The sequence below is a fragment of the Stenella coeruleoalba genome, assembly GCF_951394435.1.
Source record: "Stenella coeruleoalba genome assembly, chromosome: X".
Lineage (NCBI taxonomy): Eukaryota > Metazoa > Chordata > Mammalia > Artiodactyla > Delphinidae > Stenella > Stenella coeruleoalba.
In genome coordinates, this window is record NC_137152.1 from 41,009,192 (window position 1) to 41,143,793 (window position 134,602).

A 134,602-nucleotide genomic window follows, 5' to 3' on the forward strand; every position below is an offset into this window, starting at 1 on the left:
TGTCTGCTCACCTGCCGGGGTGGGCAGGGCTGGGAGCTGAGGCTCAGGCTTCGGTCGGAGCACAGGGAGATGACTGGCAGCGTGAACACAGCCTGAACGGGTTAGTGCACCATGGCTAGCTGGGAGGGAGTCCGGGGAAAAGTCTGGACCCGCCGAAGAGGCAAGAGACTTTTTCTTCCCTCTTTGTTTCCTCGTGCCCGAGGAGAGGGTATTATGAGTGCTGCTTAAAGGAGATCCAGAGACGGGCGTGAGCCACGTCTAACAATGTGGACCCCAGAGACGGGCATGAGACGCTAAAGCTGCTGCTGCTGCCACCAATAAGCCTGTGTGCAAACACAGGTCACTCTCCACACCTCTCTTCCGGGGAGCCTGTGCAGCCCGCCACTGCCAGGGTCCCGGGATCCAGGGACAACTTCCCCAGGAGAACGCACGGCGCACCTCAGGCTGGTGCAAAGTCACACCAGCCTCTGCCGCCACAGGCTCTCTCCACCCTCTGTACCCCTCCTTACCCCCGGTCTGAGTGAACCAGAGCCCCCGAATCAGCGGCTCCTTTAACCTCGTCCTGTCAGAGTGAACAGCAGACGCCCTCCTGCAACCTGCACCCAGAAGTGGGACCAAACCCAAAGCTGAGCCCCTGGGAGCTGTGAGAACAAAGAAGAGAAAGGGAAATCTCTCCCAGCAGCCTCAGGAGCAGCGGATTAAATCTCCACAATCAACTTGATGTACCCTGCATCTGTGGAATACCTGAATAGACAACGAATCATCCCAAATTGAGGAGGTGGATTTTGAAAGCAAGATTTATTATTTTTTCCCCTTTTCCTCTTTTTGTGAGAGTGTATGTGTATACTTCTGTGTGAGATATTGTCTGTATAGCTTTGCTTTCACCATTTGTCCTCGGGTTCTATCCATCAGTTTTTTGTTTTGTTTTTTTTAATTTAAAAAAATTTTTTTCTTAATAATTATTGTAATAATTTTATTTTATTTTACCTTACATTATTTTATTTTATTTTATCCTCTTTCTTTCTTTCTACTTTTTCTCCCTTTTATTCTAAGCCATGTGGATGAAAGGCTCTTGGCGCTGCAGCCAGGAGTCAGTGCTCTGCCTTTGAGGTGGGAGAGAGAACTTCAGGACACTGGTCCACAAGAGACCTCCCAGCTCCACATAATATCAAATGGCGAAAGTCTCCCAGAGATCACCATCTCAACACCAACACCCAGCTTCACTCAACGACCAGCAAGCTACAGTGCTGGACACCCTATGCCAAACAGCTAGCAAGACAGGAACACAACCCCACCCATTAGCAGAGAGGCTGCCTAAAATCATAATAAGTCCACAGACACCCCAAAACACACCACCAGACGTGGACCTGCCCACCAGAAAGACAAGATCCAGCCTCATCTGCCAAAACACGGGCACTAGTCCCCTCCACCAGGAAGCCTACAAAACCCACTGAACCAAACTTAGCCACTGGGGACAGACACCAAAAACAACGGGAAATACGAACCTGCAGGCTACAAAACGGAAACCCCAAACACAGCAAGATAAACAAAATGAGAAGACAGAAGAACACAAATCAGATGAAGGAGCAAGATAAAAACTCACCAGACCTAAAAAATCAAGAGAAAATAGGCAGTCTACCTGAAACAGAATTCAGAATAATGATAGTTAACATGATCCAAAATCTTGGAAATAGAATAGAGAAAATGCAAGAAACATTTAACAAGGACATAGAAGAACTAACTATGAAACAAGCAATGATGAACAACACAATAAATGAAATTAAAAATGCTCTAGAAGGGATCAATAGCAGAATAACTGAGGCAGAAGAACGGATAAGTGACCTGGAAGATAAAATAGTGGAAATAACTACTGCACAGCAGAATAAAGAAAAAAGAATGAAAAGAACTGAGGACAGTCTCAGAGACCTCTGGGATAACATTAAATGCAACAACATTCGAATTATGGGGGTTCCAGAAGAAGAAGAGAAAAAGAAAGGCACTGAGAAAATATGTGAAGAGATTATAATCGAAAACTTCCCTAATATGGGAAAAGAAATAGTTAATCAAGTCCAGGAAGCACAGAGACTCCCATACAGGATAAATCCAAGGAGAAACATGCCATGACACATATTAATCAATCTGTCAAAAATTAAATACAAAGAAAACATATTAAAAGCAGCAAGGGATAAACAACAAATAGCACACAAGGGAATCCCCATAAAGTTAAGAGCTGATCTTTCAGCATAAACTCTGCAAGCCAGAAGGGAGTGGCAGGACATGTTTAAAGTGATGAAGGAGAAAAACTTACAACCAAGATTACTCTACCCAGCAAGGATCTCATTCAGATTTGACAGAGAAATTAAAACCTTTACAGACAAGCAAAAGCTGACAGAGTTCAGCATCACCTAACAAGCTATACAACAAATGCTAAAGGAACTTCTCTAGGCAAGAAACACAAGAGAAGGAAAAGATCTATAATAGCAAACCCAAAACAATTAAGAAAATTGGAATAGGAACATACATATCGATAATTACCTTAAATGTAAATGGATTAAATGCTCCCACCAAAAGACACAGACTGGCTGAATGGATACAAAAACAAGACCCATATATATGCTATCTGTAAGAGACCCACTTCAGACCTAGAGACACATACAGACTGAAAGTGAGGGGATGGAAAAAGATATTCATGCAAAAGGAAACCAAAAGAAAGATGGAGTAGCAGTTCCCATATTAGACAAAATAGACTTTAAAGTAAAGACTATTAGAAGAGACAAAGAAGGACACTACATAATGATCAAGGGATCGAACCAAGAAGAAGACATAACAATTCTTTTTATGCACCCAACATAGGAGCACCTCAATACATAAGGCAAATACTAACAGCCATAAAAGGGAAAATCGACAGTAACACATTCATAGTAATGGACTTTAACACCCCACTTTCATCCATGGACAGATCATCCAAAATGAAAATAAATAAGGAAACACAAGCTTTAAATGATACATTAAACAAGATGGATTTAATTGACATTTATAGGACATTCCATCCAAAAACAACAGAATACACATTTTTCTCAAGTGCTCATGAAACATTCCCCAGGATAGAACATATCTTGGGTCACAAATCAAGCCTTGGTAAACTTAAGAAAATTGAAATTGTATCAAGTATCTTTTCCGACCACAATGACTAGATATCAAAGACTAGATATCAATTACAGTAAAAGATCTGTAAAAACTAAAAACAAATGGAGGCTAAACCATACACTACTTACTAACGAAGTGATCACAGAAGAAACCAAAGAGGAAATCAAAAAATATCTAGAAACAAATGACAATGGAGACACGACAACCCAAAACCTATGGGATGCAGCAAAAGCAGTTCTAAGAGGGAAGTTCATAGCAATAAAATCCTACCTTAAGAAACAGGAAACATCTCGAATAAACAACCTAACCTTGCACCTAAAGCAATTAGAGAAAGAAGAACAAAAAAACCCCAAAGTTAGCAGAAGGAAAGAAATCATAAAAATCAGATCAGAAATAAATGAAAAAGAAATGAAGGAAACGATAGCAAAGATCAATAAAACCAAAAGCTGGTTATTTTAGAAGATAAAAAAATTGATAAACGATTAACCAGACTCATCAAGAAAAAAACGAAAGAGACTCAAATCAATAGAATTAAAAATGAAAAAGGAGAAGTAACAACTGACACTGCAGAAAGAAAAAAGGTCAGGAGAGATTACTACAGGCAACTCTATGCCAATAAAATGGACAACCTGGAAGAAATGGACAAATTCTTAGAAATGCACAACCTGCCAAGACTGAATCAGGAAGAAATAGAAAATATGAACAGACCAATCACAAGCACTGAAATTGAAACTGTGATTAAAAATCTTCCAACAAGCAAAAGCCCAGGACCAGATGGCTTCACAGGCGAATTCTTTCAAACATTTAGAGAAGAGCTAACACCTGTCCTTTTCAAACTCTTCCAAAATATAGCAGAGGGAGGAACACTCCCAAACTCATTCTACGAGGGCACCATCACCCTGATACCAAAACCAGACAAGGATGTCACCAAGAAAGAAAACTACAGGCCAATATCACTGATGAACATAGATGCAAAACTCATCAACAAAATACTAGCAAACAGAATCCAACAACCCATTAAAAGAAGCATACACCATGATCAGGTGGGGTTTATTCCAGGAATGCAAGGATTCTTCAATATATGCAGATCAATCAACATGATAAACCATATTAACAAATTGAAGAAGAAAAACCATATGGTCATCTCAATAGATGCAGAGAAAGCTTTCGAGAAAATTCAACACCATTTTATGATAAAAACCCTGCAGAAAGTAGGCATAGAGGGAACTTTGCTCAACATAATAAAGGCCATATATGACAAACCCACAGCCAACATCATCCTCAATGGTGAAAAACTGAAAGCATTTCCACTAAGGTCAGGAACAAGTCAAGGTTGCCCACTCTCACCACTGTTATTCAACATAGTTTTTGAAGTTTTAGCCACAGCAGTCAGAGAAGAAAAGGAAATAAAAGGAATCCAAATCAGAAAAGAAGAAGTAAAGCTGTCACTGTTTGCAGATGACATGATTCTACACATAGAGAATCCTAAAGATGCTACCAGAAAACTACTAGAGCTAATCAATGAATCTGGTAAACTAGCAGGATACAATATTAATGCACAGAAATCTCTGACATTCCTATACACTAATGATGAAAAATCTGAAAGTGAAATCAAGAAAACACTCCCATTTATCACTGCAACAAGAATAAAATATCTAGGAATAAACCTACCTAAGGAGACAAAAGACCTGTATGCAGAAAATTATAAGACACTGATGAAAGAAATTAAAGATGATACAAATAGATGGAGAGATATACCATGTTCTTGGATTGGAAGAATCAACATTGTGAAAATGACTCTACTACCCAAAGCAATGTACAGATTCGTTGCAATCCCTATCAAACTACCAGTGGCATTTTTCACAGAAGTAGAACAAAAAATTTCACAATTTGTATGGAAACACAAAAGATCCCAAATAGCCAAAGCAATCTTGAGAACGAAAAACGGAGCTAGAGGAATCAGGCTCCCTGACTTCAGCATATACTACAAAGCTACAGTAATCAAGACAGTATGGTACTGGCACAAAAACCGAAATATAGTTCAATGGAACAGCATAAAAAGCCCAGAGTTAAACCAACGCACATATGGTCACCTTATCTTTGATAAAGGAGGCAGCAATGTACAGTGGAGAAAGGACAGCCTCTTAAATAAGTGGTGCTGGGAAAACTGGACAGGTGAATGTAGAAGTCTGAGATTAGATCACTCCCTAACACCATACACAAAAATAAGCTCAAAATGATTAAAGACCTAAATGTAAGGCCAGAAACTATCAAACTCTTAGAGGAAAACATAGGCAGAACACTCTATGACATAAATCACAGCAAGATCCTTTTTGACCCACCTCCTAGAGTAATGGAAATAAAAACAAAAATAAACAAATGGGACCTAATGAAACTTCAGAGCTTTTGTACAGCAAAGGAAACCATAAACAAGATAAAAAGACAACCTTCAGAATGGGAGAAAATATTTGCAAATGAAGCAACTGACAGAGGATTAATCTCCAAAATTTACAAACAGCTCATGCAGCTCAGTAACAAAAAAACAAACAACCCAATCCAAAAATGGGCAGAAGACTAAATAGACATTTCTCCAAAGAAGATATACAGAGTTCCAAGAAACACATGAAAGAATGCTCAACATCATTAATCATCAGGGAAATGCAAATCAAACCTACAATGAGATATCATCTCACACCAGTCAGAATGGCCATCATCAAAAAATCTAGAAACAATAAATGTTGGAGAGGGTGTAGAGAAAAGGGAACCCTCTTGCACTGCTGGTGGGAATGTGAATTGGTACAGCCACTATGGAGAACAATATGGATGTTCCTTAAAAACCTACAAAGAGAACTACCATATGACCCAGCAATCCCACTACTTGGCATATACCCTGAGAAAACCATAATTCAAAAGAGTCATGTATCAAAATGTTCATTGCAGCTCTATTTACAATAGCCAGGACATGGAAGCAACTTAAGTGTCCATCAACAGATGAATGGATAAAGAAGATGTGGCACATATATACAATGGAGTATTACTCAGCCATAAAAAGAAACGAAATTGAGCTATTTGTAGTGAGGTGGATGGACCTAGAGTCTGTCATACAGAGTGAAGTAAGTCAGAAAGAGGAAGACAAATACTGTATGCTAACACATATATGGAATTCAAGAAAAAAATATCATGAAGAACCTATGGGTAAGACAGGGATAAAGACACAGACCTACTAGAGAATGGACTTGAGGATATGCGGAGGGGGAAGGGTAAGTTGTGACAAAGTGAGAGAGTGCCATGGACACATATACACTACCAAACGTAAAATATATAGCTAGTGGGAAGCAGCCGCATAGCACAGGGAGATCAGCTCGGTTCTTTGTGACCATCTAGAGGGGTGGGATAGGGAGATTGGGAGGGAGGTAAACGCAAGAGGGAAGAGATATGGGAACATGTGTATATGTATAACTGATTCACTTTGTTATAAAGCAGAAACTAACACACCATTGTAAAGCAATTATACTCCAATAAAGATGTAAAAACATAAAAAAATTAAAAAATAATAAAAAATTATTTAAAAAAAAACAACTAGATTCACATTGCAATATCTAATGAAAAACAATATGAAAACAGTTGTCATTGCTTCGGTAGAGTAAGTGCAATTTGGGAGTTCATTGATGAAAGTAGATTTCAGTATTGGGCTTGTGTTTCATCATAGATACTATATACACAGCTATCCGAATCCTCAAAATCACTGTTAGTCTAAATGTTCATTGAACACATGTGTGCCAGGCACTGGGTTGGTCAGTTGAACATGCGCTATCCCAGTAAAACTTTAAAACATTCCAACCGGGCTTCACTGGTGGCGCGGTTGTTGAGAGTACGCCTGCCGATGCAGGGGACACGGGTTCGTGCCCAGGTCTGGGAAGATCCCACGTGCCACGGAGTGGCTGGGCCTGTGAGCCATGGTCGCTGAGCCTGCGCGTCCGGAACCTGTGCTCCGCAACGGGAGAGGCGACGACAGTGAGAGACCCGTATACAGAAAAAAAAAAAAAAAAATATATATATATATATATATATATATATATATATATATTCCAACCATGTAGATATTCATTTTGTATCTTACAGAGAGGAAACTAAGAGGCTGAGAGGTTGATTTGCCCCAAATTGAGTTTCAATCCTAGATTGTCCAGGTTCTGTCAAAATGATATTGTGTTGGTGGTTTACCCTTTTATGAGCCTCAGTTTACTCATCTATAAAATGGGATTAGTTAGACTATACACTATCTTTTTTTGTGTGAGTTCGACATACTTGTGTCTGTGTGAATGAAATAAAATCTCATATGTGAGGCACTTAGCCCAGTTGCTTGCACAACTTAACAAAACACAATAATTTTGGTCATTACTATCGCTATTGCTACTACTGTAGAAAATTGCAGACTGTACATTCTATGGCTGATGGTTGGAACCACTAATTTGCCAACTCTTACCACAACAATGTCCTTTGAGAAGAATCTTGACAATATACAACTGGCCAATCCCCTCTTTCTTGGGATGTTATTAAAAACCTAATAAAACAATAAAAAATAAAAGTTTAAGGCAGGGGTAAGGGACTTCTTACAGAGCTTGTGGAGATGCTAGGCAATGATGACTTCTTATCTTATTAACCATAGTTGCTGCCAAGAATCATATCACCTGAACAAGATTTTTAAATACCATTATTAGGTGTATTTTTCAAGAGACAAAGATGATGCCCAAGATGACTATTACTTGCTTTTTGGTGTTGTATGAGTTATATTCTGCAAGCAAATTCTCACACTTATTTACAAGGTACACTGAAGTAAAGCAAAGAAAGTTCTTCAAGTTGAAGATACTTGTCCAATATCTCCATTCCCTACAAGATCCTGGCAGTAAATAAGAGCAACCACATTTTACAAAACTGAGGCTCAGAGATGTTAAGTGATTTGTCTTCAATCACATAGTGTAATCTCACTAAATCCGGACTGTCTTGCCTGCTCTGACACATGGTCCTGACTCAAGTCAGGCTTTTCCCAAAATCTTCTGCTTTTCAGAAGGTTGTATAACAGAAGATAATTCTGAAAAGTGACACTTCACTGGTCTTAACTGTCACCCAGCTGTGAGTCTGATTGAAGAATAATTGTAAAGACACATGTTCATTCCATGGTCCACTCACTCACAGAGTTTCTTCAGCTTCACCAGGTTTGGAAGCTGTGGCTTGGACCATGATTATGTGAATTTAAGGAAACTGGACACATCCTGGCTCAGTCCTGTGGTTGCTCTAGGGTCTGTTCCAGTGAACCAGACCTCTCTCTGCCAAGGGAATAGAGAGGGCTTTATCAAACACACATTCCTACTCTAGAATCCAGGAGTCCTCATAAACTTTTTCTTTGGGGCACAAACAACTAGAGGTAACACCCTGAGTGCTGACATTTTCAATCTCTGTGACCTTTAACCAGATATTCAATCACTCTGAGCCTATTTCCTCATCTGTCATGTGGGGGGAACATCTGCCTTGCAGATTGGCTCTGAAGATTTCATGGAGTAATATACATAAATTACCTGACATGGTGGAGGAAGGGCACCAATAAGCAACATAGTTCCCTTCCTTCTTCCTCTTATTGCATATTCTATCCCTTGGCTTCAGCTACGAGCCCAATCCAGACCCATTATTCCATGGACCAAATCTCTGCCTAAATCACTCCTGCCACAAGCCTCCTTCACCTGATTAGCTTCTGAGAACAGGGGGGAAAATTTTGTGAACCCAGAGGAATAGTTTCTGGTCACAGCTTCAGTCTGGAAGGCAATTTCCTTGTTTCATGGATTCCCACAATTTACCAATCTCCTTCTAGCTAGATCCTAAGGACATTTACTAGATGCCCACCATGAACTGGGTCCTTTGCCCTCTCATGTCTTCTACATTTCCTACAGACCAACAGCTCGCCTTCCCTCTCCTTTCTGACCTCCATGACAAACTCTAGATCCTCCAGGCTCTATCTCCTCCTCAGCACTTTGTCCAAAAAGGACAATTTCCATCTCTCTCTCTCTCTGAGGCCCCTATCTGAATTCTTACTCCCAGAAAACAGCTCTGCAACTAAAACCCCTACTTAGAATGCTCACTCCTTAATAGTCCTCAGGTAGGTGTAAATAACAATTGTTTTATGCTCTCAAAAAAGTTTAAAGTATCTATTTTCCTCTGTTCTAGAAAGTCTCAGTGTTGACTGTATAAGCAGTGGGCCAGAAATCTGGGGAGTGGCCTGTGGGATAAGGCGCTGCTGAAAGTGTGAAGAGGAGCTGGCCTGAAAACCAGGGAAGTCTGGATCAGTGAGAAAAAGGGGAAGGGAATCAAAGAGAATCATTTGGAAACAATACAGTTGGGGACTGCCTACAATGCACTCCATGTGGGCTTTAGCATCAGATAGACTTGGATTAGAGTAGTCTCATCTATGGCAATAGAACTATCTCTATATTCTTTGAAGAATTTTGAGGATCAAAGAAGAAGAGATACAAGAAATGCACAGAATTATACATTTTTTCTTCTGAAATTATTTATTTAATCATTTATTTAAATTTTTTAATTATGGCAAAATACATATAACATAAAATTTACCATCTAACCTTTTTCGGAGATTATAAGTTATTACAAGATATTGGATATAATTCCCTGTGTTATACAGAAAATCTTTGTTGCTTATCCATTTTATGTATAGTAGTTTGTTTCTGTTAATCCCATACTAGTAATTTGTCCCTCCTCCCCTCCCTTTCCCCTTTGGTAACCATAAGTTTTATTCCTATGTCTGTGAGTCTCTTTTTGTTTTGTGCATAGATTCATTTGTATCTATTTTTTTAGATTCCACATATAAGTGATATCATATAGTATTTGTCTTTCTCTGACTTATTTCACTAAGTATAACATTCTTTAGAACCATCTATGTTGCTGCAAATGGCAATATGTCATTATTTGTTATGGCTGAGCAATATATGTATATATCACATCTTCTTAAGCCAATCATCTGTTGATGGTCACTTGGGTTGCTTCCCTGTCTTGGCTACTATAAATAGTGCTGCTATGAACATTGGGGTGCATGTATCGTTTTGACTTAAAGTTTTCATTTTTTCCAAATATATACCTAGGAGTGAGATTGATGGATCTTATGGTAACTCTATTTTTAGTTTTTTAAGAAACTTCCATACTGTTCTCCATAGTGGCTGCACCAATTTACATTCCCACCAACAGTGCAAGAGGGTTCCCTTTTGTGCACATTCTCTCTAGGAGTTATTATTTGTAGACTTTTTGATGATGGCCATTCTGACAGGTGGGTGGTGAAACCTCATTGTGGTTGTGATTTGCATTTCTCTAATAATTAGTGATGTTGAGCAACTTTTCACGTGCCCGTTTGCTATCTGTATGTCTTCTTTGAAAAATGTCTATTTAGGGCTTCCCTGGTGGCGCAGTGGTTGAGAGTCTGCCTGCCGATGCAGGGGACACGGGTTCGTGCCCCAGTCCGGGAAGATCCCACATGCCACGGAGCGGCTAGGCCCGTGAGCCATGGCCGCTGAGCCTGCGCGTCTGGAGCCTGTGCTCCGCAACGGGAGAGGCTGCAACATTGAGAGGCCCGCGTACCGCAAAAAAAAAAAAAAAAAAAAAAGTCGATATTTTGTCTATTAACCCCTTGTTCGTTGCGTCATTTGCAAATATTTTCTCCCATTCCATAGGTTGTCTTTTCATTTTCCTGATGGTTTCCTTTGCTGTGCAAAAGGTTTTAAGTTTAATTAGGTCCCATTTGTTTATTTTTGTTTTTATTTCTTTTGCCTTGGGAGACTGATCTAAGAAATATGGCTACGATTTATGTCATGAAAGTTTTGTCTATGTTCACTTCTAGGAATTTTATGGTGTCATGTCTTATATTTAGGTCTTTAAATCATTTTGAGTTTATTTTTGTGTATGGAGTGAGGGAGTATTATAATTTCATTGATTTACATGTACCTGTCCAGCTTTCCCAACACCAACTGTTGAGGAGATTGTCTTTTCTCCATTACATATTCTTGCCTCCTTTGTCATAGGTTAATTGACCGTAGGTGTGTGGGTTTATTTCTGGGCTTTCTATTCTGTTCCTTTCATCTATTAGTCTGTTTCTGTGCCAATGTCACACTGTTTTGATTACTGTAGCTTTGTAGTACAGTCTGAAATCTGAAGGGCTTATACCTCCAGCTTTGTTCATTTTTCTCAGGATTGCTTTGACAATTGTGAGTCTTTTGTTATTCCATATAAATTTTAGGATTATTTGTTCTAGTTCTGTGAAAAATTTCCTGGGAATTTTGATAGGGATTGCATTAAATCTGTAGATTACTTTGGGTAGTATGTCCATTTTAACAATATTAATTCTTCCAATCCAAGAGCACAGAATAGTTTTCCATTTCTTTGAATTATCTTCAGTTTCCTTTATCACAGTTTTATAGTTTTCAGCATATAGGTATTTCACCTCCTTGGTTAAGTATATTCCTAGGGTTTTCTTTTTACTTGACTTTAAATGGGATTTATTTTTACTTTCTTTATCTGATATTCCATTATTAGTGTAAAGAAAAGCAACAGATTTCTGTATATTAATCTTGTATCCTGCTACCTTGCTGAATTCATTTATTAGTTCTAATAGCTTTTATGTGGAGACTTTAGGGTTCTCTACATAGAGTATCATGTCATATGCAAATAGTAAGTTTTATCGCTTCCCTTCCAATTTGGACACCTTTTATTTCTTTTTTTTGTCTGATTGCTGTGGCTAGGACTTCCAATACAATGTTTAATAGAAGTGGTGAGAGTGGACATCCTTGTCTTGTTCCTCAATTAGGGAAGTAGGGAAGGTTTTCAGCTTTTCATTGTTGAGTATTATGTTGGCTGTGGGTTTTCACAAATGGCCTTTATTATGTTGAGATATGTTCCCTCTATATCCACTTTGGTGAGAGTTTTTATCATGAAAAGATGTTGAAGTTTGTCAAATGATTTTTCTCTGTCTATTGAGATAATCATAGAGGATCCATAGGAAAAAACATAGAAGATCATGGTTTTTGTCTTTCCTTTTGTTAAAGTGGTGTGTCACATTGATTGATTTGTATGCATTCAACCATCCTTGTGACCCTGGAATGAATCCAACTTGATCATGGTGTACAATCCTTTTTACGTATTGTTGGATTTGGTTTGCTAATATTTTGTTGAGGATTTTTGCATCTATGTTCATCGAAAATATTGGCCTGTACATTTCTTTTTCTGGTTTTGGTATCAAGGTGATGGTGGCCTCATAGAATGACTTTGGGAGTGTTCACATTGACTCATTTGTGGATATTGACCCATCCTTGCATCCTTGGGATAAATCCAACTTGATCATGGAATGTGATCCTTTTAATGTATTGTTGAATTCAGTTTGCTAAGATTTTGTTGAAGATTTTTGCATCTAAGTTCATCAGTGATATTGGCCTGTAATTATCTTTTTTGTGGAGTTTTTATCTGGTTTTGGTATTAAAGTGATGTTGTCCTCCTAGAATGAATTTGAAAGCATTCCTTCCTCTTCGATGTTTTGGAATAGTTTGAGAAGCATAGGTATAAGTTCTTCTTTGTATGTTTGGTAGAATTTCTCAGTGAAGCTGTCTGGTCCTGGACTTCTGTTTGCAGGAAGTTATTTTATTACAGATTCTATTTCACTTCTAGTGATTGGTCTGTTCAAATTAGCTGTTTTTTCTGGACTCAGTTTTAGCAGGCTGAATGTTAATAGAAATGTGTCCATTTCTCCTAGGCTGCTCAATCTGTTGGCACATAACTGTTCATAGTACTCTCTTATGATTTGTATTTCTGTGGTATCACTTGGTATTTCTTCTCTTTCATTTCTTATTTTGTTTATTTGGACCTCCTCTCTTGTCTTCTTGATGACCCTGGCTAGAAGCTTGTCAATTTTGTTTATCCTTTTTTAAAAAACAGCTCTTGGTTTTATTTATCTCTTCTATTGTTTTTTCAATCTGTTTCCTCTCTGACTTTCTTATTTCCTTCCTTCTGCTGATTTTGGGTTTTGTTTGTTCTTCTTTTTCTAATTATTTTAGGCGTTAGATTAGGTTGTTTATATGAGATTTTTCTTGTTTTTTGAGGAAGGCCTGTATTGCTATGAACTTCCCACGTAGAACTGCTTTTGCTGCATCCCACAGATTCTGTAAACTTGTGTTTTCACTTTCATTTGTCTGGACGTTTTTCTGATTTCTTCTTTGATTACATCATTGACCGATTGGTTCATGTTTTTCTTTTAGTAGTATGTGACTTGGTCTCCATTTGTTCATTCTTGTCCTGTTTTTCTTTCTATGGTTGATTTCTATTTTCATACCATTGCGGTCAAAAAAGATGCTTGAAATAATTTCTATCCTCTTAAATTTGTTGAGGCTTGTTTTGTGACCTTGTATGTGGCTTATCCTACAGAACATTCCATGAGTGCTTGAAAAGAATGTGTATTTCTGTCTTTGTTAAATGTAGTGTTTTATAGATATCAATTCTGTCCAACAGATCTATTGTGTGATTTAGGACCTCTGTCGTCTTACAGATTTTCTGTCTGGATGATCTGTTCATTGATGTCAGTGGGGTGATAAAGCCTCCTTACTATTATTATATTATTGTCAATTTCTCCCTTTATGTCTGTTAGTATTTGTTTTATATATTTAGGTGTTCCTATATTGCGTGCATATATGTTAATGATTGTAATATGCTCTTATTGTATTGATCACTCTATCATTATATACTGTCTTTCTTTGTCTTTCTTTGTGGCGTTTGTTTTAAAGTCTCTTTTGTCTGATATGAATATTGCTACCCTGCTTCCTTGTTGTTTCCATTTGCATCAAGTATCTTTTTCTATCCCCTCAATTTCAGTCTATGCATGTCTTTCACCCTGAAGTGAGTCTCCTGTAAGCAGAATATTGCAAGTTCTTGTATTTTTATCCAATCTGCCACTCTATGCCTTCTGATCAGAGCATTTAGTCCATTGATATTTAAAGTAATAATTGATAGATATGTACTTACTGCCATTTTAATTCTGTTTTCCAGTTGTTTTTGTAGTTCTTCTTTATTCATCTCTTCTTCATTTTGTTTTTACTTTTGTGGTTTGATGATTTTCTTTTGTAGTATGCTTAGGTTCCTTTCTTTTTGGTGTTTATGAATCTATTGCATGTTTTCAATTTGTGATTACTATGGAGTTCAAGTATGTTGGCCCATAACTATATCTACTTACTTTTAACTGATATTCATTCAAGTTCAAACACATTCTAAACAATCTACATTTTATACTCTCCTCCCCAACATTTTGTGATTCTGATGTCTTATTTTACATCTCCATGTTTATCCTTTTACTGTTAGCTGTAGTTATAATTACTTTTACAATTTTTTCATTTTTTTAATATATGTACTGGCTTATTTAAGTTATCTTTAATCCTTTTATGTATTTCCCTTTCCTGTTGTGATTTTCCCTTTCCTATAGATTATTCCTTCTTTTCTCTTTAGAGAAGACCCTTCAATATTTATTTTAGTGTAGGTTTAGTATTGCTGAATTCTTTTAGTTTTTGCTCGTCTGAGAAATTCTTTCTCTCTCCTTCTATTTTAAATGATAATCTTGCTAGGAGAGTACCCTAGGTTGCAGGGTTTTCCCTTTCAGGACTTTGAATATATCATGACACTACCTTTGGCCTGCAAAGTGTCTGCAGAAAAATCAGCTTATAGCCTAATGGGGGTTCCCTTGTAACTGACTCTTTGTTTTTCTCTTGCTTCCTTTAGAATCCTCTCTTTATCTCTAACTTTTGCCATTTTAATTATGACGTCTTGGTGTGGGTCTGTTGGGATTCATCTTGTTTGGGACTCTCTGTGCTTCTTGTACCTGGATATCAGTTTCTTTCTTTAGATTTGGGAAGTTTTCAGCCATAATTTCTTCAAATACATGTTCGAGCTCCTTTTCTCTCTCTTCTCCTTCTAGAACCCCTATTGTGCATAGATTAGCACACTTTCTATTATCCCATAGATTTTGTATGCTACTTTCTTTTTTTAATTTCTCTTTCTGTCTGCTGTTCTGATTTGGTGATTCCCATTATTCTATCTTCCAGATCATTTGTTTTTCTCCTGTGTCATTTAATTTGCTATTCATTGCTTCTACATTGCTTTTTATCTCAGCAATTGAATTATCCAATTTTGATTACTTCATATTTACATTTTCTAGTTCCTTGTTACAATGATCTGTGTTTCTATTGGTAATCTTTCTTAATTCAGTTATTTTTATTACTACATTTTTTAACTTGGGGTCTGGGTAGACTGGTAAGGTCTATTTCATTATTCGTTCTTTCAGGGGATTTCTCTTGCTCTTTTGACTGGAAGTAGTTACTCTGCCTTTTCATTTTATTTAACTTTCTCTGTTTCTATGAATTTAGGAGAAACAGCTATTTACTGTCTTGAAGAGGTGTTTTTATGTGGGAGTGTCCCTGTGTAGACTGTGTGTGTCTAATGTCCTTGGTGTGAAAGCTGGGTTTTTTTGTTTTGTTTTGTTTTTCTTTTTTTTTTTTGCGGTACGTGGGCCTCTCACTGCTGTGGCCTCTCCCACTGTGGAGCACAGGCTCCAGACGCACACGCTCAGCGGCCATGGCTCACAGGCCCAGCCACTCCGCAGCATGCGGGATCCTCCCGGATTGGGACATGAACCCGTGTCCCCTGCATCGGCAGGTGGACTCTCAACCACTGTGCCACCAGGGAAGCCCTGAAGGCTATTTTGATATACCATCTGAAGCATTTTTAAGTGTACAGTCTAGTAGTGTTAAGTACAGTCACATTGCTGTGCAGCCAATCTCTAGAACCCTTTTCATTTTGCAAAACTGAAACTCTATATCAGTTAGACAACAACACCTCATTCCCCCTTCCATCCAGCCCCTGGGAACTACCATTCTATTTTGTCTCTATGAATATGTAGAATTATGCAATTTTTATTATTACTTATACCCAGTCTGAACCTTATATTTTAAAAGTTTATAGTCTTATTTTGCTTTGCTGTATTTAATTTTAATTAGTTGAGTGTGTTTAGTTTTTTGCCAAATGGAATTTTTTATTTAAATAAAAGTATCAAGTCATAGTTCAGATGGACTGCCAAGAAAGTAACAACTCTGAGGGAGATACTTAATGACTTAACTCTGGAAATTATTTCATTCATTGAGTCAACATTCAGTGACGTTAAGCAGGATTCTAGCAGTGTCCTGGAGAATGGATTTCCAAAATCTAGAGCCCTTGACCTGGAAGTTCTCTTAGTTTCATGGGGAGCCAGAGCAATCTGTTCAATCTACATCAATTTATTAAGTGCCTACTATGTGCCAGACAATGTTCTGAATGTGTGGGGTACAGCATTTCACAAAACAGACAAATATCCCTGTCCCACAAAAGATTATATTCCTTCAGGATCACTGATAGGTAAGCATAATATTAACAACTTACAGATCATCTGATCAAGGCACATGCCTGATATCTGTCAATAGCATTTGGGACTTGAGTTCACCTCAGCTCCGTGTCACATAGTATATTTTTATTCCTCACTCCTCAATTGTATATAGACAAAGCAGAGACATTAAGATTGAAAACATAAGAACTCATGTGATGCTGATTAATAACTCCCCTAAATAGCACCCTAAGTGATCCATGGCAACAAAATCTTATAATTGTGAGGCAGTACCATGACATCACTGCGCCCTGGAGGATCCACAACTGCGGAGGGCCATGGTGACTGTCACCCCTCATCTCAACCCCAGCCAACCACCAACCTCACCACCAAACTATCTTGAGAGTCTCTTAATTCATTTAAATTCTCTTTTAGAGTGGTAAGTAACTTTTCATTGTTTTATTCTATGAAGAACTACAGATTTCATTTTGGATTTTCTCAGTATTTTATTCTAAGATATTTTCTAACTGATTCTTTTTCTTTTCTGGACATATAATGTTGATACACAAAAATCATGTCATTTCAATCAAGTACTGACTCAGTATTTCACCTGGATTTTAATGTAAGATTTATAATATCTCAGATTTTTCCCTTACTGTTCTCTTTTGCTACATGTTCAGGGTTCCATATTTGCTTTTAAATTTACTCTATTTTAAAGGAAAATACATAAATTTAACAATGAAACACTTTAACAAAACATGCTGGGCAAAAATTGTATATAAAGTATATTTTAAATGTTGTAAATTATGTATATGTATACCCATCCTCACACATAGAGAGAGAAAAATGCCTGGACGGTGATATGCAAAAATGTTAAGAGTGTTTGTGTGTGGGCTATTTCCTTTTTCTGTATCGTTGGAGTTACATGACTTTTTAAGTATTCTACCTTTTAAAAAAAGACCAATGAAAAAACATTAAAGACAGCTCAACCAAAATAAAATGTTTTATATAATATGATACCTATTATCTGGCAGAAAATTAAAGATTCATATGTTGTCTCTTAGGTTGTATATATCAACCATGTAAAAATTACATTTATAATTACTTTTAAAAGAGCCAAAATTAGACCTTTTTTCATTCAGGGTGTTTTAATGAGGCTTCATCATTTTCTATCCAGTAAAACTTTATTATTTCACTTGTGAATTCTTAAGCAGTTTTAACCTCTGTTTGTTGTACAGGAAATTGGCCAAGTATTCACATCTGCTTATGAGTCCACTCCCATTATTTGAGTTTAAGTTATAATAGTTTTTCCCAGAAGTGTGGATATTTTCCAGGACACGTGTGAGAGAAAGTTCACAGGTTGAGGTGCTAAATCAGAGTTTTGTCTCTTATTGATTCTGTTAACCTTAGTCCAGTTATTTCCTTTGCTGAGCCTCAGTTTCCTCTTCAGTTAAATGGGCCTAATCATTACTATTAGAGTTTTATGTCTTCAGCCCATGGTGATTGGCAGAAATAATCATGATTATTACACTTGATTGTTCTTTAGCAGAAGGAAGAGATCAGATTGCAGTGAAAACATTCATATTTTTCATGGTAAGATATCCATTTTTAATATTTACAATCAAACACAGGGTGACTGGGAGTTTGGAACACTTAAAAAGTAAACATGAGGGCTTCCCTGGTGGCGCAGTGGTTGGGAGTCCGCCTGCCGTTGCGGGGGGCACGGGTTCGTGCCCCAGTCCGGGAGGATTCCGCCTGCCGTGGAGCAGCTGGGCCCGTGGGCCATGGCCGCTGGGCCTGCGTGTCCGGAGCCTGTGCTCCCCAACGGGAGAGGCCACAGCGGTGAGAGGCCCGCGTACTGAAAAAAAAAAAAAAAAGTAAACATGAAGTTTGATGAGTGGTCATAGAGGAAAGTACAAAGGATCCATCTCCTGCTTTCTGCCTCAGTGTCCCTCTCTGTGCTGGGTATGGACGGGCTGACTAATGGGGATGGCCCCTACTCTGCGGGAGTGAGAAGCATCTACTCAGTTGGGAACAACTGCCAGGGCTCTGGTCTGGGCAACTAGGTGAGTGGTGGCCACATCCAACAACTTCTTCCTTCTTCTATGTCCAGCAATTTGCACTGTTCTCTCATTGACTGTCTCCCCTCCAGCATCGCTCAACCGGGAAAACAACAATAATAAAGGCTGCCATTCACTGAGCACCTACTCTGCACCAGGCACTTCATTCATTCCAGGAACTGACATTTATTGAGGATCATCTATATGCCAGGCAGTGTTGTAGGATCTGAGGATGCACCAGTGCACTAAGCAATCTAAAATCTGCCCTTGTGGAGTTTATATTCTTGTGGGGGAGACAGCAATAAGCAATGAATTTAATAAATCAACAAATGAGGCAGTGTGGTATGTGTTATTAGAAAAGTAGTGAAGGAAAGGAGGTCTGGCAGTGCTGATCACTGGGTATGCAGGTTTAAATGGGTGTTCAGGGTCAGCCTCATTGAGAAGGAGACATTTGAGCAGATACTTGAAGATGGTGAGGGACCAGGACACAGGGATATCTAGAGGAACAAAGCTACAGGCATTGGGAAGAACCCTGCACTCCTCTGAGGAGGGGGTGGGTGTGATGTGAATTCCAGAACACATTGGGCATTGGAGTTACAATGCTGAAATCACACTCCCATGGGCTTGGGAGAGACGGACAATTCTACAAACAATTACAACAAACTTGCAAGTACTACCTGGTTTAGAGGGAATGAAGGGGATTTTGTCAGCATTTATTTGCCTTTTTAAGGAAGTCAGAGGAGCTTGCCTGAGGTGCCAGGAACCTCAGAACAGAAGGAATAGGAGAAGTTAACTAGGATCGGAGGGAAGAGTTTTCTAGACAGTGTGAGTGCCATTAGGAAGTGCATCTCAGGAATCTGAGGGCAGGGAATTTAATTGTCTGAGGGCACCAGCTGCTGCATTCTGAAATCCATCTCCACATTTTTACTAGACTACATGTCCCACAGGCTGCTCTCAGCCTATAACTGAATGTGACAGAAATAGTAAGGCAGGACTGTTCCTGGGAGGCTGATTTTGTTTCTGTTCCACCTGCCCTTTGTTCCCTTTGTGCTTTTTCTCTTCCTTTTTTGGTACTTTGTGTGTGTGTGTGTGTGTGTGTGTGTGTGTGTGGTTCATTTTTCCCCTTTGTAGGCTTATTAGCAATACATTTTGTTTTGTTAGTGTTTGATCTTGAACTTATCACATATAATTTTATTACTTAAAAGTCTATTGCTGTAAGATAAAAGTATTTTTATTTAGCTAGATTATACTATGAGAATATTACAGTAATTGTCCATTTCTCTGCACTCAACCTTTGCGAGGTATTTTCATACATTTTACTTTCACATAGTATGTTTAAATCCCTACACTGCATTGTGGTTTTTCATAAACAGTAAATATCTTTGAAAAGGTTTAAATAGTAGGAAAAATTCTCATACCTTTGCCCATGCAGTTACTATTTCAGGTGCTCTCCACTCCTTTGTGTAGATCTATGTTTCCATTTGCTATCATTTTCCTTCCTCCTGAAGGACTTGCCTTAACATTTCTTGTAAAGTGGGGCTGCTGGTGACGGAGCCTCTTAGATTTTGTGTGTCTGAAAAAGACTTTCTTTTGCCACTGTTTTTGAAATGCTACTGAACCAAACTTGGGCCCATTCACCCAAGTGTTGTAAAGCCAAACTACTGACACCGATTCGTGGTGAAAGAAAGTACAACATTTATTGTAAGGTGATCAACATGGGCCCAAGCAAGGAGGACATGCAGCTCATGCTTAAAAGACCTGAACTCCCAGAAGGCTTTCAGGGAAGAGTTTTTAAAGGCAAGATGAAAGAGAAGGTCATGGGGTGCATGATCAGTTCATGCTCAACTCTCTGGTTGGTTGAAGGTGAGGTAACAGGGTGTTTTGGGAATCTCAATCATCAACCTTCTGGTTCCAACCAGTCTAGGGTCTATGTGCTGGTGGTCAGCATGCAGTTAACTTCCTCCACCTGGTGGGGGTTTTAGTATCCACAAAGCAACTCAAGGACATGGCTCAGAATATTACCTATAGCTCTTGAGGAGGAACTAAAGGTCCTTGACTTTGTTTTATGACTAAACTAATAGTATTTTGTTTTCTTTGACTGTTTTCCCCTGTTTCTGCATTTTCTCACTTCTCTGATTAAATTTGCTCTTTGGAACTTGGGGAAGGCCTAGGAGGCCAAAGCTTTTCTACAAACAAAAGGCAGGGGACACAGGGGTGGGGGGAGGGCAGCGGGGTGTTCTGTCCTCGTGAAGGCCCAACATGTTTCAGAAAGATATGTTCACCAAGTATAGAATTCTAGGTTTACAGAGTTTGTTTGTTGTTTTCCTTTCAGTACTTTAAAGATGTTGCTACACTATCATCACTTTGGATTGTCTCTGAGGAAAAAACTTCCTCTCTGTAATTGACATGACTTGTTTCTCTGGTTGCTTTAAGAGTTTTTCTTTATCACTGGTTTTGAGCAATTTGATTATTATTTGCCTTAGTGCAGTTTTCTTCATGTTATTTGTGCTCAGGCTTTGTTGGGCTTCTTGCATCTGTGGGATTATAGTTTTCAGCAAATCTGGAAAAATTGGGAGCATTATTTCTTCAAATGTTTTATCTGTCCCCACCTCTTGATCCACTCCTCCAGGGACTCCAACTGCATCTTTATCAGGCTGCTTGAAGTTGTCCCACAGTTAATGGATGCTCTGTTAATTGCTGAAAAGTATTTCTTTTCTCCCTGTACTTAATTTTGGATCATTTCTATAGCTGTCTTCAAGTTCAGTATTTTTGTTCTGCAATATCTACTCTGATGTTAATCCCACCCAGTGTATTTTTCATCTTTCACATTGTAGTTTTCATATATAATTCATTTGTGTCTTCTTTATGTTTTACATGTCTTAAGTTTTTGAACATATGGAATACAGTTATAATACCTGTTTCAATGTCCTTGTCTGCTATTGCTCACATCTGTTTCAGTTCTGGGCGAGTTTCAATTGATTCATTTATCGCCTCATTATGAGGTGATAATTTTTCTGCTTATTTTCATGCCTGCTAAGTTTTGATTGGATGTCTGATTTTGAATGCTACCTTGTTGAATGATGGATATTTTTGCATTGCTAAAAACATTCTTGTGTTTTTTCTAGTATGCAATTAAATTGCTTGGAAACACTTTGATCCTTTTGGGTCTTCCTTTTATGATTTCTTTGGTAGGACTGGAGCAGTGGTCAGTCGATGGCTAATTATTCTCCATGACCAAGAAAAGATCCTTCTGAGTTCTCTACCCAACAGCCCGTGAATCCTGAGGTTTTCCAGCCTGGCTATTGGGGAACTATTCTCATACCTGTGCAAGCACTAGGTATTGTCTTCTCTAATCTTTGACATGATTTTCTCTGGCCTCAGGAAGTTACCTCACATCCAGGTGTTGATGGAGACCCTTCTAAGGTCCTACAGATCCTATAGATTTTACATTTAAATCTTGAGGCATATTCTTAGCCTGGCTTCCAGCTTACAGCAGCAGTGTATGAAAGTAAGCATTATCCCTCATCTTCTCCAATATTATTTACTTATTCACTTACTTATATGCTTGTCTGTTGGTTGGTTGGTTCAATTATCCATTTCTTTATCTTTAATATTATTTTGTTAGGTGGAACTGGAACAGTGCTCAGAGTAGGGCTAATTACTCCCACTACTGAGTAAAGACCCTTCTGAGTCCTAACCCAATGTCCCATGAATCCTGAGGTTTTCAAGTCTGGCTGACTACACCAGCACTATGACCACCCAAGTCCAAGCACTAAGCAGTGTTCTCTCTACGCCTTTCAGATGGTACTTTCCCTGGCCTCACATGCGTGATCCCTGGGCTTCACTCACTTTGTAGGTTTCTCCTCTCTGGCACCTGTTGAACTCTAGTTGCCTTGATCTCCTCAGACCTCAGCTCTGTCTTCTAACTCAGGGAATCCATTGGCTCCAGCTGGGTTCCCCACGATGCACTACAGCAGACTGGAAACTCTAGGCAGTAATCTGGGGCAGTCATTGCTCATGCCTCTTTTGTTTCTTCTCTCTCAGGTATCACTGTCCTTCACATTGCCTGATGTACAATGATTTGTCAACCATTGTTTCATTTATGTGATCTGTCTTTTGGTTGTTACAAGTGGGAAATTACCACTAGTTATGCCATTTCGGCTAGAAGCAGAAGTTGACAGCCAACATTGACTCACGGACTCCCCAATGACCTTGAAAACTCTCCTTAAAAGTGCTGCACAGTCTAAGATGCTTCCACCCAGCTTTTCTTCCTTCTCTCTCTTTCACTGGGGTTCACACCAGAATCAGAATCCGATGGCTCTCCCAACTTCCCCTGAAGTCTCACTTTCTCTCACAGTTGCTTCCCCTAGTAAATTTCTTGCACTTTGAATTCTGCTTTAGCATCAGCTCCTTGATGGGTCTGGACTGACACAAAAAGCATGTGTACAATACCTAACCCAGAAAAAATACTAGGGGCAGTGGATTATGCTTTCTGTGATGTTAACACTTTCTCTACATAGGCCAAGTTTTTCTTAGTGAGTGTAACCTGAAGATTTCAAGGCATACTTAGAGTTTTAAATGCATATTACCCCATACATGGAATTAGACAATTTTATTCAATCAAATATTTATGGATGTATATTTATTTCCAGTTTTCCACCTTTTTACATATAGCTACAGTAAATATCTTCAGAAATCATTGTACATCTGTCCAATCATTTGATCAGAAGACATTTTAAAAATAAAATGTGCCGATCCTACAGGGTTTACATTTAAATCTTGATGCATGCTCCTAGCTGCCTCCCAGTGCCACCAGGAGTGTATGAAGGAAACTGTTACCCCTCATCCTCTCCAATATTATTTATTCACTTACTTACTAATGCTTAGTATTATGTTCCAATGGATGGCATCAGAAGGGAAGTAAAGTAGGTCTCAGCCTTTATACAACAATCTTGCTCTGTGGATAATATTTCCCCCTTGTTAAAGAAAGGAACCAGAGCTGAAGGTTTCCTGCACTTCAGACTTTAGAGAGTGAGTATGTCATTGATCAAACGTGCCTTTGTCCCGGTCTCCAGAGCCAGGTGGTACAATGTTCTTACTTATTGTACCTGTTTCCTAGGAAAGGCCTCCTAGCACAGACGTGGCTGCACTGACTCTGGCTTTGGGGAAAGGCATATCTGAAGTAGAATCCCAGCTCCATCACTTACTATGTGTGTGACCTTAAGCAAGCCGCTGTGGCTCTGGCTGCCTGGGTTTCATGGTGTATACTTGAGAGGTAGGAGGTCAGAGGCATAGACACGTTTTGAGACCAGGTCAGAGACTTGATTATACCACCTAGCTTTCCATACATTCCATGAGGACGGGGCCCTGAGGCCCAACCCTATTCCTCCTCCTCCCCCCCAGCATGGGAACTATGAGATGCAAACAGCCGGGTTATGGTCCAAGAGGTGTCATTAACCCTGGGCCCATGAAACACACATCAGTGAGGAGGGGAAGGGTGCCAGGACTCTCGAAAATCTCGTTTACTTTCACTGCACTCAGCAGTGTGCTGGGGCCAGATCACACAAGAATCATACATGCTGATCCCTAAACATCCATGGATTTGGAAACCAGTTGTTAGATTGTCAGCTGCTTGAAATCAGCAATGGCAGGAGTATTCACCACAGAAATTAGCCAGCAAGTGCTACAGACAAGTGCAACCCTCCCACACACCCACCAGAGCCAGTTTATCAATGCATGACCAGAGTGCTGGGTTGGAGGGAATGAGTACCATCTCTATGTTGTTCTTTTTGTTTACATGCCCAGGGCACACACTTCATTTATCCTCAGGTGAGTCGTGTAAGGGGAGATAAAATTATATGTTGTAAAGATATGGAGCTAACCCTCATAGTTTGTTCTGTAGCCAAGTGTACCAAAGGCGGGGTCCCAGGCTCTACGTGGACATTGTAGGAACTGGCACAGTCTGGGTAGGTTTAAGGGGAGTCCAAGGGGATGGATGAAGTTTGTCAAAGTCCCTGAGAGTGTCCCCAGGAGCCAGCAGAGGACTCATCCTTGTCTCTCTGGTGACAAAGAGGGATCAGGAATGAACCGCTAGATAGAGCTAGGATAACTTAGTTAAGATACAGTCTTGAGATGGCAGAAAACATGACTAAATTGGTTTAACTTATGATGAAAATTATCTCTTATAACAAAAATCCATGGGCAGAGTGGTTTCAGGAATGGTCAATTTAGTATCTCAGTGATGCCATAAAGTAACAAATTTCATTTTTCTGAGTGTCTATCGTCTCTGGATGGGCTTCTCCTAGGCCCAGATTCCCTTTTGGTACCAAAATTGTAGCCACAGTTCCAGGCACCATATCCAGACACATCAACCTTCAATGGAAAACAAAAGTTTGATCCTTGCTCTGTGTATCCTATTCTGAGCAAAGAAACCTTTCCCCAAGACACCCAGATTGCATCTCAGATTGCATTTCCACTTAGCTCATTCTGAACCTGAATAAATGTTGATATTTTGAATATATCAAAATATTGAATAAATGTCGATTTTATAATGAAAGTCTAACATGTTCCACCTATTAAAAATATCAAAATTGTAAACAAGATGGTGGACTAGAAGGACGTACTCTCACTCCCTCTTGCGAGAACACCAGAATCACAAAGAGCTGCTGGACAATCATCGACAGGAAGACACTGGAACTCACCAAAAAAGATATACCACATCCAAAGACAAAGGAGAAGCCACAATGAGATGGTAGGAGGGGTGCAATCACAGTCAAAGCAAATCCCATAACTGCTGGGTGGTTGACTCACAGACTGGAGAACACTTAACCACAGAAGTCCACCCACTGGAGTGAAGGTTCTGAGCCCCACGTCAGGCTTCCCAACAGGCAACTGGAGGAGGAATTCCTAGAGAAACAGAGTTTGAAGCCTAGTGGGTATTGATTGTAGGACTTTGACAGGACGGGGGGAAACAGAGACTCCACTCTTGGAGGGCACACACAAAGTAGCGTGCACATCGGGACCCAGAGGAAGGAGCAGTGACCCCAGGGGACACTGAACCAGACCTACATGCTAGTGTTGGAGGGTCTCTTGCAGAGGCGGGGGTGTGGCTGTGGCTCACCGTGGGGACAAGGACACTGGCAGCAGAAGTTCTGGGAAGTACTCCTTGGCGTGAGCCCTCCCAGAGTCTGTCATTAGCCCCAACAAAGAGCCCAGGTAGGCTACAGTGTTGGGTTGCCTCAGGCCAAACAAGCAACAGGGAGGGAACCCAGCCCCACCCATCAACAGTCAAGCAGAATAAAGTTTTACTGAGCTCTGCCCACCAGAGCAACAGTCAGCTCTACCCATCACCAGTCCCTCCCATCAGGAAACATACACAAGCCTCTTAGATAGCCTCATCCACCAGAGGGCAGACAGCAGAAGCAAGAAGAGCTACAATCCTGCAGCCTGTGGAACAAAAACCACATTCACAGAAAGATAGACAAGATGAAAAGGCATAGGGCTATGTACCAGATGAAGGAACAAGATAAAACCCCAGAAAAACAACGAAATGAAGTGGAGATAGGCAACCTTCCAGAAAATAATTCAGAATAATGATAGTGAAGATGATCCAGGACCTCAGAAAAAGAATGGAGGCAAAGATCAAAAAGATGCAAGAAATGTTTAACAAAGATCTAGAAGAATTAAAAAACAAAAAAACAGAGATGAACAATACAGTAACTGAAATGAAAACTACACTAGAAGGAATCAATAGCAGAATAACTGAGGCAGAAGAACAGATAAGTGACCTGGAAGACAGAATGGTGGAATTCACTGCTGTGGAACAGAATAAAGAAAAAAGAATGAAAAGAAATGAAGACAGACTAAGAGACCTCTGGGACAACATTGAACACAACAACATTCATATTATAAGGGTCCCAGAAGGAGAAGAGAGAGACAAAGAACCAGAGAAAATATTTGAAGAGATTATACTTGAAAACTTCCCTAACATGGGAAAGGAAATAGCCACCCAAGTCCAGGAAGAACAGTGAGTCCCATACAGGATAAACCCAAGGAGAAACATGCCAAGACACATAGTAATCAAACTGGCAAAAATTAAAGACAAAGAAAAATTATTAAAAGTAACAATGGAAAAATGACAAATAACATACAAGGGAACTCCCATCAGGCTAACAGCTGATTTCTCAGCAGAAACTCTACAAGCCAGAAGGGAGTGGCATAATATACTTAAAGTGATGAAAGGGAAGAATCTTCAACCAAGATTACTGTACCTGGCAAGGATCTCATTCAGATTCAAAGGAGAAATCAAAAGCTTTACAGACAAGCAAAAGCTAAGAGAATTCAGCACCACCAAGCCAGCTCTACAAACTATGCTAAAGGAACTTCTCTAAGTGGGAAACACAAGAGAAGAAAAGGACCTCCAAAAAAAAGCCCAAAACAATAAGAAAATGGTCATAGGAACATACATATTGATAATTACCTTAAACGTGAATGGATTAAATGCTCCAACCAAAAGACAGGGGCTTGCTGAATGGATATGAAAACAAGACCCATCTATATGCTGTCTACAAGAGACTCACTTCAGATCTAGGGACACATACAGACTGAAAGTGAGGGGATGGAAAAAGATATTCCATGCAAATGAAAATCAAAAGAAAGCTGGAGTAGCTATACTTATATCAGATAAAATAGACTTTAAAATAAAGAATGTTACAAGAGACAAGGAAGGACACTACATAATGATCAAGGGATCAATCCAAGAAGAAGATATAACAATTATAAATATATATGCACCCAACATAGGAGCACCTCAATACATAAGGCAACTGCTAACAGCTCTAAAAGAGAAAATCAACAGTAACACAGTAATAGTGGGGGACTATAACACCCCATATACACCAATGGACAGATCATCCAAACAGAAGATAAATAAGGAAACAGAAGCTTTAAATGACACAATAGACCAGATAGATTTAATTGATATTTATGGGACATTCCATCCAAAAACAGCAGATTACACTTTCTTCTCAAGTGCGCACGGAACATTCTCCAGGATAGATCACATCTTGGGTCACAAATCAAGCCTCAGTAAATTTAAGAAAATGGAAATCATATCAAGCATCTTTACCGACCACAATGCTATGAGATTAGAAATGAATTACAGGGGAAAAAACGTAAAAAACACAAACACATGGAGGCTAAACACTACGTTACTAAATAACCAAGAGATCACTGAAGAAATCAAAGAGGAAATCAAAAAATACCTAGAGACAAATGACAATGAAAACACAACGACCCAAAGCCTATGGGATGCAGCAAAAGCAGTTCTAAGTCGGAAGTTTATAGCTATACAAGCCTACCTCAAGAAACAAGAAAAATCTCAAATAAACAATCTAACCTTACACCTGAAGGAACCAGAGAAAGAAGAACAAACAAAACCCAAAGTTAGCAGAAGGAAAGAAATCATAAAGATCAGAGCAGAAATAAATGAAATAGAAAGAAAGAAAACAATAGCAAAGATCAATAAAAGTAAAAGCTGGTTCTTTGAGAAGATAAACAAAATTGATAAACCATTAGCCAGACTCATCAAGAAAAAGACAGAGAGGACTCAAATCAATAAAGTTAGAAATGAAAAAGGAGAAGTTACAACAGAGACCGCAGAAATACAAGGCATGCTAAGAGACTACTACAAGCAACTCTATGCCAATAAATTGGACAACCTGGAAGAAATGGACAAATTCTTAGAAAGGTATAACCTTCCAAGACTGAACCAGGAAGAAGTAGAAAATATGAACAGATCAATCGAAGTAATGAAATTGAAACTCTGATTAAAATTTTTCCAACAAACAAAAGTCCAGGACCAGATGGCTTCACAGTTGAATTCTACCAAACATTTAGAGAAGAGCTAACACCCATACTTCTCAAACTGTTCCAAAAATTTGCAGAGGAAGGAACACTCCCAAACTCATTCTATGAGGCCACCATCACCCTGGTACCAAAACCAGACAAAGATACTACAAAAGAAGAGAATTACAGACCAATATCACTGATGAATATAGATGCCAAAATCCTCAACAAAATACTAGCAAACAAAATCCAACAACACATTAAAAGGATCATACACCATGATCAAGTGCGATTTATCCCAGGGATGCGAGGATTCTTCAGTATATGCAAATCAATCCATGTGATACACCATATTAACAAATTGAAGAAGAAAAACCATATGATCATCTCAATAGATGCAGAAGAAGCTTTTGACAAAATTCAACACTCATTTATGATAAAAACTCTCCAGAAAGTGGGCATAGAGGGAACGTACCTCAACATAATAAAGGCCATCTATGACAAACCCACAGTAAACATCATTCTCAATGGTGAAAAACTGAAAGCATTTCCTCTAAGATCAGGAACAAGGCAAGGATGTCCACTCTCACCACTATTATTCAACATGGTTCTGGAACTCCTAGCCATGGCAATCAGAGAAGAAAAAGAAATAAAAGGAATCCAAATTGGAAAAGAAGAAGTAAAACTGTCACTGTTTGCAGATGACATGATACTATACATAGAGAATTCTAAAAATGCCACCAGAAAACGACTAGAGCTAATCAATGAATTTGGTAAAGTTGCAGGATACAAAATTAAAGCACAGAAATCTCTTGCATTCATATACACTAATGATGAAAAATCTGAAAGAGAAATTAAGGAAACACTCCCATTTACCACTGCAATGAAAAGAATAAAATACCTAGGAATAAACTTACCTAGGGAGACGAAAGACCTGTATGCAGAAAACTATAAGACACTGATGAAAGAAATTAAAGATGATACCAACAGTTGGAGAGATATACCATGTTCTTGGATTGGAAGAATCAACATTGTGAAAATGACTATACTACCCAAAGCAATCCACAGATTCATTGCAATCCCTATCAAATTACCAATGGCATTTTTTATGGAATTAGAAAAAAGATCTTAAAATTTATATGGAGACACAAAAGACCCCGAATAACCAAAGCAATCTTGAGAAAGAAAAACGGAGCTAGAGGAATCAGACTCCCTGACTTCAGACTATACTACAATGCTACAGTAATCAAGACAATATGGTACTGGCACAAAAACAAAAACATAGATCAATGCCACAAGATAGAAAGCCCAGAGATAAACCCACACACCTATGGTCAACTAATCAATGACAAAGGAGGCAAGGATATACAATGGAGAAACGACAGTCTCTTCAATAAGTAGTGCTGGGAAAACTGGACAGCTACATGTAAAAAAATGAAATTAGAACACTCCCTAACACCATACACAAAAATAAACTCAAAATGGATTTGAGACCTAAATTTAAGAGTGGACACTATAAAACTCTTAGAGAAAAACATAAGAAGAACACCTTTTGACATAAATCACAGCAAGATCTTTTTTGATCCACCTCCTAGAGTAATGGAAATAAAAACAAAAATAAACCAATGGGACCTAATGAAACTTAAAAGCTTTTGTGCAGCAAAGGAAACCATAAACAACATGAAAAGACAACCTTCAGAATGGGAGAAAATATTTGCAAATGAATCAATGGACAAAGGATTAATCTCCAAAATATATAAACAGCTCATGCACCTCAATACTAAAGAAACAAACAACCCAATCCAAAAATGGGCAGAAGACCTAAATAGACATTTATCCAAAGAAGACATACAGATGGCCAAGAAGCACATGAAAAGCTGCTCAATGTCACTAATTATTAGAGAAATGCAAATCAAAACTACAATGAGGTATCACCTCACACCAGTTAGAATGGGCATCGTCAGAAAATCTACAAACAACAAATACTGGAGAGGGTGTGAAGAAAAGGGAACCCTCTTGCACTGTTGGTGGGAATGTAAATTGATACAGCCACTATGGAGAACAGTATGGAAGTTCCTTAAAAAACTAAAAATAGAATTACCATATGATCCAGCAATCCCACTACTGGGAATATACCCTGAGAAAACCATAATTTAAAAAGACACATGCACCTCAATGTTCATTGCAGCACTATTTACACTAGCCAGGTCATGGAAGCAACCTAAATGCCCATCGACAGACGAATGGATAAAGAAGTTGTGGTACGTATATACAATGGAATATTATTCAGCCATAAAAAGGAATGAATTTGAGTCATTTGTTGAGACGTGGATGGATCTAGAGACTGTCATACAGAGTGAAGTAAGTCAGAAAAAGCAAAACAAATATCGTATATTAACGCATGTATGCAGAACCTAGAAATATGGTACAGATGAACCGGTTTGCAGGGCAGAAGTTGAAACACAGATGTAGAGAACAAACGTATGGACACCAAAGGGGGAAAAACCGCGGGGAGGTGGGGATGATGGTGTGCTGAATTGGGTGATTGGGATTCCCATGTATACACTGATGTGTATAAAATTGATGAGTAATAAGAACCTGCTGTATAAAAATAAATAAAATAATATATTTTTTTTAAAAAAAAGAAGGACAGCAGGGAATGGTGGCTGCCAGGGATGGGGGTAGGGGGGTGGGGAGTTGATTGGGTAGAGAGATTCAATTAGGAAGGATGAATAATGTTCTGGAGATGAGTGGTGGTGATGGTTGCACATCAGTGCAAATGTACTTAATGTCACTAAACTGTGTACTTAAAAATGGTTAAAATAGTATATCTTATGTTATGCATATTTTACCACAATTTAAAAAAAACCTGTAGCTATCACACTCCCCCCCCCCAACAATATTCATTGTTGTAGTTCAATATCAGATGTTAGAATGGGGAAATAATCAAATATGAAATCATACATCAAATTCCTGTTCATCCAACAAAGGTTAAATCTGAATGGAAGAGTTCAGTTAATAAATTTGATTTCTTTTATTTCTCATTATAAAAACTAGACTTGTTTTTTATGGATAATTTGAAAACAAAAGGATAAATAAGAAAATTAAAATCACTTATAACCCCATGATCTAGGGATTATTCAATATTTTGGTATATTTCCTTCCAATCTTTTTTTAAGATGAGGTATATCAGTGCCTTCTGAAGCCTGGATGCTGTGTAAGCAATGAATATGTAACACCGTGTCTCCCAGATTATGTTAGGTTCTGGGGTTCAAGGGAGGAAAAGACATGTACAATCTCTACCCTCAAGGACTCCTAGTCTGTTGGGAGACATTCGATAAAACAAGCACTGACAAGGAACTGGGATAAGTGTTTTCTATCAGAAAGAAGATAATTATATGGATTTGTCTGCACATAGCAGGAAATAACCTAATTTCAGAGGGACAGATAAAGCCCCCTAGAGAAAGATAAGTGTAATCTGAGAGCTGAAGGTAAGCAGGAATTGGCCAGATGAAGATGGAGGGAACCATCCCTGACAGAGGATGTATGAGGTTGTTTACAACAGCATGTATGAGGTTGTGGAAATCAGAGACAGCATGGGGAATGTGATGAACAGAAAGAGGTTCAGATTGGCTGGAACATACAATGTGGGATGCTGATTCAAGATACTGCCTGAAACATTGTGAGCTTACTGAATATTTATTGAGTTGAATAGTCTTTATGCTCCTGACTGGAAGAACACTCCCTCAATCCTTGTGTCAGTACGGAGGAGATATCTGTGAAGTCACTAATTTATAACTTGTGTGTACCAAGTGTTAGACAACCTCTTGTACTGAGCTGCAAGTTGTTGCAGGAATAGAACTTTGACTTGCTTTCCTTTGTTATCACACAACAAGTAATACAGTTATCATCCACCACATGACATGCCAGCATTTGCAGGACTCAGTCATTTCCAGAGAAGCTTTGGGATTATTGGAATATCTGACATGGACTGAAGTGTTATTTAATTAATTTATTTACTTGCATCAATTTTAACAGCTTTATTGGAATATAATTCACATATCACACAAAGTACTCCTTTAATGTGAACAAGTTAGTGATATCTAGTATGTTCACAAAATTGTGCAACCCTCACCACAACTTAAGAACATTTAAGAACACTTTAATCACCCCAACGAGAAACCCTAACCCTAGGCATCTACCAATGTACTTTCTCTCTGTCTGCCTGTTCTGAGCATTTCACATAAATGGAATCATACAATATATTGTTCTTTGCGACTGGCTTCTTGTGATTTAACAAAATGTTTTTAAGACTCATCCATGATGTACTTCATTTCTTATTATTTTTGAGTAACATTCCATTGTAAAAATGTACCATATTTATTTATCCAATTGTCAGTTCGTGGATATTTCTATTGTTTGTACTTTTTGGCAATTATGAATAATGCTACTATGAACATCATATACAAGTTTTTTTGAGTATGCATAAGTTTTTATTTCTTTGTGGTATATACCTAGGAGAGGAATTGCTGGGTCATATGGTAACTCTATATTTAACTTTTGAGGACCTGCCATATTGTTTCCCAAGCAGCTGTACAATTTTACACTCCAACCAGCACTGTATGAGGCTTCCAATTTCTCCACACTTGCTATTAGCTGTCTGTTTTATTGTAGCTATCCCAGTGCGTGTGAAGTGGTATCTCATTGTGACTTTGATTTTTGTTTTCCTGAAGCTAGTGATGTTGAGCACCTTCTCATGTGCTCATGGGCTATTTGTATATCTTCTGTGGAGAAATTTCTATTCAAATCCTTTGCCCATTTTTTAATTGTGTGGTTTGTCTTTTGTATTGAGTTGTAAGATTTCTTTGTATATTCTGGATATAAGTCCTTTATAACGTATATGATTTGCAAACATCTTCTCCCATACTATGGATTGTCTTTTCACTTTCTTGATAGTGTCCTTTAAAGGATAAAAGTTTTAATTTTGATGATTCCAAATTACCTATTTTTGTTTCTTCTCTTGCTCGTGCTTTTTGTATCATACCTAGGAAATCATTGCCTAATCCAAGATTATTAACATTTACATCTATGTTTTCTTCTGAGTGTTTTATAGTTTTAGCTCTTACATTTAGGTTTTTGAGCAATTTTTAGTTAATTGTTGTATACAGTGGGAGGTATAGGTCTAAATTCATTCTTTTGCATGTGAACATCCAGTTATCCCAAGACCATTTGTTGAAACATTATTCTTTGCCATTGAATGGCCTTGGCACCACTGACAATAATCAATTGACCACAGAGATATGGGTTTGTTTCTGGACTCTCCATTCTATTCCATTATCTGTCTATATACCATCCTTATGTCAGTACAATACTGTCTTGATTATAGTAGCTTTGTAGTGGGATTTGAAATTGGGAAGTGTAAGTATTTGAACTTTGTTCTTTTTCACGACTGTTTCGTCCATTCTGGCACGCTTTTATTTGTTATTGTTAGAATTCTAGGATCAGATTGTTAATTTCTGGGGGGAAAGAGCAGTTCAAATTTTGATAGGGATTTTGTTGAATCAGTAGGTCACTAGGGGAGTATTGCCATCTTAACACTAAGTCTTCCAATCCGTGAATGTGAGGTGCCTTTCCACTTATTTAGAGCTTCTTTAATTTCACTCAACAAAGTTTTGTGTAGTTTTCAGTGTACAAGTCTTGTATGCCATTTGTTAAATTTATTCCTAAGTATATTATCCTTTTGATGCTATTGTAAATGGAACTGTTTTCTTAATTTCATTTTTGAATTATTCATTGTAAGTATGTAGAAATACAATTGATTTTTGTATATGATCTTGTATTGTAACCTTGTTGAGCCCCTGTATTAGGTCTAATAGTTTTGTGCGGGGGGTGGTGTTCTTTATGATTTTCTACACACAGGATTATGTCATCTGCAAATAGAAAAGTTTTACTTCTTTTCCAATGTAGATTCATTTTATTTCTTTCCCTTGCCTAATAGTCCTGTCCAGAACCTCCAGAAAAATGTAGAATAGAAGTGGTGAGAGATGACATCCTTGCATTGTTCCTGATTTTAGGGGGAAGCATTTCTGTCTTTCACCATTAAGTACAGTGTTAGCTGTGGGTTTTTTGTAGATGTCTTATATCAGGTTAAAGATGTTTCTTTCTATTTCTAGTTTGAGTGTTTTTATCATGAAGGGATGCTGAATTTTGCCCAATGCTTTTTATGCAGCTATTGAGATGATAATGTGGTTTTTGTCCTTTACTCTATTGATGTGGTATATTTAACTTAACTGAGTATTAATATTAAATCAATGTTGCATTTCTGGAATAAAACCCACTTGCTCATGCTGTATAATTTTGTTTGCTAGTATTTTATTAAGGATTTTTGTGTCTATATTCATAAAAATATTGGTCTATGGTTTTCTTTTCTTGTGTTGTCTTCGTCTGGTTTGGTATCAGGGTAACAATGGCCTCATAAAATTAGGCAAAGTAATTAAATTCCTTAATAGATATAGTGTTATTCATTTTTATTTCTTTTTGAGTGGCCTTTGCTACTCAGCATTTTTCAAGGAATGTTCTCATTTTATTTAAGTATCAAACTTTTTTAGATAACGTTTTTTCTGCTGTCCTTTTTTAAACAGCTTTATCGAGGTATAATTGATATACAACAAATTGTTTATATTTAATGTACACAATTTGATGAGTTTGGACATATGCAAACACTGATAATACCATCACCACTATCAAGGTAACAGACATATTCAACACCTCCTAAAATTTCCTTGTGTCCCTTTATTTTTGTTTTTTGTTAGGTTGTGTGTGTGTAGTGAGACCACTTAACGTTAGATATAATCTCAACAAATTTTGAATATTTTTAAAATCTTCCCTTTTTGTGCATTTAATATCTGAAAGCTCTGTATTGATGTCCCCTATGGCAGTGGTCCCCAACTTTTTGGCACCAGGGACTGGTTTTGTGGAAGACAATTTTTCCACGGATGAGGGGGGGGGGAAGGATGGTTCAGGCAGTAATGCAAGTGATAGATCAGGCAGTAATGCGAGTGATGGTTCAGGCGGTAACAAGAGTAATGGGGAGCGATGGGGAGCGGCAGATGAAGCTTTGTTCGCTCGCTCGCCTACTCACCTCCTGCTGTTCGGTACACTTCTGTGGCCCAGAGGTTGGGGACCCCTGCCCTATGGCATTACTGAAATTGGTAATTTGTGTCACTCCTTCTTTTACTCTCTTTTTTTAATCAATCTGGCTAAAGATTTCTTATTTTATTAATCTATTCAAAGTATCAACCATTGGTTTCATTTATTTCTTTGGTACTGACTTTCTGGATTCTATTTAATTGATTCCTGCTCATATGTTTGCTATCCTTTTCTTCTGCTGGTTTTGGGTTAAATTTGATTTTATTTTTCTAGTTTCTTAAGGAAGATTATTGATCTTTGAATGATCATTGGCCTTTTACCTCTTCTAATACAAACATTTAATGCTATAAATTTCCCCCATGAAGCTTTGGCATCACCTCATAAATTTTGACATGGTGTATTTTCTATTTCTCCTTTGATCCTTGTATTAATTTGAAGTGTTGTTTAATTTACAAATAACTTGTGATTTTCCAGCTATCTTTCCACAGCTACTTCCTATTTTAATAGAAACAACTTTACCCTTTCCAGGCGTGCTTTCAAGCACTGTTAGATGGGACAAGAGCAGTCACTAATTTAGGGCTAATTTGCCCCACTACTGAGGTAAAATCTTGCTAAGTAATCTACAAGATATCTGCATAATATGAGAGTTTTCTTCCCTCTGGTAGGCGAGAATATGAGCTATTTCCATCCCTCTGTGAGCTCTGGGGTTGTTCCACCCACTCCTTTTTGGTGGTTCTTTTCCCAGCCTTCGGTAGTTTCTTCACACACACATGCTGATCAGAATTCAGCAGGAGACTCCCAAGGGAACCCTCTGCAGCTCTCCAAGCTCTCTCTCTCTTTCTCTCTCTCTGCAGTCCTCCCCCATCCATCCAGCTCCCTTTTCTCTGGTCCTGTGCTCTAGGAATTCTAGCTGCCTTGGCCTCCCGGAATGCTGAACTCTGTTTCCTCAGCTCTGGGAGAATGCTGGCCTCTGTCTGGGTTCCCTTTCCCTGAACTGAAGCCGGGAAAGCCTCTCCAGGAAGTAAACTTGGAGAAATCGTAGTGCACACCACATTTTTCCCCATCTCTCAGGTATCAACATCCTGCATGCCTGTTGTACCACATCCGAAAACTGTCACTTCCAATTTTCTAGTTATTTAAAGTGGGAGGATAAATCCAGACCCTGTTACTCCATCATGGCCCAAACCAATTCTTAGTTCAGTCTTAATTAGTCCTTGAATGCTCTGTTCGGAGGATCAGTTATCTTTCTCATATGACGTGTGTGCGTGCTGTGATGAAGAGGTTGAGGGAAACTCCTGAGGTTCTGTCAGTGTAAAGATGTAACTGCTGTTGCTATCGTGACAATTACCACTGTTGATGATGATGAGAAGGCATCATGTGTAAAGCATGTGGCAGCCGAGCATGAGTTAAAGAGCACCTGCTATACTAGAGGCGGAAGAGAATGTTGTTTTACGTCAGGACAGAGTCAGAGAGCACAGTGTGTGAAGCCAGGCTTTGCCATGAACTAGTGGAGAGACCCTGGGCAAGCTGTCTAACTCTTTGATACCTCAGTCTCCTTGCCCATTGTTCTATTAGCAGAATCAGGGGTGAATGTGGCCTGTTGCAGCCATGCAAAGGAGGGAGTGCCAGGAAGGAGGTTGTGAAGGGTCAGCTGGGGCAAGGGGCAGAGGATTCCTAGAACGTGGGGCCTCAGAATGCCTTGCCCAGCAGCAGGCAGAGGTGGGTTCAGCCTTGGACATGATCCTGCAGGTGACTAAGAGGTCTCTGGAGGACAAGACCCACAGGATGGATTCTCCAGCCCACAGGACATGCACAGAGAGGAGTGGTCACTGAGACTGAGAGTACTCCGAATATCTGGTCTTTCCAATTCATGCGGTGGGGACCACATTTCTTTCCGGGATTATGCAGATGCGGTCTTGATTGGCTTTGACTGTGTTTCTGATGTCAGTGGCTACTGCTGTCACTGACATTGATGTGGAATAAGGCACAGACAGGGGTAATGGGCAGGAGCTCTGTGACCAGACAGACCTGGGTATGAGTATGGTGTTTCCCCCTCTGGTGAGCCTGAGTAAGTTAGTGAGCTGATGTACAGTACATCAGTTTATTCATCTGTAAAATAGTGATCAATAATAATAACCACCTCCCAAGGATGTTAGAAGGAGTTAACTGATGGTTAAAATAGAGCATCTCTGGAAACAATAATAATGACAAAAACATTAATAATACTGGCTAATATTTATCTCACATTTATTCTGTGCCAGGCCCTGCGAAAACTCTTATTGGGATCATCTCACTTACACCTCGTGAAAGCTTGTGAGGATTGATACTATTACACAGTGGAGAAGATGGAGGAACAGAGAGAGAAAGGGAATGAACCAGTCACACAGCTGATATGAAGAGGACAAGCTGAGATCGACACTCAGGAAAATGCCAGAACCAGTGCCAGTGTTCGGGCTGGGCCGTGGAGAGATCTATTCCAGATGGGGCTCTGCTGGGGCTGAAAAGTAGAAGAAGGAATCAGAGTGGGCTGCTGTGGGCAGTGAGTACTGGGAAGATACACCGAGTGGACGAAGGGGTTGAAGGGCAGTGATGATGCCTACCGATGCGGGGGATTGGAGTGTCGACTGAGGACCCTAGGAACGGAGGAGAAAGAGGACGGTATGGGAATCAGAGGGAACATCACTGGCTGAGAACAAGGACCCTTCTGGATGTTAATGTTAACTCCTGAATTTGTTCGTTCATTCATTCACTCATTCATTACTTCACAAACCATTTCCTGAGCTCCTGCTGTCTTCTAAAAGGGCTCCAAAAAGGAGCGCTCAGACTCAATCCTGCTCCCAGACATATTGTTCTACATGACTTACACAGAGATAGACTGAACCACAATTTTTGTGAATTTAATTTCTATCATTAAAAAAAAGAAGAAGAATATGACAAGAACCCAGACTTCCGGCTTCTCTGGGAAAATCACAACCCCTGCCCATGCAGGGGTCTCATTCCTGCACAAAGATAGTAGGCGATAGCAGCATTGTGGATGCCCCCTCAGACAGGGTAAGGGTCTGGGGTCTGCGCCAGCCCCATCTTCTCTATCGTACCCACACGCTGGCCTCTGCCTGGGTTCCCACTCCCTGCACTGATGCCTGGAAATCCTCTCCAGAAGTAGGCTGGGGGAAAGTGTAGTGCTCACCTCATTTTCCCCCTTTTCTCAGGTATCAGCATCCTGCATGCCTGTTGTAGTGCATCTGAAGACCGTCACTTCCAAAGTTTTAGTTACTTAAAGTGGGAGGATAAATCCAAACCTGCTCATTCATCGTGGGCAGAACCAATTCCTAAGTCAGTCTTAATTAGTCCTTGAATGCTGTGTTCAGAGGATCGGTTCTCTTACTCGTCTGACATGTGTGTGTGTCCTGTGATGAAGAGGTTGAGGGATGCTCCCAAGGAGTTTACATCAGTGTAAAGATGTAACAACTGTTGATATCCTGACAATTACCACTATTTATGATGCTGAGGAGGTTGTTGTGAGGGTCTGGGGTCTGCACCAGCCCCATCTTCTCTATCGTACCCACACCGGAAGCCGATTGGCAGGGAACATTTACCATACCCATGTGCTGCCCTTCCCTACCCTCACATGAGCTGCGCTCCCTAATGCACAATAACTGCCTGGCCCTGGGGCATGTAAATTTGAGAACCCTGTTGCTGGAGACCCTCCAGATGCCCTCACACAAAAATGCTCTGTGGTACAGGTATTGTTTTCACCACATGACTTTGCTTTAGACAGAGTTATTCAAATAATACGTGAATAAGTGGCTGCTGTGAAAGATTCCATTAGTACATCAGTACATGGACTACACAGGTCATCACATTCCTCCACATTCTCTGCTTCCTGGGCCTACCAGTGGGGCTAGTTATAGGTGCTTCCTTGCTCCTTTCAAAAAATATTTCTCTGTATTTAAACCACACACACACACACACACACAGCAGGCCCCACTATGAGCATCTCCCATTTGCTTCCCCTCCCACCTAATATTAACAGCATGTCCTGAAGAAGATCCCTCTGATCAGTACACACTGGTCCCCTCATGCTGTTCCATGGCCAGTGTGTGCTCCATGGTGTAACATGAACCACTCACCGTTTGTTTACAACCCAACCATCATCGACTCTTAATGGACATGAAGAGGTTTTACACAATTGTTTGCTACTATCTTCCTTCTACACACAACTCTGTGAATGTGTGTGTTGATTATACATTTTTAAAGTGGAGCTGCTGGGTCAAAACTCAGTCATTCACCAATCATCCACTGAGCACCTACTATGTGCTGGGCACTGGGGAGACTGGCCGTACTAGACAAAAAAAAAGAGTCTCTGCCCTCACCGACCTAGCATTGTAAGGATTTTTCACTTTGATACATGCTGCCACGATGCTGTCCATCAGTGGTGCAGGAGAAGTAAAGCTTGTTTACTGGCTCCTCACATCACTCTTGGGGCAGACGCTCTGCTGCAGTGAACAGGATGCTTAGACCTTTGCTCCCTTCAAGATCTTCAGGGTCTGGCGATGAAGACTGTTCGTTTGGATGTGTTGGGGGGTAAGGAAGGAGGGAGGGAAGGGAAGGAACAGTTCACAAATAACGTGGTGGAGGGAGGTAGGAATCCTAGAGTCCACCACTTAGTTGTGTAGGAGGGACGCTGAGCCTGGTTAGAAATGCAAATTCTCGGGCCCCACCAAGGACCCACTGAATCAGAAACTCGGGGATGGGGGGTAGCAATCAGTGTTTTAACAAGCCCTCCAGGTGACTGCGATGCATGCTACAGTTTCACATTCACATTAGACCCACCAGAATAACCACAGGACTGAAGTGAGAAACAGCACCCCTCCCCCACCGCCCCGGGGTATCACCTCCTGGGGGTGTCCGGTTCACCCCTTCATTTCTACCTGGTCACATTCAGGCGGGGATGGCAACGGGGCGAGAGATTGGCTCCGGGATTGCGGGGCCAGAAAGCGTTCTGGGCGCTGATTGGTCGCCGCGAGATGGCCGGAATAAGCTCTTCCGGTGCGCAAAGCGGAGCCGGAAGTCCCGCTATTCCCTCCCCCCTCCCCGCGCAAGGCGGTAGCCGAGTTGGAGTTCAGGGCGAGAGCGTGTTCGTGTGCGCGCTGGCGTTTTCAGAACGTACATTTCTCTGAGTTGGCCCACTCCAGAACTGGCTGTCCCGACGGGCATAGCTAGAAAGGGCGAGGATTCCGCTAGGGTACATGTACGGGGTAACAGAACGGTGACAGAGCCCATGGTCTTTATCTCATGTAGTCAGTGTCCTTGGGACCCCTGAGAGATGTCCCCTTTCCTAACGGAACCGAAGGCACGGTAGTCCTTTCCACCGATTACAGTCAAGGACAGAGGCCTGCCCCTCACCAGGCCTTCTGATCCCAGTCTGGAGCTTTATCCCTCCTGCCCGTTGGGAGACTGTGGCTGGCTTGCCCCACTAGGCCTATCCTGTATTACCCAGGGAGGCACAAGCAATCACAAGGCCCAGCACAGAGAAAACTTCTTGTAATGCTCCCTGTTACAGTGGTGTCACTGCATGGAGGTAACTTTTCAAGTAGGAAGACTTTTTCCCAAATCCAAGACTCCAGAGAATTGCGAGGGTTTCATCCTAACTTTGTCCTCCCTCCCTTTGGGCACCGGCCAGCAATGGTCCGCGGGCATCTACATCCGCTGTTCCCCGATCCCACCACCAAGGGGCGCGCGAAATGAAACGGTTCTGTCGTGGAACGTACCACTGAGGGGTAGAGGGAAGTCCTTCGAGTCGGGATGGAACCATTCGGGAGGGGGCGTCCGTTCTGGAATAATCCATTGAGCTCTGTGACAACACTGAGGGTCCCCTTACACCGCGTCGGGCATCGACCACGGGTCCCAGCGGAGGCACTCAGGGCGCCGCTGGGTCCATCCCCATTGTAACCGCTCCATCTTCCCGGCACATTCGAGGCCGAGGGGACACCGGGTTCTCAGCCTGCAGCCTTCTTTTCTATCTACTCCAGGGTCACCCCTTCGTTTCTGCATGGTCACATCCAGGTGGGGAGAGCAACGGAGCAAGAGATTGGCTCCGGGATGCGTGTATGTGTGTGTGGGGCGGGGGGGTCGAAATCGAGAAAGCGTTCTGGGCGGCGATTGGTCGCCGCGAGATAGCCGGAATAAACTCTTCCGGGGTGTCAAGCGGCGCCGGAAATCCCGCTATTCCTGCCCCTCCCTCCTCGCCTGCCCAGTTCCCATTGGCTGTCTCTCTGGGACAGGCACAGTGGTCGCCGAGTTGACGCTCAGGGTGAAAGGTGTGCGTGTGCGTGTGCGTGTGCGTGTGCGCGTGCGCACGCGGGCATTTTCAGAATGTACATTTTTCTCCGAGTTTGACTACTCCAAGACTGACTATCCGTAAGGGGCTGATTAGCTGCCCGGGTCGGTGGCGAGGTTCGGCGCAGTCGCTGGCTGTGCAGGGTGACGGTGGTGGTGTCTTTCCGCGAGCTCTTACAGTCTTGTTTAGCCTTCACTCAGTCTGGAGCGTGTGGCACCGCAGGGTCAGTCGCGCAGATTCATATAATTAAGGCCAAGGAGGGGTCACCAAACTTTTTTGGTGTCTCTCCCTGGGAAGTAACGTGTGTCGTGCAGTTTGGAGATGTGTACCGCTACGTCTGACATCCCAGATGCTGTTTGAGTACATTTGGCGTCTGTGAGCATTTTGGGGAGTTTTTGGTGAATGGGATATTTTATCTGGGTGGGTTTTGTGAGCCATGGTACAAAGTCTGTAGGGATTTGTGTCCTTGTAGACCTGGGTGTGCATTTTCTGAGCTTTTGGGCATTAGAGTCACTGGGTGTTAGACCCTTATGTAGACGTCTGTACCCCAGCGTGTGAGGCCTTTGAACTGTTGTGATTCTGGGTCCCAAGGTGTGATGTCTCTGAGCTGCTTTAGGAAGGGGTTTGTCTAAAGGTGTAAAGTATCTGAGCTGTTTGGGGTCTGTGTGTCAGTAGTAAAATCTCTTACCATTTTGGCTGTGAGGTCTCTGTCCAGGAACTGAGGGAGTTGGAAACCCGGCAGGTATGATTCCGAAGCCTGGAACCCGACGTGCTGATGGTGCGTTGTTGAGGGTGTCACTTGTCTCCTGGAGTCTCAGTACGTATCATAATCAGTCAAATGGGGCCAGTGCCCACCTTGGAGGGTACCTGTGCATGTTAACAGTGTGTGTAAAGGGCCCGGCTCCCAGCTATGGTTCAGCAAATGTTTTCTGAGCGCCTGCCATGTACGTGAGTACTATTCGAGGAGTTTGTGACAGGACAAAACTGACAAAGTCTCATTTCATAGAGTTGGTCAATAAGTAAATCAAGGGTGGCAGGTGCTATGTATGAAGAAAGATAGGGCTGGACCAGGGGAAAGGGTATGTGGAGATGATGTTATTATTTTATTCAAGGTAATCAGGGAAAGTCTCCCTGAAGGATGACGAATGAGCAGAGACCTGGAGGAAGTGAGGGAGCACGCCGTGGGATTACCTGAAGGAAGAGCATTCCAGGCAGAAGGAACAGCAGGTGCCACAGTCCTGGCGGGGCAGTCTACTTGGCGTGCTCCTGGATATCAAGGAGTCCTGTGATGCACTGGGTCCAGCACGTAGCACTCATTGAAAGGTGTCTGGTGCTGCTCTCTGTGTTTGTCCCACAATCTGTGGTCATCCCCATTTCACAGATGAAGGACCCGAGGCTCCAAGATGTGCCCTGCACCCTCTCTCCTGCTTACACCTGAAATTACTGAAGAGGGGTGAAACTTTCTAGCCCATCATGAGAGACAGAGGGCCTGAGTGTAAGAGCTGCAGGGAGGACACCGTCCACACTGAATGTCAGCCAGCCAGCGGAGATCAGTTATAAAATGGGAATCATGCCCCTCATAACATTGCTACTCTTGATGGAGGGCAGGACTTAAGAATGAGAAAGGAACTGGGGCAAAGGAGAGAGGCAGGAAGGGGAAGCTGGAGGACAGTGAGGAAAAAACCCACTGGCTTCATCATATTGCTTGGATTTGGCCCAGTTCACCTTGATTAACTGATATATTCACTTTTCCCCTGTCCCTACCCTTTCTTTCCCTTCCCTTCTCTTCTCTTTTGTGCCTGAGCAGTTCAGTCCTAAAGCCATTAGGTGTTGACGGGCAAGGCAAGTATATGCGTGTAGGGGCATCCCAATTTGGGAGGTCAGAGCCCAAGGTGGTAAGGAGGATATCCCTGGGGGTTCTGTGGGGAGGTGGTTAACTGGCTCAGGGATTCAGGCTTGAGTGAGGTGTGGAAGTCAAGGGCAGGGGATGGTTCAGCATAGCACGTGGGGAGGACCTCTTTGTGGAGGAGGGATGGCTTATATGCATTGGGATTTGTCAACTCAGTGAATATATAAGGATGGTGGGAGCCACGTCTGTCACTTTTGGAAGAGGGAATTTCCAATATGGAAAGGAGGTAAACTGGAACAACTTCTGAGGAGTTCTACTGGAATTAAAGGTCTCCGTGAGAACTCCTGGTTTTCAATAGATATGTGTGCATATGTGGATAGATTGATATAGAAATATATATATGTGTGTGTGTGTGTGTGTGTGTGATTGTGTTCACACATATATTCCAAACTTCCTGAAAACAGCAACATCCCAATGACAATAAGTACACCTACCGCTAGATCCTAGCTTCTGAATACCATTCTCCGCTAAATGCTGGGTTCCCAGGCTGAGGAGAGGAAGGATTAATGAGCCTGGCTCAACTTGTCATGTCAGTAATAAGGGAAAGTTAAGGAATGATGGGGAGATGTCAGGGGGACACAGAATATAGCTGGAGGGCTCTCCCACCAGAAAAGCTGGGGACTCTTTTATCTTTTCCAGCTTCTCTGAGGTATTATTGACATATAGCATGTAAGTTTAAGGTGCACAGTGTGATGATTTGATACACGTAGATAGGGCAAAACGATTACCACAATAAGGTTAGTTAGCACTCTATCCCCTCACAGAATTACCTTTTTAAAAATTGTGGTGATAACATTTCAGATCTACCCTCTTAGCTTTCAATATACGATACAGTTTTGTTCCTTATACTCAGCATGCTGTACATTAGATCCCCATAACTTATTCATCTTGTAGCTGGAAGTTTGTACCGTTTGACCAATATTTCCCCCAGCCCCTGGCAACCGCCATTCTAAACTCTATTTCTGTGAGTTTGACTTTTTTAGAGTCTACATGTAAGTAGAACATACAGTATGTCTTTCTTTCACTTACTTCACTTAGCATAAAGCCTTCCAGGTCCATTCGTGTTGTTGCAAAAGGCAGGATTTTCTTCGTTTTTGTGGCTGAATAATATTCCGTTGTATATGTCACCACATTTTCTATATCCATTCATCCCCTCCATGGCCACTTAGTTGCTTACATATCTTGGTTGAAGCTGCATTGTAAATTGTGACGTTGGTGTTAGTCCTCCAACTTTGTTTTTCAAAATTATTTGGCTATTCTAGTTCCTTTGCCTTACCCCAGAAATTTTATCATCAGTTAGTCTATATGTACAAAAAAATCCTTGCCTGGATTTGTGATTGGAATTGTATGAAATTGATGGATCTATTTGGGGACTATTGACATCCTAATTATATTGAATTTCTCAACAGATGAACGCAGTATGTGTCTCCATTTTGTTAGGTCTTCTTATATTTCTTTTCCTCAGCATTTTGTAGTTTTGAGCATACAGATCCTGCTTATGTTTCGCTAGATTTTGGGGGGAAGCTATTATAAATGGTATGCACAAGTCTTTTTTTTTTTAAATTTCCTAATTGTTCATTGCTAGTACAGGCAAATATGCCTGATTTTTTGGTGTTGAGCTTGTATCCTGCGACCTTGTTAAACTCACTTCTTAGTTATAGGAGTTTTTGTTAATAGATTTCATGGGATTTTCTAGGTAGATAATCATGTCATTGGTGGATGGGAGCAGTTTGATTTCCTCCTTCCCAATCTCTAAACCATTTGTTTCTTTTTCTTTTCTTACTGGAGTGGCTAGGACTTCCAGTACAATGTTGACTTATAGCTATCCTCCTGGCCTGGTTCCTGATCTTAGGGAGAAAGCATTTAGTCTCTCTCCATCAAGTAGGATGGAGGGGCGGGTATTTTTGTAGATGCTCTGTGTCAGGTTAAGAAAGCTCCCTTCTACTCCTGGTTAGCTGAATGTTTTCATTATGAACGACTGTTGAATTTTGTCAGATACTTTTTCTGCATCAACAGATAACGATCATGTGGTTCTTTATCTTTGGTATGCTACTATGCTGGCTTGATTGATGTTTTAATGCTGCACCAGCTTTGCATTTCGGGGATAAACCTCACTTGGTCATGGTGTATTATTCTTTTTATATATTGAATTTGATTTGCTACTACTGTCTTTGTTTGACTTTGGTATCAGGGTAATGCTAATCTGAAAAAAGAATTCAACAAGTGTTCCCTCTCTTCTGTTTCCTTGAAGAGATTGCGTAGAATTGCTGTCATTGCTTCTTAAATGTTTGGCAGGATTTTCCAGGGGTACCATCTGGCCCTGGAGATTCCTTTTCTGTAAGTTTTTCAACTACAGACTCAATTTTAAAAATAGATGATCTGTTTCTTTTTGGCTGAGCTTTGATAGTTTGTTCCATTTCGCCTAAATTGCCAAAAGTAATTATGTAGAATTATTCATAGAATCCTTTTAATTTCTGTGGGATCTGTAACCTATTTCATTCCTGATGTTGGTAAGTTGTGTCTTTAGTTATCTTGCCTTTTTTTTTTTGTCTGTCTGGGTAGAAGTTTATGAATTTGTATTGACCTATTGAAAGAACCAGCTTTGAGTTTCGTTGATTAACTCTATTCTTTTTCTGATAACTGTTCCAATCTCTGTTTCCCTTATTTGCTTGCTTTGAATTTATTTGGATTTTCTTTTTCTAGTTTCTTAAGGTGGAAGCTTTCATTATTGATTTGGGTTCTTTATTCTTTCTAATACAAGCATTTGATGCTGTACATTTACGGCTAAGCACTGCTGTACCTGCATCCTGCAGATTTTGGTAGGTTGTTTTTTCATTTTCATGTTGCTTAAATTAATTTGTAACTTTCCTTGATCCTTGCTCTTTGGTCCATGGATTATTTAGAAGTATGTGATTTAATTTCCTTGTGTTTGGAGATTTTCCTCCTAACTTTGGCTTACTTATCGGTGGTTTTTCTCTTTTGGTCAGACAACATTCTTTGTATGATTGCAGTTATCTTGCAATTGGTCATATTTGTTTTATGACCCAGGATATAGTCTACCTTGGTGAAACTTCCATATGCACTTGAAAAGAATGTGGTATATTCGGCTATTGTTATGTGGAGGGTTCTATACCTGTGAGAACATTCGGTTCACCCATGCATTCTAATTTGCTTTCTCTCCGTTCTGTGTATTACTGAGGTTGTTGAAGTCTCCAGCTGTTCTTGTAGATTTGTTTGTTTCAGTTCTTCCAGTTCTGACTTGGTCATGTATTTTGAAGCTTTGCTGTTGAGTACTGTGCAGAATAGAGTTAACATAGCAGGCCTGAGACTATAATCCTTAGAAGGGCTGGCTTTTTGGCCCTCACGTCGCGTCTGAGAACTTGGATTTCAAGAGGTTTCCCACCGTTGCCTCCTTCAGAAGTGTAGTTTACTCCTCCATCTGTCCAAACAGTATGTTTTATGCTAAACACCTGCTTTCCTCCTGGGAACCTGAAATCTTGTTATGTGCTAGGCCCCGGGTTTCTCAGGAGCTTCCCTGGTGGACAGCATTTCACACGCGTTGTCATGATCCGTTGCCGGAGGGACAAATTGCGTGATTATCTACTAGGAAAGGACTCTTGGAAGCTTGCGCTGGTTTCCTCCGGATGTTGCCCAGTGCACCTCTCCCCCTGGATGATTTGGCTTTGTATCCTTTTGCTGCAGTAAATCTTAGCCATGAGGATGACTATGTGCTAGGTCCTTGGGGTCCTCCTAGGAATTCATCAAAAGCAAGGGTGGTCTTGGGGCATCTGAAACAGTGGTGGCAGCTGTGGATTCACTAGCGAGACTGTGACTCGCTGAAATACGGTGAAAGCCTTGTTTGAGTAAAGGGAGGATGAAGCAGTAGGGATGACGATCTTTTTGTGCTCATTGACTGTGGATGTACCCGTGCTATGAAACAGCAGCTGAGCCACTGACTGTTGTGATAGGTGTTACTTACAGAATTTGAAAACAAAAGATCCAGATCCAGGAGAGTTAGCGCACTGCATCCTCGGCTGCTTCTGCTGTGCTGCCTGATGCGAGTGGGGTGGCGGGGGGTGGGGGTGGGGAGTGCAGCCAGCTCCTGACTTTGGTGTTTGTTATTTCCTCCAGGCCTGGGGGGAAAGGATGCAAACCTTACAAAAGGTGAACTCTGGGTCGGCCAAAAAATGTTAAAAGTTTGACTTGCTCTCTCCTACAAGCGGAAGAAAGCAAGTAAAATCAGGTTCTGGGCTGGAGAAAGCTTCAGATAAACTAGAGGCAAGAAGGGGAAAAAGGTCTGCAGGCTTTTCTTCAACTTGGCGGCGGCGGCGGCGGCGGCTGCGGCTGCTGCTGCAGCAGCAGCAGCAGCAGCCCCTCCCAGCACTCGCGCCCGAGCTACCCGGCCGCTGTGCGGTACCCTGGTGAGTGTCAGTTTACTGCTAGGCGTTTGAGTAAAGCGTCCCTGGGAGAGGGAAAAGGGGGAATTTTAAAAATGGCTTTGTACGTTGTGGCTGTTGCATCTGGATCTTTGAGACAACTGAGACGAGACGTTAGGCATATGACTCTTCAGTGCAAGAGAATGAGCTTTTCCAGCCTCCTCACGGGATCAGTGAGACAGACAAAAGGACAGGAGGCTGTGTCAACCCATTTTGAAAATTTTTAAAAATTCACGATTTTGTCCTGGCCAGTTGCTAAACGTAATGTCTTTACAGTTAGATTATAAAACACGTTTTGCTATGAAAGTACTCTTGCCTACAGCCCTTCCATACAAAAGATTAGGGGGACATTAGGGGATAATTAAAGAAATGTAAGTTTTGTTGTTTGTTTTTGTGTTTTTTTTGCGGTACGCAGGCCTCTCACTGTTGTGGCCTCTCGCGTTGCGGAGCACAGGCTCCGGACGCGCAGGCTCAGCGGCCATGGCCCATGGGCCCAGCCGCTCCGCGGCATGTGGGATCCTCCCGGAGCGGGGCACGAACCCGCGTCCCCTGCATCGGCAGGCGGACTCCCAACCACTGCGCCACCAGGGAAGCCCCGAAATGTAAAGTTTTGATTTCAGGATTGTACACAGTGATTGTATAACAATGGAGAACACACCACCCCTGGCACCTGGTGGGGGAAGTGTAGAGAGGGAGCGAGGGCATTAATGATCTTGTCTGTTCCTGGGAATTTTCTATGTTTCCTAAAGGAATACTCCCCATGCAGCCTTCCAAGCTGCTGTGAGCACTTTTTTTTTTTTCTTTTTGAATTTTACTTTATTTATTTTTTTATACAGCAGGTTCTTATTAGTTATCTATTTTATACATATTAGTGTATATATGTCAATCCCAATCCAGTGAGCACTTTGAATGCAAACTGTCTGCTGAGGCTCCAGTCACACCTGAGGGAGCTCTGACTGTGGGGCCGCAGGAGTGGCCCCAGCCCCTGGATGGTGCATGCAGAGCACCTCCAGGTGTCAGCCACCCTCGGAAAGAGGATGCGCTGGGGTCCCGGACAGACAGAACTGCTTGGAACGGGCTGCCTCCAGGCAGTGCCTCTGAAACTAAGGCCTCAGATGGATTATTCAAACTGGACAGGGAGTCCTAGGGGGGCAGGTCCCTGGGTGGGAGGCCACACTGGGGCCCCAGGGAGCTGTCCTGCCTGCCTGATGTATGTCCTGCTCGGGGCAACCTAGCAGTTGTGAACCCTTTGTTTCTAGGGATACATGTATGCCTCGGAATTACCCTTCTTGTGTGTGAGCCCTGAATATCCCGACGCAGCCTCAGCCTGGTCGGGATACTAGTGACCAGAGTACGTCTGGTCACATACTAGTGACCAGAGTATGCTGTGCCTGAATTGGTGCCTCAGGTGCCTCAGCTACAAAAGGTTCATACAAAAAACTAAGCCGTAAGGTTCCTGGCTTTCTAAGTTAGACCTTCATGGTTAATGACACCTGTATTTAAATGGCTGAGTCCTGGAACCCTAAGGGATGTAACTGACATCAGTACTGCAGTGTAGGCTGGTGTCACTGCGCTGCCTGGGTCCTAAGACCTGTGGCATTCCCCTCCCTCCCTCTGCAGACTGACATCCTTCTCGCTCGTCATTAAGACACTGGGTCCAGTCCTTCACCCGTTACGTCAGCTCCACAAGTGTGGACTGACTTTCTACCGTGTCTCAGGTCCTCTGCCCTGAGGACACCAGGATGAACGGGATGTGTTTCCAGCCTTCTGAGAAGGAGTTAAAAGTCTGGTGAGGGAGACAGACGTGGAAGCAAAACCTCGGTGCCTCAAAGACAATGGGCTTATCTGGCTTTGTTCAGCAACCCATGGCAGATCACACTATGAGCATTTCCCACGTAATTTTTCCCATCCATTAACAGCATATCCTGAAGATCCATCTAGTCAGTACAGCTGGATTCCCCTCATTCCTGTAGGCGTGTACAACCTCAGCTACCAAGCGACACTGGTGTGTTGCATCAAGCTCAAGGCCAGTAAGAGAATTGCCTTCAGTATGTGTTCTCTAAAACACTCAAGGATTCTTTGTAAGTTTCCAGAGAAAGCAACATTCAGGCTTCCCTTAATTCACGGGTAAATTACAATCATGGAAAATCCACTTTATTTAACTCTCTGCTTAAAAGTGTTTGCCTCCCTGTAACCCTCAGCCCACAGATGCCGGTAGCTCCTCCCAATCATTTCAGCACCCAGACCTACCCTCTGAAACTTCCTGTCAGCTTCCACCTACTTACCAGGTGCACCATTGTGGTAGTAAACCACATAACATACTGGTTATCAACCACGAGAATAGGATTTTGTGAAGGTATCCCCAGACCTCTTATTCTCATCAAAAGGATAGGAATGATATGGTCCACGTCAGGGTTTGGTCTGGGGAAATAGCATGGCAGCATGGAGTAGGACACAGGACTCCCCAGGAAGGATTCCAGGCACCTTCCTCGTCTGTCTTGCTTTCTGTGACAAGATAATGGTTCAGGGACAGACGGGGTGTGAGGTAAGGCTTCGTTTCCAAGGTCAATCACGGCCGTGGGCATCAGTGTTTAGGATGGTTCTGTGGTCGTCGTGGCTCTTGGCTCCCGGGTCTGGGGTCCTTCTCAGAGAGAACGAGCCCTCTCCAGGCTGCGTTACCAGAGTCACGGGCCAGGCGAGGGCTTTAAGCTACTAGGGAAGGCTGTCTGCTTCGGCACGGCAGATCAGATCAGAGGAGGACAGCTGAGAGGAGAAGAGGGGAGAAGATCTCCTCAGGTCAGGGGCAGGTGTCTGATCGGTGAAGGGAAGACATTTTTCCTAAATTCTGGTTGCTCTGGGCTTGTGTGGCATGGAGGGAGTGAGGGTGCAAGAGAGAAGCAGAGGCTGACTGGAGGTGGGGAGAATAGATCATATAACCTCATATCGTCTGTGTCCCACGGCCCCCGAGAAAAGCCCAGGCCATGTGGCATCTCAAAGGTCATCTCCTCTCACCACCTCCATCCACTGGCCATGAAGAGAATGGATCTGAGATAAACTGAAGCCTCAGAGAGACAGGCCAGTGGGGTGGTGGTGTCTTCTCAGAAGATCCGCTGCCCTGCCCTTGGTTTGACTCTCACGCTGTGTCCTTTACGTTCTCTCTCCTGTGCTCTCAGGTTGGTCTTCCCAACTGTGTGTTTGTCCTGGGAAGAGTCAGTACATTGGAGACAGTCTCGCTACCAAAGGAGTTTATTAAAGTTCCTGAGAGTTTCCCAGGCAGAGTGAAAAATCAAAGATTCTAGGGCACCGTTGTAGCCACACTAAATGAGATTCACTGAGTGCGGATCATGGAATCTGCATTTTTGTGTTTTTTTTTTTTTTTATAATTCCTCAGTTCTGATTGACATGGACAATTTGTCTGGGTACTACCAGAGCAGAGGAACGAACGGTCTTATTTTCCCTACTGGCAGGTTTCTCTCTCCATCGGGAGCATGTGGAGGTGACAGAGGTTTGCTGCCTTCTCTGATGCACAAACCCAAGACCTTCAGGCTAGGAGACTGACATGCTGTCTGCTGTTCTAAGGAGGCTCTCAGATCATTGTTTCCACAAAACATCCTGATTCCAATCCTGTCAAGCCTCCATCTAAAAGATTTCTGAAGAAACCAGATTTCTATTTAGTGTGCAGTTCCATGCTGTAAGGTCAATTTGTGTTATGTGTTAGCTGTTTTTCTACATATTTTGCAGTAGCCATTGGATCTTGCCCTTGACTGAATAAATACAGAACACACTTGAGTTTTCCACAATGCCTCCACAGACCTGTGGCTCCACCCCTTACTGCTGGGTGACACTGAGCGGGCTACTTAGCATCTCTGTGCCTCAATTCCTCCATTAGTAACATGGAAACACTAGTTAGGAGTAAATGTAACTACTTCTTGGGGGCAGTTTAGAGCACTGACCATGTTAAGACATGGGAAGTTGTCAGGACAGTGCTCAGCATGTGACAAGTTCCTGGTGAATTCTAGCTGTTGTCATTACTGCTGTTAATAGTGTTACCGTTCCCACATTTCCCTGGAGAGTGTTCCAGAGAAACAATGTCAAGACCACCTTTGACTCACCACATGGACTTTGCACTATCACTTCAGCCTCTCAGGGACTCAAGAACTGAATGTATGGGGCATGGGTGTGGGTATGTGTGTGTGTGTGTGTGTGTGTGTGTGCGTGTATATTAGCATAATGAGTATTTAACTCTCCTTACGGGGATATTGTGAAGCCTAAATACAATGCTGGGGTTTCATCAGGGGCTCGTATGGAAAAGTTTAGTGCCTATTCTCTAGGAAATTAGAAGTCTAATGACCTCTTCGTATGATTTGTATAATGATGGGAAAGTAAGTGATCACTGGACGATTGTAGTAGAACATGAGTATATACATTTTAAAAAACATTCCAGAGGGAAATTTAAAGGCCCAAGGACCTTATCATATAGCCCTTTTTTGGGGGGGGCATTATTTTTATGAAGCCTAATTCTCCTGTATCAAATTCTGAATATCTGAATCTTATGAAGATACAAAAGTATTAATACTCAAACTTTCATCAGTAGGACTTTGTTTCTTGTGTAGTTTTCACATTGCCGGTTTTATGGTGTTTCTTATTTCTTCCACTAATATTCACGTTTTTTTAACCAAAAGGTGATGGTGTGAATATTTTCTGAGTTACATCCTGAGGAGATGGTAAACAGTGTTTTTGGATGGAGAGTCTGAGGAGGGGGCCAAAGGGGAGAGAGAGTGGAGCGGGAGTGGTTGAGGAGAAAGCAACGGGGGCAGGGAGAGAGATATGGGTACAAGCAGAAACCGAAGTGAAGAGACACAAGAATAAAAGCTCACCCTTCTGGACTGTGTTTAACTCTCTATATGTATAAGTGTAATAAGGTCTCTGAGTACTCACAGCAACATTATGAGGTAAGCATTTTTAATGTTATCATCCCTTTTTGCAGATGAGGAAGCTTGAGACACGTAGAGGTTAACGGGTGAAGGAACTTGCCCAAAGTCACCTGGCCGGCAAGAAGTGAGTCAGATTGCTACGCAGGCCTGAAAGAAACAGAGAGGTGTGGTATCTGACCCCCAAATCTGGAATACACTGCAGTGTCCAGTGTCCTCTGGATCAAAAGGCAAGTGAACATGTCCATCGGCATGAATCAGATTACCATGGATCTGTGTATGGATTGAGCATGATGTCTCCTAAGTGCATGAAAGACCACGGGGTGTCGAGTCAATATGCACACGTCACAGAGAACAGTTCCTGGTCCATATCAAGCTCTATACATGTCTTTGCTTCTACCGACATCAGTATCAGCATCCTCATCCTCATCATTATGGGAAGTAGCATAACCATACTATAATGATAAACAGAACAACAGACACAAAAGTATGAAGACATTACCTCCCCCCATCTCCTAATCTTTAAAAATGCAGAGAAAAAACCTGGAAGGCAGTAGACTACATATTAAGTGTTTTTCTCTTGAGTGTGAAATTCTAGATAATGCCCAAATAACCTTTTTTTTTTTTTTGGCGGTACACGGGCCTCTCACTGTTGTGGCCTCTCCCGTTGCGGAGCACAGGCTCCGGAGGCGCAGGCTCAGTGGCCATGGCTTATGGGCCTAGCCGCTCCACGGCATGTGGGATCTTCCCGGACCGGGGCACGAACCCGTGTCCCCTGCATCGGCAGGCGGACTCTCAACCACTGCACCACCAGGGAAGCCCCCAAATAACCTTTTAATGTGCTGTATCTTCATTGTTACGTAGCCAGTTTTTCTATTATAATTTGAAACTAGTTTTTCTGAAGACCTGTTCTCTTAGGTATCTTGACGTTTCAGGATGAAAAAAAATTGTTTTGGTATCCTTGCCAAGTGAAAACCCAGTCAGCACACTTAAGTGAGGAGTATGATCTTTGGTACAGTGGGGGGTGTGGGGTGTGGGGGGAGCAGAGAGGTCCTGATGGAAGGTTAGCTAAGTCTGCAAGCGTTGTGAAAAAGGCCACGGACGATATAAGCCCAAACCAAACAACAACTCACAGGTCCCTAGGAAGAGACTGGTGTTCTATCCACATAAGTGTCTGTATTAGGACTTCTTAGACCTTTGCTCTTTTGGCTCCCGTGGCACAGTGGGGCAGCGTGTGGCGCTTGTAACGCAGTCCTGCTTTGACCCAGGCTGTGGATGAGAGTTGCAGCCTCCCCTGCAGCACCGCCCCTTTTGTGGGCCAACTGGAGCACTTTTCTTGGTGCCTGGGAGCCTCCAGATTCAGAAGGGAAGGGAGACAGAAAATGCGTAGCTCAGTAGGTAGATCCGACCCTCCCAGATAGAGCCATGCACAGCAAGTGAGATGCAGGTGCAGCTTGGTGCAGTAACCCGTTGGGAATTAGCAGAGTTGGATTGGGTGACTCAAGGAAGAAATGTGGATGTGAATGCAAAGGGGAGGAACCACATTAAGAGGGGTAAACAGCTATAATTCCCATTTCTGTAACAGGGTAGGGTACTCCATTATTGTTGGGAGAAGGCTCCCTGGTCTGAGCTCTGGGAGGGCGTCACGGCACTTTAGTGATGAGCGTTCTGAGGAACCGCCATCAACCCTAACCAGGGGGCGCTGAGTGTCTGAAGGCAGGAAGTCTCAGTCTTTACCCCTAACAGACACAGACAGCTTCTTAGCCCTGCTGAGAGTGGTGCTGTGGCACCTGAGGGAAGCTCAAAGTTGCCCTCTAGCAAAACTACCAGTGCTCCTTATGTCCTAATCCAGGTCAGGGTGGCTGCCCAGACACTGTGCACTGATCCGGATAAGTCTGATGGGGTGTGTGTGTGTGTGTGTGTGTGTGTGTGTGTGTGTGTGTGTTTGTGTGAGACAAACAGTGACTTTATTCATTGAATCGTTCACCAAGCTCCAACTACTATGGTCAAGGCACTGTGCTGGATGTCTGGGGATACATAAAAAAACAAACAAAAAAATGGTCAGCTGGGTATCTGCTCAGTCAGCTGACTGACAAGGACAAGGAGGGATCATAGATACTGAATGACAAGCCTGTGCCAGGCCTTAGAAGGAGTGAGAGGCAGGACGTGGGGGAAGAGCAGAGAGAGTCGAGGTGGAGCAAGCAAGGAACTAGGAGGACCGCGTGAGGGGCAGCTCCGAGTGAGACTGATGGCCTCACCTGGACTTGACATGCCCTTCCTAACTGAGCTCAGGTCCCTGACTCCATGGCCACCTGTGCTCTGGGCACAGCATCACAGACTCCACTAGCAGCCTGCGTTCATTCAACAGTCCATCGATTGGACACGTAGTTGCGGGGCCTACACTGGGCACCAGCCACTTGGTACTTGGGAAACATTCAGTGAACTGACCGGTGCTTTAAGGATCTTGACCCAAGTTCCACTGTGAGGCCAGAACTGTGGCTGATGGGGCAACAGAGTGACCCACACGTGTGTAATGAACGTTGCAGCCTCTTTGGTTAGGAGTTTCCGGAATTAGGGATCGTATGAAAGATGCAATGCTCCTCCCCCCACCAAAGGGAAGAGAATCTGACTCGAGATATGCCCTGTTTACTCCATTCTCCTGTGTCATTTTTAACGCAGAAATAACTGGTCCAAGAAGAGCTACCCTTTATTGACCAAGTACATTTGAGTCGAGGTCCTTCATTCACTGAGGAAACAAGTTCGAAGCACCGACCAGACACTAGGTCTCCGCTACTGGGGCCAGTTTGGGGATGCAGGGATGATGGGGGCTGCAACCTGCAAGCAGATGACTGCCCCCTGTTGTGTGAGAAAACCCATGGCAGGATTTAAATCATAGAACCCTAGGAACACAGAAGAGAGCCTCTGACCCCCTGCCATAGTGTGCGGGGTCGGGGGTGTGTGGTGTGTGGGTGTTTGGTCAGGACACACTTCTCAGGGGTGGGGAGGTTCTTTAGGTGGCACTTCGATCATCCACAGTTTACAGACACAAGCTGAAGAGCAGAGACATGAACATGGGTGGAGCCAGATTTCCATTCTCAGTCTGTTGGCTCCAGACCACCATGGCAGCTGGGTCAGCTCCAGAGCTGTCATGCAGCCGCTACAAACACTTCCTCTGCCTCTGCTTGCCTCTCAGTTCCTTCCATCTGATAAATAGAGTGAGACTGGTGGAGATATAACTGGGGGAGGGTTGATTGCAAAGCCTCTCTGATATGGCAGAGTGCCCCCCCCCACACACAGGGGAGGCTGAAGTCCTGCCCGGCCGTTGGCTCTGAGGCAATCCTTTTGCGCCGGTGGACTCCAGTTTCTTGGCTGCAAGGCAGCTCCTGCGAAGGCAAACACAGAGAGCGTCTTAGAACCTTTCAGGGTGGCTTTGCCCTACTGGGTTCCTGCATTTCACAGGTGGACATGGTATTGGGACAATGATGACTTTCCTGTCACGGAACAACATCTGCATCTCGGCACCTGAATCACAAGCCAAGTGGGTTGTCGTGACCGCAAAGAAGACGGGCTTTGCAGTCGGGCAGAACTAGGGCTTGACTGCCAGATCCAGCCTTTACTGCATCAGCGACCTAACCTCTTTGAGCTTGTTTCCTCGTCTATGGAAGGCGGGGGTTGATACTTCTCTGGATCTATGGGGAATAAAACCGCATATGCCCGGCTCCCATTAGCTCAGTAACGAGGCTCCGGGTGAACCATTTTACACTGCGCCCTGTGTTAGGGACACATCAGTGTGGAGGCAAGCATGCCGGGGGCCTCTGGGCATCTACTCCATCCTCTGGCTGGGGTGGGGGTTGGGGTAGTGGCGGTGGAACTGGTGCCATTTCCATCTTTTTAATTGTCTTTACATATCAAAGGCACACACTTCATTTCATACTTAGGTGTGCTCTGCTCAGAGGAGTTGTACTGAATGAAGTCAGTCCTCACAGTTGAGTCTGTAGCAGGCAGAACCAGCAGTGGGGACACCTAAGGAGTTGCAGGAAGGTGCTGTCAGATTCCCTAAGAGGGTCCCCATACTGAGTGCGCAGCTGATCCTTGCCTCCCTGATGATCACAGGGGACTAGTAAATCACAGCCTTGCATGGGGAGGACCCGTTAATATACTTTCTCCTGTCCTAACAGAAACTCAGACTATAAACTATAGTGAAAATCTCATCAAAACAAAGTCCATGGGTAGGGCAGTTCAAAGCCTGTTCAATTTACTGGGTCACAGATACCATAAAGTGACAGATTTTTTTTCCCATTGTTCAGCTTATCCCTCCTCACTGTGAAGCAGGTGGTCACCCTGGATCCCTCTATGCTTCCAAAACTGTGGCCAAATTCCAAAGGTCATATTCAAAGGCAACAGTGGGCCCGTATAACATAAGGCGAGAGAGCTTTTCTGTCTGTATCCTGTTCTTAGCAAGGAAGCCTTTCCCAGAAAAACTCAGCCATCAGATTGCATTTCAAATCAGCTCACTGTGAACCACAGTAAAACGTGTGTCCGTGTGGGGAATTCATAATGAAATCTCCATCACCTTCCATTCGGTAAAAATATCAAATCTGGTAACTGTGACTTTTCATCCAGGTACTCCTCAGGAAAAATGGAAATTGCTCTACCCAGCCTGACAGCTGAACCTAAGAAGGAATCAGACAGATGAGGAGGGAGGAAGAGCATGTAAGATGGAGGGAACAGCACGTGTGAGGTTGTGAAATCTGTGGGTGGTGGGGGCCGGGAGCAGGGCGGGCAGGGGGGGCGAGGGAGGACGAGTGTGAGCACACCAGCCATCTGATGAACAGAAAGAGGTCTGGGTGCGCTGGAATATCAAGTGGGGCTTGGAGCGGAAGGAGGGGGTCTGGTGACGATCAGACGTTTGGGGGCAGGCAAGGCCTGCTGTGCTTAGTCCAGGAGGCTGGACATTATCCTAAGAGCAGCGGGCAGCCCCTGCAGAGTTTTGAGCAGGGCTGTCATGCCCAGGTTAGGACTTAAGAAAGCTTCCTCAGGCAGTAGGATAGACAATGCGTTGGAAAACATCAGGATTGCTGGTGGTGGTCAAGGAGAGAGATGAGGGTGACGTGGAACTCACTGTGCCGATGGAGAGAAGTGTCAGGATCTTGCTTAGAAAGACTTAGGAGGCAGAAAGGTGGGGCTTGATGACTGAGAGGGTGGTGAGAGAGAGGCAGCAGGCAAGGATGGCCTTAAGGATCTCTGGCCTAAGCAGCTGGGGAGAAGGCTGCCTTGCCCTGAGTTAGGCAACAGTAGAGGAGGTGCAGCTATGTGGGGAGGGGTTGTGGATGGGTTCAGTTTGGACTTGTTGAGTATTCCTTGCCTTTGGGGCTCAAACACGTATTACCTGAATGACTTGGGGTAGCTGACCTAACCTCTCTGTGCCCAAGATGCCTCAACTGTGATAGCAGGCTCAATGTAAAATAATCCTAGTTGATGAGGTGGGAAAGCAGAGACTACAGAGAAGCTAGGGGAGCTGCTCAGAGTCACACAGGCCGTCAGAGGAGGAGTGACCCACAAACCTAGGCATACTCGATTCAGAGCCCACACTCTTTATTTTTTTAATTAAATCCGACATACCATATTACATTAGTTTCAGGCGCACAACAAAGTGATTCCACACTTTTAAACATTAGGAAATGAATAACACGATAAGTTTGGTTACCATCTGTCACCATACAGGCTTATTACAATATTATTGACTATATTCCGTGTATGTACATTTCATCCCCGTGACTTATTTATTTTATAACTGGAAGTGTGTACCTCCTAATCCCTTCACCTATTTTACACAACTCCCCACCCGCTCCCCCTCTGGCAACCACCGGTTTGTTCTCTGTGTCTCTAACTCTGTTTCTGTTTTGTTCCCTGTGCTCACTTGTTTTGTTTTTGAGGTTCCACATACAAATAAAACCGTGTGGTATTTGTATTTCTCTGTCTGCCTTATTTCAGTTAGCATAACACCCTCTAGGTCCATCCATGTTGTCAAAATGGCAAGATTTCATTCTTTTTTATTGCTGAGTAATATTCCGTTGTGTATATGCATACCACTTCTTTTTTATCGATCCATCTATCAATGGGCACTTCCATATCTTGGCTAGGGTGAATAATGCTGCAGTGAACAGAGGGGTACATACAGCTTTTGTGATTAGTGTTTTTTGTTTTCTTCAGATAAATACCAAGAAGTGGAATTGGGGCTTCCCTGGTGGCGCAGTGGTTGAGAGTCCGCCTGCCGATGCAGGGGACACGGGTTCGTGCCCCGGTCCGGCAAGATCCCACATGCCGCGGAGCGGCTCGGCCCATGAGCCATGGCCGCTGAGCCTGCGCGTCCGGAGCCTGTGCTCCACAACGGGAGAGGCCACAACAGTGAGAGGCCCGCGTACCGAAAAAAAAAAAAAAAAAAGAAGTGGAATTGCTGGATCATATGGTAGTTCTAGTTTTAGGTTTTTTAGGAAACCCTCACTGTTTCCATAGTGGTTGCACCAATTTATATTCCCACCAACAGTGCATGAGGGTTTCCTTTTCTCCACATCCTCGCCCACATTGCTTACTTGTTATTGTCTTTTTGATAATAGCCACTTGACAGGTATGAGGAAGCACCTCACTGTGGTCTTGATTTTGCAATCCCTGATGATTAGTGATGTTGAGCATCTTTTCATATGCCTGTTGGCCATCTGTATTATCTTCTTTGGAAAAATGTCTATTCAGTGTTTTGCCCCACTTTTTAATCGGGCTCTTGGTTTGTTTTTTGTTTTGTTTTGATAATGAGTTCTGTGAGCCCTTTAGATGTTTTGGCTATCTACCTCTTTTCGGATATATCACTTGCTAATATCTTCTCCCATTCAGCAGGTTGCCTTTTTGTTTTGTTGCCGGTTTCCCCTGCTGTGGAAAAGCTTTTTAGTTTGATGTACTCCCGTTTGTCCATTTTTGCTTTTGCTGCCCTTGCCTGAGGAGACATATCCCAAAAATTATTGCTAAGACCAGTGTCAAAGAGCATACTTGGCTATGTTTTCTTCTAGGAGTTTTATGGTTTAAGGTCTTACAATTTAGGCTTTAATCCATTTTTTGTTTATTTTTGTATGTTGTGTAAGAAAGTGGTCCAGTTTTCCCAGAACCATTTATTGAAGAGGCAGCCTTTTCCCTAATGTATATTCTTGGCTCCTTTGTCATAGGGGTTTATTTCTGTCAGAGCCCACACTCTTAAGCATCCCCAACTGTTCTCTCCGTAAAGGCTGGGGAGAAGTGGGAAGAGCTGGTGACTTCAGTGTCCGTTCACAGCTGGTGGCACCAAGTCTGGGTAAGATACATCATTGATCCTGCCCACAGTGCACTGGGGCGGGGATAACCATCCCCACCTGGCACGAGTTCACCAGGGTGGTGATGTCATGGGCTCACTCCAGCAGCCAACCCAGGTCAATCCTGCCAACCACAATCAACCATTTAGCCAATCATGAAGGTCTTCACTGTATCCGTTACATCCCCCCACTCCACGCCAGGCTGGCTGTTGAGACGGGGAGGTGAGGAGGAATTGCAGAGCCAGTCCCTGCCCTTGGGAGTTGAGTCATTAATCAGACAGAGATCTGACACCCATAGATGTGGTAGCAAGTGCATCATTGATCCCCTGTGAGGCTGGGTTGCTAGGAGACGAGAGGAGTGACAAGGATCAGGGTGGGATGAAGTGGACATGGCGGCAGGGGTGGGGGGAGCGGAGCAGGGTATGCTGGGTACTTGCCGAGGCCAGTCCCAAGTGCAGAATTACCCACAGCCTGCATGAGGGCGCCTGGAGGATGGATGGGCGGGTGTAAATGAGGGAATCAGCAGCGCCACCCCATCCCCACCTCAAAGTCTGTATCCCCAACCTGTGTATTGGGTGTAGGTGGTCTGGGGGTCCCATCTGAGACAGCATACTCTCCCAAGTTACAGAGTAGGAGCCAGAATCCTGTGATGTCCAGACATGTCCAGCATGTCAAATTCTAGGCCAGAGACCGAGCCACAGGCACCAAGAGGCCAGAAAATATTGGATGGGAGTTGGCTTAAAACGCAATGGCCGGTGCTTTGCGATGACCTAGAGGGGTGGGATAGGGAGGGTGGGAGGGAGGCTTCAAGAGGGAGGGGATATGGGGACATATGTATGCATATGGCTGATTCACTTTGGTGTACAACAGAAACTAACACAGTATAGTGAAGCAATTATACTCCAATAAAGATCTATTTTAAAAAAGAAAAAACAAACCGCAATGGCCAAATAACAAATTGGAATGTACCTATAGCAAGTAAAGATATCGAATCATTCATTTAAAATCCTTCCCACAAAGGGAAGCCCTGGGCCTCCTGGTTTCACTGGTGAATTCTATCAAATGTTTAAAGAAGAAATAATATCCATCCTTCAGACTCTTCCTGAATAGACAGGAGGGAGGAGGGAGCATTTCCTAACTCATCCTGTGAGAACAGTATTACCCCACTACCAAAGCCAGACTTGACGTCACAAGAAAGCTATAGACCAATATCTATCATGAATAGTGATACATACATCCTCAACAAAATATTAGCAAACCAAATCCAGCAACATTTGCAAAGGGCTATCTATGCAGGATTTATCCCAGGATTGCAATATTGGTTTAACATTCAACTTCAGTTAAGGCAAGCACCATGTTAATATAATGAAGGACAGAAACCACCTGTCACCTTGGTAGACAAAGAAAAAGCATTTGACACAATTCAAGACCCATTCATGATAAAAAAAAAAAAAAACGGTCAACCAACTCGGGATACAGGGGATCGTCCTCACTGTGCTGAAGGACATCCCCGAGAAACATCCAGCTCTCGTCCTGTCATATTTACTAGTGTTAGAATGAATGCTTTCCTCTTGAGATCCAGGCCAAGGCAAGGATGTCTGCTTCAGCCACTTCTATCCCACATTGACTGAAGGTTCTAGCCTGTGCAGCGTGCAAAACATGAACTTCTGCTTTCTGCTACAGCATGGGTGAGCCTCCAAAGCATTATGCTTAAGTGAAAGAACTCAGACACAATAGGCCCCTTCCTGCAGGAGTCAGTTTATATGAAATGCTCAGAAAGGGCAAACCTACAGAGAGAGAAATTAGATTAGAGGATGCCTGGGCCTGGAGGTGCTATTGGGGATTGACGGCTGATGGGTACACGGAATCTCTTTGTGGTTCTGGCAATGTGCCACAACTGGATTATGGTGAGGGTTGCACAACTGCGTAAATTTACTAAAAGTCACTGCATTGGGTGCGTTAAATGGGTGTGATTTGTGGTGTGTATATTATACCTCAATAAAGCAGTTTAGGAAATGTAATGCAGATGTCCAAGTAAGTCATGCGGGAAAAGATATGCCATTGCTTTTGTCACAATGAGGAATCCCGCCCCCCCCCCCCCCATGTTCTGGGTCCGGCCTCCTCCATATGTGCTAGATGCTCCCTCCAGAAACAGTCACTGTGCGCGTCAGGACAGAATTGCTAGTGAGCACACATGTCTAGCGTGCCTCTGTGTGTTCATGCACAGGCGCCCTTTGTGTGACCACAAGTCAGTGGCTCTGGGCAGGCTCCCATAATCCATCCTGCGTCTGAAATTCTACTTAGCTGTTTTTCCATTCTTCTCCAATCTCATGGACCCAGCTTGCATTTCTCTGGTAACGGATCTCAGCCCTTAGCTCCAACTTCTGGTCACAGGAATACCTGTAGCCTGGGCATGAGGCCCCCTGCCTGAGCTCAGCAACCCAGGGGGGATGCTCAGCAGAGTGGTAACCAAGACAACGGAACCCCATCCAGCCTCCTCCTGCCCCCAGGACTGAGGTCCGTTCCCTCCCCTCCACCTGCCTGAGTGTCAGATAAGGAAGGGGACTTGGGGGCATGACACACAACCGAGTCATTGAAATTGTTCTAAATATGGCTGTGAAATAAATATGTCAAAAATAGCTCTCAGGGGACGTCCGTGGTGGTCCGGTGGTTAAGAATCCGCCTTCCAGTGCAGGGGACGTGGGTTCGATCCCTGGTCGGGGAACTAAGATCCCACATGCCGCAGGACAACTAAGCCGGCGCGCCACAACAAAGAGCCCGCACGCCGCAACAAAAGATCCCGTGTGCGGCAACGAAGATCCCACGTGCCGCAACTAAGACCCGACGCAGCCAAATAAATAAATAAACAAACATTAAAAGAAAACAGATCTCAGAAGACACATTATAAAATTTTTTAAAAATTTCATTAGTAACAAACATGGTTCTGAAGCTCAAGATTCTATTTAAAACCAGGACAGGTGAAGCATCATGCAATTATGCTTCTCAACCTAAGCTGTGCATCAGATCTCCCCTGGAGAGGCTTTAAAAGCAGGACATCCCCCAGAGAGTCTTAAGTAGTAGGTCTGGAATGTGGCCCCAGCATGAGCATTATCTGAAAACTTCTCTTATGAAAGCCGAGATTGCAGCTGTGGAAACAGAACCATCCTTACAGGAGGAAATCATTTTAGATTTGAAATTTGAGACTCCTCTCTACAAGGAAAGCGGGTTTTCACCATGACCCACTATGCTTCGCAGATATCTTAGGCTGAGGAAAGGGACAACGTGTCCAACGCTTGTTGTAAAACTGACCTCGTACTTGCTCTGCTCCATGTTCCTGAATCCAAAACTTTACAGTTAAAATCCTGCTTTTGCTAATGAAGCTTAGTACTTTTTAGTTCTTGTCAGGATCCCTTGTGCTTAGTTACTTGAAAACACTTCTGAAACATTGTGGAGCTAACTCCATGTGACAGATGAGAATAGTTCTTTGAAAATTAAAGGTGACTGAGAATTGTAGCCGTTGATGCAGAAGGATCAGCTGTCGGCTTATCTGCTGAGTGTGCTGAGTTGCATCTTTAAACTTTTTAGTATAATTTATGTTATCAAATTAACTCCCGTGCTCAGGTAAAGACCAAATAGGACCAGGATGTTTATTGTGAAAAGCACAACTGAGCAATCCCTTGTTTCATGCACACCCATGAACACCCACCTGCACAAACGTTCTCTTTCAGGGATCTCTTCTGGATATTTATCTGCACATTCCCAAATGATGGGCTTACACTGCTATGTCCTGACTCATCGTCTTGCTAAAGACAAGGGTTTCAATCTATTAGGCGTGTTACAGTGCCCAGGTTCTCCTCGGAGATCCAAAACAGGGCGTAGGCCTGTGCTCAGGACCCGCTCAGAGTGTGTCTGCCAAGAACGAGGCCTCACAGAGGAAACGATCCACATCTGTGGCAACATGAAGATCACGGGTTAGCCTTTTCCAAAGCAGGTCCAGGGGAGTCATGGCGCGGTGGAGATCACACCCAGCAGCATCCCCGGGATTTTGGTTTAAGGAATTGGGTAGATGGCAGTGCCCATCCATGAGATGGGGAACATTGGTTTGGGGCCAGCAGCAGATTTGCAGGGCTTGTGGGAGGTCTGAGTGCAGATGTCCCATAGGTCTCAGCCTGTGCGGACTCTGGGGCCCAGCTGAGATTTCTTAGGTAGACTTGGTGATGGGCAAAGCCATCAGCGTACAGGGGGATACAGATGAAAACAAGTCAGATGGGTAAAAGCTCTGGGGGGTGATGTGGTCACCCAAAGATCATGTGTAGAATGGAAGAGCATGGGGCAGAGGTTGGAAACCAGAGGAAAAGAAAACCAAGATTTAGGAGGGGATCAAAGTAAATGGACAGACAGTGAGACTTAGAAGTAATGGACCGAGAGGTAGGAGGAAAGCCAGGATGAGCTGCTGTCACAGACTCTGACACAGGAAAGCGTTTTTAAAAATGGAATGTCTCTGTGGCCAGTACAGCACCGGGTACTACGGTTTGGCACATGGAGCTCTTGGGAGATGTTAGCAAGGGGATGCCCCGTGGATGGGGCACATGGAGGAGGAATCGAGAGGTAACCAGATAAGGATGCTCCTGGAGCCTACACTTCCGAGAAGCTTGGCTGGAAAGGAATCAAAGACGCAGGGTAGTAGAAGCAGAGTGCTGTGTGCTTGCAAGGTATGTAATTTTCTGTTCCCCAAACCAAAAAGACCAGGATGCAGGTTCCAAAAATTCCTAAGAATCATCAGGACTGTTGAATAGATGACAGAGTCGAGAATTGGGATGATCCTCACAGGTGACTCTTCAAGTCGAGGAGTGGGGAGCGGTGGTCTCAAAGCAGCAGTGGAGTTGCAGGAAGACTTCCATCCTCCCCCTCCAGGCCCCACTCTTGCCTCTGCGACCCATGGTCACAAGAGGAGCTGGTGGGGAGGGGTTGCTGAGATCACAGACTCATTCATGCTCCTCAGACTCCACGGGCACTTTGGTGTATTTATTCTCCCTGGCTGATCTGACCTTCATCACGAGTGTCCACCCTCCAAACTGGTTAGTAAGGGGAGAAAAAAACCCCACTGACTGAATTTACTTCTAATCTGGAAAGTGTGGTTGGATGCAATAAAGTGAATGGTCCACATATACAAATGCTCAGTCTGTTTTGGTGAAAATGCTCAGTCTCACATTTCCACCCCACCTCTCTTCTTTCCAAGATGGGGAAAGGGTATGTTTGTCGTACATCTGGCAGTAATGTGGGAAGGGTATCTACGACAGGACACACCTGTGTTGCTCACAGTGGCCTGGGTGGTCCCTGAGGGAAGGACAACTCTCCTCTCCCGGGTCCAGCTGGCGATGCTGACCTGCACCGCCCATGGGTGGGGCTGGTGAAACTTGCATTTTTGTCTCTCTCTTCTTGGTGGGGAACCGGTGCTCCCTGGCTGACTCAGCCTCAGCTCACTCTGCTGGCATCTGCAGACCCCTCTGAATCTGGGTCTCATCCTCCATCCCACCCCTGGGCAGGGCTGTCCCCTCCACAACCTCAGCTGCAAGGTCACCTAGCCCGTTGCCTGCTTAGGCTTCCTCTGTCTGGATTCACTCACTTTCTACCTTCTTCCTTCAGGGGATGCAGATCCCTCCCTTGGATCTCACCTGCACCACAGCAGGAACCAAGATCAGCTCCAGAAAATTAAATTCCTTAACTCCAGCCACCCCTCTGCCCAAAGGTACTGTTGGGTCATTGTACAGAGTGTGCCCCTGTGAGTTCCAAGTGTGAATGGGGTGAAATCCTCCTGTCCTTGGTGCTCCTCTTCATTTCTTGACACACCTCCCTTGTCTGAACTGTCTTACCTCTGCCTGCCACTGCCTCTGTGGGCTGTTCCCCCCTGTGACTGGGACACTCTTTTCTTTGGCTTGTCTTTCATTTGACCCAAGACTTCCCGTACAATCTCCAGGTCAAAAGAGGCATACTGTAGAATGTGTACCTTGTCGAGTACAATTAGGAGAATATGTTGTCACATAAGCCCTCCCCCCCTCCCCCGGCAAGTATAAAAAGAGTGATAAAGAAGACAAGGGTCAAATATGCCAAAGGTGCCTGAGATGTTGTCTAGGATGAGCACTGAAGAGTGTCTGTGGGATCAGGAAGTATGGATATTAATGGTGGCCTTGACAAGGCCAATTACAGTGGAGTGATTGGAACAGAAGCTCCATTGAAGGCGGTTGAGGAGAGAATATCTCAGCAGAATTTGAAGCAGTTTTGCTTTGAAGGGCAACCAGTAATGTGCCAGTAGCTGCAGAATGGGGTGGTGGCAGAGGGTGGGTTTCCCCCTTTGCTGTGGAATGCCCCGATGTAGAGGGAGCAGGTGCTGGTTCAGGAGAGAGGGGTGGTAATTGCAGGCGCAAAGTCCCTGAGAAGGTGCAAGGCATGGGATCCTGGGCAGAGGTGAGGGGCTGTGTGCAGTCAAGGAGCACGTGTGCCGAGGGGCAGCAGAGTGACAGGGCAGAAACAGGCAGTTTGGAGAGTTTGAGAAATCCCACGGGATTGCTTCAGTCTTCTCCACGAATTATTGGGGGTGGGGGCGGGGGGGGGGAGACTGGTGGTCATTAGCATGGAGGAGGGTTGCCAGTGTGTAATGTAGTATTGTAGGTGAGAGTGAAAATGAAAAGCAATTCTCCCCTGGTCATGGATTTAAGATAAAACAATTCCGTAAAGTTTCAGAGTTTCGTCCTCAGTGCTGAGGTGCTCAGATACAAGGCAGGGGGTGAGTAGGGAGGAGGGTGCAAGGAGCACAGGAGGTGTGTTTGTGGGGGACAGTTTCCAGCCCTGGGTCCGCGGAGTAAGGAGGGGCCTGGCGGATGGTGTGGAAGGATGTGTGGTCGGTGAGCTGGCGGTTTCCAGGAGGTTGGGGCTATCAATGCAGGGGCACTAGAGCGAGGGAGCTGGAGGCCAGGACGCCGTGTTGGGGGTGATGAGAGGGAGGAATGCTATACACCATGAGGGCCGCGGTCTTCCTGATGCCCAGGGCGTGACCGTGGGCAGGGGGATGCTCGGGTGGGGAGAAGAACATCGCTGAGGTCGGAGAGGCTCCGGGGTGACCGGCTGAGCCTCGCGGGCACTGAGGTCGCCGGGACGGATCGGAAGAGTGAGGGCTGAGAGGAGCACAGTTCAGTGTGCCACGGGACGAGGGCGTTCACAGGCCGGGGTGTTAGACCTTCGCGGTCTCCTAGGAGTTTCGACTCGCCCAGGAAACAACAAGAGTCGGAAGCCGATGCAAAACGCAAGAGGTTTATTGAAGGCCGGTGCACCGGGGTTCCTTGGTCCTCACGCAGGAGGCCGGAGAAGGAACCCCCCCAGGGCGTGAACATGTATTTTTATAGGTCTCAATTTCCTGTTATGCAAAGTGTGGATTCAATTGTGATTTTTAATGATAGGTTCTTAGCCTCTGTTCGGACCAGAGAGGGAACCTGTCCCAGGCTTCCTGATTGGTTCTTTGACAGATACCTTTTTTACATTTTGTTTATCTCCCTCCTTCTCGGAAGGGGGCCGGACATCCTGGAAATTCACCCATTGTCTAAGAAGCCCCTATTGTCTGGAGAGTTCTTAATCATTAGCTGGAACAATGTCCCTCGAGTCCCACAGGGGGTGGGCGGGAGGAGAATGACCAGGGGACTGGTACCAGTCCCGCACGTGGTGGGGGGGCAGGTGCTGAGGCAGTGGGCGACAGGACCCGGACAATGCCCGAGATAGACCATCTAGCGGACCGGGACGAGGAGCCTGGCACGAAACTCACTGGGCTCCCGCGCGCAGGCCCACAACCCGCCAATCGGATCACAGCCCCGCCCTCCTGGCGCCGGATCTTCCCGGGCGCCCTGACTTCCTGCCGCCGTTGCTACGGTTGCGGGGGCGGGACTAGAGGGGAGGCTGCACTACCAAGGATGGTTCCGCCGGCAATCGGAACGGTTCCCTTCCTTTCTGTGGTCCTTACTGGCGTCAGCCTTAGTTTCGGCACCCACGTTCTCTAGTGGTCGGCGCGGAAAACCAGCAGAAAGCATGCATTTTCTTCCGTGCTTATGGCGTTCGGTTTCTCTGGTCTGCAGGTGGCAGTGTTGCGCCGTGCACCCGCTCGGCCCGTTTCTCCCCCGCCCTTCGCGCTTGAAAAAACTCCGCGGAGCCTTTTACCGCAAGAAGTGGCGGATTTTTCTTACTGTCTACTGGTTCAAACTTGAAGTGTGCACTTTCACGGGGGCCTCTAGACAAAATTCTCCCCCCGGAGCCCAAACTTTTTTGCCTTTCAAATTGGTTTTCTGCTAAGTGGCTGCCTAGTTTCCTTAGCAACTTGTATTTGTGCTTCTCAATGGTACTGTGTTTGGCTTTTCCCTATTGTTTCGTGAACCTGATAACTATAGTCGTAAGTTACGCCAGTCACTTAACTTCCCTGTAAAAAATTTTGAGGACAGATTAAATACAGTAAAGAAATATATCTAAGCCAGAGTCCCATCACCCACTGATGACCATGAATAGTACTTTGTGATAAATTTCCTTAGAGATTTTTAATCTATAACGGTGCAATTTAAACACAATGAGATTCATATATTGCAGTGTGACTTCACCATCTTTTGTTAATCTCAGATATAGCATGAGTTACGTGTTCAAAAAAATCATTTGAAGAGACTTGAAAAAAAAATTTTCATTTCTCTTCCTAAAAGAATACATAGTCTGAAAGAGTGGGGGAAAAGTATATTTAATGACTGAGATGGAAAGGAGGAATAACCACTGAACCCTTACCTCAAAGGGAAATATAATGTAAGCGTCCTAAGGACAGGTGCTATATTTTTTGCTTTGTTTTTGCTCACCATTGTATTTGCAGCATTAACAAAACAATGCCTGGCAGTGTGTTCTCAATATATATTTGTTAAATTAATGAACAAGTAGCTGATTTCTTCCAGGTGCTTTTCTTTGTAAATATGTTATCATGTCATAATACTGGTGTAGTGTATGAACCATTTTCTATGTGGCTTTTTCCCCCTTTCATTTAGCATTTTATTGTGAATAAATACACTTCGTAAAAAGTTTTGCAGGCTGTTTTACCATCTTTCCCAGTGAGTATTTTATTTCATTCTTGTATTGGGGGCAGGAAGGCATCCTGCAAACCAGTGTGCAATCTACAGTCTGACAGAACTGGGACCTGAATGTAAGGACCCTCATTGAGAAACCCCAAGACCCTTGTCAGCTGACTCTCTGTGTGCCACAGTTTTCATAGGCATAAAATGAGGGCAGTAATAGCATCTGCCTCATGGGTGGTGTACAGCATCAATTACCCAACAGGTTCTTAGCTTGGCACTTGTAGCTATCCTGTTATTATTGTTGGTGCTATTGTCAGTATTTGCTATAATGTGTAGTAGGTAAAGATTTTCTAGCCACAAGACTCAGTGTGATAACTATGTTCTCTTTAAACTTACAGCAGATATCTGTTCTTCAACTACCCATTTCTGCTTTTTGATAGAGAACTCACACTAGTAATTTGTAGGGAAATTCAGTCAAGAAAATATATACAAGGAAAACACATTGGTACCTTCTTCAAAGATTATGGCGCAGTGGTTGAGAGTCCGCCTGCCGATGCAGGGGACACGGGTTTGTGCCCCGGCCCGGGAAGATCCCACATGCCGCGGAGCGGCTCGGCCCGTGAGCCATGGCCGCTGAGCCTGCGCGTCCGGAGTAGCCTGTGCTCCGCAACGGGAGAGGCCACACAGTGAGAGGCCCGCATTCCGCTAAAAAATAAAAATAAAAAAAAAAAGATTATCCCTCCAGAAAAATGAAAATAATATTTTTGTACATACATATTTTTACCATCTCTGTTTATAATAGATTTCCAGGAGTAGATTGAAAGACATGAACAATTTTTTAAAACTTTATTTTATTATTTTATGTATTTATTTTGGGCTGCGTTGGGTCTTCGTTGCTGCCCGTGGGCTTTCTCTAGTTGCGGCGAGCGGGGGCTACTCTTCCTTGCAGTGTGCAGGCTTCTCATTGTGGTGGCTTCTCTTGTTGCGGAGCACGGGCTCTAGGCGCATGAGCTTCAATAGTTGTGGCATGGCATGAACATTTTAACACTCTTGGTGCACATTGCCAAAACATAATACCCATTTGTTTTGCCATCGACATTCTATGAGAATTTTTAGTTTTCATATCCTCACCAGAATTTATTAATGTTTTAAAAATAATTAGCTTATTGACTTTAATAGTTGTATGTGTAGAAATTGACCCCCCATTCTGTCATACATATTGAAAATACTTTTTCTGTTTTTTGCCTTTTAATTATATTTGAGGTTTTCAGATGCACAGATTTTATTTTTATGTAGTCTTATCTATATATTCAAAGTTTAGACTAGGGAACAAACCCATGAGACAAAAGAAAATTCCTTGGCTGACCAGTATGCCAAACAGTTTGCTCTCATCCAGGTATCAAATATTAAAGATGGTCCGATTACTCCAGATCATTTCTATGAAACCTTGAGAGAACCACAGTCACAAGCAGGAGATTTTGTAAAAAATATGTTGGGAGTACAGTGATGTCTCAAAAAAATTAAACATTGAATTACCATATGATCCAGCAATTCCACATCTGGGTATACATCCAAAAGAATTGAAAGCAGGGATTCAAACAGATATTTGTATCCCCATGTTCATAGCAGCACTATTCACAATAGCTAAAATGTGGAAACAACCAAAGTGTCCATTGATGGATGAATGGATAAACAAAATGTGGCATATTCACACTATGGAATATTATTCAGCCCTACACAGGAAGGAAATTCTAACACATGCTATAACATGGATGGACGTTGAAGACACATGCTAAGTGAAATAACGCAGTCACAAAAGGACAAATACTGTATGATTCCACTTATATGAGGTACCAAGAGTAGTCAAATTCATAGAGACAGAAAGAATGATGGTGCCAGGGGCTGGGGGGACTGTGAAGTTATTCTTCAACTGGTACAGAATTTCAGTTTTGCAGATGAAAAGGGTTCTGGAGACGGATGGTAGTAATGATTGCACGACAATGTGAATGTACTTAAAACCAATGATTTGCAAAAACATCAACATTTAAGACTGTGTTTTCATTAGTTTTCAGTAAAAGGACTAAAAATATGAAAATGATTTTTAAAAATCTACAACTGCCTTTAAAAGGGAAATTAAGGTTCGATGCAAAAATGAAGTTTGGTATGTTTAAAATGCACATTTTGAAGAAAAGCCTCTGGGAAAATTGATCACAAAATACTGTTAATGGACATCCGTGGCTGAGGGGACTGTAGCTTATACTGTTTTATTGTAATTGTAACTGTCTTTGCTCAGAAACTTTTCACAAAGGGCTCCAAGAAAGGAACAGATCTAGCGTCAACCAGCCAACCGGCGCAGGCGCAGAAAAAATCCGCCACTTCTTGCAGTTAAAAAAAATAGCTCCGGGCTTCCCTGGTGGCGCAGTGGTTGAGAGTCCGCCTGCCGATGCAGGGGACACGGGTTCGTGCCCCGAGCCGGGAAGATCCCACGTGCCGCGGAGTGGCTGGGCCCGTGAGCCATGGCCGCTGGGCCTGCGCGTCCGGAGCCTGTGCTCCGCAAGCAAAAAAAAAAAAAAAAAAAAAAAAAAAAAAAAAATAGCTCCGCGGAGTTTTTTCAAGCGCGAAGGGCGGGGGAGAAACGGGCCGAGCGGGTGCACGGCGCAACACTGCCACCTGCAGACCAGAGAAACCGAACGCCATAAGCACGGAAGAAAATGCATGCTTTCTGCTGGTTTTCCGCGCCGACCACTAGAGAACGTGGGTGCCGAAACTAAGGCTGACGCCAGTAAGGACCACAGAAAGGAAGGGAACCGTTCCGATTGCCGGCGGAACCATCCTTGGTAGTGCAGCCTCCCCTCTAGTCCCGCCCCCGCAACCGTAGCAACGGCGGCAGGAAGTCAGGGCGCCCGGGAAGATCCGGCGCCAGGAGGGCGGGGCTGTGATCCGATTGGCGGGTTGTGGGCCTGCGCGCGGGAGCCCAGTGAGTTTCGTGCCAGGCTCCTCGTCCCGGTCCGCTAGATGGTCTATCTCGGGCATTGTCCGGGTCCTGTCGCCCACTGCCTCAGCACCTGCCCCCCCACCACGTGCGGGACTGGTACCAGTCCCCTGGTCATTCTCCTCCCGCCCACCCCCTGTGGGACTCGAGGGACATTGTTCCAGCTAATGATTAAGAACTCTCCAGACAATAGGGGCTTCTTAGACAATGGGTGAATTTCCAGGATGTCCGGCCCCCTTCCGAGAAGGAGGGAGATAAACAAAATGTAAAAAAGGTATCTGTCAAAGAACCAATCAGGAAGCCTGGGACAGGTTCCCTCTCTGGTCCGAACAGAGGCTAAGAACCTATCATTAAAAATCACAATTGAATCCACACTTTGCATAACAGGAAATTGAGACCTATAAAAATACATGTTCACGCCCTGGGGGGGTTCCTTCTCCGGCCTCCTGCGTGAGGACCAAGGAGCCCCGGTGCACCGACCTTCAATAAACCTCTTGCGTTTTGCATCGGCTTCCGACTCTTGTTGTTTCCTGGGCGAGTCGAAACTCCTAGGAGACCGCGAAGGTCTAACATTTGGGGGCTTGTCCGGGATTCCACTCGCCCCGGACCACGAGAACATCGGGAGTTGGAGGTACCAGGTAAGCTCGAGCTTGATTGTCTCTTTGTCCCTTGTTCTTTGTGGGCCATTATCGGAGGAAGGCCGTAAGAATCGGCTTATTGTGGAATCTGTATGGACCCCTGGCTAGGCAGACGTGCTAATAGCCGGCGTCCATGAGCCCTAGGGGACGCCCTGGTGGCTCATCTGGAAGGAGAGGCAAACTCTGTCTCCCCTTCACTCGGTTTCGGCAGTTCCCTTTGTGACAACTGCCATCTGAAGAGGTTTCGGTTTTGAAGCGAGCTCGCGGTGGCCCATACGTATATGTGTTTCGTGGAGTTTTAACTGTTTCTGTATTGTGGTCTATTCTTCTTCTCTGACGGACGACAATGGGACAAACTATGACGACTCCTCTTTCCCTCACCCTAAGCCATTGGACCGAAGTTCGGGCCAGAGCCCATAATTTTTCAGTAGAGGTGAAGAAAGGAAAGTGGCAGACTTTGTGTGCCTCTGAATGGCCAACATTTCAGATAGGATGGCCCCCTGAAGGATCCTTTTTATTAGACAAGATTAGGTTGCTGAAGTCTAAGATATTTAATATAAGACCCCACGGACATCCAGACCAAGTACCATATGTCTTGGTCTGGGAAGATTTAATTCTCTCCCCACCTCCGTGGGTCCGACCCTTTGTTTCCTCAACAGGTACGTCCGCGCACACATCAGCAGCGTCGGAGATATTAGCCCTAAAGAAAAACCCCAACACGGAAAAGCTACCCGGCGCCCCAGATCCACCGAAAGCGATTTATCCTGACCCGCAGTCCGATTTGCTTCTTTTGGATTCCCCACCCCCTTATCCTCCGGCCCCAAATCCCCTACCACCTAGAGGACCCCCAGCTCCACTGCCCTCGGCACCAAGGGGACCATCCATGATGGAAGAAGAAAGGGTCCCTCAGCGGGCACTAGGAGCCAGAGGGCTCTCTCCCCGGACTCCACTGCCCTACCTCTTAGAGAATATGGCCCCCCCGATGGCCAAGGGAATAGACCTCTCCAATATTGGCCCTTTTCCTCTGCAGATCTTTATAATTGGAAAATGCATAACCCAACTTTTTCCGAAAATCCACAGGCCCTTACCGCTTTAATAGAATCTCTTGTTTTCTCCCACCAGCCCACATGGGATGATTGTCAGCAGCTGCTTCAGACTCTCCTAACGACTGAGGAGAGGCAACGGGTTCTTTTAGAAGCCAAAAAAAATGTATTAGGCGCCAATGGGCAACCTACCCAGCTGCCTAACGAGATTGATGCTGGTTTCCCACTCGTCAGGCCAAACTGGGATTTCAATGCCCCGGAAGGTAGGGAGCGCCGGAAAATGTATCGCCAGGCTCTGGTGGCGGGTCTCCATGGAGCAGCCAGACGGCCCACTAATTTGGCTAAGGTAAGGGAAGTCACTCAGGGGCCCCAGGAATCTCCAACTGTGTTCCTGGAACGTTTAATGGAAGCCTTTAGACGCTTTACCCCTTATGATCCAACTTCGGAGGAACATAGGGCTACTATAGCAATGGCTTTCATAGATCAAGTGGCCCCTGATATTAAGAAGAAATTACAGAGGCTAGATGGCTTGCAGGGATTTTCGCTTCAGGAGTTAGTAAAAGAGGCAGATAAAGTATATAGCAAAAGAGAAACAGAGGAAGAGAAGGAAGAAAGAAAGCAGAAAGAGCAGGAAGCCCGTGAAATAAGACGGGATAAGAGACAGGAGAGGAATTTAAGTAAGATACTGGCCACTGTGGTTGGAGGAAGAAATATAGGGGATAGAAATAGGCAGGAAGGGCGAACGGCAGACAGAAGGCGGCCATTAGACAAGGACCAATGTGCCTACTGTAAAGAAAAAGGACATTGGGCGAGAGAATGCCCTAAGAAAAAGAATGGAGGAAGGCCAACCAGAAACAAAATCTTAACATTGGAAGAAGAAGACTAGGAAAGTCAGGGCTCGAACCCTCTCCCTGAGCCCCGGGTAACTCTTAAAGTGGAGGGGGAACCTGTTCAATTTTTGGTAGATACCGGAGCCCAGCACTCCGTCCTTCTCCACTCAAAAGGTCCTATCTTAGCTAAAAGGTCATGGGTACAAGGAGCCACTGGGAATAAACAATATTCATGGACCACACGAAGGACAGTAGATCTTGGGATTGGACAAGTAACCCATTCATTTTTGATTATTCCGGAATGCCCCTATCCTTTGCTGGGAAGAGACTTGCTCTCCAAAGTGGGGGCTCAAATTCACTTCCAACCGGAAGGTCCCACCATAACTGACAGTAAGGGAAGATTACTCCAAATATTGACTATGAGATTGGAAGATGAATATAAATTATATGAAAAACCTTCATCTCCACGAGTTAATGTCACAGACTGGGTAACTCGGTTCCCGCAAGCCTGGACAGAAACCGCCGGTATGGGGATGGCTAAAAATCGGCCCCCAGTACTAGTGGAACTCAAGGCAACTGCCACCCCAATAACAGTTCGTCAATACCCCATGAGTAAGGAAGCCAAAGACGGCATCCGTCCTCACATACAGAGGTTGCTGGAATTGGGTATTCTGGTAAGATGTCAATCCGCGTGGAATACCCCTCTCCTGCCAGTTAAGAAACCGGGAACTAATGATTATCGACCAGTACAAGACCTGCGTGAGGTAAATAAACGAGTGGCGGACCTCCACCCCACAGTACCAAATCTTTATAATCTCTTAAGCACTCTTCCGCCCCAACATACATGGTATACTGTTTTGGACCTTAAGGATGCTTTTTTCTGCCTAAGACTTTCTCCCCTCAGCCAGCCCTACTTTGCCTTCGAATGGAAGGACCCAGCATCAGGGATATCTGGCCAACTGACATGGACTCGTTTACCTCAGGGATTTAAGAACTCCCCTACCATCTTCGATGAAGCTCTTCATCAGGATTTAGCATCATATAGAGAATCAAATCCACAGGTAACGCTACTTCAATATGTTGATGACATCTTATTAGCTGCTGAAACCCAGGAAGATTGTATCAAGGGAACTGAAAAACTGTTAACAGAGCTCGGAACCCTGGGATATAGAGCCTCAGCCAAGAAAGCACAAATATGCCAACAACAGGTCAGTTACCTGGGGTACCTGTTAAAAGGGGGACAAAGATGGCTCACGGAGAGCAGAAAGGATACGGTGGCCCAAATTCCGGCTCCCAAAAACGCCAGGCAGGTTAGAGAATTTTTGGGGACGGCCGGATTCTGTAGACTATGGATTCCAGGGTTTGCTGAGCTGGCGGCCCCATTGTACCCCCTAACCAAAAATAGCACTCCTTTCGTTTGGGGCGAAAAGGAACAACGGGCTTTTGACCAAATCAAACGAGCTTTACTTTCAGCTCCAGCCCTAGGACTGCCAGATGTAACCAAACCTTTTCATTTATATGTGGCCGAAAATAAGGGCATTGCAAAAGGAGTATTGACTCAGAAATTGGGTCCCTGGAATCGCCCAGTTGCTTATTTGTCAAAAAAATTGGACCCGTGGCATCAGGATGGCCCACCTGTTTAAAGATAATCGCTGCAGTAGCCGCCCTGGTCAAAGATGCTGACAAACTAACTTGAGGACAAAATCTAACGATAACAGCTCCTCATGCCCTGGAGAATGTAATCCGTCAACCACTGGGTAGGTGGCTAACTAATACCAGGATGACCCATTACCAAACCCTGTTGCTAAACTCAGATCGCATCAAGTTTGCTCCAGCCACAGGACTCAATCCAGCTACCTTGCTACCTGATCCCGATTTAGAAGGCTCCACCATCATCCATGATTGTCAGGAAGTGTTGGCTGCAGCACACGGTAGTAGACCTGATCTGACGGACCTACCCCTTCCTGATGCTGATTTTACTTGGTTTACTGATGGGAGCAGTTTCCTGGAAGGAGGTAAGTGTCGAGCTGGAGCAGCCGTGGTAGACGGAAAACAAGTCATCTGGGCAGCTGCGCTACCACAAGGGACCTCAGCCCAACGAGCTGAATTAATTGCCATGACAAGGGCATTGGAGATGGCAGAGAATAAAAAGGTAAACATCTACACGGACAGTAGATATGCATTTGCTACCGCTCATATCCACGGTGCCATCTACCAACAGAGAGGGTTGCTAACCTCAAGTGGCAGAGAAATTAAAAACAAAGATGAAATTGTGGCTCTATTGGCTGCACTCATGCTTCCCACTAAAGTTAGCATCATTCACTGCCCTGGACACCAGAAAGACAATACCCCAATAACTAGGGGTAATAATATGGCTGACCAAGTGGCCCGAGAAATAGCATCGGGAGAAGTCATTTTAGGACTGTCAGATAAAGTTCCTGAAAAACCAGGCCGCGACGAGGAAATCATCCCGGCCACAACAAAAGGAACTTTGTCCCCTCAGCAAGCAGAATCCATGTTACAACAGATTCATAGATGGACACATCTGGGGACTAAAAAAATGATATCCCTGTTACATAAAACCGGGTACGGAACCCCTGGATTGACGAAATTAGCTGAACAAATTGTACAGGAATGTGTTCCATGTCAACAGGTAAATGCTCACAAGGGAAAACTTGAAATTAGAAAAAGGCTCAGGGGAGACCGCCCAGGAACTTACTGGGAGGTGGACTTTACCGAAGTACGTCCTGGAAGGTACGGTAATAAATACCTCCTGGTTTTTATAGATACTTTTTCAGGATGGATAGAAGCCTTCCCAACGAAGAAAGAAACAGCTGCTGTGGTAGCCAAAAAGATCCTAGAAGAAATTTTTCCTCGATTTGGGGCGCCAAAGGTAATAGGGTCCGACAATGGTCCGGCCTTCGTCGCCCAGGTAAGTCAGGATGTGGCCAGATATTTGGGGACTGGTTGGAAATTACATTGTGCATATAGACCCCAGAGTTCAGGTCAGGTAGAAAGAATGAATAGAACTCTAAAAGAGACCCTAACTAAATTGTCCTTGGAGACTGGCGGTACAGATTGGACGGTGCTCCTTCCTTTAGCCCTGTTTCGGGTTAGGAATACACCTTCCCGATACCATCTTACTCCTTTTGAGGTACTATACGGGGCCCCACCTCCTCTTCTCACCTTAGGAGAAGAAATAAAACCAGACTGTCAAAATAACACTGACTTGTATGCTAGGCTATTGGGACTCCAACTGGTCCAAAAGGAGATATGGTCCCAACTCGCCGAGGCCTACCAACCGGGAACACCGGGAGAAACTCATCTTTTCCAAGTCGGAGACTCCGTATACGTCCATCGGCATCGAACCCAGACGTTGGAACCTCGATGGAAAGGACCATACACCGTCCTCCTCACCACCCCAACGGCCATAAAAGTGGACGGCATCGCTGGCTGGATTCATGCTTCACACGTGAAAGCTGCACCAGCGACGGCATCATCAGGATGGCGGACCCAAAGAACCGACAACCCGCTCAAACTCAAGCTTCTACAAACCTAAGACTTATAATTTTGATTTTACTGCCTTTACTGACTGTAAGTGATTTTAGCCCTCACCTGCCCCAACGTCTAACTTGGCAGGTAATTTCTCAAACTGGAGATGTAACCTGGTCCATTAGCCATACTGCACCTCCCTGGACCTGGTGGCCAGACCTTTTTCCTGATGTCTGTAAACTGGCCATAGGAGCTCCCTATTGGGATCTAGAGGGTTATTATGATCAGCATAATGCTCCGTCCGAACTTCTAACTAGAGCTGATTACTCTGGAGAGGGTTGTAAAAATCAGGTCCGAAGAAGTTGGCTCAGAACCCTCTCCTTCTATGTATGCCCCGGGTTCCATCGCCCCCGATCCCTGAATTATAAATGTGGGGGAACCGAAAATTTTTATTGCCAAAACTGGGGATGTGAAACCACAGGAGATACTTATTGGAGACCCACCTCAACTTGGGATTTTATTACAGTAACAGCCAACTATACTCATACTTCTTATAGGGGTCCCCAATCTGTCGCCCCCGAATGTTCAGGATGGTGCCACCCCCTCAAAATTTCCTTTAGTAATCCTGGAAAAAGAGATAAAGAATGGATAAATGGCCATTCATGGGGCATTAGATTTTACAAGAATGGATATGATTTGGGAATATTGATGACCCTTAAGCTAAAAATTGAGACTCCCGCTCCTGTGTCGATAGGCCCAAACCCTGTACTTGGCCCCCCCCCTGTTACCCCCAGCCCCTAAAAATAACGGGACCTCTGGGCTGAAAGAGACAACGATTAAGCCCGGAACCCCCCAGGATAGAATGCTTTCTTTGGTGCAGGCAGCTTTTACGGTCCTTAATGCTACAAACCCGGAGGCTACAAAATCATGTTGGCTTTGTTATGCTGCCCCTCCCCCTTACTATGATGCTATAGGATATAGTTCTAATTATACTAATGTCAGCTCCCCGGACCATTGTCGATGGAAACAGGAAGGGAACAGTAAATTAACTCTGTCTTCGGTTTTTGGAAATGGTACTTGTGTAGGAGCACCTCCCCAGTCCCATCGACACCTTTGTCATGATTTTAGCCTCCCTTCAGGCTCGGGATATCTTGTACCTCCCCAAGATGGATGGTGGGCATGTAACACGGGGCTAACCCCTTGTGTTTCTCTGGAAGTTCTTAACACTTCAGCTGATTTTTGTGTACTAGTGCAATTAGTTCCTAGACTTATCTATCATTCGGATTCATCCTTTCTAGATGAATACGAGGGAAGAAAAAGATGGAAAAGAGAACCTATAACCCTCACGTTGGCCATGCTCCTAGGACTAGGAATAACTGCTGGGATAGGAACAGGAACCACAGCCCTCATACAACAACCCCAGTATTATGCAAGTTTAAGACAGGCTGTAGACATCGACCTTCGAGCATTAGAAAGTTCCATAACTCAACTAAAGGAATCACTCACCTCACTTTCAGAAGTGGTGTTGCAGAATAGAAGAGGCCTAGATTTGCTGTTTCTTAAGGAAGGGGGATTATGCGCCGCTCTAAAAGAAGAATGTTGCTTTTATATTGATCATTCAGGAACCATTACCAAAACCATGGATAAACTAAGGGAACGCTTAGATAAAAGGCAAAGGGAGAGAGAAAATGAAAAAGGATGGTTTCAATCATGGTTTGATAAATCCCCCTGGTTTACCACCTTAATCTCTACTCTGTTGGGACCTCTTATTGTTTTATTGTTGATTTTAACTTTTGGACCATGTATTCTAAATCGCTTGATAACATTTATTAGAGAACGTATCAGTACTGTACAAGTTCTAACGCTAAGACAACAGTACCAAAGTTTACGAACAGAAGATTGAGATTCCATGATTGGAATCAATAGTCACAAGAAAAAGGGGGAAATGTGGGACTCGAGGGACATTGTTCCAGCTAATGATTAAGAACTCTCCAGACAATAGGGGCTTCTTAGACAATGGGTGAATTTCCAGGATGTCCGGCCCCCTTCCGAGAAGGAGGGAGATAAACAAAATGTAAAAAAGGTATCTGTCAAAGAACCAATCAGGAAGCCTGGGACAGGTTCCCTCTCTGGTCCGAACAGAGGCTAAGAACCTATCATTAAAAATCACAATTGAATCCACACTTTGCATAACAGGAAATTGAGACCTATAAAAATACATGTTCACGCCCTGGGGGGGTTCCTTCTCCGGCCTCCTGCGTGAGGACCAAGGAACCCCGGTGCACCGGCCTTCAATAAACCTCTTGCGTTTTGCATCGGCTTCCGACTCTTGTTGTTTCCTGGGCGAGTCGAAACTCCTAGGAGACCGCGAAGGTCTAACACCCCGGCCTGTGAACGCCCTCGTCCCGTGGCACACTGAACTGTGCTCCTCTCAGCCCTCACTCTTCCGATCCGTCCCGGCGACCTCAGTGCCCGCGAGGCTCAGCCGGTCACCCCGGAGCCTCTCCGACCTCAGCGATGTTCTTCTCCCCACCCGAGCATCCCCCTGCCCACGGTCACGCCCTGGGCATCAGGAAGACCGCGGCCCTCATGGTGTATAGCATTCCTCCCTCTCATCACCCCCAACACGGCGTCCTGGCCTCCAGCTCCCTCGCTCTAGTGCCCCTGCATTGATAGCCCCAACCTCCTGGAAACCGCCAGCTCACCGACCACACATCCTTCCACACCATCCGCCAGGCCCCTCCTTACTCCGCGGACCCAGGGCTGGAAACTGTCCCCCACAAACACACCTCCTGTGCTCCTTGCACCCTCCTCCCTACTCACCCCCTGCCTTGTATCTGAGCACCTCAGCACTGAGGACGAAACTCTGAAACTTTACGGAATTGTTTTATCTTAAATCCATGACCAGGGGAGAATTGCTTTTCATTTTCACTCTCACCTACAATACTACATTACACACTGGCAACCCTCCTCCATGCTAATGACCACCAGTCTCCCCCCCCCCGCCCCCACCCCCAATAATTCGTGGAGAAGACTGAAGCAATCCCGTGGGATTTCTCAAACTCTCCAAACTGCCTGTTTCTGCCCTGTCACTCTGCTGCCCCTCGGCACACGTGCTCCTTGACTGCACACAGCCCCTCACCTCTGCCCAGGATCCCATGCCTTGCACCTTCTCAGGGACTTTGCGCCTGCAATTACCACCCCTCTCTCCTGAACCAGCACCTGCTCCCTCTACATCGGGGCATTCCACAGCAAAGGGGGAAACCCACCCTCTGCCACCACCCCATTCTGCAGCTACTGGCACATTACTGGTTGCCCTTCAAAGCAAAACTGCTTCAAATTCTGCTGAGATATTCTCTCCTCAACCGCCTTCAATGGAGCTTCTGTTCCAATCACTCCACTGTAATTGGCCTTGTCAAGGCCACCATTAATATCCATACTTCCTGATCCCACAGACACTCTTCAGTGCTCATCCTAGACAACATCTCAGGCACCTTTGGCATATTTGACCCTTGTCTTCTTTATCACTCTTTTTATACTTGCCGGGGGAGGGGGGGAGGGCTTATGTGACAACATATTCTCCTAATTGTACTCGACAAGGTACACATTCTACAGTATGCCTCTTTTGACCTGGAGATTGTACGGGAAGTCTTGGGTCAAATGAAAGACAAGCCAAAGAAAAGAGTGTCCCAGTCACAGGGGGGAACAGCCCACAGAGGCAGTGGCAGGCAGAGGTAAGACAGTTCAGACAAGGGAGGTGTGTCAAGAAATGAAGAGGAGCACCAAGGACAGGAGGATTTCACCCCATTCACACTTGGAACTCACAGGGGCACACTCTGTACAATGACCCAACAGTACCTTTGGGCAGAGGGGTGGCTGGAGTTAAGGAATTTAATTTTCTGGAGCTGATCTTGGTTCCTGCTGTGGTGCAGGTGAGATCCAAGGGAGGGATCTGCATCCCCTGAAGGAAGAAGGTAGAAAGTGAGTGAATCCAGACAGAGGAAGCCTAAGCAGGCAACGGGCTAGGTGACCTTGCAGCTGAGGTTGTGGAGGGGACAGCCCTGCCCAGGGGTGGGATGGAGGATGAGACCCAGATTCAGAGGGGTCTGCAGATGCCAGCAGAGTGAGCTGAGGCTGAGTCAGCTAGGGAGCACCGGTTCCCCACCAAGAAGAGAGAGACAAAAATGCAAGTTTCACCAGCCCCACCCATGGGCGGTGCAGGTCAGCATCGCCAGCTGGACCCGGGAGAGGAGAGCTGTCCTTCCCTCAGGGACCACCCAGGCCACTGTGAGCAACACAGGTGTGTCCTGTCGTAGATACCCTTCCCACATTACTGCCAGATGTACGACAAACATACCCTTTCCCCATCTTGGAAAGAAGAGAGGTGGGGTGGAAATGTGAGACTGAGCATTTTCACCAAAACAGACTGAGCATTTGTATATGTGGACCATTCACTTTATTGCATCCAACCACACTTTCCAGATTAGAAGTAAATTCAGTCAGTGGGGTTTTTTTCTCCCCTTACTAACCAGTTTGGAGGGTGGACACTCGTGATGAAGGTCAGATCAGCCAGGGAGAATAAATACACCAAAGTGCCCGTGGAGTCTGAGGAGCATGAATGAGTCTGTGATCTCAGCAACCCCTCCCCACCAGCTCCTCTTGTGACCATGGGTCGCAGAGGCAAGAGTGGGGCCTGGAGGGGGAGGATGGAAGTCTTCCTGCAACTCCACTGCTGCTTTGAGACCACCGCTCCCCACTCCTCGACTTGAAGAGTCACCTGTGAGGATCATCCCAATTCTCGACTCTGTCATCTATTCAACAGTCCTGATGATTCTTAGGAATTTTTGGAACCTGCATCCTGGTCTTTTTGGTTTGGGGAACAGAAAATTACATACCTTGCAAGCACACAGCACTCTGCTTCTACTACCCTGCGTCTTTGATTCCTTTCCAGCCAAGCTTCTCGGAAGTGTAGGCTCCAGGAGCATCCTTATCTGGTTACCTCTCGATTCCTCCTCCATGTGCCCCATCCACGGGGCATCCCCTTGCTAACATCTCCCAAGAGCTCCATGTGCCAAACCGTAGTACCCGGTGCTGTACTGGCCACAGAGACATTCCATTTTTAAAAACGCTTTCCTGTGTCAGAGTCTGTGACAGCAGCTCATCCTGGCTTTCCTCCTACCTCTCGGTCCATTACTTCTAAGTCTCACTGTCTGTCCATTTACTTTGATCCCCTCCTAAATCTTGGTTTTCTTTTCCTCTGGTTTCCAACCTCTGCCCCATGCTCTTCCATTCTACACATGATCTTTGGGTGACCACATCACCCCCCAGAGCTTTTACCCATCTGACTTGTTTTCATCTGTATCCCCCTGTACGCTGATGGCTTTGCCCATCACCAAGTCTACCTAAGAAATCTCAGCTGGGCCCCAGAGTCCGCACAGGCTGAGACCTATGGGACATCTGCACTCAGACCTCCCACAAGCCCTGCAAATCTGCTGCTGGCCCCAAACCAATGTTCCCCATCTCATGGATGGGCACTGCCATCTACCCAATTCCTTAAACCAAAATCCCGGGGATGCTGCTGGGTGTGATCTCCACCGCGCCATGACTCCCCTGGACCTGCTTTGGAAAAGGCTAACCCGTGATCTTCATGTTGCCACAGATGTGGATCGTTTCCTCTGTGAGGCCTCGTTCTTGGCAGACACACTCTGAGCGGGTCCTGAGCACAGGCCTACGCCCTGTTTTGGATCTCCGAGGAGAACCTGGGCACTGTAACACGCCTAATAGATTGAAACCCTTGTCTTTAGCAAGACGATGAGTCAGGACATAGCAGTGTAAGCCCATCATTTGGGAATGTGCAGATAAATATCCAGAAGAGATCCCTGAAAGAGAACGTTTGTGCAGGTGGGTGTTCATGGGTGTGCATGAAACAAGGGATTGCTCAGTTGTGCTTTTCACAATAAACATCCTGGTCCTATTTGGTCTTTACCTGAGCACGGGAGTTAATTTGATAACATAAATTATACTAAAAAGTTTAAAGATGCAACTCAGCACACTCAGCAGATAAGCCGACAGCTGATCCTTCTGCATCAACGGCTACAATTCTCAGTCACCTTTAATTTTCAAAGAACTATTCTCATCTGTCACATGGAGTTAGCTCCACAATGTTTCAGAAGTGTTTTCAAGTAACTAAGCACAAGGGATCCTGACAAGAACTAAAAAGTACTAAGCTTCATTAGCAAAAGCAGGATTTTAACTGTAAAGTTTTGGATTCAGGAACATGGAGCAGAGCAAGTACGAGGTCAGTTTTACAACAAGCGTTGGACACGTTGTCCCTTTCCTCAGCCTAAGATATCTGCGAAGCATAGTGGGTCATGGTGAAAACCCGCTTTCCTTGTAGAGAGGAGTCTCAAATTTCAAATCTAAAATGATTTCCTCCTGTAAGGATGGTTCTGTTTCCACAGCTGCAATCTCGGCTTTCATAAGAGAAGTTTTCAGATAATGCTCATGCTGGGGCCACATTCCAGACCTACTACTTAAGACTCTCTGGGGGATGTCCTGCTTTTAAAGCCTCTCCAGGGGAGATCTGATGCACAGCTTAGGTTGAGAAGCATAATTGCATGATGCTTCACCTGTCCTGGTTTTAAATAGAATCTTGAGCTTCAGAACCATGTTTGTTACTAATGAAATTTTTAAAAAATTTTATAATGTGTCTTCTGAGATCTGTTTTCTTTTAATGTTTGTTTATTTATTTATTTGGCTGCGTCGGGTCTTAGTTGCGGCACGTGGGATCTTCGTTGCCGCACACGGGATCTTTTGTTGCGGCGTGCGGGCTCTTTGTTGTGGCGCGCCGGCTTAGTTGTCCTGCGGCATGTGGGATCTTAGTTCCCCGACCAGGGATCGAACCCACGTCCCCTGCACTGGAAGGCGGATTCTTAACCACCGGACCACCACGGACGTCCCCTGAGAGCTATTTTTGACATATTTATTTCACAGCCATATTTAGAACAATTTCAATGACTCGGTTGTGTGTCATGCCCCCAAGTCCCCTTCCTTATCTGACACTCAGGCAGGTGGAGGGGAGGGAACGGACCTCAGTCCTGGGGGCAGGAGGAGGCTGGATGGGGTTCCGTTGTCTTGGTTACCACTCTGCTGAGCATCCCCCCTGGGTTGCTGAGCTCAGGCAGGGGGCCTCATGCCCAGGCTACAGGTATTCCTGTGACCAGAAGTTGGAGCTAAGGGCTGAGATCCGTTACCAGAGAAATGCAAGCTGGGTCCATGAGATTGGAGAAGAATGGAAAAACAGCTAAGTAGAATTTCAGACGCAGGATGGATTATGGGAGCCTGCCCAGAGCCACTGACTTGTGGTCACACAAAGGGCGCCTGTGCATGAACACACAGAGGCACGCTAGACATGTGTGCTCACTAGCAATTCTGTCCTGACGCGCACAGTGACTGTTTCTGGAGGGAGCATCTAGCACATATGGAGGAGGCCGGACCCAGAACATGGGGGGGGGGGGGCGGGATTCCTCATTGTGACAAAAGCAATGGCATATCTTTTCCCGCATGACTTACTTGGACATCTGCATTACATTTCCTAAACTGCTTTATTGAGGTATAATATACACACCACAAATCACACCCATTTAACGCACCCAATGCAGTGACTTTTAGTAAATTTACGCAGTTGTGCAACCCTCACCATAATCCAGTTGTGGCACATTGCCAGAACCACAAAGAGATTCCGTGTACCCATCAGCCGTCAATCCCCAATAGCACCTCCAGGCCCAGGCATCCTCTAATCTAATTTCTCTCTCTGTAGGTTTGCCCTTTCTGAGCATTTCATATAAACTGACTCCTGCAGGAAGGGGCCTATTGTGTCTGAGTTCTTTCACTTAAGCATAATGCTTTGGAGGCTCACCCATGCTGTAGCAGAAAGCAGAAGTTCATGTTTTGCACGCTGCACAGGCTAGAACCTTCAGTCAATGTGGGATAGAAGTGGCTGAAGCAGACATCCTTGCCTTGGCCTGGATCTCAAGAGGAAAGCATTCATTCTAACACTAGTAAATATGACAGGACGAGAGCTGGATGTTTCTCGGGGATGTCCTTCAGCACAGTGAGGACGATCCCCTGTATCCCGAGTTGGTTGACCGTTTTTTTTTTTTTTTATCATGAATGGGTCTTGAATTGTGTCAAATGCTTTTTCTTTGTCTACCAAGGTGACAGGTGGTTTCTGTCCTTCATTATATTAACATGGTGCTTGCCTTAACTGAAGTTGAATGTTAAACCAATATTGCAATCCTGGGATAAATCCTGCATAGATAGCCCTTTGCAAATGTTGCTGGATTTGGTTTGCTAATATTTTGTTGAGGATGTATGTATCACTATTCATGATAGATATTGGTCTATAGCTTTCTTGTGACGTCAAGTCTGGCTTTGGTAGTGGGGTAATACTGTTCTCACAGGATGAGTTAGGAAATGCTCCCTCCTCCCTCCTGTCTATTCAGGAAGAGTCTGAAGGATGGATATTATTTCTTCTTTAAACATTTGATAGAATTCACCAGTGAAACCAGGAGGCCCAGGGCTTCCCTTTGTGGGAAGGATTTTAAATGAATGATTCGATATCTTTACTTGCTATAGGTACATTCCAATTTGTTATTTGGCCATTGCGGTTTGTTTTTTCTTTTTTAAAATAGATCTTTATTGGAGTATAATTGCTTCACTATACTGTGTTAGTTTCTGTTGTACACCAAAGTGAATCAGCCATATGCATACATATGTCCCCATATCCCCTCCCTCTTGAAGCCTCCCTCCCACCCTCCCTATCCCACCCCTCTAGGTCATCGCAAAGCACCGGCCATTGCGTTTTAAGCCAACTCCCATCCAATATTTTCTGGCCTCTTGGTGCCTGTGGCTCGGTCTCTGGCCTAGAATTTGACATGCTGGACATGTCTGGACATCACAGGATTCTGGCTCCTACTCTGTAACTTGGGAGAGTATGCTGTCTCAGATGGGACCCCCAGACCACCTACACCCAATACACAGGTTGGGGATACAGACTTTGAGGTGGGGATGGGGTGGCGCTGCTGATTCCCTCATTTACACCCGCCCATCCATCCTCCAGGCGCCCTCATGCAGGCTGTGGGTAATTCTGCACTTGGGACTGGCCTCGGCAAGTACCCAGCATACCCTGCTCCGCTCCCCCCACCCCTGCCGCCATGTCCACTTCATCCCACCCTGATCCTTGTCACTCCTCTCGTCTCCTAGCAACCCAGCCTCACAGGGGATCAATGATGCACTTGCTACCACATCTATGGGTGTCAGATCTCTGTCTGATTAATGACTCAACTCCCAAGGGCAGGGACTGGCTCTGCAATTCCTCCTCACCTCCCCGTCTCAACAGCCAGCCTGGCGTGGAGTGGGGGGATGTAACGGATACAGTGAAGACCTTCATGATTGGCTAAATGGTTGATTGTGGTTGGCAGGATTGACCTGGGTTGGCTGCTGGAGTGAGCCCATGACATCACCACCCTGGTGAACTCGTGCCAGGTGGGGATGGTTATCCCCGCCCCAGTGCACTGTGGGCAGGATCAATGATGTATCTTACCCAGACTTGGTGCCACCAGCTGTGAACGGACACTGAAGTCACCAGCTCTTCCCACTTCTCCCCAGCCTTTACAGAGAGAACAGTTGGGGATGCTTAAGAGTGTGGGCTCTGACAGAAATAAACCCCTATGACAAAGGAGCCAAGAATATACATTAGGGAAAAGGCTGCCTCTTCAATAAATGGTTCTGGGAAAACTGGACCACTTTCTTACACAACATACAAAAATAAACAAAAAATGGATTAAAGCCTAAATTGTAAGACCTTAAACCATAAAACTCCTAGAAGAAAACATAGCCAAGTATGCTCTTTGACACTGGTCTTAGCAATAATTTTTGGGATATGTCTCCTCAGGCAAGGGCAGCAAAAGCAAAAATGGACAAACGGGAGTACATCAAACTAAAAAGCTTTTCCACAGCAGGGGAAACCGGCAACAAAACAAAAAGGCAACCTGCTGAATGGGAGAAGATATTAGCAAGTGATATATCCGAAAAGAGGTAGATAGCCAAAACATCTAAAGGGCTCACAGAACTCATTATCAAAACAAAACAAAAAACAAACCAAGAGCCCGATTAAAAAGTGGGGCAAAACACTGAATAGACATTTTTCCAAAGAAGATAATACAGATGGCCAACAGGCATATGAAAAGATGCTCAACATCACTAATCATCAGGGATTGCAAAATCAAGACCACAGTGAGGTGCTTCCTCATACCTGTCAAGTGGCTATTATCAAAAAGACAATAACAAGTAAGCAATGTGGGCGAGGATGTGGAGAAAAGGAAACCCTCATGCACTGTTGGTGGGAATATAAATTGGTGCAACCACTATGGAAACAGTGAGGGTTTCCTAAAAAACCTAAAACTAGAACTACCATATGATCCAGCAATTCCACTTCTTTTTTTTTTTTTTTTTTCGGTACGCGGGCCTCTCACTGTTGTGGCCTCTCCCGTTGTGGAGCACAGGCTCCGGACGCGCAGGCTCAGCGGCCATGGCTCATGGGCCGAGCCGCTCCGCGGCATGTGGGATCTTGCCGGACCGGGGCACGAACCCGTGTCCCCTGCATCGGCAGGCGGACTCTCAACCACTGCGCCACCAGGGAAGCCCCAATTCCACTTCTTGGTATTTATCTGAAGAAAACAAAAAACACTAATCACAAAAGCTGTATGTACCCCTCTGTTCACTGCAGCATTATTCACCCTAGCCAAGATATGGAAGTGCCCATTGATAGATGGATCGATAAAAAAGAAGTGGTATGCATATACACAACGGAATATTACTCAGCAATAAAAAAGAATGAAATCTTGCCATTTTGACAACATGGATGGACCTAGAGGGTGTTATGCTAACTGAAATAAGGCAGACAGAGAAATACAAATACCACACGGTTTTATTTGTATGTGGAACCTCAAAAACAAAACAAGTGAGCACAGGGAACAAAACAGAAACAGAGTTAGAGACACAGAGAACAAACCGGTGGTTGCCAGAGGGGGAGCGGGTGGGGAGTTGTGTAAAATAGGTGAAGGGATTAGGAGGTACACACTTCCAGTTATAAAATAAATAAGTCACGGGGATGAAATGTACATACACGGAATATAGTCAATAATATTGTAATAAGCCTGTATGGTGACAGATGGTAACCAAACTTATCGTGTTATTCATTTCCTAATGTTTAAAAGTGTGGAATCACTTTGTTGTGCGCCTGAAACTAATGTAATATGGTATGTCGGATTTAATTAAAAAAATAAAGAGTGTGGGCTCTGAATCGAGTATGCCTAGGTTTGTGGGTCACTCCTCCTCTGACGGCCTGTGTGACTCTGAGCAGCTCCCCTAGCTTCTCTGTAGTCTCTGCTTTCCCACCTCATCAACTAGGATTATTTTACATTGAGCCTGCTATCACAGTTGAGGCATCTTGGGCACAGAGAGGTTAGGTCAGCTACCCCAAGTCATTCAGGTAATACGTGTTTGAGCCCCAAAGGCAAGGAATACTCAACAAGTCCAAACTGAACCCATCCACAACCCCTCCCCACATAGCTGCACCTCCTCTACTGTTGCCTAACTCAGGGCAAGGCAGCCTTCTCCCCAGCTGCTTAGGCCAGAGATCCTTAAGGCCATCCTTGCCTGCTGCCTCTCTCTCACCACCCTCTCAGTCATCAAGCCCCACCTTTCTGCCTCCTAAGTCTTTCTAAGCAAGATCCTGACACTTCTCTCCATCGGCACAGTGAGTTCCACGTCACCCTCATCTCTCTCCTTGACCACCACCAGCAATCCTGATGTTTTCCAACGCATTGTCTATCCTACTGCCTGAGGAAGCTTTCTTAAGTCCTAACCTGGGCATGACAGCCCTGCTCAAAACTCTGCAGGGGCTGCCCGCTGCTCTTAGGATAATGTCCAGCCTCCTGGACTAAGCACAGCAGGCCTTGCCTGCCCCCAAACGTCTGATCGTCACCAGACCCCCTCCTTCCGCTCCAAGCCCCACTTGATATTCCAGCGCACCCAGACCTCTTTCTGTTCATCAGATGGCTGGTGTGCTCACACTCGTCCTCCCTCGCCCCCCCTGCCCGCCCTGCTCCCGGCCCCCACCACCCACAGATTTCACAACCTCACACGTGCTGTTCCCTCCATCTTACATGCTCTTCCTCCCTCCTCATCTGTCTGATTCCTTCTTAGGTTCAGCTGTCAGGCTGGGTAGAGCAATTTCCATTTTTCCTGAGGAGTACCTGGATGAAAAGTCACAGTTACCAGATTTGATATTTTTACCGAATGGAAGGTGATGGAGATTTCATTATGAATTCCCCACACGGACACACGTTTTACTGTGGTTCACAGTGAGCTGATTTGAAATGCAATCTGATGGCTGAGTTTTTCTGGGAAAGGCTTCCTTGCTAAGAACAGGATACAGACAGAAAAGCTCTCTCGCCTTATGTTATACGGGCCCACTGTTGCCTTTGAATATGACCTTTGGAATTTGGCCACAGTTTTGGAAGCATAGAGGGATCCAGGGTGACCACCTGCTTCACAGTGAGGAGGGATAAGCTGAACAATGGGAAAAAAAATCTGTCACTTTATGGTATCTGTGACCCAGTAAATTGAACAGGCTTTGAACTGCCCTACCCATGGACTTTGTTTTGATGAGATTTTCACTATAGTTTATAGTCTGAGTTTCTGTTAGGACAGGAGAAAGTATATTAACGGGTCCTCCCCATGCAAGGCTGTGATTTACTAGTCCCCTGTGATCATCAGGGAGGCAAGGATCAGCTGCGCACTCAGTATGGGGACCCTCTTAGGGAATCTGACAGCACCTTCCTGCAACTCCTTAGGTGTCCCCACTGCTGGTTCTGCCTGCTACAGACTCAACTGTGAGGACTGACTTCATTCAGTACAACTCCTCTGAGCAGAGCACACCTAAGTATGAAATGAAGTGTGTGCCTTTGATATGTAAAGACAATTAAAAAGATGGAAATGGCACCAGTTCCACCGCCACTACCCCAACCCCCACCCCAGCCAGAGGATGGAGTAGATGCCCAGAGGCCCCCGGCATGCTTGCCTCCACACTGATGTGTCCCTAACACAGGGCGCAGTGTAAAATGGTTCACCCGGAGCCTCGTTACTGAGCTAATGGGAGCCGGGCATATGCGGTTTTATTCCCCATAGATCCAGAGAAGTATCAACCCCCGCCTTCCATAGACGAGGAAACAAGCTCAAAGAGGTTAGGTCGCTGATGCAGTAAAGGCTGGATCTGGCAGTCAAGCCCTAGTTCTGCCCGACTGCAAAGCCCGTCTTCTTTGCGGTCACGACAACCCACTTGGCTTGTGATTCAGGTGCCGAGATGCAGATGTTGTTCCGTGACAGGAAAGTCATCATTGTCCCAATACCATGTCCACCTGTGAAATGCAGGAACCCAGTAGGGCAAAGCCACCCTGAAAGGTTCTAAGACGCTCTCTGTGTTTGCCTTCGCAGGAGCTGCCTTGCAGCCAAGAAACTGGAGTCCACCGGCGCAAAAGGATTGCCTCAGAGCCAACGGCCGGGCAGGACTTCAGCCTCCCCTGTGTGTGGGGGGGGGCACTCTGCCATATCAGAGAGGCTTTGCAATCAACCCTCCCCCAGTTATATCTCCACCAGTCTCACTCTATTTATCAGATGGAAGGAACTGAGAGGCAAGCAGAGGCAGAGGAAGTGTTTGTAGCGGCTGCATGACAGCTCTGGAGCTGACCCAGCTGCCATGGTGGTCTGGAGCCAACAGACTGAGAATGGAAATCTGGCTCCACCCATGTTCATGTCTCTGCTCTTCAGCTTGTGTCTGTAAACTGTGGATGATCGAAGTGCCACCTAAAGAACCTCCCCACCCCTGAGAAGTGTGTCCTGACCAAACACCCACACACCACACACCCCCGACCCCGCACACTATGGCAGGGGGTCAGAGGCTCTCTTCTGTGTTCCTAGGGTTCTATGATTTAAATCCTGCCATGGGTTTTCTCACACAACAGGGGGCAGTCATCTGCTTGCAGGTTGCAGCCCCCATCATCCCTGCATCCCCAAACTGGCCCCAGTAGCGGAGACCTAGTGTCTGGTCGGTGCTTCGAACTTGTTTCCTCAGTGAATGAAGGACCTCGACTCAAATGTACTTGGTCAATAAAGGGTAGCTCTTCTTGGACCAGTTATTTCTGCGTTAAAAATGACACAGGAGAATGGAGTAAACAGGGCATATCTCGAGTCAGATTCTCTTCCCTTTGGTGGGGGGAGGAGCATTGCATCTTTCATACGATCCCTAATTCCGGAAACTCCTAACCAAAGAGGCTGCAACGTTCATTACACACGTGTGGGTCACTCTGTTGCCCCATCAGCCACAGTTCTGGCCTCACAGTGGAACTTGGGTCAAGATCCTTAAAGCACCGGTCAGTTCACTGAATGTTTCCCAAGTACCAAGTGGCTGGTGCCCAGTGTAGGCCCCGCAACTACGTGTCCAATCGATGGACTGTTGAATGAACGCAGGCTGCTAGTGGAGTCTGTGATGCTGTGCCCAGAGCACAGGTGGCCATGGAGTCAGGGACCTGAGCTCAGTTAGGAAGGGCATGTCAAGTCCAGGTGAGGCCATCAGTCTCACTCGGAGCTGCCCCTCACGCGGTCCTCCTAGTTCCTTGCTTGCTCCACCTCGACTCTCTCTGCTCTTCCCCCACGTCCTGCCTCTCACTCCTTCTAAGGCCTGGCACAGGCTTGTCATTCAGTATCTATGATCCCTCCTTGTCCTTGTCAGTCAGCTGACTGAGCAGATACCCAGCTGACCATTTTTTTGTTTGTTTTTTTATGTATCCCCAGACATCCAGCACAGTGCCTTGACCATAGTAGTTGGAGCTTGGTGAACGATTCAATGAATAAAGTCACTGTTTGTCTCACACAAACACACACACACACACACACACACACACACACACACACACACACCCCATCAGACTTATCCGGATCAGTGCACAGTGTCTGGGCAGCCACCCTGACCTGGATTAGGACATAAGGAGCACTGGTAGTTTTGCTAGAGGGCAACTTTGAGCTTCCCTCAGGTGCCACAGCACCACTCTCAGCAGGGCTAAGAAGCTGTCTGTGTCTGTTAGGGGTAAAGACTGAGACTTCCTGCCTTCAGACACTCAGCGCCCCCTGGTTAGGGTTGATGGCGGTTCCTCAGAACGCTCATCACTAAAGTGCCGTGACGCCCTCCCAGAGCTCAGACCAGGGAGCCTTCTCCCAACAATAATGGAGTACCCTACCCTGTTACAGAAATGGGAATTATAGCTGTTTACCCCTCTTAATGTGGTTCCTCCCCTTTGCATTCACATCCACATTTCTTCCTTGAGTCACCCAATCCAACTCTGCTAATTCCCAACGGGTTACTGCACCAAGCTGCACCTGCATCTCACTTGCTGTGCATGGCTCTATCTGGGAGGGTCGGATCTACCTACTGAGCTACGCATTTTCTGTCTCCCTTCCCTTCTGAATCTGGAGGCTCCCAGGCACCAAGAAAAGTGCTCCAGTTGGCCCACAAAAGGGGCGGTGCTGCAGGGGAGGCTGCAACTCTCATCCACAGCCTGGGTCAAAGCAGGACTGCGTTACAAGCGCCACACGCTGCCCCACTGTGCCACGGGAGCCAAAAGAGCAAAGGTCTAAGAAGTCCTAATACAGACACTTATGTGGATAGAACACCAGTCTCTTCCTAGGGACCTGTGAGTTGTTGTTTGGTTTGGGCTTATATCGTCCGTGGCCTTTTTCACAACGCTTGCAGACTTAGCTAACCTTCCATCAGGACCTCTCTGCTCCCCCCACACCCCACACCCCCCACTGTACCAAAGATCATACTCCTCACTTAAGTGTGCTGACTGGGTTTTCACTTGGCAAGGATACCAAAACAATTTTTTTTCATCCTGAAACGTCAAGATACCTAAGAGAACAGGTCTTCAGAAAAACTAGTTTCAAATTATAATAGAAAAACTGGCTACGTAACAATGAAGATACAGCACATTAAAAGGTTATTTGGGGGCTTCCCTGGTGGTGCAGTGGTTGAGAGTCCGCCTGCCGATGCAGGGGACACGGGTTCGTGCCCCGGTCCGGGAAGATCCCACATGCCGTGGAGCGGCTAGGCCCATAAGCCATGGCCACTGAGCCTGCGCCTCCGGAGCCTGTGCTCCGCAACGGGAGAGGCCACAACAGTGAGAGGCCCGTGTACCGCCAAAAAAAAAAAAAAGGTTATTTGGGCATTATCTAGAATTTCACACTCAAGAGAAAAACACTTAATATGTAGTCTACTGCCTTCCAGGTTTTTTCTCTGCATTTTTAAAGATTAGGAGATGGGGGGAGGTAATGTCTTCATACTTTTGTGTCTGTTGTTCTGTTTATCATTATAGCATGGTTATGCTACTTCCCATAATGATGAGGATGAGGATGCTGATACTGATGTCGGTAGAAGCAAAGACATGTATAGAGCTTGATATGGACCAGGAACTGTTCTCTGTGACGTGTGCATATTGACACGACACCCCGTGGTCTTTCATGCACTTAGGAGACATCATGCTCAATCCATACACAGATCCATGGTAATCTGATTCATGCCGATGGACATGTTCACTTGCCTTTTGATCCAGAGGACACTGGACACTGCAGTGTATTCCAGATTTGGGGGTCAGATACCACACCTCTCTGTTTCTTTCAGGCCTGCGTAGCAATCTGACTCACTTCTTGCCGGCCAGGTGACTTTGGGCAAGTTCCTTCACCCGTTAACCTCTACGTGTCTCAAGCTTCCTCATCTGCAAAAAGGGATGATAACATTAAAAATGCTTACCTCATAATGTTGCTGTGAGTACTCAGAGACCTTATTACACTTATACATATAGAGAGTTAAACACAGTCCAGAAGGGTGAGCTTTTATTCTTGTGTCTCTTCACTTCGGTTTCTGCTTGTACCCATATCTCTCTCCCTGCCCCCGTTGCTTTCTCCTCAACCACTCCCGCTCCACTCTCTCTCCCCTTTGGCCCCCTCCTCAGACTCTCCATCCAAAAACACTGTTTACCATCTCCTCAGGATGTAACTCAGAAAATATTCACACCATCACCCTTTGGTTAAAAAAACGTGAATATTAGTGGAAGAAATAAGAAACACCATAAAACCGGCAATGTGAAAACTACACAAGAAATAAAGTCCTACTGATGAAAGTTTGAGTATTAATACTTTTGTATCTTCATAAGATTCAGATATTCAGAATTTGATACAGGAGAATTAGGCTTCATAAAAATAATGGCCCCCCCCCCCCAAAAAAGGGCTATATGATAAGGTCCTTGGGCCTTTAAATTTCCCTCTGGAATGTTTTTTAAAATGTATATACTCATGTTCTACTACAATCGTCCAGTGATCACTTACTTTCCCATCATTATACAAATCATACGAAGAGGTCATTAGACTTCTAATTTCCTAGAGAATAGGCACTAAACTTTTCCATACGAGCCCCTGATGAAACCCCAGCATTGTATTTAGGCTTCACAATATCCCCATAAGGAGAGTTAAATACTCATTATGCTAATATACACACACACACACACACACACACACACACACACACACACATACCCACACCCATGCCCCATACATTCAGTTCTTGAGTCCCTGAGAGGCTGAAGTGATAGTGCAAAGTCCATGTGGTGAGTCAAAGGTGGTCTTGACATTGTTTCTCTGGAACACTCTCCAGGGAAATGTGGGAACGGTAACACTATTAACAGCAGTAATGACAACAGCTAGAATTCACCAGGAACTTGTCACATGCTGAGCACTGTCCTGACAACTTCCCATGTCTTAACATGGTCAGTGCTCTAAACTGCCCCCAAGAAGTAGTTACATTTACTCCTAACTAGTGTTTCCATGTTACTAATGGAGGAATTGAGGCACAGAGATGCTAAGTAGCCCGCTCAGTGTCACCCAGCAGTAAGGGGTGGAGCCACAGGTCTGTGGAGGCATTGTGGAAAACTCAAGTGTGTTCTGTATTTATTCAGTTAAGGGCAAGATCCAATGGCTACTGCAAAATATGTAGAAAAACAGCTAACACATAACACAAATTGACCTTACAGCATGGAACTGCACACTAAATAGATATCTGGTTTCTTCAGAAATCTTTTAGATGGAGGCTTGACAGGATTGGAATCAGGATGTTTTGTGGAAACAATGATCTGAGAGCCTCCTTAGAACAGCAGACAGCATGTCAGTCTCCTAGCCTGAAGGTCTTGGGTTTGTGCATCAGAGAAGGCAGCAAACCTCTGTCACCTCCACATGCTCCCGATGGAGAGAGAAACCTGCCAGTAGGGAAAATAAGACCGTTCGTTCCTCTGCTCTGGTAGTACCCAGACAAATTGTCCATGTCAATCAGAACTGAGGAATTATAAAAAAAAAAAAAAAAAACACAAAAATGCAGATTCCATGATCCGCACTCAGTGAATCTCATTTAGTGTGGCTACAACGGTGCCCTAGAATCTTTGATTTTTCACTCTGCCTGGGAAACTCTCAGGAACTTTAATAAACTCCTTTGGTAGCGAGACTGTCTCCAATGTACTGACTCTTCCCAGGACAAACACACAGTTGGGAAGACCAACCTGAGAGCACAGGAGAGAGAACGTAAAGGACACAGCGTGAGAGTCAAACCAAGGGCAGGGCAGCGGATCTTCTGAGAAGACACCACCACCCCACTGGCCTGTCTCTCTGAGGCTTCAGTTTATCTCAGATCCATTCTCTTCATGGCCAGTGGATGGAGGTGGTGAGAGGAGATGACCTTTGAGATGCCACATGGCCTGGGCTTTTCTCGGGGGCCGTGGGACACAGACGATATGAGGTTATATGATCTATTCTCCCCACCTCCAGTCAGCCTCTGCTTCTCTCTTGCACCCTCACTCCCTCCATGCCACACAAGCCCAGAGCAACCAGAATTTAGGAAAAATGTCTTCCCTTCACCGATCAGACACCTGCCCCTGACCTGAGGAGATCTTCTCCCCTCTTCTCCTCTCAGCTGTCCTCCTCTGATCTGATCTGCCGTGCCGAAGCAGACAGCCTTCCCTAGTAGCTTAAAGCCCTCGCCTGGCCCGTGACTCTGGTAACGCAGCCTGGAGAGGGCTCGTTCTCTCTGAGAAGGACCCCAGACCCGGGAGCCAAGAGCCACGACGACCACAGAACCATCCTAAACACTGATGCCCACGGCCGTGATTGACCTTGGAAACGAAGCCTTACCTCACACCCCGTCTGTCCCTGAACCATTATCTTGTCACAGAAAGCAAGACAGACGAGGAAGGTGCCTGGAATCCTTCCTGGGGAGTCCTGTGTCCTACTCCATGCTGCCATGCTATTTCCCCAGACCAAACCCTGACGTGGACCATATCATTCCTATCCTTTTGATGAGAATAAGAGGTCTGGGGATACCTTCACAAAATCCTATTCTCGTGGTTGATAACCAGTATGTTATGTGGTTTACTACCACAATGGTGCACCTGGTAAGTAGGTGGAAGCTGACAGGAAGTTTCAGAGGGTAGGTCTGGGTGCTGAAATGATTGGGAGGAGCTACCGGCATCTGTGGGCTGAGGGTTACAGGGAGGCAAACACTTTTAAGCAGAGAGTTAAATAAAGTGGATTTTCCATGATTGTAATTTACCCGTGAATTAAGGGAAGCCTGAATGTTGCTTTCTCTGGAAACTTACAAAGAATCCTTGAGTGTTTTAGAGAACACATACTGAAGGCAATTCTCTTACTGGCCTTGAGCTTGATGCAACACACCAGTGTCGCTTGGTAGCTGAGGTTGTACACGCCTACAGGAATGAGGGGAATCCAGCTGTACTGACTAGATGGATCTTCAGGATATGCTGTTAATGGATGGGAAAAATTACGTGGGAAATGCTCATAGTGTGATCTGCCATGGGTTGCTGAACAAAGCCAGATAAGCCCATTGTCTTTGAGGCACCGAGGTTTTGCTTCCACGTCTGTCTCCCTCACCAGACTTTTAACTCCTTCTCAGAAGGCTGGAAACACATCCCGTTCATCCTGGTGTCCTCAGGGCAGAGGACCTGAGACACGGTAGAAAGTCAGTCCACACTTGTGGAGCTGACGTAACGGGTGAAGGACTGGACCCAGTGTCTTAATGACGAGCGAGAAGGATGTCAGTCTGCAGAGGGAGGGAGGGGAATGCCACAGGTCTTAGGACCCAGGCAGCGCAGTGACACCAGCCTACACTGCAGTACTGATGTCAGTTACATCCCTTAGGGTTCCAGGACTCAGCCATTTAAATACAGGTGTCATTAACCATGAAGGTCTAACTTAGAAAGCCAGGAACCTTACGGCTTAGTTTTTTGTATGAACCTTTTGTAGCTGAGGCACCTGAGGCACCAATTCAGGCACAGCATACTCTGGTCACTAGTATGTGACCAGACGTACTCTGGTCACTAGTATCCCGACCAGGCTGAGGCTGCGTCGGGATATTCAGGGCTCACACACAAGAAGGGTAATTCCGAGGCATACATGTATCCCTAGAAACAAAGGGTTCACAACTGCTAGGTTGCCCCGAGCAGGACATACATCAGGCAGGCAGGACAGCTCCCTGGGGCCCCAGTGTGGCCTCCCACCCAGGGACCTGCCCCCCTAGGACTCCCTGTCCAGTTTGAATAATCCATCTGAGGCCTTAGTTTCAGAGGCACTGCCTGGAGGCAGCCCGTTCCAAGCAGTTCTGTCTGTCCGGGACCCCAGCGCATCCTCTTTCCGAGGGTGGCTGACACCTGGAGGTGCTCTGCATGCACCATCCAGGGGCTGGGGCCACTCCTGCGGCCCCACAGTCAGAGCTCCCTCAGGTGTGACTGGAGCCTCAGCAGACAGTTTGCATTCAAAGTGCTCACTGGATTGGGATTGACATATATACACTAATATGTATAAAATAGATAACTAATAAGAACCTGCTGTATAAAAAAATAAATAAAGTAAAATTCAAAAAGAAAAAAAAAAAAGTGCTCACAGCAGCTTGGAAGGCTGCATGGGGAGTATTCCTTTAGGAAACATAGAAAATTCCCAGGAACAGACAAGATCATTAATGCCCTCGCTCCCTCTCTACACTTCCCCCACCAGGTGCCAGGGGTGGTGTGTTCTCCATTGTTATACAATCACTGTGTACAATCCTGAAATCAAAACTTTACATTTCGGGGCTTCCCTGGTGGCGCAGTGGTTGGGAGTCCGCCTGCCGATGCAGGGGACGCGGGTTCGTGCCCCGCTCCGGGAGGATCCCACATGCCGCGGAGCGGCTGGGCCCATGGGCCATGGCCGCTGAGCCTGCGCGTCCGGAGCCTGTGCTCCGCAACGCGAGAGGCCACAACAGTGAGAGGCCTGCGTACCGCAAAAAAAACACAAAAACAAACAACAAAACTTACATTTCTTTAATTATCCCCTAATGTCCCCCTAATCTTTTGTATGGAAGGGCTGTAGGCAAGAGTACTTTCATAGCAAAACGTGTTTTATAATCTAACTGTAAAGACATTACGTTTAGCAACTGGCCAGGACAAAATCGTGAATTTTTAAAAATTTTCAAAATGGGTTGACACAGCCTCCTGTCCTTTTGTCTGTCTCACTGATCCCGTGAGGAGGCTGGAAAAGCTCATTCTCTTGCACTGAAGAGTCATATGCCTAACGTCTCGTCTCAGTTGTCTCAAAGATCCAGATGCAACAGCCACAACGTACAAAGCCATTTTTAAAATTCCCCCTTTTCCCTCTCCCAGGGACGCTTTACTCAAACGCCTAGCAGTAAACTGACACTCACCAGGGTACCGCACAGCGGCCGGGTAGCTCGGGCGCGAGTGCTGGGAGGGGCTGCTGCTGCTGCTGCTGCAGCAGCAGCCGCAGCCGCCGCCGCCGCCGCCGCCAAGTTGAAGAAAAGCCTGCAGACCTTTTTCCCCTTCTTGCCTCTAGTTTATCTGAAGCTTTCTCCAGCCCAGAACCTGATTTTACTTGCTTTCTTCCGCTTGTAGGAGAGAGCAAGTCAAACTTTTAACATTTTTTGGCCGACCCAGAGTTCACCTTTTGTAAGGTTTGCATCCTTTCCCCCCAGGCCTGGAGGAAATAACAAACACCAAAGTCAGGAGCTGGCTGCACTCCCCACCCCCACCCCCCGCCACCCCACTCGCATCAGGCAGCACAGCAGAAGCAGCCGAGGATGCAGTGCGCTAACTCTCCTGGATCTGGATCTTTTGTTTTCAAATTCTGTAAGTAACACCTATCACAACAGTCAGTGGCTCAGCTGCTGTTTCATAGCACGGGTACATCCACAGTCAATGAGCACAAAAAGATCGTCATCCCTACTGCTTCATCCTCCCTTTACTCAAACAAGGCTTTCACCGTATTTCAGCGAGTCACAGTCTCGCTAGTGAATCCACAGCTGCCACCACTGTTTCAGATGCCCCAAGACCACCCTTGCTTTTGATGAATTCCTAGGAGGACCCCAAGGACCTAGCACATAGTCATCCTCATGGCTAAGATTTACTGCAGCAAAAGGATACAAAGCCAAATCATCCAGGGGGAGAGGTGCACTGGGCAACATCCGGAGGAAACCAGCGCAAGCTTCCAAGAGTCCTTTCCTAGTAGATAATCACGCAATTTGTCCCTCCGGCAACGGATCATGACAACGCGTGTGAAATGCTGTCCACCAGGGAAGCTCCTGAGAAACCCGGGGCCTAGCACATAAGATTTCAGGTTCCCAGGAGGAAAGCAGGTGTTTAGCATAAAACATACTGTTTGGACAGATGGAGGAGTAAACTACACTTCTGAAGGAGGCAACGGTGGGAAACCTCTTGAAATCCAAGTTCTCAGACGCGACGTGAGGGCCAAAAAGCCAGCCCTTCTAAGGATTATAGTCTCAGGCCTGCTATGTTAACTCTATTCTGCACAGTACTCAACAGCAAAGCTTCAAAATACATGACCAAGTCAGAACTGGAAGAACTGAAACAAACAAATCTACAAGAACAGCTGGAGACTTCAACAACCTCAGTAATACACAGAACGGAGAGAAAGCAAATTAGAATGCATGGGTGAACCGAATGTTCTCACAGGTATAGAACCCTCCACATAACAATAGCCGAATATACCACATTCTTTTCAAGTGCATATGGAAGTTTCACCAAGGTAGACTATATCCTGGGTCATAAAACAAATATGACCAATTGCAAGATAACTGCAATCATACAAAGAATGTTGTCTGACCAAAAGAGAAAAACCACCGATAAGTAAGCCAAAGTTAGGAGGAAAATCTCCAAACACAAGGAAATTAAATCACATACTTCTAAATAATCCATGGACCAAAGAGCAAGGATCAAGGAAAGTTACAAATTAATTTAAGCAACATGAAAATGAAAAAACAACCTACCAAAATCTGCAGGATGCAGGTACAGCAGTGCTTAGCCGTAAATGTACAGCATCAAATGCTTGTATTAGAAAGAATAAAGAACCCAAATCAATAATGAAAGCTTCCACCTTAAGAAACTAGAAAAAGAAAATCCAAATAAATTCAAAGCAAGCAAATAAGGGAAACAGAGATTGGAACAGTTATCAGAAAAAGAATAGAGTTAATCAACGAAACTCAAAGCTGGTTCTTTCAATAGGTCAATACAAATTCATAAACTTCTACCCAGACAGACAAAAAAAAAAAGGCAAGATAACTAAAGACACAACTTACCAACATCAGGAATGAAATAGGTTACAGATCCCACAGAAATTAAAAGGATTCTATGAATAATTCTACATAATTACTTTTGGCAATTTAGGCGAAATGGAACAAACTATCAAAGCTCAGCCAAAAAGAAACAGATCATCTATTTTTAAAATTGAGTCTGTAGTTGAAAAACTTACAGAAAAGGAATCTCCAGGGCCAGATGGTACCCCTGGAAAATCCTGCCAAACATTTAAGAAGCAATGACAGCAATTCTACGCAATCTCTTCAAGGAAACAGAAGAGAGGGAACACTTGTTGAATTCTTTTTTCAGATTAGCATTACCCTGATACCAAAGTCAAACAAAGACAGTAGTAGCAAATCAAATTCAATATATAAAAAGAATAATACACCATGACCAAGTGAGGTTTATCCCCGAAATGCAAAGCTGGTGCAGCATTAAAACATCAATCAAGCCAGCATAGTAGCATACCAAAGATAAAGAACCACATGATCGTTATCTGTTGATGCAGAAAAAGTATCTGACAAAATTCAACAGTCATTCATAATGAAAACATTCAGCTAACCAGGAGTAGAAGGGAGCTTTCTTAACCTGACACAGAGCATCTACAAAAATACCCGCCCCTCCATCCTACTTGATGGAGAGAGACTAAATGCTTTCTCCCTAAGATCAGGAACCAGGCCAGGAGGATAGCTATAAGTCAACATTGTACTGGAAGTCCTAGCCACTCCAGTAAGAAAAGAAAAAGAAACAAATGGTTTAGAGATTGGGAAGGAGGAAATCAAACTGCTCCCATCCACCAATGACATGATTATCTACCTAGAAAATCCCATGAAATCTATTAACAAAAACTCCTATAACTAAGAAGTGAGTTTAACAAGGTCGCAGGATACAAGCTCAACACCAAAAAATCAGGCATATTTGCCTGTACTAGCAATGAACAATTAGGAAATTAAAAAAAAAAAAGACTTGTGCATACCATTTATAATAGCTTCCCCCCAAAATCTAGCGAAACATAAGCAGGATCTGTATGCTCAAAACTACAAAATGCTGAGGAAAAGAAATATAAGAAGACCTAACAAAATGGAGACACATACTGCGTTCATCTGTTGAGAAATTCAATATAATTAGGATGTCAATAGTCCCCAAATAGATCCATCAATTTCATACAATTCCAATCACAAATCCAGGCAAGGATTTTTTTGTACATATAGACTAACTGATGATAAAATTTCTGGGGTAAGGCAAAGGAACTAGAATAGCCAAATAATTTTGAAAAACAAAGTTGGAGGACTAACACCAACGTCACAATTTACAATGCAGCTTCAACCAAGATATGTAAGCAACTAAGTGGCCATGGAGGGGATGAATGGATATAGAAAATGTGGTGACATATACAACGGAATATTATTCAGCCACAAAAACGAAGAAAATCCTGCCTTTTGCAACAACACGAATGGACCTGGAAGGCTTTATGCTAAGTGAAGTAAGTGAAAGAAAGACATACTGTATGTTCTACTTATATGTAGACTCTAAAAAAGTCAAACTCACAGAAATAGAGTTTAGAATGGCGGTTGCCAGGGGCTGGGGGAAATATTGGTCAAACGGTACAAACTTCCAGCTACAAGATGAATAAGTTATGGGGATCTAATGTACAGCATGCTGAGTATAAGGAACAAAACTGTATCGTATATTGAAAGCTAAGAGGGTAGATCTGAAATGTTATCACCACAATTTTTAAAAAGGTAATTCTGTGAGGGGATAGAGTGCTAACTAACCTTATTGTGGTAATCGTTTTGCCCTATCTACGTGTATCAAATCATCACACTGTGCACCTTAAACTTACATGCTATATGTCAATAATACCTCAGAGAAGCTGGAAAAGATAAAAGAGTCCCCAGCTTTTCTGGTGGGAGAGCCCTCCAGCTATATTCTGTGTCCCCCTGACATCTCCCCATCATTCCTTAACTTTCCCTTATTACTGACATGACAAGTTGAGCCAGGCTCATTAATCCTTTCTCTCCTCAGCCTGGGAACCCAGCATTTAGCGGAGAATGGTATTCAGAAGCTAGGATCTAGCGGTAGGTGTACTTATTGTCATTGGGATGTTGCTGTTTTCAGGAAGTTTGGAATATATGTGTGAACACAATCACACACACACACACACACACATATATATATTTCTATATCAATCTATCCACATATGCACACATATCTATTGAAAACCAGGAGTTCTCACGGAGACCTTTAATTCCAGTAGAACTCCTCAGAAGTTGTTCCAGTTTACCTCCTTTCCATATTGGAAATTCCCTCTTCCAAAAGTGACAGACGTGGCTCCCACCATCCTTATATATTCACTGAGTTGACAAATCCCAATGCATATAAGCCATCCCTCCTCCACAAAGAGGTCCTCCCCACGTGCTATGCTGAACCATCCCCTGCCCTTGACTTCCACACCTCACTCAAGCCTGAATCCCTGAGCCAGTTAACCACCTCCCCACAGAACCCCCAGGGATATCCTCCTTACCACCTTGGGCTCTGACCTCCCAAATTGGGATGCCCCTACACGCATATACTTGCCTTGCCCGTCAACACCTAATGGCTTTAGGACTGAACTGCTCAGGCACAAAAGAGAAGAGAAGGGAAGGGAAAGAAAGGGTAGGGACAGGGGAAAAGTGAATATATCAGTTAATCAAGGTGAACTGGGCCAAATCCAAGCAATATGATGAAGCCAGTGGGTTTTTTCCTCACTGTCCTCCAGCTTCCCCTTCCTGCCTCTCTCCTTTGCCCCAGTTCCTTTCTCATTCTTAAGTCCTGCCCTCCATAAAGAGTAGCAATGTTATGAGGGGCATGATTCCCATTTTATAACTGATCTCCGCTGGCTGGCTGACATTCAGTGTGGACGGTGTCCTCCCTGCAGCTCTTACACTCAGGCCCTCTGTCTCTCATGATGGGCTAGAAAGTTTCACCCCTCTTCAGTAATTTCAGGTGTAAGCAGGAGAGAGGGTGCAGGGCACATCTTGGAGCCTCGGGTCCTTCATCTGTGAAATGGGGATGACCACAGATTGTGGGACAAACACAGAGAGCAGCACCAGACACCTTTCAATGAGTGCTACGTGCTGGACCCAGTGCATCACAGGACTCCTTGATATCCAGGAGCACGCCAAGTAGACTGCCCCGCCAGGACTGTGGCACCTGCTGTTCCTTCTGCCTGGAATGCTCTTCCTTCAGGTAATCCCACGGCGTGCTCCCTCACTTCCTCCAGGTCTCTGCTCATTCGTCATCCTTCAGGGAGACTTTCCCTGATTACCTTGAATAAAATAATAACATCATCTCCACATACCCTTTCCCCTGGTCCAGCCCTATCTTTCTTCATACATAGCACCTGCCACCCTTGATTTACTTATTGACCAACTCTATGAAATGAGACTTTGTCAGTTTTGTCCTGTCACAAACTCCTCGAATAGTACTCACGTACATGGCAGGCGCTCAGAAAACATTTGCTGAACCATAGCTGGGAGCCGGGCCCTTTACACACACTGTTAACATGCACAGGTACCCTCCAAGGTGGGCACTGGCCCCATTTGACTGATTATGATACGTACTGAGACTCCAGGAGACAAGTGACACCCTCAACAACGCACCATCAGCACGTCGGGTTCCAGGCTTCGGAATCATACCTGCCGGGTTTCCAACTCCCTCAGTTCCTGGACAGAGACCTCACAGCCAAAATGGTAAGAGATTTTACTACTGACACACAGACCCCAAACAGCTCAGATACTTTACACCTTTAGACAAACCCCTTCCTAAAGCAGCTCAGAGACATCACACCTTGGGACCCAGAATCACAACAGTTCAAAGGCCTCACACGCTGGGGTACAGACGTCTACATAAGGGTCTAACACCCAGTGACTCTAATGCCCAAAAGCTCAGAAAATGCACACCCAGGTCTACAAGGACACAAATCCCTACAGACTTTGTACCATGGCTCACAAAACCCACCCAGATAAAATATCCCATTCACCAAAAACTCCCCAAAATGCTCACAGACGCCAAATGTACTCAAACAGCATCTGGGATGTCAGACGTAGCGGTACACATCTCCAAACTGCACGACACACGTTACTTCCCAGGGAGAGACACCAAAAAAGTTTGGTGACCCCTCCTTGGCCTTAATTATATGAATCTGCGCGACTGACCCTGCGGTGCCACACGCTCCAGACTGAGTGAAGGCTAAACAAGACTGTAAGAGCTCGCGGAAAGACACCACCACCGTCACCCTGCACAGCCAGCGACTGCGCCGAACCTCGCCACCGACCCGGGCAGCTAATCAGCCCCTTACGGATAGTCAGTCTTGGAGTAGTCAAACTCGGAGAAAAATGTACATTCTGAAAATGCCCGCGTGCGCACGCGCACACGCACACGCACACGCACACGCACACCTTTCACCCTGAGCGTCAACTCGGCGACCACTGTGCCTGTCCCAGAGAGACAGCCAATGGGAACTGGGCAGGCGAGGAGGGAGGGGCAGGAATAGCGGGATTTCCGGCGCCGCTTGACACCCCGGAAGAGTTTATTCCGGCTATCTCGCGGCGACCAATCGCCGCCCAGAACGCTTTCTCGATTTCGACCCCCCCGCCCCACACACACATACACGCATCCCGGAGCCAATCTCTTGCTCCGTTGCTCTCCCCACCTGGATGTGACCATGCAGAAACGAAGGGGTGACCCTGGAGTAGATAGAAAAGAAGGCTGCAGGCTGAGAACCCGGTGTCCCCTCGGCCTCGAATGTGCCGGGAAGATGGAGCGGTTACAATGGGGATGGACCCAGCGGCGCCCTGAGTGCCTCCGCTGGGACCCGTGGTCGATGCCCGACGCGGTGTAAGGGGACCCTCAGTGTTGTCACAGAGCTCAATGGATTATTCCAGAACGGACGCCCCCTCCCGAATGGTTCCATCCCGACTCGAAGGACTTCCCTCTACCCCTCAGTGGTACGTTCCACGACAGAACCGTTTCATTTCGCGCGCCCCTTGGTGGTGGGATCGGGGAACAGCGGATGTAGATGCCCGCGGACCATTGCTGGCCGGTGCCCAAAGGGAGGGAGGACAAAGTTAGGATGAAACCCTCGCAATTCTCTGGAGTCTTGGATTTGGGAAAAAGTCTTCCTACTTGAAAAGTTACCTCCATGCAGTGACACCACTGTAACAGGGAGCATTACAAGAAGTTTTCTCTGTGCTGGGCCTTGTGATTGCTTGTGCCTCCCTGGGTAATACAGGATAGGCCTAGTGGGGCAAGCCAGCCACAGTCTCCCAACGGGCAGGAGGGATAAAGCTCCAGACTGGGATCAGAAGGCCTGGTGAGGGGCAGGCCTCTGTCCTTGACTGTAATCGGTGGAAAGGACTACCGTGCCTTCGGTTCCGTTAGGAAAGGGGACATCTCTCAGGGGTCCCAAGGACACTGACTACATGAGATAAAGACCATGGGCTCTGTCACCGTTCTGTTACCCCGTACATGTACCCTAGCGGAATCCTCGCCCTTTCTAGCTATGCCCGTCGGGACAGCCAGTTCTGGAGTGGGCCAACTCAGAGAAATGTACGTTCTGAAAACGCCAGCGCGCACACGAACACGCTCTCGCCCTGAACTCCAACTCGGCTACCGCCTTGCGCGGGGAGGGGGGAGGGAATAGCGGGACTTCCGGCTCCGCTTTGCGCACCGGAAGAGCTTATTCCGGCCATCTCGCGGCGACCAATCAGCGCCCAGAACGCTTTCTGGCCCCGCAATCCCGGAGCCAATCTCTCGCCCCGTTGCCATCCCCGCCTGAATGTGACCAGGTAGAAATGAAGGGGTGAACCGGACACCCCCAGGAGGTGATACCCCGGGGCGGTGGGGGAGGGGTGCTGTTTCTCACTTCAGTCCTGTGGTTATTCTGGTGGGTCTAATGTGAATGTGAAACTGTAGCATGCATCGCAGTCACCTGGAGGGCTTGTTAAAACACTGATTGCTACCCCCCATCCCCGAGTTTCTGATTCAGTGGGTCCTTGGTGGGGCCCGAGAATTTGCATTTCTAACCAGGCTCAGCGTCCCTCCTACACAACTAAGTGGTGGACTCTAGGATTCCTACCTCCCTCCACCACGTTATTTGTGAACTGTTCCTTCCCTTCCCTCCCTCCTTCCTTACCCCCCAACACATCCAAACGAACAGTCTTCATCGCCAGACCCTGAAGATCTTGAAGGGAGCAAAGGTCTAAGCATCCTGTTCACTGCAGCAGAGCGTCTGCCCCAAGAGTGATGTGAGGAGCCAGTAAACAAGCTTTACTTCTCCTGCACCACTGATGGACAGCATCGTGGCAGCATGTATCAAAGTGAAAAATCCTTACAATGCTAGGTCGGTGAGGGCAGAGACTCTTTTTTTTTGTCTAGTACGGCCAGTCTCCCCAGTGCCCAGCACATAGTAGGTGCTCAGTGGATGATTGGTGAATGACTGAGTTTTGACCCAGCAGCTCCACTTTAAAAATGTATAATCAACACACACATTCACAGAGTTGTGTGTAGAAGGAAGATAGTAGCAAACAATTGTGTAAAACCTCTTCATGTCCATTAAGAGTCGATGATGGTTGGGTTGTAAACAAACGGTGAGTGGTTCATGTTACACCATGGAGCACACACTGGCCATGGAACAGCATGAGGGGACCAGTGTGTACTGATCAGAGGGATCTTCTTCAGGACATGCTGTTAATATTAGGTGGGAGGGGAAGCAAATGGGAGATGCTCATAGTGGGGCCTGCTGTGTGTGTGTGTGTGTGTGTGGTTTAAATACAGAGAAATATTTTTTGAAAGGAGCAAGGAAGCACCTATAACTAGCCCCACTGGTAGGCCCAGGAAGCAGAGAATGTGGAGGAATGTGATGACCTGTGTAGTCCATGTACTGATGTACTAATGGAATCTTTCACAGCAGCCACTTATTCACGTATTATTTGAATAACTCTGTCTAAAGCAAAGTCATGTGGTGAAAACAATACCTGTACCACAGAGCATTTTTGTGTGAGGGCATCTGGAGGGTCTCCAGCAACAGGGTTCTCAAATTTACATGCCCCAGGGCCAGGCAGTTATTGTGCATTAGGGAGCGCAGCTCATGTGAGGGTAGGGAAGGGCAGCACATGGGTATGGTAAATGTTCCCTGCCAATCGGCTTCCGGTGTGGGTACGATAGAGAAGATGGGGCTGGTGCAGACCCCAGACCCTCACAACAACCTCCTCAGCATCATAAATAGTGGTAATTGTCAGGATATCAACAGTTGTTACATCTTTACACTGATGTAAACTCCTTGGGAGCATCCCTCAACCTCTTCATCACAGGACACACACACATGTCAGACGAGTAAGAGAACCGATCCTCTGAACACAGCATTCAAGGACTAATTAAGACTGACTTAGGAATTGGTTCTGCCCACGATGAATGAGCAGGTTTGGATTTATCCTCCCACTTTAAGTAACTAAAACTTTGGAAGTGACGGTCTTCAGATGCACTACAACAGGCATGCAGGATGCTGATACCTGAGAAAAGGGGGAAAATGAGGTGAGCACTACACTTTCCCCCAGCCTACTTCTGGAGAGGATTTCCAGGCATCAGTGCAGGGAGTGGGAACCCAGGCAGAGGCCAGCGTGTGGGTACGATAGAGAAGATGGGGCTGGCGCAGACCCCAGACCCTTACCCTGTCTGAGGGGGCATCCACAATGCTGCTATCGCCTACTATCTTTGTGCAGGAATGAGACCCCTGCATGGGCAGGGGTTGTGATTTTCCCAGAGAAGCCGGAAGTCTGGGTTCTTGTCATATTCTTCTTCTTTTTTTTAATGATAGAAATTAAATTCACAAAAATTGTGGTTCAGTCTATCTCTGTGTAAGTCATGTAGAACAATATGTCTGGGAGCAGGATTGAGTCTGAGCGCTCCTTTTTGGAGCCCTTTTAGAAGACAGCAGGAGCTCAGGAAATGGTTTGTGAAGTAATGAATGAGTGAATGAATGAACGAACAAATTCAGGAGTTAACATTAACATCCAGAAGGGTCCTTGTTCTCAGCCAGTGATGTTCCCTCTGATTCCCATACCGTCCTCTTTCTCCTCCGTTCCTAGGGTCCTCAGTCGACACTCCAATCCCCCGCGTCGGTAGGCATCATCACTGCCCTTCAACCCCTTCGTCCACTCGGTGTATCTTCCCAGTACTCACTGCCCACAGCAGCCCACTCTGATTCCTTCTTCTACTTTTCAGCCCCAGCAGAGCCCCATCTGGAATAGATCTCTCCACGGCCCAGCCCGAACACTGGCACTGGTTCTGGCATTTTCCTGAGTGTCGATCTCAGCTTGTCCTCTTCATATCAGCTGTGTGACTGGTTCATTCCCTTTCTCTCTCTGTTCCTCCATCTTCTCCACTGTGTAATAGTATCAATCCTCACAAGCTTTCACGAGGTGTAAGTGAGATGATCCCAATAAGAGTTTTCGCAGGGCCTGGCACAGAATAAATGTGAGATAAATATTAGCCAGTATTATTAATGTTTTTGTCATTATTATTGTTTCCAGAGATGCTCTATTTTAACCATCAGTTAACTCCTTCTAACATCCTTGGGAGGTGGTTATTATTATTGATCACTATTTTACAGATGAATAAACTGATGTACTGTACATCAGCTCACTAACTTACTCAGGCTCACCAGAGGGGGAAACACCATACTCATACCCAGGTCTGTCTGGTCACAGAGCTCCTGCCCATTACCCCTGTCTGTGCCTTATTCCACATCAATGTCAGTGACAGCAGTAGCCACTGACATCAGAAACACAGTCAAAGCCAATCAAGACCGCATCTGCATAATCCCGGAAAGAAATGTGGTCCCCACCGCATGAATTGGAAAGACCAGATATTCGGAGTACTCTCAGTCTCAGTGACCACTCCTCTCTGTGCATGTCCTGTGGGCTGGAGAATCCATCCTGTGGGTCTTGTCCTCCAGAGACCTCTTAGTCACCTGCAGGATCATGTCCAAGGCTGAACCCACCTCTGCCTGCTGCTGGGCAAGGCATTCTGAGGCCCCACGTTCTAGGAATCCTCTGCCCCTTGCCCCAGCTGACCCTTCACAACCTCCTTCCTGGCACTCCCTCCTTTGCATGGCTGCAACAGGCCACATTCACCCCTGATTCTGCTAATAGAACAATGGGCAAGGAGACTGAGGTATCAAAGAGTTAGACAGCTTGCCCAGGGTCTCTCCACTAGTTCATGGCAAAGCCTGGCTTCACACACTGTGCTCTCTGACTCTGTCCTGACGTAAAACAACATTCTCTTCCGCCTCTAGTATAGCAGGTGCTCTTTAACTCATGCTCGGCTGCCACATGCTTTACACATGATGCCTTCTCATCATCATCAACAGTGGTAATTGTCACGATAGCAACAGCAGTTACATCTTTACACTGACAGAACCTCAGGAGTTTCCCTCAACCTCTTCATCACAGCACGCACACACGTCATATGAGAAAGATAACTGATCCTCCGAACAGAGCATTCAAGGACTAATTAAGACTGAACTAAGAATTGGTTTGGGCCATGATGGAGTAACAGGGTCTGGATTTATCCTCCCACTTTAAATAACTAGAAAATTGGAAGTGACAGTTTTCGGATGTGGTACAACAGGCATGCAGGATGTTGATACCTGAGAGATGGGGAAAAATGTGGTGTGCACTACGATTTCTCCAAGTTTACTTCCTGGAGAGGCTTTCCCGGCTTCAGTTCAGGGAAAGGGAACCCAGACAGAGGCCAGCATTCTCCCAGAGCTGAGGAAACAGAGTTCAGCATTCCGGGAGGCCAAGGCAGCTAGAATTCCTAGAGCACAGGACCAGAGAAAAGGGAGCTGGATGGATGGGGGAGGACTGCAGAGAGAGAGAAAGAGAGAGAGAGCTTGGAGAGCTGCAGAGGGTTCCCTTGGGAGTCTCCTGCTGAATTCTGGCTGGAAAAAGAACCACCAAAAAGGAATGGGTGGATGACTTCAGAGCTCTCAGCGGGGTGGAAATAGTTTATCTTCTCACCTGCCAGAGGTGAAAAAACCTCAAACTATTCAGGGTATTGGGTGGATTTCTCAGCTAGGTATTACCCTGGTAGTCAGGAAAATTCACCCTAGACTAAAGACTGTTCTGGTTCCCTCTTAATAATGCTTGAAAGCAAGCCTGAAAAGGATAAAGCTGTTTCCGAGTAACTCATCTGTGTCCCAGTACGAAGCTCAAAATCACTTAAACGAATTATTACTACTGTTATTATAAAATTCGTAACCTAAGAAGATAAAATTCACAATGTCTGGCATCAGTAAAAAGTTATTAGTCATGCACAGAGGCAGAATATGCAATCAGTAATGAAGAGAAAAATTAATCAATATAAAACAGACTCAGAAATAACACAGGTGATAAAGTTACCTGAGAAGGACATTAAAACAGCTATTATAAAAGTATTCTACATGTTGAAGAAAATAGAGGAAAAATTAAGTATGCTAATAGAAGACATGACATTATTTTTTATTTTTTTATACATGTTTATTGGAGTATAATTGCTTTACAATGGTGTGTTAGTTTCTGCTTTATAGCAAAGTGAATCAGCTATACATATACATATGTTCCCATATCTCCTCCTTCTTTCGTCTCCCTCCCTCCCACCCTCCCTATCCCACCCCTCTAGGTGGTCACAAACCACCGAGCTGATCTCCCTGTGCTATACAGCTGGTTCCCAGTAGCTATCTATTTTACGTTGGTAGTGTATATATGTCCATGCCCCTCTCTCACTTTGTCAGAGCTTACCCTTACCCCTCCCCATATCCTCAAGTCCATTCTCTAGTAGGTCTGTGTCTTTATTCCCGTCTTACCCCTAGGTTCTTCATGACCTTTTTTTTTTTAGATTCGATATATATGTGTTAGCATACGGTATTTGTTTTTCTCTTTCTGACTTACTTCACTCTGTATGACAGACTCTAGATCCATCCACCTCACTACAAACAACTCAATTTCATTTCTTTTTATGGCTGAGTAATATTCCATTGTATATATTGCCACATCTTCTTTATCCATTCATCTGTTGATGGACGCTTAGGTTGCTTCCATATCCTGGCTATTGTAAATAGAGCTGCAATGAACATTTTGGTACATGACTCTTGTGACATTATTTTTAAAAGACTCAAATTGAACTTCCAGAGATGAGTAACACATGGTCTTAGACAAAAAAAAAATACACTGGATGAAATTAACAGCAGATTAGACATTTCAGAAGAAAAGACTAGTGAACTTGAAACATAAAGAGATTTTAAAGACATCCAAAATGGGGACTTCCCTGGCAGTCCAGTGGTTAAGACTCCGAGCTTCCAATGCAGTGGGCAGGGGTTCAATCTCTGGTCAGGGAACTAAGATTCTGCATGCTGCACGGTGCAGCCAAGAAATTTTAAAAACAAAAAAGCCCCCAAAACAACAACAACAAAAATCCAAAATGAAGCGCAAGAGAAAGCTTCCTTAAAAAGGAATGGAGGAACAGTGAAATGTATGACAACTTTAAATAGCCTATATATTAGAAGTTACTGAAAGAAGGTGAACACAAAAATATTTACAAAAATAATAGCTGAAAATTTTCCAAATTTAGTGCAAACCGTATACCCACATCCAAGAAGCTCAATGAATCCCAAGCATAAGAAACATAAAACTTCACCAAGGCACACTATAATCAAAATGTTTAAAAGGTATAAAAAAGAAAATCTTAAGAGCATCCAGAGGAAAAAAAGACTCATTATGTAAGGTGGAACAAAGATAAAATATAACAGCACATTTCTCTTCAGAAGCAGTGGGAACCAAAAAACAGTGGAGGGGGCTTCCCTGGTGGTGCAGTGGTTGAGAGTCCGCCTGCCAATGCAGGGGACACGGGTTCATGCCCCGGTACGGGAAGATCCCACATGCCGCGGAGCGGCTGGGCCCGTGAGCCATGGCCACTGAGCCTGCGCGTCTGGAGCCTGTGCTCCGCAACGGGAGAGGCCACAACAGTGAGAGGCCCGCGTACTGCAAAAACAAAACAAAACAAAACAAAAAAAAACCAGTGGAGTAACATCATTAATGTAATGAAAGAAAAGAATTGTCACACTGAATTTGAAACCCAAGATAAAATAATGTTCACTAATGAAGACAAAATAATGACTTTTTTTTTTTAATGTGGTACGCGGGCCTCTCACTGTTGTGGCCTCCCCGTTGTGGAGCACAGGCTCCGGACACACAGGCTCAGCGGCCATGGCTCACGGGCCGAGCCGCTCCGCGGCATGTGGGATCTTGCCGGACCGGGGCACGAACCCGTGTCCCCTGCATCGGCAGGTGGACTCTCAACCATGCACCACCAGGGAAGCCCCAATAATGACTTTTTTAGAGATACAAATGCTCAAAGAATTCATCAGCAAACCTGCACACAAAAAAAAGTTTTAAAAAGTCCTTCAGATAGAATGAAGGTGATATCAGATGGAAAATAAGACTCAAACAAAGAATGAAAAAGCACCAGAAATGATAAATAAGCATGTAAATATCAATCACCCATTTTCTCATTTTAAAACAACTTTAAAAATTGACAATTTGGACTTCCCTGGTGGTGCAGTGGTTAAGAATCTGTCTGCCAATGCTGGGGACACAGGTTTGAGCTCTGGTCTGGGAAGATCCCACATGCCGCAGAGTAACTAAGCCCGTGCACCACAACTACTGAGTCTGTACTCTAGAACCCGCAAGCCACAACTACAGAAGCCTGTGCGCCTAGAGCCTGTGTTCCGCAACAAGAGAAGACACTGCAGTGAGAAGCCCGCACACTGCAACGAAGACTAGCCCCTGCTCACCGCAACTAGAGAAAGCCCGCACACAGCAACAAAGACCCAATGCAGCCAAAAATTAAAAGTAAATTAATTTTTAAAAAATTGACAGTTTAAGGCAAAAACACCCCATATATTTTGTCATTTATAACATAAGAAAAAGTAAAATGTATGCCAACAAAAGCAAAAACGCTGCAAGAAGTGAAATGGAATTATACAGTTGTAAAATTATCACACTGTATTCAAAGTGGTATAATACTACTTAAGAGTATATTGTGATACATTGTGGTTGTATACTATAAACTATAAACCCTGAATAAACTACTAAAAAGTAAAAGTACAGCAAATAAGCCAAAAAATCATAAAATAGAATCATAAAAATACTACATTACTCCAAAACAAGGCATAAAAAGAGGATACTGGGAACAAAGAACAGATGTGACAAATAGAAAAAAAATAATGATATGGACTATGTAAACCCAAACATAACAATCATAAAATTAAATAGAAAGAGTCTAAATGCTTCCATTAAAAGACAACAATTGTAGGCTTGGGTGAAAGTGCAAGACAACTATATATTGGCTAAAAGAAACCAAATTTGAATATAAAAACACAAATAAGTTAAACGTAAGAGGATGGACTGCTCAGCGGATTCTACCTCCAGAATGGCAATATAAGGTGCTCTGTGGATCTGTTCACCAGTGAAACAACTAGTGAAAATTATTTTTTAAACACCAAAGTGTTTAAAGTCTTCAGATATTGTACTAAGGGTATACAACAAATAAACATTTATTCAAGAAATTCTATTAAATCTCAGAAAATTGGGCTTCCCTGGTGGCGCAGTGGTTGAGAGTCTGCCTGCCGATGCAGGGGTCACAGGTTCGTGCCCCGGTACGGGAAGATCCCACATGCCGCAGAGCGGCTGGGCCCGTGAGCCATGGCCGCTGAGCCTGTGTGTCCAGAGCCTGTGCTCCACAACGGGAGAGGCCACAACAGTGAGAGGCCCGCGTACCACAAAAAAAAAAAAAAAAAAAAAATCTCAGAAAATTTAAAGTTTGTGGCACTTGAACCATGACCCACTCTATCCCCCAACTCCCAGTTCAGCTAGATGCAAGCTCCACTGTGAGAAAATGTGCCAAAAAAGATGAGGCTCCTTCTCCATTGAGCTCCCAATTGAGGGATACAGTATCTCACTGAAAGGGGCAGGACACCAACATTTCTCATCCCCTCCTACTCCAAATTGCAGACGCTAAATTCCTAGTGAATGTTTCTGAGAGGCTGGAGGCTCCGTTCCTCTATCCAGCCCCCATTCATAGAGTAGAAACTTTACCCTAGACACAGCAGGCCAAAAATACTAGAGCATCTAAAGCCCTTGCCCCAGCTTACTCATAAGAAGAAGTTTCAGTTGAGAAAAGCAGAAGTTACCACCCTCACCCAGTGCCTGGAGGAGTGGCTCAGAGATTTTGCCCAGGGAGATAGGCAGTCCTTAAGAAGAGGGAGCTCCAAAATTAACCCCAAAGGAACTGACTTTATTTCAAGTAGAATGTGGAGAAGTTCAAACTTAAGGACCCTCAAAAACAATGGAGATTTTGCTGTAAGCAATTAAGAGGAGGCTGGTAGCCCTATGAGAGCAACAAGCTAAACTGACTGGAGGCTCTAGCCAGGGCAATTAGGCAAGAAAAAGAAATAAAATCCATCCAGATTGGAAAAGAGGTAAAACTATTTCTATTTGCAGATGATGTGATCTAGTATATAGAAAGTCCTAAGGAATCCACTGAAAACTATTAGAGTTTAGAAATGACTTCAGAAAGTTTGTAGGATAAAAGATCAATACACAAAAATAATTTATATTTCTATACACTAGCAATGAACAACCTAAAATGAAATTAAAGAAACAATTCAATTTACAATAGCATCAAAAACAATAAAATACTTATAGGTCAATTTAACAAAAGAAGTGCAATACTGTGCACTGAAAACTACAAAATATCACTGAAAAATCTAAGAAGACCTAAATAAACAGAAAGACTTAATAGATCAAAAGACTTAATGCTTGTTAAGAAGGCAATACTCACCAAATCGATCTATTTCAATGTAATTCCTTTCAAAACTCTAACTGCATTTTTTGCAGAAATTGACAAACTGGTCCGAAAATTCATACAAAGTTGCAAGGGACCCAGAATAGCCAAAACAATTTGTAAAAGAAGAACAAAGTTGAAGGAGTCGCACTTCCTGATATCAAAACTTACTGCAAAGCTACAGTAATCAAGACAGCATGGTTCTGGTATAAGGATTGACATATAGATCAATGGAATAGAATTGAAAGTCCAGAAATAAACACTCACATTTCTGGCCAATTGAGTTTGGGCAAGAGTGCCAAGAGGATTCAATGGCAAAGAATATTCTTTTCAACAGATGGTGCTGGAACAACTGGATATCCATATGCAAAAGAATGAAGCTGTATGCCTATCTTGCACTATATACAAAAATTAACTCCTAATGGATCAAATATCTAAGTTAAGAGCTAAAACTATAAAAATCTTATAAGAAAATATGGACATAAAACTACATGATTGTAAAATAGGTTCTTTAGGTATGACAACAAAAGCACAAGTAACGAAAGAAAAACACAGATAAATTAGACTTCATCAAAATGAAAATCTTTTATGCTGCAAGGGACACCATCAGAAAGTGAAAAAGCAATCCATAGAATGGGAGACAGTTTTTTGTAAATCATATGCCTGATATCTAGATTGTAGAGAGAATACTTACAACTCAATAGTTAAAAGACAAATAGCCCAATTTTAAAATGGGCATAGATATGAATAGACCTTTCTCCAAAGAAAATATACAATGACCAATAAGCACATGAAAGGATGCTTAACATCATTAGCCATCAGGGAAATGCAATCAAAACTGCATGAATTTGCGATTTTTCTTATTTCTTGAGGTAGGCTTGTATAGCTATAAACTTCCCTCTTAGAACTGCTTTTGCTGCATCCCATAGGTTTTGGATCGCGTGTTTTCATTGTCATTTGTCTCTAGGTATTTTTTGATTTCCTCTTTTATTTCTTCAGTGATCTCTTGGTTATTTAGTAACATAGTGTTTAGCCTCCATGTGTTTGTGTTTTTTACGTTTTTTTCCCTGTAATTCATTTCTAATCTCATAACGTTGTGGTCAGAAAAGATGCTTGATATGATTTCAATTTTCTTAAATTTACTGAGGCTTGATTTGTGACCCAAAATGTGATCTATCCTGGAGAATGTTCCATGCACACTTGAGAAGAAAGTGTAATCTGCTGTTTTTGGATGGAATGTCCCATAAATATCAATTAAATCTATCTGGTCTATTGTGTCGTTTAAAGCTTCTGTTTCCTTATTTATCTTGTTTGGATGATCTGTCCATTGGTGTAAATGGGGTGTTATAGTCCCCCACTATTATTGTGTTACTGTTGATTTTCTCTTTTAGTGCTGTTAGCAGTTGCCTTATGTATTGAGGTGCTCCTAGGTTGGGTGCATATATATTTATAATTGCTATATCTTCTTCTTGGATTGATCCCCTGATCATTATGTCGTGTCCTTCCTTGTCTCTTGTAACATTCTTTATTTTAAAGTCTATTTTGTCTGATATGAGAATTGCTACTCCAGCTTTCTTTTGATTTCCATTTGCATGGAATATCTTTTTCCATCCCCTCACTTTCAGTCTGAATGTGTCCCTAGATCTGAAGTGGGTGTCTTGTAGATAGCATATATATGGGTCTTGTTTTGTATCCATTCAGCAGGCCTGTGTCTTTTGGTTGGAGCATTTAATCCATTCACGTTTAGGGTAATTATCAATATGTATGTTCCTATGACCATTTTATGACCAGTCATTTCCTATGACTCCCTAAAGAGGAGTTCCTTTAGCATTTGTTGTAGAGCTGGTTTGGTGGTGCTGAATTCTCTTAGCTTTTGCTTGTCTGTAAAGCTTTTGATTTCTCCATCGAATCTGAATGAGATCCTTGCCTAGCAGAGTAATCTTGGTTGTAGGTTCTTCCCTTTAATCACTTTAAGTATATCATGCCACTCCCTTCTGGCTTGTAGAGTTTCTGCTGAGAAATCAGCTGTTAACCTTATGGGAGTTCCCTTGTATGTTATTTGTCCTTTTTCCCTTGCTGCTTTCAATAATTTTTCTTTGTTTTTAATTTTTGCCAATTTGATTACTATGTGTCTTGGCGTGTTTCTCCTTGGGTTTATCCTGTATGGGACTCACTGTTCTTCCTGGACTTTGGTGGCTATTTCCTTTCCCATGTTAGGGAAGTTTTCGACTATAATCTCTTCAAATATTTTCTCTGCTCCGTTCTCTCTCTCTTCTCCTTCTGGGACCCCTATAATGCGAATGTTGTTGCATTTAATGTTGTCCCAGAGGTCTCTTCTGCTGTCTTCATTTCTTTTCATTTTTTTTTTTCTTTATTCTGTCCTGCAGCAGGGAATTCCACCATTCTGTCTTCCAGGTCATTTATCTGTTCTTCTGCCTCAGTTATTCTGCTATTGATTCCTTCTAGTGTAGTTTTCATTTCAGTTATAGTATTGTTCATCTCTGTTTGTTTGTTCTTTAATTCTTCTAGATCTTTGTGAAACATTTCTTGCATCTTCTCGATCTTTGCCTCCTTTCTTTTTCCGAGGTCCTGGATCATCTTCACTATCATTATTCTGAATTCTTTTTCTGGAAGGTTGCCTATCTCCACTTCATTTCATTGTTTTTCTGGGGTTTTATCTTGTTCCTTCATCTGGTACATAGCCTTCTGCCTTTTCATCTTGTCTATCTTTCTGTGAATGTGGTTTTTGTTCCCCAGACTGCAGGATTGTAGTTCTTCTTGCTTCTGCTGTCTGCCCTCTGGAAAAGAGGGTTTTTGAAGATGTAGTTAAGTTGAAGATCTCAAGATGAGATCATGATGAATTTAGTGTAAACTCTAAATCCAATGACAGGCATCCTTATAAAAGAAAGGCGGAGGAAGATTTGAGACACAGAGAAGAAGGCAATGTGAAGAGAGAGGCAGAGATTAGAATGATGCATCTACATGCCAGGGAATGCCAAGGATTGCCAGCAGCTAGCAGAAGCTGGTGAGGAGAGACATGGAACAGATTCTCCCTCAAAGTCTCCAAAAGGAGACTTTGGAAGAACCAACACTGCCTACACCTTGATTTCAGACTTCTTCCCTCCAGAATGTGAGAGAATAAATTTCTATTGTTTTAAGACATCAAGTTTGTGGTAACTTGTTATGGCAGCCTCAGAAAACTAATACAACCATATTCTGTGGACCATAAATCAAATCTCCATAAACTTAAAAGAATCAAATCAGACAAAGTATTTTCTCTCAACAAAATGGAATAAAATTAGAGATAAATTTTTAAAGGTATTTGAAAAATATGCAAATATTTTGAAACTAAATAACACATAAAAGTATTGCGTCAAAGAAGAAATCAAGGGACTTCCCTGGTGGTGCAGTTGTTAAGAATCTGCCTGCCAGTGCAGAGGACACGGGTTTGATCCCTGGTCTGGGAAGAACCCACATGCCATGGAGCAACTAAGCCTGTGCCCCACAACTACTGAGCCCACGTGCTGCAACTACTGAAGCCCGCGTGCCTAGAGCCTGTGCTCTGCAACAAGAGAAGCCACCGCAGTGAGAAGCCCACATACCACAACGAAGAGCAGCCCCCGTTCGCCGCAATTAGAGAAAGCCTGCATGCAGTAATGAATACCCAACGCAGCCAAAAAATTAATTAATTAAAAAAAAAGAAATCAAAAAGGGGAATAGAAAATTTTTCAGCTTTATTGAGGTATAATTAGCAAATGAAATTGTGATATATTTTAAAGTGTACAACATGATAATTTGATATGTGTACATTATGAAAGTATTCCCACCATTACATCCATCACCTCACATATAAACTTTCTTTTGTTTGTTTGGTTTTGTTTTTTTTTTTTTTGATGAGAACATTTAAGTTCCACTCTCTTAGCAAATTTAAATTATACAATGTAGTATTATCAACTATAGTCACCATGTGACTAGATCCTCAGACCTTATTCATCATATAACTGAAACTTTGTACCATTTTACCAGCCCCTCCCTATTTTCCCCTCCCTCCATCCCCTGGCAATCACCATACTACTCTCTATTTCTGAGTTCAACTTTTTTTTAGATTCCACATATAAGTGATACCATGCATAATGCCTTCCAAGTTCATCCATGTTGTCACAAATGGCAGAATTTCCTTCTTTTTTAAGGCTAATATTCCATTGTGTGTGTATGTGTGCGCACACACACACACACACCACATTTTCTTTATCCATGCATCTGTTGACAGACACTTAGGTTGTTTCCATACCTTGGCTGTTGTAAATAAAGCTGCGATGAACATGGGCATACAGATTAACTCTTTGAGATAGTGATTTCATTTCCTCTGGATGCATACCCAAAAGTAGGATTACTGAATCATATGGCAGTTCTATTTTTAATTTATTGAGGAAGCTCCATAGTGGCTGCACCAGTTCACATTCCCATCAAGTGTACAAGTGTTCCCCTTTTTCCACATCCTCACCAGCATGCATTACCTCTTGTATTTTTTTTTATAATAGACATCCTAACAGGTGTGAGGTGATATTTCCTTGTGGTTTTCATTTGCATTTCCCTGATGATTAATGATGTTGAGCATCTTCGAAAAACCTGCAGCTAACATCATACTCTATGGAGGAAAGACTGAATGCTTTCTCTTTAAGATCAGCAAGAAGGCAAGAATATCCAACCCCACTTCTATTCAACATTCTACTGGAGGTTCTAGCCCTTGCAGTGTGGTAAGAAAAAGAAATAAAAGAAGCCCAGATTGTAAGTAAAGAAGTAAATCTATCCTTTCACATATAACATCATTGTCTATAGAAAATCCTAAGAAATATACCAAAAAACTATGAAATAGTCTAGCAATGTTGCAGGATAAAAGGTCAATATTCAAAATCAACTACATCTCTATATGCTAGCAATTAACAATTAGAATTTGAAATTAAAATATCATTTATAATAGCTTCACGATATATGCTTAAGGATAAATTTGACAAAAGATGTGCAAGACCTGTACACTGAAAATTACAAAACATTACTAAGAGCAATAAAAGATCTAAATAAATGGAAAGATACCCTATGCTCACACACTGGAAGATTCAATATTGCTAAGATGCATAAATTGACAAGCCAATTCTAAAATTTATATGGAAATGCAGAGGATCTAGAATAGCCAAAATAGTTGGCTATTCTATTGCTGATTGTAGCTTATTTAAAGCCTCTAGTCCTATAATTCTTTGAATTATTTGAAACTGAAACAGGAGGAAAAAATAAATTAAAAAGGAGATCAAGTTCCTGGTTAAAAAAAAAAGAACAAAGTTAGAGGACTTATACTACCTGATTTCAAGCTACAGTAATCAAGACGATGTGGTATCGGAGTAAAGAGCAGTGAAAAAGAAGAAAGTCAAGAAATAGGCCCATACATATATGGCTAATTGATTTTCAACAAAGGTGTAAATGCAGTTCAATGAGGGAAAAAATAATATTTTCAATAATTGAATAGTCATATGCAAAAAAAATTGAACTTTGACCATTACCTCACAACATGTACAAAAGTTAATGCAAGGTGGGTCATAGACCTAAATGTAAAACTGAAAACTACAAAAATGTATTAAAGAAAACTTAGTCACCTTTGGGTGGGCAAATATTTCCTAATTAGCACTCAAAAAGCATGGACATAAAAGCATTGATAGACACGTCCCCCACACTTGGATCTCCGGTGACGCCCAGGCCTCCTCGAGGGTTCTGCTTCCTCCGCTCGCTCTCAGCTCCCTCTGGCCGCGGGGCGAACGGGAGCTCAGCGCCCAGCCTTTACACATTATCACGTCCAGTTTGTGGTCATTGTAGTTTTAAGTGCAATAAAATCCACTTGGAGAGTTTTGCTATTGTTTCTAAACTCCCTGAAGTAAGAAGGAGAACAAGTGTGTACTTTGCCTCCTCATAGGGATGCTGTCATGATAAATAGCAGCTTCCTCGTTTGTAAAATGTGAGTTGCAGGGACTTCCCTGGTGGTCCAGTGGTTAAGACTCCTCACTCCCATTGCAGGGGGCCTGGGTTCGATCCCTGGTCAGGGAACTAGATCCCACATGCCACAACTAAGAGCCCGTCGCAAATAAGACCCGGCACAGCCAAGTAAATAAATAAATAAATATAAAAATAAATAAAATAAAATAAAATGTGAGTTGCAAATTAGACAGTTCTTAACCTGGTAGTGTTCCAAGAATCCCTTCAAACTATGCAAATTTGCACGTATATCTTTCTGGGTATGAGGTCTGTAGTTTTTGTCAGATTCTCAAATGGGCAAGTGACCTGAGGAAGGTTAGGAAACACTGGATTTGAGAATCTCTAACATCCTTTCTACTCTTAAATTCAAATTCCATTCTCCTTCTATGAATAATATATATGAAAGCACTTTGAAAGACTGCTAAACAAATGCAAAGTATCATTCTCCATCTCCCTTTATGGATCTAGTCTATGTAAAAGTCATAGCCATACTTGAAAAGGTGATATTATATTATGTTGCATGGGTTATTGAATAAACGTATTGCCTAAGGGAATCCTTCAAATGCAAGGTTCAGTACTAGACCCCTAGGAGAATTGGAGTATCACAGACTCAGAGAAAATAGAAGGCAATCTAGGTGAGAGTGCAAAAATATTTTAATATAGGTTCAGTGTAGCTTAGTGAGCAAGCTTTAAATGAGTAATTAAACTAGGATGAGGCTTTTTGATCTTGTTCTAATCTAGATTATGACACTTATAGCTGTGTCTCAATTTCCTCCTCTCTAAAATGATTTTAGTAATTCATACCTCACAGGATTTGGGGAAGATTAAGTTAGCTAGTTAGATTAGTTTAGTTAGCATAGGTGAAGGTGTTTTTAGTTAACTGTACAACAATACACCAAAGCAATGGTATGAATTCTCCATTCAAAGGAGAAAAATACCACTGTTAAGGATTCCCTGATTATGTTTTACTTTCATTGTTTTATGACTTTATTTTGTCTTGCTACATTTTTATTTTTATTTTTTTGCGGTACACAGGCATCTCACTGTTGTGGCCTCTCCCGTTGTGGAGCACAGGCTCCGGACGCGCAGGCTCAGTGGCCAAGGCTCACGGGCCCAGCCGCTCCGCGGCATGTGGGATCTTCCCAGACCGGGGCACGAACCCGTGTCCCCTGCATCGGCAGGCGGACTCTCAACCACTGCGCCACCAGGGAAGCCCTCTTTTTGATATTTTAAAAAGTAGTGATCATTTGTCTCTTTAAAGTTACATCTAAAATTATGTTAATTTCATGGCTTATCAGTAATTTTTAGTTTTCTACATATAATTAGCAAAAACATAGCTATACAAAACATTAAGAATATCTTTAAACAATTGCTTTAACACAAAATACCATTGTGCTATATTTAAAAGACTGTGCAAATAGTTTTTTTTAACATCTTTATTGGAGTATAATTGCTTGACAATGGTGTGTTAGTTTCTGCTTTATAACAAAGTGAATCAGCTATGCATATACATATATCCCCATATCTCCTCCCTCTTGCGTCTCCCTCCCATCCTCCCTATCCCACCCCTCTAGGTGGTCACAGGGCACCCAGCTGATCTCCCTGCTGTGCAGCTGCTTCCCACTAGTTATCTATTTTACATTTGGTAGTGTATATTTGTCCGTTCCACGCTCTCACTTGGTCTCAGCTTACCCTTCCCCCTCCCCGTGACCTCAAGTCCATTCTCTACGTCTGCGTCTTTATTCCTGTCCTGCCCCTAGGTTCTTCAGAACCATTTGCAAATATTCTTTTAAAGAGTACTTCTTAGGAAAAAATTAGGGAAAGGGAATTTTTTTTTCTTTCTTATCTCTAAAATGAGGGGAGTTGAAATGGTCTTATTTCTTTTTTTGTTTTTCTTTTTTAAATTGGAATATAGTTGATTTACAATGTTGTGCTAGTTTCAGGTGTACAGAAAAGTGAATCAGTTATACATATACATATATCCACTTTTTTTAGAGTCTTTCCCCCATATGTCATTACAGAGTATTGAGTAGAGTTCCCTGTGCTATACAGTATCCTTATTAGATGTCTATCTTATATATATTATAGTAGTTTGTATATAAGGATTTCCTGATTATGGAGGGGAGGCAGCTTGGGGATGGCACACTGAGTTAGAGTACCCTTAAGCACAGTGAACGAAATTTAGTGCATATGAAGGTTTTTCATCTAAGAAATAGTTGACATGGGTCTAATTTTACCTCTTCCTTTCTAGATTTGCATCAGAATGGAGTGAAAAGAGCATTTGGTTCTAGATTTTGTTTGCTTTCTTACTAAGAGTGAGTGTGAGTTCCTAGATAGAAGGCAGAGATGGGATCTTACGCATTTTTATACTCACAGCCCTATTCAGGTACTCAATAAAGTCTATTCACTGAATGCCCTTGGGCTGGTTACTTTCCCTAAGTGATTGTTTCCTCTATTTGTAATAACAATAATAATAATAGTAAAAACTGGCTACCATTTATTGAGTATTCTGTACAAAGTACTTTACATATTACTTTGTTCTAGCCTCACAACAACCCTGTGAAATATTATCTCCATTTTAAAGGTGAGGATTCTGAAGTTCACAGAGCGACTTACTTAAGACCATAACCAACCACCTTACAAATTTATTGGAAAGATAAAATTAAAATTATGTAATGTAAAAAAAAAGCATTGATAACATGGACTTTATCAAAACTAGAAATATTTTCTTCAAAAAGAAACTACTGTGAAAATAAAAAGGCAAGCCACAAACTGGAAGGAAAATTTTTGCAAAATATGTATCTAATAAAGGACTTGTATCCAGAATATGTAAAGAACTCTGTAAACTCAATAATAAGAAATCAAACAACCCAATTTTTTAAATGGACAAAAGATCTGAGCAGACACTTCACTGAAGAAAATATACAGATGACAAATAAGCACATGAAAACATGTTCAATAACATTGGTCATTTGGGAAATGCAAATTAAAACCATGATTAGGTACTACTGCACACTTATTAAAATGGCTAAAATTTAAAAGACTGACCATATCAAGTTTTGGCAAGGATGTGAAGGAACTGGAACTCTCACACACTGCTAGTGGGAATGAAATGGTACAGCTACTTTCGAAAAGAGTTTAGCAGCTTCTTACAAAGTTAAACATACACCTACTATACGATCTAGACTTCCCACTCCTATGTATTTACCCAAGAGAAATGAAAGCATATGTCCGTACAAAAATGTGTGCATAAATGTTCATAGCAGCTTTATTTATAATAGACAAAAAACTGGAAACAAACCAAATATCCATCAACGGGTGAATGGATCAAGAATTTCTGGTAAGCCCCCGAATCAGCGGCTCCTTTAACCCCGTCCTGTCTGAGCAAAAAACAGACGCCCTCCAGCGACCTACACGCAGAGGCGGGGCCGAATCCAAACCTGAGCCCCTGGGAGCTGTGAAAACAAAGAAGAGAAAGGGAAATCTCTCCCAGCAGCCTCAGAAGCAGCGGATTAAAGCTCCACAATCCACTTGATGTACCCTGCATCTGTGGAATACCTGAATAGACAACGAATCACCCCAAATTGAGGAGGTGGACTTTGAGAGCAAGATTTATGATTTTTCCCCTTTTCCTCTTTTTGTGAGTGTGTATGTGTATGCTTCTGTGTGAGATTTTGTCTGTATAGCTTTGCTTCCACCATTTGTCCTAAGGTTCTATCCGTCCGTTTTTTTTAAAATTTTTTTCTTAATAATTATTTTTTAATTTAATAACTTTATTGTATTTTACTTTATCGTCTTTCTTTCTTTTCTTCTTTCCTTCCTTCCTGCTTTTCTTCTTTCTTTCTTCCTTCCTTCCTTCCTTCCCTCCTTTCTTTCTTTCTTTCTTCCTACTTCTACTAATTCTTTCTCTCTACTTTTTCTCCCTTTTATTCTGAGCCGTGTGGATGAAAGGCTTTTGGTGCTCCAGCCAGGAGTCAGTGCTGTGCCTCTGAGGTGGGAGAGCCAACTTCAGGACACTGGTCCACAAGAGACCTCCCAGCTCCACATAATATCAAATGGCAAAAATCTCCCAGAGATCTCCATCTCAACACCAGCACCCAGCTTCACTCAATGACCAGCAAGCTACAGTGCTGGACACCCTATGCCAAACAACTGGCAAAACAGGAAAACAACCCCACTCATTAGCAGAGAGGCTGCCTAAAATCATAATAAGTCCACAGACACCCCAAAACACACCACCAGACGTGGACCTGCCCACCAGAGAGAAAAGATCCAGCCTCATCCACCAGAACACAGACACTAGTCCCCTCCACCAGGAAGCATACACAACCCACTGAATCAAACTTAGCCACTCGGGACAGACACCAAAAACAATGGGAACTACGAACCTGCAGCCTGCAAAAAGGAGACCATAAACACAGTAAGATAAGCAAAATGAGAAGAAGAAAAACACACAGCAGATGAAGGAGCAAGATAAAAATGCATCAGACCTAACAAATGAAGAGGAAATAGGCAGTCTACCTGAAAAAGAATTCAGAATAATGATAGTAAAGATGATCCAAAATCTTGGAAATAGAATAGACAAAATGCAAGAAACATTTAATAAGGACCTAGAAGAACTAAAGATGAAACAAACAATGATGAACAACACAATAAATGAAATTAAAAATGCTCTAGATGGGATCAATAGCAGAATAACTGAGGCAGAAGAACGGATAAGTGACCTGGAAGATAAAATAGTGGAAATAACTACTGCACAGCAGAATAAAGAAAAAAGAATGAAAAGAACTGAGGACAGTCTCAGAGACCTCTGGGACAACATTAAACGCACCAACATTCAAATTATAGGGGTTCCAGAAGAAGAAGAGAAAAAGAAAGGGACTGAGAAAATATTTGAAGAGATTATAGTTGAAAACTTCCCTAATATGGGAAAAGAAATAGTTAATCAAGTGCACGAAGCACAGAGAGTCCCATACAGGATAAATCCAAGGAGAAATACGCCAAGACACATATTAATCAAACTGTCAAAAATTAAATACAAAGAAAACATATTAAAAGCAGCAAGGGAAAAACAACAAATAACACACAAGGGAATCCCCATAAAGTTAAGAGCTGATCTCTCAGCAGAAACTCTGCAAGACAGAAAGGAGTGGCAGGACATACTGAAAGTGATGAAGGAGAAAAACCTGCAACCAAGATTACTCTACCCAGCGAGGATCTCATTCAGATTGGATGGAGAAATTAAAACCTTTACAGACAAGCAAAAGCTGAGAGAGTTCAGCACCACCAAAGCAGCTTTACAACAAATGCTAAAAGAACTTCTCTAGGCAAGAAACACAAGAGAAGGAAAAGACCTACAATAACGAACCCAAAACAATTTAGAAAATGGGAATAGGAACATACATATCGATAATTACCTTAAATGTAAATGGACTAAATGCTCCCACCAAAAGACACAGATTGGCTGAATGGATACAGAAACAAGACCCATATATTTGCTGTCTACAAGAGACCCACTGCAGACCTAGAGACACATACAGACTGAAAGTAAGGGGATGGAAAAAGATATTCCATGCAAATGGAAACCAAAAGAAAACTGGAGTAGCAATTCTCATATCAGACAAAATAGACTTTAAAATAAGGACTATTAGAAGAGACAAAGAAGGACACTACATAATGATCAAGGGATCGATCCAAGAAGAAGATATAACAATTGTAAATATTTATGCACCCAACATAGGAGCACCTCAATACATAAGGCAAATACTAACAGCCATAAAAGGGGAAATCGACAGTAACACATTCATAGTAGGGGACGTTAACACCCCACTTTCACCAATGGACAGCTCATCCAAAATGAAAATAAATAAGGAAACACAAGCTTTAAATGATACATTAAACAAGATGGAATTAATTGATATTTACAGGACACTCAATCCAAAAACAACAGAATACACATTTTTCTCAAGTGCTCATGGAACATTCTCCAGGATAGATCATATCTTGGGTCACAAATCAAGTCTTGGTAAATTTAAGAAAATTGAAATCGTATCAAGTATCTTTTCCGACCACAACGCCATGAGACTAGATATCAATTACAGGAAATGATCTGTAAAAATTACAAACACATGGAGGCTAAACAATACACTACTTAATAATGAAGTGATCACTGAAGAAATCAAAGAGGAAATAAAAAAATACCTAGAAACAAATGACAATGGAGACACGATAACCCAAAACCTATGGGATGCAGCAAAAGCAGTTCTAAGAGGGAAGTTTATAGCAATACAAGCCCACCCTAAGAAACAGGAAACATCTCGAATAAACAACCTAACCTTGCACCTCAAGCAATTAGAGAAAGAAGAACAAAAATACCCCAAAGTTAGCAGAAGGAAAGAAATCATAAAAATCAGATCAGAAATAAATGAAAAAGAAATGAAGGAAACGATAGCAAAGATCACTAAAACTAAAAGCTGGTTATATGCCCAGTAGTGGGATTGCTGGGTCGTATGGTAGTTCTATTATATACACTACCAAACGTAAAATAGATAGCTAGAGGGAAGCAGCTGCATAGCACAGGGAGATCGGCTTGGTGCTTTGTGACCACCTAGAGAGGTGGGATAGGGAGGGTGGGAGGGAGGGAGATGCAAGAGGGAAGATATATGGGAACATATGTATATGTATAACTGATTCACTTTGTTATAAAGCTGAAACTAACACACCATTGTAAAGCAATTATACCCCAATAAAGATGTTAAAAAAAAAAAGAAATTCTGGTATATAAATACAGTGGAATACTACTCAGCACTAAAAGGAATGATCTATTGACACACACAACCGCAAGGAGGAATCTCAAACTAATTATGCTGAGTGAAAGTAGCTGGACAAAAAAAGAAAACATATTGTGTGATTCTATTTATATGAAATCTAGGAAGTACAAACAAATAGATTAGTAGACTTCAGGATGTGGGGTGTGAAAGAGAGGGAGGAGTGAAGAAAAACTCTAAGAATGAGGCCTGAGCAACCGTAAGGATGGAACATGATATGAGAAAGACTGCAGGAGGAGCTGGTTTTAGGGGTAAGGTCAGGAGTTCAGTTTTGGTTGTGTTGAGTTTGAGAATGCCTATTAGACATTCAAATGGGGATATTGAGTAGAAAGCTGGATATGAGAGACTGGAGATCAGAAGAGAGAACTGGGCTGGAGAAAATTTGGAAGCCCAACTCCAGGGCTTTCAGGCATAACCACCAATATGAATGTTGCTATGGCTTCCTCACAAGTCTCCCTGCCTCCTGCTCTTAACCCTCCAATCCATCTTCCCTGCCCACTGCTGGTTGAATCCTTCTAAACTGCAAAATAGGTCATATAATGCCCCTGCTTAAAAAATAAAGGAGGAAATTAAGGAGGAGGAGAAAAAAATTTTCAGTAGCATCCCAGTCCCCTAAGGGATAAAGTCTCATGTTCTTAATCTAGCACCCTAGGATTTTTGTGACATGTTCTTTGCCTTACCAATCTACCCTACAACCTCATTTCTCCCCTCCACCTCTAAATGCAGTGCGCTCTGACCCAGCCTTCCCAAAATGGTACCAGTTCCTAGATCTCCCCTGCCTAGAATCTCTCTCTCTCTCTCTCTCTCTCTCTCTCTCTCCCTCCCTCCCTCCCTCCCTCCCCCCCTCTCTCCCTATATCCTCTTAAGGACATTATGTCTTCTCGTCCTTCAAAACTTTCCTCAACATCTCAAAGTCCATCTATCCATAACCCCACATGTATAACTCTCATGGAGAGCTTAAGCTGCAACTCTCTGCCTCATCTGTCTGTCTCACCTGCAGGGCTATGATCTTCAGGTTATTTTTTTCCCTCTTTTACAAGCTATGTGTATACAACTCAAGTTTCCAACAGTGCCAATGAAACAGATTTTTGAAATTGTGACATATTCATACAATAGGATGCCATTCGGCCATAAAAATGAACTATCTGTTCAGTCAACAGAGTGGAGAAATTGCACAAGCATAATTAAATAAAAGAAGCATATACTCTATTAGTTTTCCATTTATATAAAGTGCAAAACCAAACCACATCCTTAGAAATCAAAATAGTGGCTACCCTGAGGTAGAAAGTGATTAGGAGGGGGCACAGGTGGGCCTTCTGGGGTACTGGTCATGATCTGTTTCTTGAATCTGGTATGTTTGGTTTGTGAAAACTCATCAAGTTGTCCATAATTTTTGTGCACTTTGGTATATGTGTTATACTTGAATAAAAGCAAAACTAAACTAAGATGATTAACCATAAAGAAAAGCAAGGAAGTAAATAGCATAAAATTCAGGGTGAGAGAGGGGGAGCTATGATTAGCAAAAGTCACGCAGAAGACTTCTAGGGTGTTAGCAATGTTCTGTTTCTTAACCTGTGTGGTGTTTATACAGGTGTTTGAATTATAATTATTCTTAAAAAGTGGATATATGTTTTCTGAACTTTTCTGTATGTATATTATATTTAACCGTTAAAATGTTTTTATAAGTACATACATTTTCAGGATATATTTTGTAAAGCAAATAGTGCCAAAGAAAACCAAAGTGCAATAGAGTATCAATAGTATGCTATCTTTTATGTAAGAAAGAAGTAGAAATGAAAAAAATGTATTGTTCATTTGTGCAAAAAGAAATACACTAAGTGTAAATCAGAAACTAGTGGGATTTATTACCTACAGGGGATGAGCAGGAATAGGGTGAAAAGGATGGGAGGATGGGAATGGGGTACAGGGGATAGGGGAGTGACACTTCTCTGGATATAATACTTTGTATGGCTTTGACTTTTAAAATCATGTTACCCTTCTACACTGTTGATGGGACTGTAAACTGGTGCAGCCACTATGGAGAACAGTATGGAGGTTCCTTAAAAAACTAAAAATAGAGCTACCATATAATCCTACAATCCCACACCTGGGCATATATCCGGAAGAGATGAAAACTCTAATTTGAAAATGCACCCCAGTGTTCATAGCAGCACTATTCACAATAGCTAAGACATGGAAGCAACCTAAATGTCCATCGACAGATGAGTGGATAAGGAAGATGTGATATATATACAGCAGAATATTACTCAGCCATAAAAAAGAATGAAATAATGCCATTTGCAGCAACATGGATGGACCTAGAGATTAACATACTAAGTGAAGTAAGTCAGAAAGAGAAAAACAAATATCATGTGATATCACTTATATGTGGAATCTATAAAATTCTACAAATGAACTTATTTACAAAACAGAAATAGAGTCACAGACATAGAAAACAAATATATGGTTACCAAATGGGGAATGGGGGAGGGGTTGATTGGGAGTTTGGGATTAACAGATACACACTACTGTATATAAAATAGATAAACAAAAAGGACCTACTGTATAGCACAGGGAACTATACTCAGTATCTTGTAATAACCTATAATAAAAAAAAAATCTGAAAAAGAATAGGTGTATGTATATATGTATAACTGAATCACTTTGCTGTATACCTGAAACTAACACAACAGTGTAAATTGACTATACTTCAATTTTTAAAATTCATATTAATGTTCTACATAGTCAATCAATCAAAAAGGATGGGGGAGAAACAAAATGAAATACAAATGGAAACAAATGAGTCTATTTCAAATGAATAACAACTACACTGAAGGGGAAAAGCAAAATAAAAACTGTAAACAAATATTAAACCCTAGTTAGTAGCTTTATTTTTCACAGTAGTGGGTTGGCAGTTCTGAAACAACTATATGCATATCCTAGGATTGAACAAATAAGTAAATATATTATGGATAATGAGAACCAGATTTCTCACTGTCAGAGAAGGGAGTTAGAAATATGGAAAGGGGGGAAGGCTAGAATGAATCTTGTGGTTTAAGATAAGAGTTGGAGTACCAGTATGAATTCATGATTTTAAGTTGATACAGAGATTTCATAGATAGATAGATATAGATAGATGGTTGATAGATGATAGATAGATGGATAGATAGATAGATAGATAGATAATGTGTGTGTATGTGCTTAGGAATATATACATACACACCAGCTCTGCCCACTGAGATGGACTATAATTCAGTGACTCCTAATTGCAGCAATGGGCACACTTCATGCCCCTATTTTGGTATCTCTACCAAAAGGAACCAAGGCTGGATTCTTGGAGAAATGGTTGATTCCAGAGCTGGGGCAGGAAAAGCACAAGATGAGCCTGAAACACCTTGATGTTCCAGAAAGTAAGGGAATGCTCAAAGGACGATCGACATATCGAAAGGACAAAAAAGGAAGCTTGAAAGGACTCCCCTTGTCAAATTCTGGGACAATTTGGGCAACAAAATAAATAATGAATGTAGCAGTTTATAACTTATTGGATAAAATAAGAATCCACAAATCCATATGACAAAACTAAATGAATGAATAAATGAATGAAGGAAGGAAGGAAAAGAGAGAGAACTCTTCCTTATTGTACAATGTGAACTAATAAATGTAGAAGGAATAATAGGATTAGAAAATCACCATTTGGCAACCACAGTAGGAATAATTGTTTCAGCCAAGTGCAGTGGGATGGGGCGAGAGTGAGGGCAAACCATGGCTTGTTATTCCATACACTTCTGTGTAGTTTGAGCATATCACAGTGTGCATGTTGCATCACTTGTGTAATTAAAAATATGTTTATTCTTTTGACATGCTGAGGGACAAGTGTTTGTCATTGTCAGTGTTTGTTGCGAGATAGTGGGAGATAAATAAGTCGCACTGAGGTGATACCCAGGAGCACTGTCTCCTGAGAGACAGAGATAAGAGCAGCAGTTCTAATTAACTGTAATACCGAAAAAATACACTAGAACATGGTGATAAGTGGGATCACTCTTGCCTAAGTACCTCAGCACAGTGCTGGGAACACAATAAGCACTCAATAGAAACTTGCATAAGGTGTAAAACAGTATATCCAGTCTCTACCTTTGCATAAGAAAGGGGGGAATGCAAAGTATAAGTATGATATATAAGTATATATAGATATACATATATAAGCATATAGGTAGATACTTATAGTTTCAAAGAGCAACACTGGAAGGATAAACCAAAAACTCATTTTTAAAAAGTGACCTATGAGGGAGAGAGCATAACAGGGTGTAAGGACAGGATGGAAGTTATATAATTTAGCCTATATACT

At 43.7% G+C, this 134,602-nt stretch overlaps 1 protein-coding gene and 2 long non-coding RNA genes across 5 annotated transcripts; 2 read left to right on the forward strand and 1 right to left on the reverse strand.

Moving 5' to 3' along the window:
* The first annotated feature begins 41,826 nt into the window (after positions 1-41,826).
* On the forward strand, positions 41,827-61,364 carry LOC307180947. 2 transcript variants are annotated; one of them, XR_013825832.1, is made up of 4 exons: positions 41,827-42,203; positions 53,313-53,486; positions 57,880-57,969; positions 59,470-61,364. It is a non-coding gene; the product is annotated as an uncharacterized lncRNA (long non-coding RNA). The 2 variants fall into 2 exon arrangements; XR_013825833.1 differs by lacking the exon at positions 41,827-42,203 and adding an exon at positions 48,030-48,310.
* An 11,450-nt stretch (positions 61,365-72,814) lies between these two features.
* LOC307180408 (uncharacterized protein) lies at positions 72,815-75,238 on the forward strand (the record flags this gene model as incomplete). Its single annotated transcript, XM_079910649.1, has 2 exons — positions 72,815-73,309; positions 74,432-75,238. Exons 1-2 carry the CDS (start codon positions 73,082-73,084, stop codon positions 75,236-75,238), a joined length of 1,035 nt encoding a protein of 344 aa, XP_079766775.1. The 5' UTR covers positions 72,815-73,081.
* Positions 75,239-87,509: 12,271 nt separating this feature from the next.
* Positions 87,510-107,060, reverse strand: LOC307180286. 2 transcript variants are annotated; one of them, XR_013825715.1, is made up of 4 exons: positions 106,684-107,060; positions 95,390-95,563; positions 90,905-90,994; positions 87,510-89,404 (listed from the first exon to the last, which is right to left on the reverse strand). It is a non-coding gene; the product is annotated as an uncharacterized lncRNA (long non-coding RNA). The 2 variants fall into 2 exon arrangements; XR_013825716.1 differs by lacking the exon at positions 106,684-107,060 and adding an exon at positions 100,582-100,862.
* Positions 107,061-134,602: the final 27,542 nt, after the last annotated feature.